The sequence below is a fragment of the Geotrypetes seraphini genome, chromosome 8, assembly GCF_902459505.1.
Source record: "Geotrypetes seraphini chromosome 8, aGeoSer1.1, whole genome shotgun sequence".
Lineage (NCBI taxonomy): Eukaryota > Metazoa > Chordata > Amphibia > Gymnophiona > Dermophiidae > Geotrypetes > Geotrypetes seraphini.
In genome coordinates, this window is record NC_047091.1 from 16,090,553 (window position 1) to 16,219,864 (window position 129,312).

At 45.2% G+C, this 129,312-nt stretch overlaps 2 protein-coding genes across 4 annotated transcripts; both read left to right on the top strand.

The window, feature by feature from the left end:
• Window positions 1-21,612: 21,612 nt before the first annotated feature.
• On the top strand, window positions 21,613-63,845 carry HNRNPL (heterogeneous nuclear ribonucleoprotein L). Of its 2 annotated transcripts, XM_033954976.1 has the most exons (13): window positions 21,613-21,780; window positions 41,416-41,534; window positions 42,680-42,920; window positions 44,136-44,221; window positions 44,855-44,951; window positions 45,284-45,356; window positions 48,732-48,803; window positions 57,996-58,267; window positions 58,688-58,809; window positions 59,424-59,625; window positions 62,775-62,832; window positions 63,266-63,361; window positions 63,571-63,845. In XM_033954976.1, the coding sequence occupies exons 1-13, from the start codon at window positions 21,658-21,660 to the stop codon at window positions 63,627-63,629; spliced, it is 1,620 nt and encodes a 539-aa protein (XP_033810867.1). In that variant the 5' UTR covers window positions 21,613-21,657; the 3' UTR covers window positions 63,630-63,845. The 2 variants fall into 2 exon arrangements, with proteins under 2 accessions (XP_033810867.1, XP_033810868.1); XM_033954977.1 differs by lacking the exon at window positions 41,416-41,534 and having other exon boundaries at window positions 21,661-21,780.
• An 8,830-nt stretch (window positions 63,846-72,675) lies between these two features.
• On the top strand, window positions 72,676-120,716 carry ECH1 (enoyl-CoA hydratase 1). 2 transcript variants are annotated; one of them, XM_033957474.1, is made up of 10 exons: window positions 72,676-72,960; window positions 88,218-88,395; window positions 98,001-98,089; window positions 104,730-104,854; window positions 105,291-105,339; window positions 106,692-106,756; window positions 109,422-109,492; window positions 112,007-112,078; window positions 115,273-115,423; window positions 120,354-120,716. In XM_033957474.1, exons 1-10 carry the CDS (start codon window positions 72,930-72,932, stop codon window positions 120,456-120,458), a joined length of 936 nt encoding a protein of 311 aa, XP_033813365.1. In that variant the 5' UTR covers window positions 72,676-72,929; the 3' UTR covers window positions 120,459-120,716. The 2 variants fall into 2 exon arrangements, with proteins under 2 accessions (XP_033813365.1, XP_033813366.1); XM_033957475.1 differs by lacking the exon at window positions 72,676-72,960 and adding an exon at window positions 73,229-73,380.
• The last annotated feature ends 8,596 nt before the right edge of the window (window positions 120,717-129,312 follow it).

Sequence of the window (129,312 nt, forward strand, 5' to 3'; positions counted from 1 at the left end):
ACCGGGAAAGTTATTATCAAATGGCAAGCCTCAAAACCAGAAAACGGGCTTCAAAATAGACCACTATTGGGATCAGAAGCCCAGCTCATATCACTGGCTTCCTCTTCACAGTCAGGAAAAATAGAACAGTAATAGAGCTATAAAAGGATAGGAGAAAAAGGCTGATCTACAAAAACCCAGACTCTATCATTCCAAATCAGAATCCCTTATGCCAATCATCTGCAGTTCAAGAAAATGCCAATATAAACCTCTTGAGCAAAGTAAGCACTTATCTTAAAGTCATGATTTTCAGTTGAGTTAATGAAACTTCACATCCAGTCCAAAGTAGCTTATTTTCAGCAGTCCATACATCTAGCCAGAGAGGAAAACCAATCCCGACAAGGGCACCTTGTTTCGTAGCTTCCCGCTACTTCAGGAGAATAACAATCTGTCGTGACTGCTACATTGCGCTAAAATAATAATAATAATAACTTTATTCTTTTATACCGCCATAACCAAAAGTTCTAGGCAGTTTACACTAAAAAGAGCTGCACAATCAGCGAAATACAATAATACAGTAAAAAAAATGCAAATATTTATAAAATAGAATATCAATAATAAAACTCACTAAGTAATAAACTTATCGAACAAAGTGGTCTTAGTTAATTTCCGAAAACCGCAATAGGATAACATAGCTTGCTGAATACATTTACCTAACCAAGATTGTTGCCTACCAGCTTGAAATGCTGGGGTCCCATCTACACCCATTCATTTTTGGATAAGCAAATAAGTAGAAGTTTCTAGATGGCAAAGGCTTCAAATAGGATTAGCATATCTTGACGTTTATTTGAAGCTATTCGCCATCTTAGCACCATTTAGCAATCACAACAGATCATTTTTCTCCTGAAGCTGCAAAACAAGGGCTGATGAATATATTTACTGTAAATTTTTATAATTTGGGGGATTTGACCCGTTGTATCTTCCTATAGCTCAGTTTTAATCTTAGCTCTATCTCCAGCCCTTTGACCTTCAGAAAATTAATTTATCTCTATATTCCTTGGCACAAATCAACACCCTGTGTCTGGCCTTGGGTATCTTTATCTCCTCATGCCTTAAGATACTCATCTGTAAATGAGTAATTATAATAATTGTAAACAACAAAAAAAAGACAACATAATTTTCTACCTGTTTATATTGTACTGATGCCAGGAAGTGTTAGAGTAGGAAGCTGAAAAGCCTAGGTTCATATCTCACCCTGTTCCTTGTGGTCTTGGGTAAGTCACTTAGGCTTTCATTGCCCAGGTAAGCCCTTCAGAAATGAGAAAATATATTCAAGCACAGTAAGTAACTCACCTTGAGCTACTAATGAAAAAATTGTGAGCATCAACTAAATCTATATCCCTTCAGGAAATGCACATAAGAACTCGTCCCGAAAGCACAGGATCCAATTTTCCCAATGGCAAGAACTGGAAAGCATGTTTAGTTGGGTGCAGGATCTGATTTGATAAAGGTGTTCTGCATATGGAATGAATTGATATTCAAAGTGATTTAACTGGACAGCTTAAATCGCTTTAAATATCAGTGTCAGCATGTGAATGCTTTGGTGAGACCTCATTTAGAATACAGTGTACAATTCTGGAGGCCACAGCTTCAAAAAGATATAAAAAGGAAGGAGTCGGTCCAGAAGAAGGCTACTACAATGGTGCATGGTCTTCATCATAAGGCATATGGAGACAAACAAATCAATGAGCACTTCATCTTATTGCTAATTTGATGTTCCGTCCACCTTCATAAGCTTCTGTCCTACAAGAGTCTTGTATCGCCGCAACAGGCTGCCTCAGGGATGTTTGCAACCGTTTGGAGATCTTCAGTCGTAAATATCCCTGAGGCAGCCAGTTGCTTAAGAATTACCAATCTCTACTGTTTTTCCTCTCCCTTAGAGATTCTTCAAACTGAGGGGAGCCACAAGCACTAGGGGTCACTTGGAGAAATTGAAAGGGGACAGGTTTAGAACAAATGCTAGAAAATTCTTTTTTACACAGAGGGTGGTGGACACATGGAACGCGCTTCCGGAGGAAGTGATAGGCCAGAACTCTGTACAGGGGTTCAAGGAGGGTTTGGATAGGTTCCTGGAGGATAAGGGGATAGAGGGGTACAGATAGAACTTGAGGTAGGTTATAAAAGTGGTCAGAAACCACTTCACAGGTCGCAGACCTGATGGGCCGCCGCGGGAGCGGACCGCTGGGCGAGATGGACCTCGGTCTGACCCAGTGGAGGCAACTTCTTATGTTCTTATGTTCTATGTTCTAGATCTTCTCTGCTTGTGCCACACTTGTCTCGATAGCACACCAGTCAACAACAAAATAATAATAATAATTGTCAGGGAATACACAGGTTTATATCCCAGTTCCCAACACAAAAAGAAGAGTAACAACTTGAACATGAAAGAGAAATTTCCTCCAGACATCAGAGTCCACAGAAAACAGCTCCGAAGTTGTTTGTTCAGTGAGAAAGTTTCAAGTTTATTATGTTTTTATATACCGCCTATCAAGATTATCTAAACAGTTTTACAATCAGGTACTCAAGTATTTTCCCTCTCTGTCCCAGTGGGCTCACAATCTATCTAATGTACCTGAGGCTATGGAGGACTGAGTGACTTGTCCAGGGTCAGAAGGAGCAGCGCGGGGTTTGAACCCACAGCCCCAGGGTACTGAGGCTGTAGCTGCAACCACTGCGCCACACATGATCGTGAATAGAACAAGGCAGCCTTCAAAGGAAGAGCCTGCTTATTTAGGGTTACCAGATTTCGTCAGCAAAATAAGAGAACATGAGGCCTCGCCCCATTCCGTCCCCCCTCTCCCCTCCCCCCCACATGAACTTCATCTCTTCTTCCCTGAGTTTGGGGCTGCCTCTGGAGGGCATTTGAACATGAGCGGATGTGACACGGTGATGTCGTGTCGCATCCGCGCATGCTTGGAGGCCCTCCAGATGCAGCCCCATACTCGGGGCCTTCCAAAATCCTAACTGCAAGGTTTTGGAAATACCCCCAGGCACTCGGACAGTCCTCCTATAAAGAGGACACGTCCGGGTTTTCCCGGACATCTGGTAACCCTAGGTTTATTTTCCCTCTTGCTGCCAGCTTTACTATTACAAATTTTGAAGAAAAAGGCAATGGGTAAAGATGAGCCTAGTGGGGAGGAGTCCAGTAGGGTTTCTGAAGATGTAAAAGGCGATACAAAAGGGGCAATTCTAGTTGCACTTCTCATGGCTCGACTATGTGTAGAGCCCCATTGCAATTACACGCTTCCTTATAGAATAATGCTTAGTGAACTTATGCATGTAAATGCTCATTTTCTCTGCAGTTATCTGCACAAGGGATGCGTAATTGCAGATGCCTATTTCCAGACTTGCTCTTTTAACGTGAACATTCATTTACTGCTCCTTCATGGCCGGACCATATAGGATACCCTGCCCTAGAGCGACAACAACATCCGTGCATCTTCTTGTCAATGAATTTGGGCTTATTATCCTAGCTAGGTGCTTGGAGAGGGGTCCCTGTAATTAGGGTTACCCTGTAATTAGGGTTGAGGATGAGCTGGAGAGGGCTTCAATGGCTGGGAGGGTGTAGATGGGCTGGAGTGAGCTTTGACGGAGACTTCAGTAGTTGGAAGCCAAGAACATTATCGGGTAGAGCTTTGGATTCTTGCCCAGAAATAGCTAAGAAGAAAAAATTAAAAAAAAATTTAAATTGATTCAGGTTGGGCAGACTGGATGGACCATTCGGGTCTTTATCTGCCGTCATCTACTATGTTACTATGTATGCTGTGCACAATTCTACAGCTCGGCTATGGCTCTGAGATCCCACAGGGTGACTACTCATGATCAGAGATAAGAGTGGACTGAAGTAACAGACAGTTCTTCTATTTGCTGACTAACCAAAGTAAACAAAAGGAGTAACCCACACTGTAGCTTATATCACAGTCCATATCAGCCCAGGGACTTTCAGTTTCTATGTTTGTTTTGCTATTACTTCCTTTCCTTTCGCCACACCCCACTTCTCCACCCCACCCCCAAGATAGCTGCTTCTTTATTTAGCAATGTTTCCAGATGGATCATTCAGTGCTAAGAATATTCTGTGTTCCCCCTGAGACATGTTGAGGATGACTTTCAAGTGATTTCTGTGGAAAAAAAAAAAGCCCCCAACGAATAGTGCTTTTTCTTTATATAGGCCGTATGACATCAGCATATCACACCCAATGTCGAGATGTGTAACTATTTCCAGTTCTGTGCTTTTGAATCTATTTTTCCTTTTCTGCTTTTTCATTGCTGGCTATGAGGAAGAGCCCTGTAAGATAAGTCTTAATCCAGCTATGCCTAGGCCTCACATAGGAAACACATGAACAGATGATAACATATAGGGCATAAGATGGCGTCATTAGCCCCGTGTCATCAACTGGCACCATCCATTGGTACTCCCCGAAGTTATTAGGCAAGTGTAAAAAAATATATATGATATCATCCACTGCCATGTGTTGACCCCCTAAAATCAGTGTCTTGAGGCCACCAGTGGGCCTACTGGAATCTTCAGTCCCTAAAGCAAACTTGTAGCACCTGAAGGCACAGGAAGCATTGAGCAGTATGGAGAGAGCTTGCTGGGAGGAAATTGGAGATGGGCCCTTGAAGGGGTTCATAGACAACCCCACGAAAGACAAAGGCGCGCGCCGACAACTGAGCGCAAGACGGAGGCGCGCGCCGAAGAAAATTACAGTTTTTAGGGGCTCCGACGGGGGGTTTTGTTGGGGAGCCCCCCCAGTTTACTTAATAGAGATCGCGCCGGCGTTGTGGGGGGTTTGGGGGGTTGTAACCCTCCACATTTTACTGTAAACTTAACTTTTTCCCTAAAAACAGGGAAAAAGTGAAGTTTTCAATAAAATGTGGGGGGTTACAACCCCCCACCCCCCACAATGCGGCACGATCTCTATTAAGTAAAGTGGGGGGTTCCCCCCCACGCCCCCCCATCAGAGCCTTAAAAACTGTAATTTTCTGCGGCGCGCAGCGCACGCCTCCGCACTGCACTCAATTGTCTGCGCGCGCCTTTGTCCCAGCGCGCTTTTGACCTGACACCCCTTGGAGGGGCCTGGGGGATGGCAAGAAATTGGAAAATTAGCCAAATTCAGCATGGGAGAACTGAGGCTGATGCTGAACAGACTTCTACAGTTTGTGTCCTGCAAATGATGAGGGTCAGGTGAAGTTTCGACACCTCCAATGTGTTAGATCATTTTATTATCACATGCTATGAGTGGGGGTGCTGTGCATCTTAGGGAGAAGGGGAAGGTATCTTGACTGGTAAGCTGAACGCTAGTCAGCAATACTTGGGGTTTTGGTTATAGCCATGTATCATTCATCCCTATCGTGTTTGGCTACCTATTATATTAATGGTATGGTGGTGGCTTCACAACTAGCATTTAAACATAGGTGACTGGGGCCTGCACAGAATGGCAAGCGAGGCTCTGGCCACTTTGTTGGGCAGACAGGATGGACCAGGAGGATCTTTTTCTGCTGTCATTTACTTGTGTTACTGTGAAAGGAACAAGCGTGTTTTCTAGGGCATGGGTGTGGAAAGAGTGCTTGCTGGGTCTAAGGAGTATATGTAAACCTTAATATGACATGATTACTTGTAGAGGATTAGGTATTAATAGTCACACATTTGTGAGATTTAAAATATAAATATAGAAATAGGGTTAGAAGACATCTGGGTTTCCCTGGACATGTCCTCTTTTTGGTGGTCTATCGAGGCTTCCGGGCGGTTTTCCTATTTGCCCTCATTTGTCCAGGTTTCAGCATTTAGGGGGTGCGGCGGAAGCAGTGGAGGGCGGCGGCGGCAGCGACAATGAAGGGTGGCTGTGGCAGTGTCTGTGGTGGGTAGCGACCCACCGATTGACACCCCCCCTCATTCCCCCTGTGAGATCTCATCTTTTGGGCTTCCTAAGCAGCGGTGAACAGGCTGCTCCTGACCTGAACACACCAGGGCCTTCACTCTGCCATGTCACTGATGACATCACTGATGATGCGGAAGATGGAAGCCCTGGCGGGCAGGCCGGGAACAACCTGTTACCGTGTAGCAGTGTCAGCAGCAATTCCCACACTCTGTCTGCCGCTGACCCAGAAGTCTCTCCGCGGCAGAGGGGAGACTTCTGGGTTTGTGGCAGGCAGCTTGTGAGAGTCACTGCCAATACTGCGACTCGAAGAAGCAAACCTTGGAGTACAGTGAAGATGAAAAAGAAAAGTTGGTGGCATGGGAGAGGGAAGGAGTGAAAGGAACTTCAGGAAGGAAAGCTTGTGGCACAGGGGAGAGGGAAGAGGTAAGAGGAAGGAAAGTTGGTGGCACAGAGGGAGGAGAGGGAGACATGCATGGTGAGGGGAGAGGATGAAATTGCACATAATTGAGGGGAAGAAGGGAGAGATGGTGCATGGAAGGGGATAGAGAAATTTGACATAGGGCATAAGGAAGGGAGAGAGGTGCTGGACATGGGGGTAGATGAGAGGGAGAGAGATATACAGGAGGTGGAAGGGGAGAAGGAGGGAGATGGGGCCAGGAGCAGAATGGAGTAATGGAGAGATGCCTGGAAATGGGAGTGAGGGAAGAGAGTGGGAGAGGGCAGCAGGGAAGAGATAGGGAGAGGTCAGGCTACGAGGGTGGGGAGAAGATGCTGGGCTATAAGGGTTGAGGAACGAAGATGCTGAGAATGGTAGAAAAGAGAGGACTGAGAGGGGACATGACCGAAACATTCAAGTTATTGAAGGGAATTGAGATTGTTCACCCTCTCCAAGGTGAAGAGAACGAGAGGGCACTCGGTACAGTTAGAAGGGAAAAGATTCCGTACAAACGTAAGGAAGATCTTCTTCACCCAGAGAGTGGTAGAAATCTGGAACGCTCTCCCAGAAGCTTTTATAGGGGAAAACACCCTCCAGGGATTCAAGACAATGTTGGCTAAGTTCCTACTGGAACAGAACATAGGCAAGTAAGGCTAGACTGAAATAGGGCACTGGTCTTTGACCTAAGGGCCACCGCAAGAGCGGGCTGCTGGGCACGATGGACCACTGGTCTGGCCCAGCAGCGGCAAATCTTATGTTCTTATGGAGCCATATGGTAACCATAGATAGATAGTTAGATTATACTGCACTTGTTTACTTAGGGCTGCCAAAAGAGTTTAAAATTCCGTTCTGCATATGCCACTTCTTAGAGTGGGTAACAATATAGATGAAATTGACTGTGAAGTGGTTCTCTGCTGGAAAAACGGTTAGTTAATTCTTGAAAGCTCAAAAACCGCCAGACCCACGAGTGCATAATTACCAACAGCATTTAACCAGGAACCTGTTTGAATATCACCATTCGGGTCCCCTGAGGCAGGGAACGAAACGGGGCCACGTTGGGACCCCAAAATCCTGCTTAAGCTAAGTGCTATAATTTTTTTGCATACATTACCATTCACAGTGACTTTTGAACATATTTGAATCTTTGTGTGCAAGAATTTTTTGAAACAGACTCAAGCAATATTCTGTGGAGTTAGTGATCAAAGTTTTTATAAAACTACAATGACTGGAAGGTGAACTCTTCACCCAAGGGAGGTTTCCAAGCCTTCCTTATAGAGTTCCATATCTCTGAGAAATTTTATAAACTTTATTTTGATCGCTCTCCATGAATTTTGTAGCATTTTCAGGTCAGTTGCACAATTTGTTATCTTAGACCTTTTCTGACTTTGTCTATAGTCACCATCCCTGAATATATTATAGTAGATGCAATGCTCTGTGGCAGTTTCACTATAATTTAATGTGGGGGGGGGGGACTAGACTTGATCACACTCCCTGTGAATTGTGACTCAGGGTGGAAGAATCTCTGGACTGTTCTTCCCACGATGCTGAGCTGCAGAAGGACTCTTATGGAAGATAAGTTGGTGCAGGGAGGTTAATGAATGACATACTGAAACCACAGCTCTGACAGGGTGACTAGACACTAGTCAGAGAGAAACTATGAGAACTATGTCGGAACTTGGAAGTTATAACCCTCATGAAGGTAGCAGTTTACCTCTGCAATGCTGATTTCCTGAGGCGTAAGCACAGCCCGTCTCTTTGAACTATGCGTATGTAACCTTTACAAAGATAAGGGCATTATATATGTAATAAGAATATAAAACTGCTGGAGAGGGTGCAGAGACGAGCAACGAAGCTAATAAAAGGTATGGAGAACTTGGAATACGAGGAACGACTGAAGAGACTGGGATTGTTCTCCCTTGGGAAGAGGAGACTGCGAGGGAATATGATCAAGACAAAATAGAGCAGGAAAGAGAGGGTCCAGAGGAGAGCGACACGAATGGTTAAGGGCATGGAAAACCTTTCATACACTGAAAGATTGGAGAGGCTGGAGCTCTTCTCCCTGGAAAAGCGGAGACTCAGAGGAGACATGATAGAGACCTACAAGATCATGAAGGGCATAGAGAAAGTAGAGAGAGATAGATTCTTCAAATTTTCAAAACATATAAGAACAAGAGAGCATTCGGAAAAATTGGAAGGGGATAGATTCAAAACAAATGCTAGGAAGTTTTTCTTTACTCAGCGTGTGGTGGACACCTGGAATGCGTTTCCAGAGGACGTAATAGGACAGAGTACGGTACTGGAGTTCAAGAAAGGATTGGACAATTTCCTGCTGAAGAAAGGGATAGAGGGGTATAGATAGGGGGCTACTGCACAGGTCCTGGACCTGTTGGGCCGCCGCGTGAGCCGATGCTGGGCACGATGGACCTTGGGTCTGACTCAGTGGAGGCATTGCTTATGTTCTTATGCTTATTTACAATGTCCAATGTGACACGGACAAGCGAACATGGACTGAAGCTAAGGGGGGACAAGTCCAGGACAAATATCAGGAAGTTCTGCTTCACGCAACGAGTGGTGGACACCTGAAATGCTCTCCCAGAGGAGGTTATTGTGAAATCCACCGTTCCTGGATTTAAAAGCAAACTAGATGCACATCTCCTTACGAGAGGCATAGAGGGATATGGGTGACTAGAATTACGCCAGGTGTACACCAGGCTGGGCCTCCGCGTGTGCGGATCGCCGGACTTGATGGACCGATGGTCTGATCCGGAGATGGCAGTTCTTATGAAGCTGTGAATTCGTCTCAGAATAGAATTTGCTTGTAATAATTTGTGTTTCCATTCTCCTTATCATCCAGTTAGATGGGACGTTTTATATTTGGCAAGCATATATCCTCTTCAATCCAAACCTCCCCATCCGAAAACCCAAGTACAGCCGCAACTTCCTGCAACTGTGAAGGGCAGTTGTATCTTCTCTGCATCAACTCTTTAATCAGCTAGAATTACTGTACAAGCACAAAGCAGTATTTATTTTATTTATTTAAAATACTTATAATCTGCTTACAAGCCTAAGCAGCTCACAATAGATACAAAATAGATACACACTATCAATACACAAAACACATTCATCAAACTCAACAAAATAAAATTTAACTATCAAATACTAAAATCAAAAGAATCATCTTTCTTAATTTATTTTTCCTCTCATGTTCAGGGTCATACACTTCCCCCTCCCCATTCGCGGTTTCTGCATTCACGATTTCACATAATCGCGATTTTTTTCTGGGGAGAGGGAAAATTTTTAAAAAAACATATTTTTTACCTCCCTGCCGCCTTCCCGGCCTTACCTGGTGATCTAGCGGGCTTTCGGGGCAGGAGCGATCTTCCTACGCTCCTGCCCCGTGCAGATCGCCATGAGGAAATGGCTGTAGGGAGTTCCCGTCGTAGTCTCGAGAGATTATGGGAACTCACAGCAGCCATTTCCTCATGGCGATCTGCACGGGGCAGGAGCGTAGGAAGATCGCTCCTGCCCCGAAAGCCCGCTAGACCACCAGGTAAGGCCGGGAAGGCGGCAGGGAGGTGGGGGTGGGTCAGGGCCGGATAATTGCGGTTTTTCGCCATTCGCGGTCCGGCTCTGCCCGTATCCCCCGCAAATAACAAGGGAGAAGTGTATTCCACTAGGGTTACCAGATTTTACAGAAGTAAAATCCGGACCCATGACCACACACCCCCAGGCCCACCCAGTTCTGCCCGGCCCTGCCCCAAGTCACACGCTGTTCCATCCCATCCCCGCACCCTCAACCTCTTCACTCGTTCGGAGCGGTGTCAGCAGGGCATCTGCGCACGCACAGGTGTGACACGATTATGTCACAAGCACGTGCGCATGCGCGTGACATCACCGCGTTGCATCTGCACATGCGTAGATGCCTTCCCAACGCCGCTCCCAGCTGAAAGTTTTTGAAAACCCGGACAAAGTGCCGAGTTTTGAAAAGCCATCCAGACACCCAGACTTGTCTTCTAAAAGGAGGACATGTCCCGGGTAAATCCACCATCCCACATCTAACATAAATTGCTAATATCAGTTCTGTTCTCCTTATCTGAGGAAAGATATAGTGGAACTGGAAAAGGTTCAAAGGAGAGTGACCAAGAAGGTAAAGGGGATGGAACTCCTCTCGTATGAGGAAAGACTAAAAAGGTAGGGCTCTTCAGCTTGGAAAAGAGACGGTTGAGAGGAGATAGGATTGAAGTCTAGAAAATCCTGAGTGGAGTAGAACGGGTACAAGAGGATCGATTTTTCACTCCATCAAAAATTAAAAAGACTAGGGGACACTTGATGAAATTACAGGAAAATACTTTTAAAACCAATAGGAGGAAATTTTTTCACTCAGAGAATAGTTAAGCAGTGGAATGCATTGCCAGAGGTTGCGATAAGAGTGGATAGCTTAGCTGGTTTTAAGAAAAGTTTGGACTATTTCCTGGAGGAAAGTTCATAGTCTGTTATTGAGAAAGACATAGGGAAGTCACTGCTTGACCTGGATCGGTAGCATGGAATATTGCTACTCTTTGGGATTCTAGAATCTTGCCACTCTTTGGGGATTCTGCATGGAATGTTGCTATTCTTTGGGGTTCTGGAATCCTGCTTACTCTGAGATAATGGAATGTTGCTACTCCTTGGGTTTTGGCCATGTACTAGTAACCTGGATTGGCCACTGTGAGAACGGGCTACTGGACTTGATGGACCATTGGTCTGACCCAGTAAGGGCATTCTTATGTTCATAAGCAATTTCCTAAACTGTAAAACATTTTTACAGAGTCATATTACTCCAGATGTCTCATTCCATAAAACTGGGCCTGGAATTGAAAAGCATGATTCTCTAGTGCTGACATAAGAACATAACAATTGCCGCTGCTGATATTTCACTTCATCCCTGTTTCGTACATCTAATAGCATACAATTTTCCGATCTTAACTTCCCAAGATATTAAATTGTACTCGATAACAAATTGGTAACCAATGCAGTTTCTTTAAGACTGGAGTAATATGTTCAAAGCTGGATTTTCCCATCAGAACCGAAGCTGTTGAATTCTGTATAATCTGCAATGCTTTCATATGGACAGATGGAAGCCCTAGATAAATACTATTACAATAATCAAGTTTCGAAAGCACCGTCGTTTGTAGCCATGGTGGGCTGTCATTTGGAACACAACACAATGGAAAAAGGTCCCCATAGAACAAGTCAAGAAAGAGCAGGGGAAAACCTTGGGACTATCCGCCAAAGCATACTTGAGTAAAATGCTAAAAATAGACCTCTACATTCCTTCCAGATGATCTTTATTGAATAGAAAATATAAGACCTGAACATGGTCCGTGTTTCAGCATTGGGATCAAATAATATATCGTTGATAATACAGTTTTCAATAGGAATGAACTGTAAAATGCCCAGAGATTTTTCAGCAACAAGCTCTCCCTGGATACAATAAAGGGACTTGCTTAATACTTCAGTGATCCAGCCCCCCCAGCCCCACAGAACTGCTTCGACTGACTCCACATGTGGGGGAATAGCAAAGGGGGCTCGGCTGCTGCTCTCAAGTCTCAGATCTCCTACCAATTGATGTTCGACTTCATGGAACAACACGGGCAATGTCAACAACATATTCCACGTCATTGTTTTGTCGTTAGCAAACAAAAAGAAGCAGGAAAAATACAACATTTCAGGCCCAATATTTAGTCTGTGGAGATCAGCATTTTGCTGATGGCTGTCTGCATGAAACCTGGAAATTCAATGCAGAGCCACGTCCAGGCACCAGCATTGAATTTTTGGGTTTGCAGAGCTGGCTAATGCATAGTAGAGAATGACACGGTGACAAAATTCATCACCGTTCCCCGTCCCCGCGGATAACCACGGGAAATAATCCCATGTCATTTTCTAGTGTCTATTTCAACCTCAATCCTTCTACACCAGCATTCTTCAAAGCAAAGCTTGAGGGTCAGTGGTTGTGGCCATTCATACTCTGATTCTTCCCTCTCTCCTTAAAGAATGACATGAAGATTATTTACCGCGGTTATCCGCGGGGACGGGAACGGTGATGAATTTTGTCACCGTGTCATTCTCTAATGCATAGCTGGTTAAGTGTGATATTCAGCAATTAACTGGCTATGGGTTATCACATAACAATAACACTGACTTTTATGCAGTTAACCTGGCCACTGTTAGAAACAGGATACTGGGCTTTAGGGACCTTTGGTCTGTCCAAGTATGGCAACTCTTAGGTTCTTATGTGAGTCAAGTACAGCCAGTCCCCGAGTTACTGACACCTGCTTAAGTATGACTCGTACTTAAGAATGCAGTCATAGCTTCATTTGATTTCACTAAGCAGTATTTCCAGTGGCATAGACTCCTACAGTTCTCCTGAAGCAGATTCATTTTATTTATTCATTCATTCAATTTTCTATACCGTTCTCCCAGGGGAGCTCAGAATGGTTTACATGAATTTATTCAGGTACTCAAGCATTTTTCCCTGTCTGTCCCGGTGGGCTCACAATCTATCTAATGTGCTTGGGGCAATGAGGGGATTAAGTGACTTGCCTAGGATCATAAAGCGCAGCGTGGGGTTTGAACCCACAACCTCGGGGTGATGAGGCTGTAGCTTTTAACCACTGTGCCACACTTTCCCCAGATTCAGGAATGATGTGGTTGTGCATGCTGTATCTTAGAGGGAACACCGGTAGGGACAATTGGTCCTTTTGTCAGCTGGGATCAGAGGTAAGCAGTAAGAATCTTAAAATCTACAAATTCTGAGTTACATACAAATCTGACTTACGAACAACTTTAAAAACGTAACTCGCTCTTAACCATAATCAAGGCTAGCACTGACAGACACCTCACCCGGCGACTGCCTGTACTTTATTTTTCAGCAGGATCGAGCTCGCAAAACACTTGAACTTTTAATTAATGAAAGCCTAGAATTCATTGAGCCCACAGCTCAATGGCGTTGAAGACTTTGTGAATTTGCCATGGTTGAAGGACACTTTGAACACAAATTAGGAATTAACTATGGAAAAATCACTTTATATTAATGTATTTTCAAAGGTCATACTAAATGTTCAAACAATTGCAAAATATTTATTTATTTAACCCCCCCACACACACACACACCTTTTTTACAAAACAGCAGTGTGTTTTTTACTGCCTTCAGGCTCACGTGCAAAAGGAAAAAAACTGCAGGGGAAGGATTCAGAAAAAATATGGAGTGGATTCCTTTTGCAAGGCTCGCAAGCACTGGGATATAACCGCTCATCCAGAATGACACATCTATTGCACTAGAATAAAATATCTAGAAGGTTTCAATAAAGTAGAATGTAAGTTTTTCATAGAGAAAGAAATTCATGGACAAAGGATCATGAGACAGAGTTAGAGGAAAAAAGGTTCAGATAAAAGGCATGGAAATACTTTTCCACTGAGAGGATGGTAGAAGCCTGGAATTCCCCACCAGCAGAACAGGCCTGAATCTGACATTTTTAATTAATTATTTACTTTCTTAAATCTGAGATCAAGGCAACTACATTAGATATTTCCCTGTACCTGAAGCAATGAAGAGTGACGGGACTCGACTAAGATCACAAAGAATGTTGGTTGACGAAGCAGGATTTGGAGTCTGACTTCCCTGGTTCTAAGCAAGCATACAGAGGAAGAAATAACATGAGAACATAAGCATTGCCATACTAGGACAGAGCGAAGGTCCATCAAGCCCAGTATCACCTTTTCCAGAGTCAATCCATATCACAAGTACCAGGCAGGATCTCAAAAGAGTAAGATTGTTTGCTACTTATCCCAAGTCTATCTTAATAATGGCTTATGGACTTTTGTTTTAAGAACTTGTCCAAACCTTTTTTAAACCCCGATAAACTAACCACTTTTACCACATTCTCTAGCAACAAATTCCAGAGTTTAATTATACATTCAGTGAAGAAATATTTTTTCTACTTTGCTTTAAATTTCCTACTTAGTAGTGTCTCCTAGTACTTGTATTTTTGAAAAGAGTAAAGTGATTCATGTCTGTCCATTCCACTCCACTCCACTTTACTTTATAGGCCTCTAAGACAGGGGTGTCAAAGTTCCTTATCTAGGGCCGCAATCCAGTCGGGTTTTCAGGATTTCCCCAATGAATATGCATGAATCTATTAGCATACAATGAAAGCAGTGCATGCAAATAGATCTCATGCATATTCATTGAGGAAATCCTGAAAACCCGACTGGATTGCGACCCTCGAGGAGGGACTTTGACACCCCTGCTCTAAGAAGACGAGATGTGGAACCCATGTTCTGGATGACAAAATTTATTGGTGTATTAGAACAGTTATTAAAAATCAAGCAATATAGCTGCTATGTAATAAAATGTCAAAACCACTGCTATAGCAATTTAAAATAAAAATACCATGACAATTATTAAATCGCATCCCTTTTGTAAATAACTCCCTACCAATTCTGGAAGAGAACAAACCGGTTATGTCATACGAAGCCCAAATGGTGAAGTTACAACTGTCTTATTTTGGTCACACCATCAGAAGAGAGATCACTGGAGAAGGACATCATGTTTGGGAAGATCGAAGGAACGAGACAAAGAGGGCAACCTCCAATCAGATGGCTAGACACGTTGAAAACGTTGGAGGACCTTTACAGACTAGCACAAAACCGATTTCTTTTTAGATCCACAATTCATCAAGTCATTAGGCCTTGAGCGCGAGTCGATGGCACCTAACAACAATTGTGTTGCAATAAAGATACTTCAAAGATCAGTGCTGGAGCCAATCTTGTTCAATATGTTTGTAAGCGACATTGCTGAAGAGTTAGAAGAAAAAGTTTGCCTTTTTGCGGATGATACCAAGATTTGTAACAGAGTAGACACCAAGGAGAGAGTGGAAAACATGAAAAAGGATCTGCAAAAGTTAGAGGAATGGTCTAATATCTGGCAAAAAAAATTCAATGCAAAGAAGTGCAGAGTTTCAAGTTTAATAAAATTTTTGATTACTTAATCATATTTCTAAGCGATGAACATTTTAAAATTACAATATTTGGGGATTAGAAATTGGAAGGAGCAGTATATGCTGGGAAGTGAGAGGCTAATATGCACGGATGGGGAGAGGGACCTTGGAGTGATAGTGTCCGAAGAGCTAAAGGCAAAGAAACAGTGTGACAAGGCAGTGGCTGTTGCCAGAGGTGTGACCAGTAGAAGAAAGAAGGTGTTGATGCCCCTGTTCAGGTCGATGGTGAGGCTCCACTTGGAGTATTGTGTTCCGTTTTGGAGACCGTATCTAGCAAAGGTCATAAGAAGACTTGAAGCGGTCCAGTGAAAAGCGACGAAAATGGTAGGAGGTTTGCACTAAAAGACGCATGAGAGACTGGAAGCCTTGAATATGTATACCCTAGAGGAAAGGAGGGACAGGGGAGATATGATTCACATGTTAAAATACTTGAAAGATATTAATGTAGAAGAAAATCTTTTCCAGACAAAGGAAAATGGTTAAACCAGAGGGCATAATTTGAGGTTGAGGGGTGGTAGATTCAAGAGTAATGTTAGGAAATTCTTCTTTACGGAAAGGGTGGTTGATGCATGGTATGTGCTCCCGAGGGAGGTGGAGGAGAGGAAAACAGTGAGAGTTCAAACAAGCATGGGATGAATACATTGTATCTCTAATCAGAAAATAATGGGTATATGTTGAAGGAACTAAGGCCAGTACTAGGCAGACTTACACAGTCTGTGTCCCGTATATGGACATTCAGTTGATAATGGGCTGGGGAGGGCTTCGATGGTTAGGATGGTTTAGATAGGTTGGAGTGAGCTGACGGAGACTCCAGTAGATAGAACCTAAGCACACTAAAAGGCAGAGCTCTGGGTTTCTGGCCCAGAAATATCTACTAAAAAGGACCATTTAAATGAAATGATTAATTTATAGAGTATGTATGATTGGATAGACCAGTGTTCTTCAACCTTTTGACACCTATGGACCGGAGGAAATAAAATAATTATTTTGTGGACTGGCAGTTGAACAACACTGGGCTATGTCGTGCCCATCTCCATCCAAACTCCGCCCCAGACCACGTCCCCATAATAGTACTAATTGTAACACCATTTTTTCCATTCATTTTTCATATATACACACATACAATATAATTGTATTAACAACACATAATGGTTAACCACAAAATTAAAATACACAAAACACACAAAGCACATCCATCGGGCATAAGATAGTGTTCTTCAGCCGCCAGTCCACGGTGCGATCAACACGGTGTTTTCGGGCCGGCTCCCTGTGCCTTGCCTTCTGGCCTGCCCCCCCAGTGTTATCTTCAGGCCAGTCCATGGTACAATCAATGCGGCGTCTTTGAGCTGGCTCCCTGAGTGCTGTATTGCAGAAAGCTGTGGGCAGCGGCTCCTTGCGCGTGTCCCACGCCTCATCTGGAAGCCTTCCCTCTGACGTTGCGACCATGGACTGGCGGTTAAAGAACACTGGGATAGACCATTTGGGTCTTTATCTGCTGCCATTTACTGTTACTATAAGATGCCGCTACATATATGCCACTAGATGGCATCAAAGCTCCACAAATATTCACCTAAGGACCAGCACTACATCACTTCTGATTATATGACGTTTGGTATTTTAATAGTTGATTGTACTCAATAAATTCTACTTTATCTCAGGTTGATGTGTATGGTTCCTTCCCCACTTTCTCTCTGTTACACATTTGTCATTGGGTTGTTTGCCTTGCAGAGATACCCGTAACAGATCATCCCTGAGACACATAGACAAGCCACATAATTTCTAGTAATCATTATTTAAGGTCCAATATTTTTTTTAAAAAAAGACTAAGTTAAACATGGAGCCTAGTTTTGGAAAGAACAGGATGATGGAAACTGAGACATCCAAATACCTCCTTCACAAGTGCTCCACCTACTCCAAACTGATCCTACAGCCGAAACGCTACCCACCTGCAACTGCACAGTGCCCACCACACACCATACTGCTCCCACACCCAAAAACAATTGTCCCACCACCCTGTAAACTGCCCCATCCCTAAAACCTACTCCTTTGTATCTGCCCCAACAAACTATGATCTGTCCTATCTCTAAAATATGCCCCTACAACTGCAATACAACCTCACATATTGCTTAATTCCCAAACACAGAGATGCACAATTACCACACCCCATAAACTGTCCAGTCCCCACTTCCCCATCCCACACACATACAGCAAAGCCAACAAATGTATTTTTGTATTCAATTTTCTATACTGTTCTCCCAGGGGAACTCAGAATGTTTTGCATGAATTTATTCAGGTACTCAAGCATTTTTCCCTGTCTGTTCTGATGGGCTCACTATCTAATGCACAGTTCTTCAATTGCTGGTCCGCGGACCGGTGATGCTCCGCAGAAAATTCCTGCCGGTCCGCACAGGACCGGCGAGATCAACATCTTCAATTTCCTGCCAGTCTGCGCAGACCGGCAAGATCGAGGAGCTATCCTTCGCGCAGGGCCAGAGAGATAATAGGGAGCCTCACACTGTGCTTTCTCCTCTCCCAGCGGCTCTCCTTACAAACGCAGCGATTGAAGAAGGAAGCCTTGGAGCTTTTGCTGAGTCGGGGCGCCTCTGATGATGCCACTTCCACTTTCCTCAGAGACGGTGCGACCCAACAAAGGACCCGAGGCTGCCTTACTGAATCGCAGCGCTGGCAAGTAAGGAGAGCTGCTGGGCATGGTGGAAAAAAAAAAAGGGACAGCTGTTACTGGACCTGGAGAGGGAGGATAGATGCTGCTGGGAGGGGAGGAGGGAAAGGAGTCTGGGAAGCTGCTGGGCATGGTGAAAAAAAAAGGGGACAGCTGTTACTGGACCTGGAGAGGGAGGAGAGATGCTGCTGGGAGGGGAGGAGGGAAAGGAGTCTGGGAAGCTGCTGGGCAAGGGGGGAAAAGGGACAGCTGCTACTGGACCTTGAGGGAGAGAGAAGGAGAGATGCTGCTGGGAGGGGAGGAGGGAAAGGAAAGGGAAGAGAGTTACTGCTGAACAGGGGGAGGAGGGAAGGGAGAAGAAAAAAGGAAGGAAACAGCTTAGGAGGGAAGGGAGAAGAAAAAAGGAAGGAAACAGCTTGCAGGGAGATTAGAGGAGGGGAAGGGGAGAGACAGGCATGAGATGGGAAGGGGGGTCAGCAGAGAAATTGAGAGGGACAAAGATGCTAGATCTGGTGTAGGAGAGAAAAAAATGAAGAGAGCAGTGAAGCTGGAGTGAATCGTGTAAAAAGGAGAGAGGGGCATAGGCTGGATGGAAAGGGGAGAGGGGCAAAGAAAGAGGACAAATACCATATGGAAGGGGGAGAGGTCAGACAGTAGATGGAAGGGGCAGATGCTGGATTGAAGAGACAGAGAGGGCAGACGCTGGAAGGAAGAGAGTGAAAAGAAGATGAAAGCAGAAACCAGAGAGAACAAAAGGTAGAAACAAATAATTTTATTTCTATTTTGTGATTAGAATATATCAGATTTGAAATATATATCCTGCTAGAGCTGGTGTTAGACATAACTGGGGACTGCAAAGTCCAGGCAGTGGCTTAGGGCTCTCTCTGACCAGTGGGGCAGTTGCCCTAGTTGCACTCCCCTCACCCTATTCCTGCTATGTGTGACTGCGGTATTCTGTTAGCATGATATTTCTGTGTAGCATTCTGTAATAATTTGGCTTATTCAGTTTTCTTGATAGTAGAGGGGATATATGTGAAGGGGAGGGGAGACAGGGGTTTTGTTGATCCTTGCTCTGTATTATTTGTATTTATAAAATGACACTTGTACAGAATATTATTTCTTTTTATACTTTAATAAAATACATTCAGTATAAAATCATAACTGAGGCTTGTGCGGATGGGATCAGATGGTTTGCGAGGACCGAGCTCGCGGAGACAGGGCGGAAACGGGGTTTTTAAATTTCAGTTCTAGTAGTTTGCCGGTCCACAAAATAATTTTTTTTTCCCGCTGGTCCATAGGTGTAAAAAGGTTGAAGAACACTGCCCTAGAGTACTTCGAGAACTGAGTGATGTCCTGGCAAAGCCGTTAGCTGTGCTCTTCAATCTTTCCCTAAGCAAGGGAAAAGTTCCCCTGGACTGGAAAACTGCCAATGTTATCCCGCTCCACAAAAAGGGTTGCAGGTCAGAGGCTAAAAATTATAGACCTGTGAGTCTCACATCAATATTGAGTAAACTCATGGAGAAGTTGATCAAGAACAGGTTGGACACATTTTTGGATGATGAAAGATTAAGGGATCCCCACCAACATGGCTTTACAAAAGGAAGATCTTGCCAATCCAACCTGATAAGCTTCTTTGACTGGGTAACAAAAAAACTGGATGAGGGTGAGTCCCTGGATATCATGTACCTGTATTTAGATTTTAGCAAGGCTATTGATAGTGTTCCACACCGTAGGTTATTGAACAAGATGAACTCGTTAGGACTAGGAAAAACACTGACAGCATGGGTACAAGACTGGCTTAGCGGCAGACTCCAAAGAGTAATGGTGAACGGTATTCCCTCAAAAATGTCAAAAGTGACCAGTGGAGTACCACAGGGATCAGTCTTGGGCCCGATGCTATTTAATATCTTTGTTAGGGATCTAACTCAGGGACTTCGAGGCAAAATTACAATATTTGCTGATGATGCTAAACTATGCAACATTGTGGTCAGAGCAACACAACCTGATAGCGCAACCAGGCCCAGCACTATGGAACAGGACCTGCTTTTATTGGAACAATGGTCCAGTACTTGGCAACTAAACTTTAATGCCAAAAAATGTAAAGTAATGCACCTTGGAAGCGGAAACCCATGCAGAATATACACCTTGAACGGTGAAAACTTAGCAAGAACCACTGCAGAAAGGGACTTGGGAGTTCTCATCCGGGAAGATATGAAAGCTGCAAATCAGGTGGAGAAAGCTTCAGCAAAGGCTAGACAAATGCTGGGTTGCATCAGAAGGAGCTTTATCAGCCGAAAGCCTGAAGTCATACTACCGTTATACAGATCCATGGTTAGACCTCACCTGGAGTACTGTGTCCAGTTTTGGAGGCCACATTATCAAAAGGATGTGAAGAGAATGGAGTTGATCCAGAGAATGGCCACTAGGATGGTCTCAGGCCTGTCCCGTTGTCCCCAAGCATAGCTTCGGGATGCTGAAATGTTCCGTTTTCAGGGGCCTGCTGAAGAAACAAATACCGTAGCAAATACAACCCCCCCCTTTTTTTTTTTTAAATCCCAGTGGCTGCCTCCTGTCCTGTCTTCCAGCAGCAGCAGAGCGGCACACCTGCCTGGTCCCACGCCGCTCACTGAATGGCTGCCATCAGTTCTCGCAAGTCCCACGAGAACTGACAGCAGCCATTCAATGAGTGGCGCAGGACCAGGCAGGCGCATGAAAAGCTCATGCCTGCCTTGTGCACCGCTCTGCTGCTGCCAGAAAACATCAGGATAGGAGGCAGCCGCCAGGATTAAAAAAGGTACCGGGGGATGGGGGGGTGTCCAGTCCTGTCCTGAGGAAAAAAAAATAAATGGTCACATTACCCTAAGACCAAGTGTGTAGCCCTCAATGGAGACTGTCCCAACTGGAGAACTTTTCAGCACCCCATCATACATTGGGCTGTTTTGGGGCTTTTTCAAGATAATTGGGTGGGATTATTAAAAAAGTATTTGGCAACACTGTCTCTCCCAAATGCCATTCTAGATTTGCTGCTAAGTGCAAGGCACTAGGGTGCCTAGACTAGCCAATTTATAGACTTGGCTTTATTGTTTGTAAAGGCTAGTCTCTGAAGTATGCAAACAAGTCTATTTTCCACATTGTATATGTGTGGCTGGGCGTCTACTAAAGCCACTACATGCAAAAATAAATCTGTTATCAGCATTCATCCTTAATACGCCCATTTTCTGTACTTCCCAAATTAAGATAAAAGAAGATGGCCGACCCCGGCAAGTTCCTTCGCAGTTACTTTCTAAAATGGGCCGATTCGTGACAACCAATCACAAAGCTTAAACAAATAATAAGAATGGTAAAGGCGGGAGTAATTAAATCAGCCAATCGGTAACAAAAGATCAAATCCAGAGCCCTCGGCCTTTCTACTCAAACGTTTCGGGTAACTGACACTTCAGTGTCACCAATCCGCAGCGAGAAATAATGACTGGCTATGCCTGCAGCCAGTAGGCAGAGGGCAGGGGGGCGGTGCTCAGTCTCAATTTCTCCCGGGCGCCATATTGCAGGCACCCTTGCTACCTACGAGACGGCAAGGTTGTGGACATGGTGAAAATGGCTGCGGCGGGCGGTCGGTATTACGGCAACGAGGGCGGCAGGGCACCCAAGAGACAAAAAACGGACAACAGCGAGCACGGAGCGAGCGGCAGCGGCGAGGCGCCGCCTGGGGTAAGGAAGGGGGGGGGCGGCCAGCCACGAGGTCGAGAGTAACGGCCGCCGGGCAGGGCCTAGCAACCGCGCCGGTGCCACTTCCCGCCCCGTTTTTAGCGATTCGCGCGCGCGCGCGGAGGTGGAGAAGAGAAAGTGAGTTCTGGCTTTCCCCGCTCTCTTCTTTCCTTATCCGTCTCTGGCTTAAAAGAAAGGAAAGTTTCACCGCGGAGGCGGGGAAAGAGCCTGATGTGCGTGCGAGCTGAGCGAAAGAGGGGAGGAGAGTGCAGGGAAGAGAATTTGTAGTGTGGGGAGGAAGGGGGGTGGGGTGAGAGTGCAAGATGTGGGTGGCGATGGAAGAGCCTGAATTGGGGGGAAGGGGAGGGGAGGACAGACATAATGGCCGACTTTTCCAAATGATGGTGAGGGGGGGGATGTGACCTTCTCAATCGGACTTTGGGGTTCAAATGTATCTATTGTAGCTACAGAGTTGGCAGCTGGGGGGGGGGAGGATGAAGATAACGCGGCTGGGCAAGGAACAAAACCGTTTCATTGGAGGAGATGGGAGGGCGGAACGATATTTTTGCCGGTTCAATGTGTATACGTTACTTCTGAATTTATTATGTTTACTGCTTGCTGCTATATTACCCCAGTTTTGTTCCTCAGTAAAGATGAATACAGGCAGTTTCCGGGTTAAGAAAGAGTTCGTCTTTTCCAAACCGTTCTTAAGTTGAATTTGCATGTAACTCGGATCCTGTACAGTACACTCTTTAAAAACATTAAAGAAACAGTCCTCAAAATAAAACACTGTAGTTAAATAGAAAGAAAATATGAGGTTACACTTTTTTTGTTTTTCATCTGTCCCATTGTTCCCTCTCCACCACCACCATATCCATCTCTGCCTCTCCCACCACTATGTCCAATATTTCTTTCTCCCTCCCTATGCCCAACAATAAACCTGCTTTCTTCATTTCCCCATGTGCACTAGCTCTTTCTCTCATTCAGACATCCATGCCCAACAATTCTTTTCTATTCCCTCCCCATCTCAGTATCTCTCACTTCTTCATTCTTCCTTCCCCCTCCCTCCTTTCTTCCATCCTTTGTCTGAAGTTTGTGCCATCTCCGTCCCAACGTGACCCTGCTTCTCCCTTCCTATACCAACGCAGTCCCTCTTCCTCTCTATCTCAACGTCTCCCATGTCACAACGCGATCCTCGTCCCCCCCCCCTTCTGTTCTGCGTCCCAAATTTGTGCCTCCTGCGTTTACCTACTCTGACCAGCTCCCTCCTCCCAACTGCACTTCTGTTGGCAAAGCTGTGAGTGGTGGCTTCTGCACATGGTCCGCTGGTCTTCGCAAAGCCACGATCAGTGGCTCCTGCACACGGCCTTCAGAGGGAAAGCTTCAGGCACAAATTTGGGATGCAGAACTGAGGGGGACGACATAGAAGGAAAGAGGAAAGTCGTGTTTGGACAGGAAGGGAGGAAGAAGGGGTGCCTTGGCACAGGAAGGGAGAGTCAGTACCTGGGTTTGTAAGTACAAGTTCAACATAAGTCGAGCTTTCTTAAACAGGGGACTGCCTGTACAAAAAAGAAGGCAAATGCAAGCCTGAGTGCAGGTATTAATTTGCATGGAAGATATGGCTCTCGCATTGCATTAAAAATGTATGGTAATAAGGGCATTAAGTATTCTGCAGCAGTGCAGAGAAGAAAATCGTGGCTTTTGGTGTGTGCACAACATGAGAAATTTTTTGCCAAGTCCAGTGTAGCTTAGAAGGGCTGGCAGATAGGATTTAATGCTAGTTTTGTCATTTTCTGGTACTAGAAGTATATGTGTTAGGGGAGAGGATGTGCTAATTTTGTCATTTTCTGGTACCAGTATATATGTTAGGGGAGAGGATTTGTTAATTTTGTCTGTTTGTTACCAGTAATGCCTGCAAGTTTAAAGGAGTGATGGGAGGTAACAGAGCTTGTGTGAATTAGAGAATGACACAGGGACAAATTTGTCCCCGTGGGATCTGACTCCGTCCCCGTGGGATCTGACTCCATCCCCGTCCCATCCCTGCAAGCTTTGTTCTCATTTGCACAAGCCTCAAACACAATTTTAAAGTACAGTGGTACATCGGTTTACGAGTGCACCGGTTTGCGAGTGTTTTGCAAGACAAGCAAAACATTCACAAAATCGCCTCAGAAACCAAGCTTGCCTTATTTGCAAGAGGTGCCTCCCGGCATGTCCTGTGCGTTGGTGCCGGTGCCCGAAGATCTGCCTCTTCTTTGCTGGGCCTTGAGCATCTGCGCATGCTCAAGGCCTGCGAGTTCACGCTCTCTCCGGTGGCCAGATGGAAGTAAGAAGTGTGTTCGGGTGGGTCTGGGGGATTTTAGATCGCGGCGGGGGTGTGTGTGTGTGTGCAGGATCACATGGGGGGGGGGCCTTCGGGGGAGCAATGTCGGTTCTCCGGGGGAAGGGGAAGGGTAGAGCAGCGCCGCTGGCCTCGGAGGGGTGGGGTGGGAATGTATCAAGCGAGTTTCCCTTAGTTTCTATGGGGAAACTCGCTTTGATATACAAGTATTTTGGTTTACGAGCATGCTTCTGGAACGAATTATGCTCATAAACCAAGGTACCACTGTATTTGAGGCTTGTGCAGATGAGGACAGATCTTGTAGTAATGGGACAGAGACACAACTTGCAGGGACCAGGATGGAGATACATCCTGTGTAATTTTCTAGTTCGAGTGTCTGCTCATATTGGCACTTGTTTGCATATAAATATTAGTCTTGCAAAAATTTTGTGTCAATTTTTTTTCAAGGCTAATATTTATATGCAGGAAGAGCAGGTGCCTGGTGTGTGCTAACATTTTTGTTCCAACATGGCAGAAGAGGCTGCTTTACTGTGAAACTTTTTTTACACGTGTGTCTGGCAGGCTCCTCCCAATTAACATGCAAGTTGGGCTGTAGCATAAAATTTACATGTGTTTAACTTTTTACACCACAGTCCCAATAGAAACTGAGCACAGGTGTATTGAAATGGGAGTGCTTGGGATTAAAGGTTCAGAACTAGCAAAAAGAGGCTGCATGGGAAATGGAATAGCATCTTAATAAGATAAAGAACTAAAAACTGGATCCCTTCCACTTGATTTTTTTTTCTAAGTTTAAATTAATAATGGAGAAAGCTCTTTAGTAATTGTACTTGTGCAAATAGTGTGTATGTGTATGGGGGCTTATTCTAGTCTTGTTTGTTTAATTATTTCTTTTGTTTGTTTAATTATTTCTTTAGTTACTGACCTTCCATTTCCTCTTGATATGGACTATATAGTTTGATAATTAGTGATGCATGCATGGATTAGCTTGGACATGCAATAAGAATGATATGCTGAACCTTAAGGTACTCTGTCCATTCTCGTGAGCATACTGCAGAAAGATGTCAATCACAGCTTTTGAATCCTTCTAGGAGTCCGCTGCCCCCCTTAAGTTTTTCTTTTTGAGGCAAGCATAAAAGGTGTCTTCTGATTCAGATGGGGGCGTCTTCAAAAACTTTGTTTCTACAGCTAGGGCCCTGGTCTTCCTCTCCTAAAATCCTTTTTCTTTTTTGGTCAGCCCTGAGGTGATTTTAAGCTGGGGTTTTTTTGTGTTTTTTTTTCCCCCCCAGTAATAAAATTCATCAGGGGTGGCCATATAGGATTTTCCATATATATAGACGTATTAATTTTTTTTTACTTCTAAAGGTGCCTGGGATGAAGTCCTCTGACTCATAGCATGCCTTGTTTGCGAAGGATGGGCAGTGGAAGAATGACCTTCCTTAGCACAGCAGCAGATGAATCCAGAGACTAGTGGGATAGCTCACATCGACCAGCAGATGGAGATAGAGAAACTGATTAACAGGTGGTCTTATAGACTGGCATTCCTCCTGTACATCCAGTATGCTCTATCTCCCAGCAGGGGTTCGTAGCTATACATCTAGCTCCTGGATTCTGGCTGTGCTGGGTGAATTTCTCTGAATTTTATTTTCTTCTGTTGAGACTAGTTCTCTTCAGAGAGAAAGGGGTGTCTGGCTGAGCGGTGCCAGCTTTGGGAGCTACACCTGGGCCCCCCCCCATGTCCCTTCTCCACCCTCCCCCCAGTGAATTGAGGGGTTTACTTGGGCTCTGCATTTTCTTCTTTCCAGTTTAAAAAAAAAAATTGTGTACAGAGCCTCCATGTGCTGTGCTGTGCCTTCTGGTCAGCTTCCAGCTTGCAACTACCAGCCATAACTTTTTCTGCTGTTTGTGCTAGGTGACCGTATTTGGGTGAGTAGAAATTACTTGTTTGCGTGTGTCTGGTGCGGTTTGATCGGCTCCTGGTGGTTATTTTTCAGAGTACTGCGTCGACGGTTTTGGCGGGCTTTCTCAGGTTTAAAAAAAAAAAAAATGGCGGCAGAGTCTGAAAAGGTGTTTGCGCTGTGGGAAGCGCAGATCACCATCGGGGCTGTGCTCTGCCGGCTGTGCAGACGCACCGGCCGAAGATTCTTTACTGCCGACATGTGCCTTGGAGTTTTCCCGCGCAGGGGAGGCACGATCGAGCTCCTCTTCGCTTGCCGTTGAGTCGGCCATGCTTCAGGGCGCGCCAGCATCGGAAGAGAGTTTGACGGCGGTGGACGCGTCGGGAGCGCTGGGGGAAGCTGCGGTTTTGCTCCAATGCGCAGGGCAGGCCGGGCCGGCAGGATTTGGGCTGGGCTCATTTTTGCCGGAGTTTATAATGATGATGTACCGTGCCTTTGTCTTGCAGAGCTCTCAGCCTGCTCAGGCAGTGCATTTGCATGCTCCTTTACTTCCTGCTACTACTACTACTTTTGCTAGTAATGCTACCATTAATCAGGTTTCCCCTCCGGTGCAGTCTCAGGCGGTGAAGCGCCGCAGACTTACGGCTGCGGAGGAGGGGGACCCTGCCCCAGTCTCCCCCCTTGTCTCTGACTCTTCCTGAGGCGCTGGAGGACGGTGAGGTACCGGAATTGGACGCGGAGGAGCCGGCAGGTAGAGACGTGGATGATCCTTCCACGCTCCGTCTTTTTCACAGGGAAGAACTTTCCTCTTTAATTTCTAAAGCTTTGCAAGGATTTAACATTTCGCAGAAGGATCCGCAGGTTTCTGGGTCCGCGAACCCCCTTATGGCAGGGATGCGTAAGCCACCTAGATCCTTTCCGGTTCATGAAGCCATGCAGGAGCTTATTGCGACACAATGGGACACGCCGGAGGCCAGTCTGCGGGTGTCGAAAGCCATGCGGCAGTTGTACCCGATTGCTCTGAATGAACTGGAGAAGTTTAAATTGTCTAGGGTTGACGCGCTGGTGGCCGCGGTCACCAAAAAGACTACGTTGCCGGTGGAGGGGGGTGTTGCGCTGAAGGATGTCCAGGATAGGAAGTTTGAATCTTTGCTTAAAATGGCCTTTGAAGTGGCAGCGGTCACATTACAAGCCGCGGTTTGCAGTTCATATGCTGCGCGTGCATGGCTGCAATGGTCTCATCTGATGGATCACATGATGGAATCTGGGAGTTCTGTTCCCTCAGAATTGGCTGATCTGGAGTCTGGTCTGGCGTATTTGGCGGATGCCTTGTATGATATTATTCGTGCTTCTGCCAAACAAATGTTTCTTTCCGTGGTTTCTTGCAGATCTTTGTGGCTGCATAATTGGGCGGTGGATGCGGCGTCCAAACTTCGGCTCGTGAAACTCCCTTTTAAAGGTCGTCTGTTGTTTGGGGAGGATTTGGATAAGTTGGTGAAGGATTTTGGTGATTCCAAAACGCAGCGGTTGCCAGAGGACAGGCCTAGACCGCCTTTGAAAACCTCGTCTGCCAGACCTCGCTTCAGGGATGTTAAGAGAGATAGGCCGGGTAAGCCGTCCTTTTAGCCCGCTTACAGTTCCTTCGCTAATTCGAGACCTAGATTTCCACAAAAGAGTTCCTTTCGTGCAGCAAAACCCCCGACAGGTCAGCCGCGACCGTTCAAGAGCCAGGCCGTAAGACTAAAGTGGGACGGATTTTCCATGGAGATCGGGCCCTGAGTCAGCAAGTCCGGAGTCACCGGGAACGTCAACCGATCGCCTGCTGACAGCTGCATCAGGTCCGCGTACCACGGCCGACGTGGACAATCCGGAGCCACCAGGATCACCCTGCTCGGAAAGAGATATGCAGTGCAACACCCAACCTATCATCGGCCAAAGAGGAAACACATAAAAGAAGGCAACCCGGAGGCCACGGAAGAGCCAACGCGTCCACCCCCTCCGACTCCCGTTCCTTGCGTCTGCTGAAGCTATTCTGACCAGGTTATTTCCACTCTTCTTTGAGCCAAAAAGATTTCTACCTCTGCCTTCTATGCTATGAGAGTTTTCGAGCCTGGTGTGGGGCGAAGGTTCTTTCGCCCTTCCAGGCGTCCCTGTCGGCTATTGTTTCCTTTCTGCAGGAAGGCGTCGCCAAAGGGTTGGCCTATAATTCCCTGAAGGTTCAAGTGGCGGCCATTGCTTGTTACAGGGGACGGGTTTCTCGTTCAGCGCTAGCGCCTCAACCTGATGTTGTGCGATTCCTGAAAGGGGTTCACCATATTCGGCCTCCTGTAAAGAGAACCTTTCCGGAGTGGAGTCTTAAGCTTGTCCTTGGGGCACCCTTTGAGCCTTTGTCTAATGCTACTCTGAAGGATGTCACGTTGAAAACGGTGTTTTTGGTGGCTATGGCTTCAGCCAGACGGGTGTCAGAGTTACATGCTTTATCTTGCAGAGATCCTTTATCCCAGGACAAGCAGGCAGGTATTCTCACTAGTGGGTGATGTCATCAGACAGAGCCCCGGTACGGACGTCTCACAAGCACGTGTTGCTTGTAGAAACTTAAAGTTTCTAGATGCCCGCACCGCGCATGCGCCGGTGCCTTCCTACCCGGAGATCCGGGCGTGTCTCCTCAGTTCTTTCTTTTCCGCGGAGCTGAGAAGTTCAACTTCATCATGCGCTAGCTGAATTCAGTTAAATTTGCCTTCCTTGTCCGCGTTTTCGCCTTTCTTTTAATTACAGTTAACAGTTCTTTTATTTTCGTAAAAAAAAAAAAAAAAAGAAGATTATTTCCTCCGGCGGGTCGAACGGGCCGGCCACGTGGCTCAGGCCCACTGGCTTCGACCTCGCGGCGGAGATTTTCCGGCCTATGTCCCGGCCAACCACCGGGTTTAAAAAGTGCAGCAAGTGCCAACGCGCGATTTCACTCACGGACCCTCACTGGCGCTGTTTGCAGTGTTTGGGCCCTGACCACATCCCGAAATCGTGCGGGCCTTGCTCTACCCTTACGGCACGCTCATTCAAGCGGCGTTGCCTATTGTGGGAATCGATGTTCAAGATGGACACAGCTAAGGATCCCACAGCCTCCACTTCATCTGATACCTCCCCGGTTCGGGCGAAACCGGCATCGACCACCCCTGCATCGAGTGTGGTGAAACCGGCATCGCTCGCCCCGACACCATCCACGAGCTCGACGTCGGTGCCTGCCCCGGTCTCCTCGGTTCAGGTACCTCTTCCTTCCACAGTGCCACCAATGGTCATCAAAGTGCCGAAAGCTGCTAAGCAGAAGCACTCGACCTCGAAGGAGCGCGATGTCCGTGCAGGAGGACCCCCTTTCGGTGCGGATCCCTCCCTATCGGCTTCGCTACGGTCCGTGCTGGAAGCTCAATTCGTTGAGCTCATGCAGACCATCGGACCCGGGCTCATCGCTGCCATACAGGGTGACCTCCCGGTACCGACCCAAAGGGGCGGTCCGCCCCCTCCCCCTCCCCCACACCGTTCGACCTCGACAACCGACGAGGACGAACGGGGGAGGGCGGCGATGCCCACGCGGCAAACCTCGCTTACCGATATGCCGCCATTAGAACCCATTACGCCTCCGCGCCAACATGGGACCAGACCCCCGCTCGATACTCGAAGCCCTGGGCATAGTCAGGAAGAGTTCTTCCGCACTCCTTACCAGACTTGGGTAGCATCGCAAGAATCCGCATCGCAAACCCAGTTGCGATCCACCGCTTCCAGCCCTATCCACTTGGGGGCCTCGGGAGACCATGCGATGCACACACGATCCCGATCCCCGTCCCGCCACCGAGACGGGCACCGATCGAGACACTCATCCTGGCACTCCTCACGCCATTCGGAGGTGTCACCGCAGAAAAAACTGCAACGTAGGGGATACTCCTCAACAGAGGCGTCCCCTCCGAGGGGCCCGGAGTACGAGGAGACACCGGTACCCGATTCTCCTTGTCACTCCCCGATGTCCACAGACCTGGAGGCCTCATCCTCCTCCAGCCCGTCCCACAGACCGACGCTGGCGGAACAATTGTCCTTCTCATCATTCCTCCGACAAATGGCGGATGATCTGGACGTGACCCTTGACACGGGCTCCAGATACTCCAAAGAGTATCTGGACACCATGCACTTACCTAACCCTCCAACGGAGTCGCTCCGGCTCCCCTTGCATAAATTACTGGACCAGACCTTCATGCAGTGCTTCGAAACGCCGTATTCCATACCGGCGATCCCCAGCAAACTCGATGCTCGATACCGCATCGTGCACCATAAAGGGTTCGAGGGCCCCCAACTCTCCCACCAATCCCTATTGGTCGAGTCCTCCCTCAAACGCTCTCATCCCTCCCAGGTCTACGCTTCTGTACCGCCGGGCCGAGAGGGAAGAACGATGGACAAATTTGGTAGAAAATTCTACCAAAACTCCATGATGGCGTCACGGGTGCTAAACTACAACTTCTTTTTCTCTTCCTATCTGGAGTTCTTCTTGCCGGTACTCCGCAAGTTCACTCCGTTCATAGACAACCAAGCTCGATTCGAGTTCGAGGAAGTGGTAGCCTCCCTCTCCCAATTACGCCTCCAGCTGATGCAATCCTCCTTCGATGCATTCGAACTCTCGGCACGCGCCGCCGCAAGCGCGGTAGCTATGCGTCGCCTGGCATGGCTCCGTACAATCGATATGGATCCCAACCTACAGGACAGACTCGCCAACGTACCATGTGCTGGAGCTGACCTGTTCGATGAGTCTATCGAAACTGTTACCAAGAAGCTGTCGGATCATGAAAAATCCTTTCAATCCATCCTACGGCCCAAACCCAAACCTCAACAGTCTCGACCTTCCAGGCCACCCCTGATTTACCAGCGGCGTTACATGCCCAGACAAACGCCCGCGGCGAGACAGCCTGCGAAGAGACAACCCCCCCAGAAGTCTCAGCAAAAAGTCCAGCCACCCGCTGTACCTAAGGCTCCCCAGCCCTTTTGACGCCCCTCCCGGGAGCATAACCTCGGCCTCTCCCATAGGGGGCCGCCTCCATCTTTTTTACCACAGATGGGAGGCCATAACCACGGACCTATGGGTCCTCTCCATCATAAGAGAAGGATACTCCCTTCAATTCCACCGGGTCCCCCCGGACCATCCTTCAAGAGAGTATCCTTCAAGCTCGACGCAGACCTCCCTTCTTCTTCAGGAAGTCCAAAACTTACTTCAGCTTCGGGCGGTCGAGACGGTCCCGTCAGACCAATTGAACCGAGGGTTTTACTCCCGGTACTTCCTCGTCCCGAAGAAAACGGGCGACCTGCGACCCATTTTAGACCTTCGGGCCCTCAACAAGTTCCTGGTCAAAGAGAAGTTTCGCATGTTGACTTTGGCTTCTCTATACCCCCTCCTCGAGCAGAACGACTGGTTATGCTCCCTGGATCTCAAAGAGGCCTACACTCACATCCCCATTCACCCGGACTCCCGAAAGTTCCTCAGATTTCGGGTGGGAAATCTGCACCTACAGTATCGAGTGCTACCATTCGGCCTATCTTCGTCCCCCAGAGTCTTCACAAAGTGCCTGGTGGTAGTGGCCGCAGCACTCAGGGACAGGGGTCTACAGGTCTTTCCATACCTCGACGACTGGCTCATCAAGGCCCCGTCAGCCCCAGAGGTCACTTCGGCGGCCTTGGCTACAACCTACTTCCTCCAGAATTTGGGCTTCGAGATCAACTTCTCCAAGTCCCATCTACAACCTACCCAGTCCCTCCCCTTCATCGGAGCGGTCCTGGACACCACCCGACTCCGAGCATTCCTGCCCCGGCAACGCATGGAGTCTCTTCTTCACCTCTGCCAGTCGGTGATCACTCACCAATCCATACCGGCGAGACAACTGATGGTACTCCTGGGCCATATGGCCTCCACAGTACACGTGACACCCTTTGCCAGACTCCACCTCAGGATCCCCCAGTGGACCCTGGCATCACAGTGGAATCAGACATCCGATCCACTATCCAAACGCATCGTAGTCACACCTGCTTTTCGGCAGTCTCTACTTTGGTGGATGACCTCTTCGAATCTATCCAGAGGTTTGCTGATGCACTCTCCCCCCCATCAGAAAGTTCTCACAACCGACTCGTCGAATTACGCATGGGGGGCCCACCTGGAGGGTCTCCGCACCCAAGGATTCTGGACCAGTGCGGAAAGACTACACCAAATCAATCTATTGGAACTCAGAGCCATCTTCAATGCGCTCCAAGCTTTCCAACACCTACTTCACGACACGGTAATCCTCATTCGCACAGACAATCAGGCTGCCATGTATTACATCAACAAGCAAGGGGGCACGGGCTCGTCCCTCCTTTGCCAGGAAGCTCTACGAGTCTGGGACTGGGCGGTGCGCCACAATGCCTCACTCAGAGCAGTATACATCCAGGGGGAGAACAACGTCCTAGCAGACAAACTAAGCCGTCTGTTACAACCGCACGAATGGACTCTCCATTCCAACCCCCTTCACCAAATCTTCACGCAATGGGGGACGCCTCAGATAGACCTCTTTGCGGCTCCCCACAACGCCAAACTGCCTCAGTTTTGCTCCAGGATCTACACTCCTCATCGCCTCGAGGCAGATGCTTTTCTACTGAACTGGGGGAAACGATTTCTATATGCGTTCCCACCATTCCCGCTGATCCAGAAGACTCTGGTCAAGCTGAAACTCGAACGGGCCACCATGATTCTAATAGCCCCTCGGTGGCCCAGACAACCTTGGTTCTCCCTCCTACTTCAACTCAGCAGCAGGGAACCAGTACCACTTCCAGTGTTTCCTTCACTACTTACTCAACATCAAGGATCACTACTTCATCCCAACCTGCAGTCTCTCCACCTGACAGCTTGGTTCCTCTCAACGTAACCCCTCACCAATTCTCACAAGAAGTGAGGGAAGTCTTGGAAGCTTCCAGGAAGCCCGCCACTCGTCAATGCTACTCCCAGAAATGGACCAGATTCTCCTCATGGTGCGTTTCTAAGTCAAAGGAACCCCAGCGAGCTTCCTTATCCTCCGTGCTGGACTATCTCCTGCACCTATCTCAATCTGGGCTCAAGTCCACATCCATACGAGTCCACCTGAGCGCTATTGCGGCGTTCCACCAACCTCTACAAGGGAAACCCCTCTCGGCCCATCCGGTGGTCGCCAGATTTATGAAAGGACTCTTCCATGTTAACCCTCCTCTCAAACCACCCCCAGTGGTTTGGGACCTCAATGTAGTCCTTTCCCACCTCATGAAGCCCCCGTTTGAACCACTCAACAGGGCCCCTCTGAAGTATCTCACCTGGAAAGTTCTTTTCCTTGTAGCCCTTACGTCCGCTCGCAGAGTCAGCGAGCTCCAGGCATTGATGGCGGACCCACCATTCACAGTATTCCACCATGACAAGGTGGTCCTCCGCACTCACCCGAAATTCCTGCCTAAGGTGGTCTCCGAATTTCATCTCAACCAATCCATCGTACTTCCAGTATTCTTCCCTAAGCCTCATTCTCACCACGGAGAATCGGCCCTTCACACTCTAGACTGTAAACGTGCCTTGGCTTTCTACCTGGATCGCACCAAGCCACACAGAACCACTCCTCAACTTTTTGTCTCCTTCGACCCTAACAAGTTGGGAAGACCCGTATCAAAGCGCACCATCTCTAACTGGATGGCGGCTTGTATCTCTTTCTGCTATGCCCAGGCTGGATTATCACTCCCTTGTAAGGTCACAGCCCATAAGGTCAGAGCAATGGCAGCCTCAGTAGCATTCCTCAGATCAACACCAATCGAGGAAATTTGCAAGGCTGCCACCTGGTCCTCGGTTCACACATTCACCTCACATTATTGTCTGGATACCCTATCCAGACGGGATGGACAGTTTGGCCAAACAGTATTGAAAAATTTATTCTCTTAAGTCGCCAACTTCCCCTCCATCCCACTGAGGTTAGCTTGGAGGTCACCCACTAGTGAGAATACCTGCCTGCTTGTCCTGGGATAAAGCAATGTTACTTACCGTAACAGTTGTTATCCAGGGACAGCAGGCAGCTATTCTCACGTCCCACCCACCTCCCCTGGGTTGGCTTCTCAGGCTAGCTACCTGAACTGAGGAGACACGCCCGGATCTCCGGGTAGGAAGGCACCGGCGCATGCGCGGTGCGGGCATCTAGAAACTTTAAGTTTCTACAAGCAACACGTGCTTGTGAGACGTCCGTACCGGGGCTCTGTCTGATGACATCACCCACTAGTGAGAATAGCTGCCTGCTGTCCCTGGATAACAACTGTTACGGTAAGTAACATTGCTTTTTGCGCATTTCGGATGCTGTGTCTGTTGGGACGGTGCCGTCCTTTCTGCCTAAGGTGGTTTCTTCCTTTCATGTGAACCAGTGTTTATTCCTCCTGGCTTTTCGGCGGGAGGATTGGGGGGAGCGCTTCTCTTCATTGCGTTTCCTGGATGTGCGCAGGATTGTTCTTCATTATTTGGAGGTGACTAATGCCTTTCGTCGGTCGGACCACCTATTTGTGTTGTTCGCTGGCCGGAACAAAGGTATGCCCGCGTCTAAGGCTTCCATTGCTCATTGGGTCAAGGAGACGATTGCTTTGGCGTACTTGATAGCGGGGAAGCGGTTGCCGGAGCAGCTTCGTGCTCATTCGACTCGAGGGTTGGCTGCGTCTTGGGCGGAGTCCGGAGGTCTTTCCTTGGAGGAGATTTGTTGTGCGGCTTGGTCTTCTGGGAATACCTTTTCGAAGCATTACCGGTTGGATGTGGCAGCCCTTGCGGAGGCTAGTTTTGGCGCTTCAGTTATTGCGGAGGCGGCGTTTGCTTCCCACCCAGTTTGAGTTTTGCTTTGCTACATCCCACTAGTCTCTGGATTCATCTGCTGCTGTGCTAATGAAGGAAAAATTATGTTCTTACCTGTTAATTTTCTTTCCTTTAAGAGCAGCAGATGAATCCAGAGCCCCACCCTTTCTGCAGACGATATGTCAGGTTTCTGTGTGGCGTACTTCAGTTATTCAGGTAATTTCAGGTTATTGTTTATAGTTGTATTCTGTATTTTCCTATTTGTTATTCGTTACTGGAAAGAAGTTTTTTGGATGCTCATTTTTCCTATATCTGGATGCTTGGGCAAGGAACATTACTGGATGTACAGGAGGCATGCCAGTCTATAAGACTACCTGTTAATCAGTTTCTCTATCTCCACCTGATGGTCAATGTGAGCTATCCCACTAGTCTATGGATTCATCTGCTGCTCTTAAAGGAAAGAAAATTAACAGGTAAGAACATAATTTTTCCTTGTGCCACTTTGAGTTTAGCTGCCACATGGCTGCTGGGGAATGGTTTTGGAGCCTATTAAGGGATCGACTTCCCCAGGAGCCCCAGAACAGTGGCATGGTATTCCAAACTGCAGCCAAAGAAGAAGTGTCTCCTCCCTTCTAAAAAGGAAGGAGAGTTGCCTACTAAGGTTTTTGCTCCAGAGTTCATTAATCTGCTCTGGCAGGTGTATGCACATGTCCAAAATATGCAATTTCGGTCTGCTGAAGAGCAACCCTCGGTGCACACCTCTAGGAATCCTATCCTATGAGCGCTTCTTCTATGGGAGTGGAGCTCTTCCCTGACTGTCAGTTGTACAGGGATTTAGGGGGACAAAAGATCCCCTTACTGTCTCAAAGCGAAGCCTCCCTGTTGGGAGATTCAGCCTCCTGCGTTGAGGATCAGGATGGAGTCACAGCTGAGGATCCAGGAGATGATCCCTCCATACGCAAACAGTTCAAGTCTTCGGCCCTGCCAGACATTGTGAGCTCAAGATTGATCCGCCTCAGCTCCAGTCGTCTTGGTATTCTCTTTTGAGTGGGGTCTGATCTCGGCCCACATCCTTTCCATGGCACCCAGACATGAAACTTCTGGTTACAGAGCCCTGGAAGGTCCCAGAAGGCATGCTTAAAGGGGCGAAAGCCATGAGTAGGCTGTATCCTCTGGATCAAGAGTTCCAGCAAATGTTTGCTATGCCAAAAGTACGTTTTTACTCGATGAGGGAGGAAATACAGTGGTGCCTCGCATAACGGACGCCTCGCACAGCGAACGCTGCGCACAACGAACTTTATGTCTTGATTCGTACAACGAACTTCGTTTCACACAACGAAGTCGCAGGAGCTGCATCCTTCCGCGCAGGCACTGCGCTTAACTGCCCTCTCTCCGCCTGGCTCCCTCTTGCCCCCCCCCCCCGACTCCCCGACACGATCGGGGCAAGAGGGAGCCCAAGCCCTCTTGCCCCCCCGACTCCCCGACACGATCGGGGCAAGAGGGAGCCCAAGCCCTCTTGCCCCCCCCGACTCCCCGACACGATCGGGGTAAGAGGGAGCTCAAGCCCTCTTGCCCCCCCGACTCCCCGACACGATCGGGGCAAGAGGGAGCCCAAGCCCTCTTGCCCCCCCGACTCCCTGACACGATCGGGGCAAGAGGGAGCTCAAGCCCTCTTGCCCCCCCCGACTCCCCGACACGATCGGGGCAAGAGGGAGCCCAAGCCCTCTTGCCCCCCCGACTCCCCGACACGATCGGGCCAGGAGGGAGCCCAAGTCCTCCTGGCCACGGCGACCCCCTAACCCCACCCTGCACTACATTACGGGCAGGAGGGATCCCAGGCCCTCCTGCCCTCGACGCAAACCCCCCCCTCCCCCCAACGACCGCCCCCCCCAAGAACCTCCGACCGCCCCCCAGCCGACCCGCGACCCCCCTGGCCGACCCCCACGACACCCCCAACCCCCTTCCCCATACCTTTCTGTAGTTGGCCGGACAGACGGGAGCCAAACCCGCCTGTCCGGCAGGCAGCCAACGACGGAATGAGGCCGGATTGGCCCATCCGTCCCAAAGCTCCGCCTACTGGTGGGGCCTAAGGCGCCTGGGCCAATCAGAATAGGCCCGGGAGCCTTAGGTCCCTCCTGGGGGCGGAGCCTGAGGCACATGGGCCCAACCCGACCATGTGCCTCAGGCCCTGCCCCCAGGAGGGACCTAAGGCTCCCGGGCCTATTCTGATTGGCCCAGGCGCCTTAGGCCCCACCAGTAGGCGGAGCTTTGGGACGGATGGGCCAATCCGGCCTCATTCCGTCGTTGGCTGCCTGCCGGACAGGCGGATTTGGCTCCCGTCTGTCCGGCCAACTACAGAAAGGTACGGGGAAGGGGGTTGGGGGTGTCGTGGGGGTCGGCCAGGGGGGTCGCGGGTCGGCTGGGGGGGAAGGTCGGAGGTTCTTGGGGGGGGGGCGGTCGTTGGGGGGAGGGGGGGTTTGCGTCGAGGGCAGGAGGGCCTGGGATCCCTCCTGCCCGTAATGTAGTGCAGGGTGGGGTTAGGGAGTCGCCGTGGCCAGGAGGACTTGGGCTCCCTCCTGGCCCGATATTGTCGGGGAGTTGGGGAATCGGCGGGGCAAGAGGGCTTGGGCTCCCTCTTGCCCCGATCGTGTCGGGGAGTCGGGGGGGCAAGAGGGCTTGGGCTCCCTCTTGCCCCGATCGTGTCGGGGAGTCGGGGGGCAAGAGGGCTTGGGCTCCCTCTTGCCCCGATCGTGTCGGGGAGTCGGGGGGCAAGAGGGCTTGGGCTCCCTCTTGCCCCGATCGTGTCGGGGAGTCGGGGGGGGGGGCAAGAGGGCTTGGGCTCCCTCTTGCCCCGATCGTGTCGGGGAGTCGGGGGGGCAAGAGGGCTTGGGCTCCCTCTTGCCCCGATCGTGTCGGGGAGTCGGGGGGCAAGAGGGCTTGGGCTCCCTCTTGCCCCGATCGTGTCGGGGAGTCGGGGGGGCAAGAGGGCTTGAGCTCCCTCTTGCCCCGATCGTGTCGGGGGTGCCAGGGACCACACGGAGTCACCCACCGTACCACCCGATTCGGGTAAGCGCAGGTATCGGTGGGTGGCTTATTTGCGGGGGGGTGCCTTATTTTACATTTTTTTCTAAAAAGGGGGGGCTGTCTTATTTGATGGCCCTGTCTTATCATCGGGGAAACACGGTAGAAAAAAAAAAAATGAACAGTTAAGTCCCAGTTTTTGCCGCTGAGACTCTGCCCTCTCTCACTGTAAAATTAGACTCTACTTAGTCTGTCTTTAAATTTAAAAAATGTGTGTTGTTTTAAAAAACAATTATGTTTTTAGATGTATCTAAATAAAAATAATAACCAAAAATTTATCTTTTTTTATGTCATCTTAGCATATTTTATGCTGCAGAACGAATTATTTTTTTTTTACATGTATTCCTATGGGAAAACGCGTTTCACATAACGAACGTTTCACATAACAAACTTGCTCCTGGAACCAATTAAGTTCGTTGTGTGAGGCACCACTGTATAGTGAAGGATACACAGGACTGCAGAGTGGGAGGCAGTTTGAGGCCCTGAGAGTTGAGGTGGCGTCTGCTACTTCTTTTGTAGCATGTGCCTGTCATTCACTGTTATGAACTCTAGACATGATGACAGCTGAGCCATCACCTTGGCTTGTGCTGGCAGAAGTTGACTATGTGGCTGATGTACTTTATGATGTAATTAGTCATGGCAAGAGTCTCTGCATATTCCACCTCCAAGGCTACACTTAGTAGGCTCCCCTTTGAGGGACAGATGTTTTGTGGCAAAGGCCTGGGTGATCTTATGACCAGTGTTCAAGATCATCCCTTACAGGACTTGGCTAGAAGCCAGAACCGGAGCTCCTTTTCGAGGGCCCCAATGTTTTTGCTAGTATACCTCAGGAGGCTGATCTCGGAGAAACTATCAAGGTTCCAGACAGGTATTCTGGAAGCCTTAAAATTCAAAATACAGTGGTACCTCGGTTTACGAGTGCACCGGTTTTGCAAGATGAGGAAAAAATTTGCAAAATCAGCGCCTCGGAAACTGAGCTTGCCTCGATTTGCGAGCGGTGCCCACCGCGATCCGGCATCCCCCCGCTCGCGTCGCACTCCCCCGCCGCGATCTGAAATCACTCAAGGCCCAGCAAAGAAGAAGATGCAGAACTTTGGGCACCGGCGTGTCCTTTGCGTTGGTGCCGGTGGCCAGATGGGGGTAAGCAGCGTGTTCGAGTGGATGCTGGGGGATTTCAGATCACGGCGGGGGGGGGGGGGGGGCAGGGGCGACGCGAGCGGAGAGATGCTGGATCACGGGGGGAGGGTGCCAGATTGCGGGAGAGGCCTTCGGGGGTGAGCAATGCCAGTTCTCGGGGGGGGGGAACATATCAAGCGAGTTTCCCTTAGTTCCTTCCCCACTTTCTCTCTGTTGCACATTTGTCATGGGGTTGTTTGCCTTGCAGAGATACCTGCTTTGATATACGAGTATTTTGGTTTGCGAGCATGCTTCTGGAAAGAATTATGCTCGTAAAACAAGGTACCACTGTACCGGTTCCCAGGCCACATAGGCAGCCAATAAGCTGCAATGACACCAGCCCTCCAGCTGCACTTCAGAAAATTGGTGGTCAGCTCTTGGATATTGTCAGGAAAGGTTAAAATAGTTTGCATACCTTCTGTTAAGACTGGCTTATAGATTTTCCAGCAGGCCAACCAGATCGGGCAGTCCAAGGCCGGGCAATGTTAAACAGATTGCTGGATACAGTTGCAAAAGAACTCTTGGCCAATTACTTGATATACTTTGTCATGCCCAAGAAAGATTCAGACATTTCTGGATCTCAAACATGCCAATGCGGCTCTGAGGGCTCCATGTTTCTGGATGAAGAAAGTGAGATCTGTCATTGCTGCAGTTCAGCCAAGAGAGTTTCTGGCCACGCTGGATTTGACGGAAGCTTATCTCCACATTCCAATTTTCCTGGCACACAGAACATTCCTGAGATTTCACGTGTTGGAGAATTGCTATCAATTTACAGCACTGCCATTTAGGCTGGCGGTGGCATCCCTGATGTTCACCAAGTGAGGGTGGTATTAGCAGCTCATTTACACAGGCCAGGCTAACTAGTTCATCCTTAATCTAGACAATTGCCTCATTAGAGCCTCCTTTTGAAGAGTTTAGAAAGAGCAGTGGCAACACTTTTGCAAACTTTGCAGAGTGCGAGCTGGATTGTAAGCTTTCGAAAGAGCCAATTAGTCTCCAGTCTTTGGAATACCTGGGAGTTCTTTTCAACACAGCAGAAGGCTAAAGTTTTCTACCAGAGATACATAGACAGAAATTTTGGAAGCAAATTATGAACCTCTTATCACAGCCAGTGCCTGCAATGTGGCACTACCTACAGGTTCTGGGCTCAATGGCATCTGCCATAGAAGTAGTGCCCTGGGCAAGGGTGCATATGTAGCCACTTCACGATGCACCATTGGAAGAGAGATGTAGATCTGCAACATGGTCTTCCCTGCACATACTCACTAAATTCTATAGAGTACATGTAGATCCACTTTTGGATCCTTGGTGCTGAAAGCAGGCTTCTCTCCCACCTAGGTCTTCGGAAATTGCTTAGGTATTCCTATTGCACTGGAAAAAGAGATTAGGTTCTTGCCTTGATAATATCTTTTCCAGTAGATGGGAATGGTATGCTGACCCCCCCTTCCCCTCCGGGCCTGTTAATTTCTGATGCATCTGTTTCTGCCTTAGGCTTCATTGTGTTCTTCATTGCTAAACTCTGCCTGTCGAGGTTATAGGTTCAGAATCAATTTGCAAATAGAATCTAAAGAGCTAATTGAACCCTATTAATATTCAATCTGTTGCTTTTATTTGATGTGTTACTGTTCAATGGTAAAGTTAGTTCATTTATACTTTACTACAGTTTCATTATTGATTGTTGTAATGTTATATGAGCAGATCAGAATCTTAGTTTTGGGGAGTTCCTTGTGTCCCACCTTCTGTCTTTTACTCTAGAGCAGGGCTGCCCAAGTCCGGTCCTCGAGATCTACTGGCAGGCCAGGTTTTCTGGATATCCAAAATGAACATGCATGAGAGATTTGCATACCAAGAAGGCAGTGCAGGCAAATCTCTCTCATGCATATTCATTCATTGTGGATATCCATAAAACCTGGCCTGCCAGTAGATCTCGAGGACCGGACTTGGGCAGCCCTGCTCTAGAGCTTACATGCTTTGGAACGAACTGAAGGGGGCAGCAGACTTCAGGGAGGAGGTTTCAAAAGCTGTGATTAACATCTTTCTATACTATGCTTGCAAGAATGGACAGAATACCCTGAGGTTCAGTATACCATTCCTATCTACTGGAAAAGATATTAAAGTAAAATCCTAATCTCTTTTTTTTTGGTTGCTGGTGTTTTATTTCTTTATTGTTTTTTCTTTGAGATGTAATTTTGAAATGTCAAGAAAAAAATTAGCACCTGTTTGAATTTTGGTTATTTGATAACAGAAATTTAGATGTAGAATTGCAGCTTTTGTTTAGGATTACAATCTAAGAAAATAATTTCTTATAGGAGACTTATGATGATCCTCATAAAACTTCTGCTTCTCCTGTGGTCCACATCAGAGGCTTGATAGATGGAGTTGTGGAAGCCGATCTTGTGGAGTCTTTGCAAGAGTTTGGACCTATTAGGTAATTGAAACATATAACCTTATCCTTTTTTGGATATTTAGTATTCATTTGTTTCATATTAAGTGGGCTAGCCCATTGACTTAATGGCAGAACTGGGCACTGTCCTATTGGAGGGTCCCTGGTTTGATCCCCAGATCAAGTCTTCCACACACTGGGTTAGTTTGGATTCAGGTAATAGTGTTCTAGCTTCTCAGTGAGGAGGAACTGATCATTGTAACTTAAAGGTTACTGGATATAGCACTCATGACGGACTTCCTGGCTGCAGGACTGTTACTACAGTAACCAGGGTAGTAATGGTGGGAGAGAGGAGGCTATTAAAATGAGAGAAATTCCCAGATAGCTGTGAATAGAGAGGCACATAGTGCCAAGATTCTGACGCTGGATCCAGCTGAGTGAATCAGAAGAAAAAGAGAGAGGGAACTACTGAAGAAAAAAAACAGCTTCCATGTACATAAGAACATAAGAAGTTGCCTCCGCTGAGGCAGACCAGAGGTCCATCTCGCCCAGCGGTCCGCTCCCGCGGCGGCCCATCAGGCCCATTGCCTGAGCAATGGTCCCAGACTATCCCTATAACCTACCGCTACTCTTATCTGTACCCTTCAATTCCTTTATCCTCTAGGAACCTATCCAAACCTTCTTTGAAGCCTTGTAACGTGCTCCGGCCTATCACAGCCTCCGGGAGCGCGTTCCATGTGTCCACCACCCTCTGGGTGAAAAAGAACTTTCTGGCATTTGTTTTAAACCTGTCTCCTTTTAATTTTTCCGAGTGCCCCCTTGTACTTGTGGTTCCCCGTAATCTGAAAAATCTGTCCCTGTCTACTTTTTCTATACCCTTCAGGATCTTGAAGGTTTCTATCATGTCTCCTCTAAGTCTCCGCTTTTCCAGGGAGAACAGCCCCAGCTTTTTCAGTCTGTCAGTATATGAGAGGTTTTCCATACCTCTTATCATGTAGCTGCATGGGCCTTCCCAGTCTGGATAGATAAGTGTTTGAATACTAGAAAAGGTTGTGCTGCTAAATCATGTACTACAATTAATTGCATTATTCACTCTAATGGTGTGTTTTCTGTGGTGAAATAGTAATATGTGATGGCTTCTTGAATTTGTATGCTTAAATTCTGTTGAAATGTGGCACTTTCTTTTTCAGTTATGTGGTGGTGATGCCCAAAAAGCGACAGGCCTTAGTGGAATTTGAAGATATTCTTGGTGCTTGCAACGCTGTGAATTATGCTGCTGACAACCAGATCTACATAGCTGGACATCCAGCATTTGTGAACTATTCTACGAGTCAGAAAATATCACGCCCTGGTGATTCTGGAGATGATTCTAGGGGTGTGAACAATGTGCTCCTTTTCACCATTCTCAATCCTATCTACTCCATTACCACAGTACGTAGGAGCCTTTTACACTTTATGTAAAACATTTTTAACCTTTTCCTATCATAATAAATTTTACGTTACGCTGGTTCCAATCATAATTATTTTAGCAAAGTTTTGTATTATTCACCGTTATCATTTACGGCTATTGTAAACATAATGTAAATAAGTCCATAAGTCTGTAAATTCAAATATTTTGTGTTCCTGGCTCTTTATTAGTCCATACAGACTGTTTATCCACTGTCTGTCATTTTTGGAACGTCCCGTCATCCGGGACACACGATAGGAAAAGGTTAATCTGCCTTTATCCAAGTTTCTATACACAATAAGTTTACAAGTTTCCATACACAATAAAATCGCAAAGTAAAAAGACCTACATTAAGTAGAGGAAAACACAGTTACTACTAGATCAGTAGTTTTGAACGCAGTCCTTGGGGACCACCTACCAGTTGTATTTTCATGATACCTATAAATGATTGTGCATGAGAAGGGTTTGCACACAGTGAAGTTCATGCTAATACTTCTCGTACATATTTATTATGAATATCTTGAAACCCTGACTGGTCCCTGAGGACTGAGTTAAAAATCACTGTACCAGAAGATTAGTGTTGGTTTGCTATAGTGTCTTAGAGAAGTAGAATTAATTTCAGCTTTAATGACAGAATATTCTGTATTCTTGACAACCTTCGGTGTCCTGTCCATAATTATTATTTTTTTTTTTTCCCCCTGATCTAGCTTTTATTAAGTGCTCAGGTGATATAGAAATGAATAGCCAATTTGGTTTGGGGGACATACCAGTATGCCTATAAACAAAGCCATCCTTGGAAGGGACAATTAAACAGTCACCCTGGGTCTGGTTGGTGTCATTTTGTACTTTGACAGCCACAGTGTGTTTTCACTTCTATCTCTACCCCATATTTTCTTGGCTTAGGAGGAGGTAGACAAGCAGTCTCATTTGTTGCTGCTTCCTTTGGATGCTGTTTGCCTGTGTGAATCTGCACATTCAGATGGCAGAGGATGCGGGAGCTCTTCTGCTTTGTTAGGCAGGGGAAAGAATGGAGGACAGAAGGGTGAGAGAGGAGAAAGTCAGATTTACATATTGCATATCTAGGGGGCCCAGCAGCCCAGCCTGCAACACATTAAACATAATGACTAGTAAATCCGCCATTCACACAAAACAAACATGAATATTGATGATCTCTTTTGCTTATGTTTCTACTTTGCTAGGATGTTCTTTATACTATCTGTAATCCTTGTGGACCAGTTCAGAGGATTGTCATCTTCCGGAAAAACGGAGTCCAGGCAATGGTGGAATATCCTTTATTACCTTTAAATTTCCAGGTCCAGGGTGCCAAATGCTTATAATGATTTGTTTTCTAGTTTTGCAGCACTTAGGCACAGGAACATTGTCCCGCATGGATGCCTTTTGGGATATGGGCTTGAATTCTCATCCCACCCCACCAAAAAAAAAAAAAACCTGTTTGTATTTTGGGACAATATAGGTAGCTGACTGCATTCTAAAACCTAGTTTCTTTTTTTTTTCTTTTTTTTTTTTTCAGCATGAAATGAAAAACTGGTTTGAAATAACAGGTGCAACGCTGATTTTCTGGCAACGGGTGGTCCGGCAGCAAGCAACATCTGCAACCTGTTGCTCCTGCCAGCCTTGGCTCTCCCTCTGATGTGACTTTCTGGCTCAAGACCAGAAAGTGACAGACAATCGAAGCCAGTGCGAGTAGCAGGTTGCAGATACTGCTTGCTGCTGCTGAAGATTTAAAGAAGTACCTGGGAGGAGGAGGGAGAGAGGTGCCAGGGTTAAAGCATGTTCATTGTTAGTTCAGCAAAACAGTTAATCTGGCAAGGGTTTGGAACCAGGGGTACTGGAAAATTGGTGGTGTACCTGTATCTCTAATTTTATTTTCCAAGTTTTTTTCCTTAACTATTTAAACATTTGATTCTGTGCAGAGTGCACAGAGAGCCAAGGCTTCTCTGAATGGTGCTGACATATATTCTGGCTGTTGTACTCTAAAAATTGAATATGCAAAGGTATGTAAGCATGGGAACTTGTCAGCAGGGATAGGGCAAGATCTCAAGTTTGAAAACCTTTATGGGAGGTATACATGAGGAGAGTGAGTAATCACTAAAAGTTCTCAGTTGTGCCTGAGCTGTCAGGGGTTCATTGGAGCTGGCCACTGTTAAATGTTTGTGTGTGTATGTGTGTGTATATATATGTATATATATGTATGTATATATATATATATATATATATATATATATATATATATGTGTGTGTGTGTGTATATGTATGTGTGTATTTATTTATTTATTTATTTTTATGACTTGTAAAGTTTTTAAGAATGACTTGTATGTTTTTGCAGCCCACACGCTTAAATGTGTTTAAGAATGATCAGGACACCTGGGATTATACCAACCCCAATCTCAGTGGTCAAGGTAATCTTTCTAAAGATATCTCTAAACTTTTTATAAGCTTTGCTTCTCAATTTCTAAAAGAACACATTCCTTAGCTGAGATTTCATGTCTTGTAATGCCATTGAATCAGAATAAAAACATGAGGCAATAACAACTGTTCAGAGCATCCTAAAATAAAATGCTTTTAAATAAGGGGCGGTTAGCTTGGATAAACTGGAACTTTTGGGGTGTAGTTAAGATCTGTTTAGTTGCTGTGGGCATTTACTGTCCGCAACACTGATGCATGAGGAGGAGCCATGCTTTTTAGAAAGGAAGTAAGGTGCCCTCTTGTAAGGAAGATGTGCTGTTTGTAACAGGCTCAGTTGTAGCCTTTTCTTGGGGCTGTAATTCCAAATTTAAATTCTTCATAGTGTTGTGATAATTAGGGTAAAGGTCAGTTGCTGAAACTAGGGCAGGATTAACTGTTAGGGCAAACGAGTTTGGGTTGTCCTTTTCCATCCTCATTTTAAATCCTACAAACCTTTGAGTGCCTATTTTAGTCTCTTCTTACCTGCTGTTGCCTTCTCTGCAGGTGGGGTCACTTGGTGTTACGAGATTACAGGGCCCCACATAGCATGGAGATTACTTGACAGCCCCTAACTGGGGAGAAATACATAGTAAGGGGAAGATTAGACGTCTGTGGGCAGCAGTAGCTCTTATCCATTCTACTCGGGACAAAACCCTGTCTTGTAAATCACCTAAACTTTGACAAGTTCTCCTCCACCATGTGTGGTGGAGGAGGTATGTACCTAGTTTGTCCATGCTTTAATCCAGCTTAAACTGTTAACTTTTATAGAACTGATTTTTGTTTTGTTTTTTGAGGCTCAGCAGATTTTTCTTGTTTTGTTTTTTTTTTTGTTTTTTTCCTTACAGTGCAATCAGAACTGGTGCTGTGACCCTATTCATTTGCAGCTACTTATGAATTTCCCTTAATTTTATAGCACCTACCATTTACTTTAATTCTGTTGTGTATCAGCAACTTTAAACTAGTGCTTCTTGATCCCTGAATCCAGTCATCTAGATTTTGCTCTTAAACAATTACCATCACTTCTCTTTCCCTTGCTTTGATGGGGATGGCAAAGCAAGAAGTATGAATGATCTGAATAGCATTCCCAGCAAAATTCAGGTAGCAGAAGGCCTGACACAGATTTTGAGCCAAGGATCATTTGCAACTCATTTCTAAGATGATGCCCCACCTCAAGGCTTTAATAGATACTATTTATGGTTGGAAGTCAGGTTGCAGACAGCACAGCTTTCGTATTTTAGTGTAATCATGTCTTTATTTAAATTTTTAATTCAGTAGTGTCAAACGCATGAAAAAAAAGGGGCTTGTACCATGTATGGTATTGTTTTATCAGTAAAGTCCTGTTTTCATGAAGGGTTCTCTTCTGTGATTTACTTCCTTTTAAGCAAGGCTATCTCTAGAAGATGGGTTTGGGGTGGGATGGTATACTTAGGCCTTGATGCTCATCAGCCAAGACCCCTGCATCTCACTGTGTTTGACATCCCTGTTTTAAAACATGTACATTGTAACAACAAGTAATGGCATTGCATGACAACCCTTAAAACATGACATTTCTCCTCCCATGTACATAATAGAGATGTGCAGAGATGCAGGAATTAATTGCAGGCTGTGCATTATTTGATGCATTAAGGGTGGTATATAATAATTAACTGGGAGAGGTTATAGCTTTACTTTTTAATGGGAGTTCCCATGTCTGAGCCTATATTGCAGAAGGGGGCTTGATGGGCTATGAAAGCCCAGAATTGCCTGCGACCTGCCTCTGCACATTCCTAATAACACACAGTGTAGAAAGAAACAATTAGCTCTTTCCTGAAGAGAAACATGCATCGTATGTACCAGACCAGCAACAGACTGAGCTCATATTATCAAGAACACAACACGGTGATCCAAGAATCCGCTGTCCAAGCACAAAGAAAGAGGCTGAACATGCCACAACCTACATGTTAATGCAAAAGCCAAAGAGAGAATGTACACAGATCTAGGAAAACACAGAACAAAGAACTCGACAGCAGGCCAACGGAGAACCTTTTAAATACAGAGTGGAGTAGATCACAGTACCCTCCAAGACATAAGATGCTCTCCTTTTGCTTCTGCATTCCTTTCTGGAGGGCAGTTTGTGCAGACATCAGATGCCAACATTCATCGCCAACAGGAGACAAACCAAAGGCACACCGCATTCAGCGTGTAGCTGGGGCTCATTCTGGTGCATGCAGACAGGTACTTGGGCCGAAACACACTTCCATAACAGAGGAGACACGCACATGGGAGACCTACACAGAGCCAGAAGCACCACACAAATGCAGGAGATGAAAACATGGAGGAACACTCATTAACACACCCTTAATGGCTGCTTTTCTGATACCTTCTGAGGACAAAAAGCTGTGAGCCTTTCAGATTTTATTTCTATATTTTTTTTTAAGTTGTACTTTGATAACTGAAAAGTATTTGACTATAAAAACCATGTAATGCAGGGTCGCAGTGTATATTTGATGGGACGCCATCTTTCAGAACTGTGCTAACTCACTGTTGAAGTGTCCAATGGTAAGAGAAATACAGATTTTTATGTGAAACTGGAGCATTGTACTCTGTACTTCTACTGTAAGTAGCCTTTTTGAATCTTTGTGATTTTAAGTACATACTGTATGAAACATGTAATCTTGAATGAGTGTGAATGTTTTGGCTTGTACAAAATGAAACATTTTTTTACCTAGATTTTCTTTGCTGTTTTGCTATGTTTTCATGCAAATACTGCACATTCGCCTTCCTTTTTTCTCCTGTTTTGGGTGGGGAGTTGTTTACTATCGCTTTTTTTTCTGCCATCATTGTTACAACCAGCTGTGGGAAGAATGGGCATTTTACAGCTATCGTATCTGGTGGAATGATAATTTGTCTATTTTCTTTGCATAATATTTTGCAGGGGTTCCACGAAAGGTTGTGATGGTGTTTTGGGATAAGCTTTACGTTTACCAGGCTTGAAGTTAGTAATAAAATGTAAAGAGACAGAGTATTGAGATTTCAGTTGCACAGGTTGGTAGCCCCAGGCAGTGAGGGGAAGTATGGTGATTAAGCAATCAGTAGGATAGTCACTAATCAGAAATGTCCTGATAAATGTTAGTGAAACGAATAGAAATGGAATTGGGCTCACAGTTTAAGAATAGGTTTTACAGTTTTGTATTCTTCATGGTGAAACAAAAAAAAAAAAAAAAAACCAGAGACAGTAGCTAGAGAGAGGAGACATCACAGATGAGGCTTAGCTAGCTTTGAGTTTGATCCTTAATAGTGCGACACTTGAATATTTAATTTGCTTAAATTTTCACTGTCCTTCCTTTTAGGTGATCCTGGTAATAACCCAAATAAGCGTCAAAGACAGCCTCCTCTTCTTGGAGACCATCCTGTGGAATATGGTAAAGGCTTGAATGCTCAATATTTGACACTTGGGGTTTTTTGTGTTTTTTCTACCAAGCTGTATTCATAAAGCACCATGCAATATCTGACAGGGTGTTGAAAAGGAGTGTTAAAATGAAAGGAGTTTGAAGATTTTGTAGTTCAGATTGTAGGTATCCAAGAAGTATAAAACAGTAGGGAAAAGTGCTTGTAACTATATTGAATTTAGATGAGGGAGCGAAGCCTGTATTTGGATATAGTCAAGATGCTAGTTTGTGGATTAAAAAGGAGAAATTAGGTTCTTATCTGCTAATTTACTTTCTTTTAGCCTGTCCAGACCGGTATAGGTATCTTATCCCAGGACAAGCAGGCAGGTATTCTCACTAGTGGGTGATGTCATCCGACAGAGCCCCGATACGGACATCTTGCAAGCATGTCTTGCTTGAAGAAACTCAGAAGTTTCGAGATGCCCGCACTGCGCATGCGCCAGTGCCTTCCTGCCCGATGCTCCGGGCGTGTCTCCTCAGTTCTTTTTCTTCCGCGGAGCTGAGAAGTCTATCTTCAATTTGCGCCCATTGAATTTCTTTTTTTGCCTTCTTTTTTGCCGCGGGTTGAGTTCTTTTGGCTCTCCTGTGCATTTATTTCTTTCTTTGATTTCTTGATTTCAAAAAAAAAAAAAAAAAATTTTCCTTCCGATACTGGGTCGGCCGCGTGGCTGGGGCCCCGCGCCTTCGACCTTGCGGCGGAGCTTTTCCGGCCTATGTCCCGGCCGATCACCGGTTTTAAAAAGTGTAGCAAGTGCCAGCGCGCGATTTCGCTCACGGACCCTCATCGACGCTGCTTACAGTGCCTGGGACCGGATCACTTCCCGAAATCGTGCCGGCCTTGCTCCACTCTGACGGCGAGAGCGTTTAAGCGTCGCTGTCTGCTGTGGGAGTCCATGTTCAAGATGGAAGCTTCATCGGATCCTGCAGCTTCGACATAGACAGGTGCTTCGACTCCTTCTGCGAAGCCCTCTGCCTCCCTGGCTGCTTCGGGCCTCCTGAAACCGGCGTCGTTCACACCGGCTTCGGCGCCGGAGCCTTCATCCGTCTCCTCGGAGCAGAATTCCTCAGTGGACCCTAGCTTCTCAATGGACTCGAGTGTCAGACCCGTTGACTCGACACATCATAGTCACTCCTGCTCTTCGGCAGTCTCTACTTTGGTGGATGACCTCTTCGAATCTATCCAGAGGTTTGCTGTTTCACACTCCTCCTCATCAGAAGGTTCTCACTACCGATTCCTCGACCTATGCCTGGGGGGCTCATCTGGATGGGCTTCGCACTCAGGGATTCTAGACCTGTGCGGACCGACTCCATCAAATCAATCTTTTGGAGCTCAGAGCCATCTTCAATGCTCTTCAAGCTTTTCAACATCTGCTTCACGACATGGTGGTCCTCATTCGCACCGACAATCAGGTCGCCATGTATTATGTCAACAAGCAAGGGGGCACGGGTTCGGCCTCCCTCTGCCAGGAAGCTCTCAGAGTCTGGGATTGGGCGGTTCGCCACAACACCTTCCTCAAAGCTGTCTACATTCAGGGGAAGGACAATGTCTTGGCGGACAAACAGAGTCGTCTTCTCCAGCCTCACGAATGGACACTCCACTCCAAGCCCCTTCATCAGATCTTTGCTCAGTGGGGAACGCCTCAGATAGACCTCTTTGCGGCTCCCCACAATTTCAAGCTGCCTCAGTTTTGCTCCAGGATCTACGCTCCTCATCGCCTCGAGGCAGATGCTTTTCTGCTGGATTGGGGGAATCGCTTTCTGTATGCGTTTCCGCCATTCCCTCTCATTCAAAAGACTCTGGTCAAGCTGAAGTCCGACCATGCCACCATGATTCTGATAGCTCCTCGGTGGCCCAGGCAACCTTGGTTCTCCCTTCTACTTCAACTCAGCAGCAGGGAACCGTACCTACTTCCAGTGTTTCCTTCACTGCTTACTCAGCATCAGGGGTCTCTGCTTCATCCCAACCTGCAGTCTCTCCACCTGACAGCTTGGTTCCTCTCAACGTAACTCCGCACCAGTTTTCCCAGGCAGTGAGGGATGTCTTGGAGGCTTCCAGGAAGCCTGCTACTCGTCAATGCTACTCCCAAAAATGGACTAGATTTTCTTCATGGTGTATTTCCAATTCTAAGGAGCCTCAGCGAGCCTCCCTATCCTCTGTTTTGGACTATCTTTTACATCTGTCTCAGTCTGGTCTCAAGTCGACATCTATACGAGTCCACCTGAGTGCTATTGCGGCTTTCCATCAGCCTCTACAAGGGAAACCTCTCCCTTCTCATCCTGTGGTTTCCAGATTTATGAAAGGACTTTTTCATGTCAATCCTCCTCTCAAACCGCCTCCAGTGGTTTGGGATCTAAATGTTGTCCTTTCTTAGCTTATGAAACCTCCTTTTGAGCCTCTGAGCAAGGCTCCACTAAAGTTTCTCACTTGGAAAGTGGTTTTTCTGGTGGCCCTCACATCTGCTCGCAGGGTCAGTGAGCCTTCAGGCCTTGGTGGCGGACCCACCTTTCACAGTATTCCATCATGACAAGGTGGTCCTCCGCACTCACCCGAAATTCCTGCCTAAAGTGGTCTCTGAATTTCACCTCAACCAATCCATTGTGCTTCCAGTGTTCTTTCCAAAGCCTCATTCTCATCCTGGAGAATCAGCTCTTCACACTCTGGACTGTAAACGTGCTTTGGCTTTCTACTTGGATCGCACCAAACCACACAGAACTGCTCCTCAACTTTTCGTCTCCTTTGATCCAAACAAGTTGGGACGACCTGTATCGAAGCGCACCATCTCCAACTGGATGGCGGCTTGTATCTCTTTCTGCTATGCCCAGGCTGGATTACCCCTTCCCTGTAAGGTCACAGCCCATAAGGTCAGAGCAATGGCAGCCTCTGTAGCCTTCCTCAGATCGACACCGATTGAGGAGATTTGTAGGGCTGCCACTTGGTCCTCGGTTCATACGTTCACCTCTCATTATTGTCTGGATACTTTCTCCAGACGGGATGGGCAGTTTGGCCAAACTGTGTTACAAAATTTGTTCTCCTAAGTTGCCAACTCTCCCTCCATCCCATTGAGGTTAGCTTGGAGGTCACCCACTAGTGACTAGTGCTTGTCCTGGGATAAAGCAATGTTACTTACCGTAACAGTTGTTATCCAGGGACAGCAGGCAGCTATTCTCACGTCCCACCCACCTCCCCTGGGTTGGCTTCTCTGCTAGCTACCTGAACTGAGGAGACACGCCCAGAGCATCGGGCGGGAAAGCACTGGCGCATGCGCGGTGCGGGCATCTCGAAACTTCTGAGTTTCTTCAAGCAAGACATGCTTGCAAGATGTCCGTATCGGGGCTCTGTCGGATGACATCACCCACTAGTGAGAATAGCTGCCTGCTGTCCCTGGATAACAACTGTTACGGTAAGTAACATTGCTTTACAAGCGGGTAAATTATCTCATCATGACCTTAGGTGAAGACTGAAATAAAACTGTGGAATAGTACAAAATAGGTGCCCTTCCCTATTCCTATCAGTCTGCCAAATAGCCAAGCAGAACTAAAAACTTGAAACAGAAATTAAGAAGACTCCGAACAGGAGTAACAACTAATATACCCAAATGCTGTTGGAAAATGCAAAAGGAGCGATCCCAGCAAGAAAATGTCTCCACAGTTCGCCAGCTATACTAGCCGAGCCAAAGCCACTGTTCTTCAATTCTCCCCAGCCCTAAAAAAATACTAGAACCAGCAGAAAAAACAAAATCTGCATACGCAACAGCCACAATAACACAATAGGCAGGGTGGGGTCCTATACCAATCTGGAGAAGCTGAAAGAAAGTAAATTAGCAGGTAAGAACCTAATTTCTCCTTTAGCAACTCTCCAGACCGGTATAGATATCTTACAAGTAGGACATACCAAAGCAGTCCCCATCAAGGGCTGACACCAGAACATGCTCACCAAACACCGCGTCCCGACACGCCTGAACGTCCACACAATAGTCAAGCCAAAAATGTCCAGCAGATGACTGCCCGGAACCATGAGCAGAGCCACCTCCTGTGCCACCAGACAACTTTTGGTGCCCCCCTGATGATTAATATAGGCCACTGCTGTGGCATTATCCGAGAGAACCTGGACCAACTTGCTCGTCAATAAGGACTGGAAGGCTTACAACGCCAGATGAATGGCTCTGGTCTCTATTGACCCAGGACTTCTCTGGGGACCAATTGTCCTGAGCAGAGTGACCTAGACACTGAGCTCCCAAACCGAGGAGACTGGCATCCATGAGAAGCACTCAACTGTGGTTGATCCAGACTCATCCCTTGAACAAGATGGGAGGTCTGGAACCACCAATGAAGACTTCAGCGCGCCAAGCCTCACAGAGTAACAGGGAGATCCAGACTGTGCCTCCTGAAACAACCAGTCGTCCAGGTAGGATGCACCAGAATGCCCTCTACACAAGGCCGCCACGACCACCACCATAACCTTTTTTTAAAAAAAATATATTTTATTCATTTTACATCTAACAAGTGTATCAATAAATGGCATTTGAAATTGAATACATCACTTGAATTTCTATCATATTCAATCTTAAATCATAAAATTTAACCGCCTCCCTCCCATCCCTACTATCTGGGGTGTTTGCGTACTTTTGGCCGGTTCCACACTGGTCGAGGGGCCACTTCCTTTCCGGCCTCTGGTTCCTCCCGTGGCCATATATTTCAGCGCATGCAGTCTTTTGGGGGGGCCCGCCAGGGAGCTGGGAATTCCCCCGCTGCCCATCCTGCCCAATGACTCCTTGCCAGCGTCCCTTCATCTGTGAGAGTTCTATCCAAAGTGGGCAGAAATCACTGGAGGCGATTCAGGATGGTTATGCTCTGGAGTTTGCCCGCTCCTTGCCAGATCATTTTCTCGCTTCTCCTTGTCAGGTGGCGTGGAAGAAGCAAGCTTTTTGCCAGACCCTTCAAAGATTGCTAGATCTCAAAGCAGTTGTTTCAGTACCCCTTCAGGAGTGTTGCACCGGCAGGTACTCGTTTTATTTTGTGGTGCCCAAGAAAGAGGGGACCTTTTGACCTATCTTAGATTTGAAAGGGTTGAACAGAGCTCTGAGTTCATCTTTTCATATGAAGACGCAGTCTGTTCTGGCAGTTCAGTCGGGGGAGTATCTGACTTCTCTCGATCTGACGGAGGCCTACTTGCATGTTCCAGTCCGGGCCTCCCATCAGCACTTCTTCACTTTGAGATCTTGGGTCGGCACTATCAGTTTTGTTCGCTTCCATTTGGTCTGGCCACGGCTCCAAGGATGTTCATCAAGGTTCTTGTGGTTGTGGCGGCTTTACGCAAGGAGGGCATTCTAGTTCATCCCTATCTGGACAACTGGTTGATTCGAGCAAAGTCCAGGAGAGCACCTAAGTCACGGCTAAGGTGGTGGAGTTCCTGCAGTCATTGGGATGGGTTGTCGACCTCTCCAAGAGCCGGTTGACCCCCCTCCCAGCACCTGGAGTATCTTGGGGTTCGTTTTGACACCTCCTTGGGGAAGGTCTTCCAGAGGCCAGGGTATGCAAATTGTAGTCTCAGATTCGCCGCCTCTTGGCGTCCCGGTGTCTTCGGGCGCAGGATTTTCTCCAGGTCTGGGATTGATGGTGGCTTCCCTAGATGTGGTGAGGTGGGCTCGGGCCCACATGCGTCCGCTTCAGTATGCTTTGCTTCGGAGGTGGTTGCCCCAGAGACAGTCTGGATTGTCCTGTTCCTCTTTGAGTTTTGGCTCTCTGCAGTCTTCGTTAGTAGTTTCAGTCCTCCAATCTGGTACAGGGGGTGGTGCTTCTCACGGACGCCAGTCTCCTCAGCCAGTCTCCTCAGTGTCTAGGTCACTCTGCTCAGGGCAGTTGGTCTCCGGAGAAGTCCTGGCCAATAAATGTTCTGGAGACCAGAGCCATTCGTCTGGCGTTGTTAGCCTTCCAGTCCTTATTGACAGGCAATTTGGTCCGGGTTCTCTCAGATAATGCCATGGCTAGGCATCAAGAGTTGTCTGGTGGCACAGGAGGCGGCTCTGCTCATGGTTCCAGGCAGAGTCTCATCTTCTGGACATTTCGGCTTCTTACATAGCGGGAGTTGAAAATGTTCAAGTGGATTTCCTTGGCTGTCACGTGCTGGATACCAGAGAATGGTTTCTGTGTCCTGCGGTCTTCCAGCTAATAGTGCAGACTTAGGGTCTGCCCCTCATGGACCTGATAGCCACGAATGTCAACGCCAAAACACCATGCTTCTTCAGTCATCGTATAGATCAGTGGTTCCCAACCCTGTCCTGGAGGAACACCAGGCCAATTGGGTTTTCAGGCTAGCCCTAATGAATATGCATGAAGCAAATTTGCATGCCTATCACTTCCATCATATGCAAATCTCTCTCATGCATATTCATTAGGGCTAGCCTGAAAACCCGATTGTCCTGGTGTTCCTCCAGGACAGGGTTGGGAATCACTGGTATAGATCACAGGTGTCAAAGTCGGTCCTCGAGGGCCGGAATCCAGTCGGGTTTTCAGGATTTCCCCAAGGAATCTGCATGAGATCTATGTGCATGCACTGCTTTCAATGCATATTCATTGGGGAAATCCTGAAAACCCGACTGGATTCCGGCCCTCGAGGAGGGACTTTGACACCCCTGGTATAGATGGTCAGGCCAAGGGGCTGGATGGTCTGGTGCAGCCATGGCCGATGGAAGATCGTCTGTATATGTTTCCTCTGGCCATAAGTGGACAGAGTTCTTAGCGTTGTTCGAAATCCCGGCTTCGTGATCCTGGTGGCCCCAGACTGGACAAGGCATCCATGGTATATGGATCATGTAGCGCAGTGGTTCCCAAACCTGTCCTGGGGGACCCCCAGCCAGTCAGGTTTTCAAGAGATCCCTAATGAATATGCATGGAGCAAATTTGCATGCCTATCACTTCCATTATATGTAAATCTCTCTCATGAATATTCATTAGGGCTAGCCTGAAAACCAGAATGGCCTGGTGGTCCCCCAAGACAGGTTTGGGAACCACTGCGGTAGCGGATCCTCTGCCACTGCTTCTCTCAACCAACCTTCTGACTCAAGGGTCCCATTCCGATGTTCGATCCAGGTCCCCTTTTTTTTCTTACGGCTTGGCTCTTGAACGGGCGCAACTAGGTAAGAGGTTATTCAGATAAAGTGATTATCCCAGGACAAGAAGGCAGGTATTCTCACATATGGGTGACATCATCTGATGGAGCCCAGATGCGGACGCCTCACAAGCAGACTTGCTTGAAGAAACTCGAAGTTTCGAGACGCCCGCACCACGCATGCGCGAATGCCTTCCCGCCCAGCACAGGGCACGTCTCATCTGTTCTCAGTTTTCCACAGAGCCGAGAAATCCGTCTTTGACTCTCTGCGTTTAACTTCGTTCACTTTTTGCCTGCTCTCAACTGCAGTTGGTGTTTTTTTCTTAACGAATTTCTGTTTTATTATCTTTTATTTTAGTAAAAAAAAAAAAAAATTTGTCGTCTTCCGGGACAGGCCACTCGGCTGCAGCGCGCGAGCTTCGACTTTGCGGCGGCTATTTTTCTGCCTATGTCCTGGCCTGCTACAGGCTTTAAGAGGTGTAGCAAGTGTCAGCGCACGATCTCTCATGGACCCTCACAGACGCTTCCTCAAGTGCCTTGGGCCAAAACATCATCCTAGATTGTGCCTGCCTTGCCAAACACTTCAGCCTCGTGCTTTCAAGTGTCGTTGCATTCTGGTGGACAAGCTTTTCGAGATGGAATCTCCTACTGATCTCTCGACTTCAAACGCGTCTTCGGCCTCGACTTCCATCGAGGCTCCTTCTGCGCCTACTGCTTCCACCTCGAGCCTCATCAAACCTTCGTTTGCAACGGCTCTTGCTTCAACGTCATCTGCTGTATCTTCCCTGTTTTCTCAGGTCAGATAGCTCAGCAGTGGGTTCCACCTGTGGTGATTAAAGTGTCCAAGACTACTAAGTCGAAGCACACTCACACTACCTCGAAGGAACCTCAATGCTCCAAATGTCTCTAAGACCATTTTTTGGCTTTTTATTTACATCTAACATCTCTTTCCCGTCCACATCCTCCTCTATTAACACGCTCTTGTAAATCTTTCTCCTCTCTCTTCCTATATTTTTAAACTTTGTAAACCGTGTCGAGCTCCACTTCTGTGGAGATGATGCTGTATATAAACTTAAGGCTTAGTTTAGTTTAGTTTAGTTTAATCCAGATATTAATTTATACCACTGTGCGGCTCTATGATCCATAGAATCCATCTGAAAGCATAAGAATTCCAGACTATGATAATTAATAAGATTTTTCCATTCAGGGAACCCTACCTGAATGGCCTGCTTCAATTGCAATCATCTAAAATATTGCAACTTATTAAGACTAAATTTATGTTGCAAATGTGAAAACTCCAGCAGTTTACCATTATTTATTACATCCTCCAAAGTACGGATTCCTGCCAACATCCAATGCTTCCAGATGATTTTAAAACCGCCAATTTGATCTTGGGATTTAACCAAATCGTTTGAGTTGTTGATTTATTTATTGGAATAGGAGTTAGATTACTTATATACCTTAAAGTTTTCCAGGTATCCACAAATATTTTACGCTCTTTATATAACCTTGGCATTTTGATACTAACTACATTTTTCAAATTCTTTATTCATTTTTCCATCTTACATCAAGAATACAATACAATATTACATCATTTAAACCTTGTAAACATTACTTGTATTTCTTTTAACATCATCTTAAAAACATACATTTATATCCTCCCCTGCCACCCTTCCCACAAATATTTTAATCAAAAAATATCATATAAATGTTATCAATTGATACCAATAAAATTATCTCTAACCATTGTAAGGGGAAATCAGGAGAGAAGGAAAAACCTTTTCACATCAATGTATTTTTCTTAATAGAATTTACAGCAAAGAATGATAGAGGAGCATTGTGTAGTGAAGAAGCATGCTAAATATACCTCCATGAATGTTTTTCCAATGATTGGTCACACATTTGTAGCTGGGAGAGTAGAAAAGAAGAGAGAGGCTGTTAAACATCAGTCAAGAAATTGCTGCTTTAGAAGCGTATCGATGCTCTCTGATCTGTAAAAGGTACAAGATTATTTGTTTGCACTACTTTTAAATGTGTGCTAAATCTTTTCTTCCCAGGGGGACCACATGGTGGATATGGCCATTATGATGAGGGATATGGTCCACCTCCCCCCCACTACGAGGGAAGAAGGATGGGTCCTCCTGTTGGAGGACCCCGCAGGGGTCCTAACCGTTACGCACCTCAGTATGGACATCCCCCTCCTCCACCACCACCAGAGTATGGACCTCATGCTGACAGCCCTGTATTAATGGTGTATGGCTTAGATCAGTCCAAAATGAATTGTGATCGAGTTTTTAATGTATTTTGTCTGTACGGAAATGTTGAGAAGGTGAGTAAAAGGAGGTGGGGTGGTTGTAAATTGTCTTGGTGTAGGCACATGATTACATGATGAAACATATATAGTAAACTAGAATGAATTAAAGCTGGACTTTTGTAAGGAGCTTATACTTGAAGCAGACATGTGGCCAAAGTGCTCTATTTTAAAAGTATTGTCTCTTTATATTTTATTCCCCCGTACTTTGGGGAATAGTGTAGTGGCAGTATTTGTTGCTGGTTTAGTTTGTTTTTTCTGAATTTCTGTTACTTTGTTCTATACTCATATGCTAGAAATCCAAAGACTATACAGGTTTCTATTAGTTATAAATTAGCAAAGGGATGGAAATATCTCAAGAGTGGCTCTGATGCTGATCAATATGTTCAATACATAATTAAGCTTGGAATTGACAAGTAGGGTGATCACTTTTGGCAGGTTAAATTCATGAAGAGCAAACCTGGTGCTGCTATGGTAGAAATGGCAGATGGTTATGCTGTGGATCGTGCCCTTACCAATTTGAACAACAGCTTCATGTTTGGCCAGAAGCTGAATGTATGGTATGTACTCTTCATAGTATTACTCGGTCCTTACCTAGTTTCCATTAAGTTAAAAGCAAATACAGTCAAACCTCGGTTTGCGAGTGTTTTGCAAGATGAGCAAAACATTCTTGCAAATCTTGTCTCGCAAACCGAGTGTTGACTCGATTTGCGAGCAACCCTCCCTCCCCCCCCCCCCCGAACAACAGATGCTCAAGGCCCAGTAAACGGCAGGAACTTCTTTCAGCGGCATGTCCTGTGGGCTGCATGCCGGTGCCAGATGGGGGTAAGGTTGAAGTTCACGCGGGGGGGGGGGAACAGCGCCGCTGGCCTCACGGGGTGGGGGTGGGTGGGAACCTATCAGGCGAGTTTCCTTTAGTTCCTATGGGGAAACTTGCTTTGATATACGAGTACTTTGGTTTACGAGCATGCTTCTGGAACGAATTATGCTCGTAAACCAAGGTTCCAATGTATAGCAAATCAGAGTTGGTTTTAGAGCCAGAAGTATAGAAGACTTAACATGGCCTAAAAAGGGGCAAAACAAGTGCCCACTGAAGTTTGTGACTGTCACATTTGATGTAAGGAATAGTGGGTGGCAGACATAATAGTATTTTGCGGGGTTTGTTTTCTGTTAGTGTATCCAAGCAGCAAGCAATCATGCCTGGTCAGTCATATGGGCTGGAAGATGGTTCATGCAGTTTCAAGGACTTCAGTGGTTCACGCAACAATAGATTCTCTTCTCCGGAGCAAGCTGCAAAGAACAGAATCCAACATCCCAGCAACATCCTTCATTTCTTTAATGCTCCTCCAGAAGTGACAGAAGATAACTTCTATGAGGTCAGTGAATAAATTGATGTGGGGTTTATATGTAGGTAAAGGGGTGCAAGACTAACTTTGCTTGTTGCAGTGATTTATAATTGGTACTTCAGTAGTATACTAGGTGTTTTGTTTCAAATAGTGAAGTTGCTTACCTGTAAAGTGTTGTCTGCAGGGGAATGCAGTCACACTTATTAGTAGTGAAGTCCTTAGGCTAATCCTGTGTGTCTGCTCTCCCATAGGTACAGTAAGCTTTTGGCTTGTGCAGGGACTCCTGCCTTCCAAGGCTCATCCCCTTCTCAGTCAGTTTTGTCTACCTGAAAAATCTTAAAATCGTAATGGAGAGGGTAAGTGTGTTGGCTTTATCGTCCCTCCAGCTGAAAAAGTGCTCCTGGTCGATCAATGTTCTGGAAACCGGCGCCATCCAGTTGGCGTTGCTGGCATACCATACGTTGCTGAAGGGCAAAACAGTGTGAGTTCTCTTGGACAGTGCCACAACAATGGCTTATGTCAATTGTCAGGGGGGAGCTAAGGGTCGTCTGGTGGTGCAGGAGGCTTCTCTGCTCATGGCTTGGGCAGAGATTCATCTGGACATCATGGACTTCATCAGTCATGTGCTGGATCCTGGCAAGTGGTATCTCGGTTCCACAGCCTTCGAGTTGATTGTACAGGCATGGGGCCATCCGGTCATGGACCTGATGGCCACGAGTGTTGGTGCCAAAGCGCCAAGGTTCTTCAGTCGGCGCAAAGATTTCCAGGCCAAGGGGCTGTGGTGCAGCCTTGGCCGATGAACGGCCTCCCGTATGTTTTTCCTCCATGGCCGATGGTGGGCAGTGTCATTCTTCGCATTGCTTGTTGTTTCGGCTGCGTGATCCTGGTGGCTCCGACTGTCCCAAGCGCCCGTGGTACACAGATCTGGTTTGTCTTCTCGTGGCAGATCCTCTAATGCTGCCCCCTCTCAGCCAATCTTCTGATGCAGGGCCCCATTCCAATGTTCGATCCAGGTCTCTCTTGTCTTACGGCTTGACTCTTGAAAGGGAATGCCCGAGTAAAAGTGATTTCCACCCTCTTGGGTTCCCAGAGACTTTCCACTTCTAGGGCTTATGTGCGAGTTTGGCATCTCTTCGAATAGTGTTCCATGTGTGGTGTGGTTTCCCTTTGCGCGTCTTTGCCTCACATCTTAGAATTCTTGCAGGCTGGTCTGGACAGGGGCCTTGCCTAGTCCTCCCTTCGGGTTCATCTTGGTGGCTTTGTCTACATTTCACGCTTTGTTGCAGTCTGTGTTTGGCCTCAACTCCAGATGTGATTCGTTTTTTGAGGACGGCAAATTTGCTCCATCCTCCTGTATGGCCTTCGGTTCCAGCCTAGGAGCTCAATCTGGTTCTTTCTGTGCTCGTGCACCCTTCTTTTGAGCCTCTTGGCTCCTGCATGTTGAAGGACCTTACTCTTAAGGCAGTCTTCCTGGTGGCCATTACTTTTCGTGTAGGCCTCCCTTCCTGGAGTTCTCTAGGGAGTGGGTCATGCCGCGGCCAGTTCCTTCTTTTCTGCCAAAAATAATTTTTCCTTTTAATGCCACAGTCTGTGGTCTTCCCAGTCTTGGGTAGTCAGGTGAGTTCTTTGAAACAGAGACAGTTCCGCAAGTTGGATGTCGGTAGGGTCCTTTGCTCTTAAGTTCAGCGGACCCAGGAGTTCCGGAAATTGGATCATCTTTTTGTCCTCTTAGCGGTTCCTCATAAGGGGGACGGTGCTTCTAAGGCTACCATTATATGATGGATCAAGGAGACTATCGCTTTGGCATATCTTCTTCAGAAGAAGCCTGTTCTGGAATTTCTCAAAGCTCAGGCAGTTTCATGAGCTCTCTTTTGTATCTCCGCTGGATATCTGTACAGCTGCAGCTTGGTCTTCTCTCCATTCTTTTGTGCGACACTACAGTGTGGACGTTCAGGTGTGTCGGGACGCGGTGTTCAGTGAGTGTGTTTTTATGGTGGCCCTTTGATGGGAACTGCTTTGGTACGTCCCATCAATTTTGTGTCAGTCTGGAGGGACAATAAAGGAGAAATTAGACCCTGCCTTTTTTTTTTGAGTTGCATGCAGAATATTTTTTTCTCAGTGTCTTTGTCGGGGGAGATTGAAAGAACAGCGGCGTTTGGTTCATCTGGCATAGTTGGTGAGCTGTGGGGATGTTTTTGAAAGTTCTTATTCTAATCAATATCCAATAGTATTTCTCTGTTCTTTACTATTTTTCTGGAAGTGAAGTTGCTATTTATGTATTCAATTTTCTATACCATTCTCCCAGTGCCTTCACAATCTATCGAATGTACCTGGGGCATTAGGGGGAGTAAGAAACTTGCCCAAGGTCACAGGGAGCAGCGTGGGTTTGAACCCATGACCTTAAGGTGCTGAGGCTGTAGCTTTAACCACTGTGCCATATTCTCTTATAGTTGTTATTTATTAGTTTTAGTTGGCTGATTGTACTTGGGACTGCACAGTCCACTTGTACTACAGCCAAAAGTTTGTATCTCAGTCTCCACCTGCTGGTCAAGGTAAGCTATAACCCATCAGTTTCTGTACTGGTCTGGAGGGACTAAAAGAGAGAAAATTAGCAGGTAAGAACTTAATTTCTCCATTTCGGTGCTTGTCTCCGATGCTGAAGCGATTCCACGGTGGTCCTGAAAGATGCCTGCTTCAGTTAAAGGCTTTCCAAAGAGATGCTGTTGTGAAGGTATTTCCGTTTGTTTTTTGAAGTCTCTAAAGAGCTTCTAGTGACAGCAAACCTGTCCAGTTTCCCTGTTGATCTTTCTTCTCTCGCTCTCTTTTTCTTTTTTTTTTTTTTTTTTTTTAAGAGGGAAAAACCTTTTCTTGATTTGGTAAAATGGAATTTTTTTTTTTTCTATTGAGGTGTGAGGGGAGAGCTACAACTGGCAAGACTCCCTATACATACCCGGTAAGACAAAAGCTAACTGTAGCTAGGGAAGAATATTGACACAGGATCTGTCTAAGGACTTCACCAACAAGTGTGCCTGCATATCCCCTACTTGTCTCCGGAGAAATAGTTATCACAGGCATGTCGTCATCTTAACTGAATTTTATGCCATTCCTGCTGTAGGCAAAATACGTTTTAGAGTTCTTTGAGTCATTCTGACATTTCACTTTGTTTGTTTACACAATAGATATGTGAAGAACTGGGTTTGAAGAAGCCAACTTCTGTGAAGGTGTTTTCAGGGAAAAGTAAGTGGCATACTTGTCAGTTTTTAAGCAACACATTGCTATTTGAGAACAGCTTGATATCCAAACCTCATAACTCAGGGGTCTCCAAAGTCCCTCCTCGAGGGCCGAATCCAGTCAGGTTTTCGGGATTTCCCCAATGAATATGCATTGAAAGCAGTACATGCACATAGATCTCATGCATATTCATTGGGGAAATCCCAAACACCTGACTGGATTCGGCCCTCGAGGAGGGACTTTGGAGACCCCTGTCATAACTTGTAGAATGATTAGTTGTTCCTTCTTAAGCTGAGCTTTCTACTCTGCCTTTTTGGACCTGGAATTTTGGTAAGGATGCAGTCTGATAGATCATAAGGAAGATAACGTAGAAAGAGTTGAATTCTAAAACCGCAAGGCTGTCTGATTTATTTTCATGTTCCATTGTCACGTTCTCTAGGTGAAAGAAGCTCCTCTGGGTTATTGGAATGGGAATCAAAAAATGATGCTTTAGAGACCTTGAGCTTACTGAATCATTTCCAGATGAAAAATCCAAGTAAGTCTACTTATAAGTAAAGGTCTTATCTAGTTTAACTGGAAACAATGCAGTATATTCTGTGGCAGCTATGTTAATCATTTATGGCAATATCTTTAAAAGAAAGGGCATATAATAATAATAATTTTCTTATGTTGTATAATCAGTTACAGTAATTAGGTGTAATCCTGAATCAGTTAACCACTTTTTTTTTTTTTTTCCTCACACAGATGGTCCATATCCATATACGCTGAAGCTCTGTTTTTCTACTGCACAACATGTTTCCTAATTGTCACCAACTCGCTGGATGATCAGCATTCCTTCAAAATGTTTTATGACTCTTTTTTTTTTTTTTAATGCTACAGTTAGTAGTCATAGGTAGTTTTTTGTTAGGCAAAGCACAGGTGTTCTAAGGCTAGTTCTTTTAAATGTATTATATATGTAATTGTTCATACATGTGCAACCTGTGACTGAGTATTTCAATAAAACTGTTTTGAAAATAAAACTTTAACATTTATTAGTACGTCAAACCTCGGTTTGCGAGTGTTTTGCAAGATGAGCAAAACACTCGGCAAACTTTTGACTCACAAACCGAGTGTTGACTCGATTTACGAGCACCCCCCCTCCCTTCCCCCCCACCCCCCTCCACACACACACACTCTCTGGCACCGGCACGCAGGCACAGATCATGCCGGTGCCTAGAAGATCTTCCGTCTGCCTTGAGCATGCATCTGCGCATGCTCAAGGACTTCTAATTCTCCCTCTCGCTGAGATTCTCGGTGAGAGGGAGAATTAGAAGTCCTTGAGCTTGCGCAGATGCATGCTCAAGGCAGGCGGAAGATCTTCTAGGCATCGGCACGATATGTGCCGGGGGGGGGGGGGGGGAAACGTATCAAAGCGAGTTTCCATTATTTTCTATGGGGAAACTCGCTTTGATAAACGAGCATTTTGGATTACGAGCATGCTCCTGGAACGGATTATGCTCGTAATCCAAGGTACCTCTGTATTAACTAGTTAGATGATAGCTGAAACGAATAGGTCCCAATTTGCATTAGCCTCGTTCTGCAGTCCTGACTACAGATGCATCCGTTGACAGAAAACACACACACAGAGATAGCCAAAGAAAGATGAAATGTTTATTCAGACCATCATCACATATTTATAGTCCCCCCCCCCTTTGTACATGCCCAGTCACAAGCTAAAAAAGAACTTTGGAAGGGTACAAATGTTTTTTTTTTTTGTTTTTTTTTTTAATGTTTTATTTATAAATCATTCTTACAATAATTTAATTGTACATAAAACTTCAATTAACACATGAAAAATTGTGATTACAAATAATTCATCTTATCACATAAAATATAACCCTCCCCCTTTTTTTCATTTCTTAAATCCATATCATATACATTCCCCTCCCCTCCCCATTCTTATATAATCATTAAGGGTACAAATGTTGAGAAGTACTCAAGAAAGGAAAAACCTCCAAAAGGAAGCAGAAGCCACAAGTGAAGATGTCTGTATCGCCTTGATAAGAGAAGAAACAACCTGCTTCGCATAACCCTTACACATCAGCCATGACTTTTCAAAAGCTAGGTCGCAATACCAAAGTAGTACGAATATCCATGTTGATTCGACCCTAGGTGAACAAATCCAGAGATACCAGGAAACTCAACAGTCTGGCTGTCGAAAAACTCATCAGATCCTTATAACAAGGATGGTGCAGCCAATCCAGAGATTCTACAAAAACTGCCCTGAAAGCGAGCGTGAGATGGCAAATCCAAGCCATCATCAGCCAGGGGAAAACACTGAAAAAAGAGAAACCAGAGGCAAGAAAGAAGCCACGCTACTACCCCCTCTGACTCCCACTCCCTGTGCCTGCCGAAGAAGCTTAGAATTTTGAGACGAGGCCATGAGGTCTAGTTCCAGGAGATCTCACTTCCATAAAAAGAGCTGAAACGCCTGAGCCAAAATTCTCAATATCCAGGATGTAGAAGATTTCACTAGTACTAACATTTACACTTTCTATAGCGTACACAGCACTGTACACTGTAACATACAATAAATGGGCCATGCACAGATTTTGTGGAGAGAAAGTCTATCCAAACTCTTGACCCATAAAATGATCTGCCAACAGAAGAAGATGGGGGTCCACCCATTGAACTAGAAGCACAACTTTACCTGCCAACTGAGCACATCACCTACTGCCCAGGCTGTAGAGAAATACCCCCATCATAATACTGACTGAAAAAGACCTTCAGCGTCATTCCGGAAGAATGGTCTGAAGCTCCAGAAACGGTAGCCTGACCATGGTCCAGAGTAGAAGAATAAACAAGTACTGAGTCGTCTCTTAAGACCAGACTCCTGGAGCTGAGGATGGAAGGCACCGAGTCCCCCAACCAGACAGCCCGTGATTATTGGTGGCCAGGATCTAGTCCAGCAAAGACCGAGGTATGCCTTTGAAAAGAGAAATCTCACTGAGCCACCAAATCATACAGAGCGATGCTTGAGGAGCCTACCAAATAATTGGAGCCTGAGATACCAGGAACCACCGGAACAAAAGCGACTTCTGTAGCGATATAATGGGAAAGCAAGCTGAAGTTCCCAGTGGAGTCAGCAACATGGATCCTAGAACCTGTACAGAATCCCATACTCTTGGTCATGGTGACCAAAGAAGAATGCAAACCTGAGACTGTGACCCATCGCTCTAGTCTCTGGGAAGAAACACGTTTCTCTCCTATATGAATAAAAACATCTCCCCGATATACCTATAAATAGTACAGGAGAAAAGAGCTCTGTGCCAATTCGAAGATTCACGTCCAAAGAACTGAGGAAAAGAAACCACCCTTTTCTTGTCAGTCAAATGGCCCGACTGGAAGACGTCTGAATCATGCAGTCAGTCAAGAAGAAATTAGGTGAATCGCCTGGTAGCGCCAAAACAGTACCACTGCCCACATTTTCTAAAATGTTCATGAAGCCTTGGGTAGGCGAAATGGCATGTGCCAAAACCGAAAGTGCTGCTCCAAGAGAGGCAAGCAAACCTAGTGCAAATTCGGAGTTCATAGTGAAAATGTAAATATTCTCCCAGTTTTTCTGCAGAAATGTGTAACCCTGAGAAACTAATTCATCAGAATGGGATCCAGCCTGCCCAATGCCCCCATCTTGGGCACCATGCAGTAAGTGAAACAATGTCCCTTAGTTCCTCAAGAACTGCCCTGAGGACCAGTAACACTTAAAAGGAAAACACAAAACATAGAGACTCCAAGAACTAACTGGAAACCTGAGGAGGATGCAAAGTTGCAAGCATCCTGAAAAAAGTTCACAGCCACCTGACCTGACATTATAGCATCTTCTCCCTCATGAGAAAGCCTGAAGAGTCACTGGAAGAAGTCAAGATCCCCTCAGAATGAAGTGCAGAAGGTCAGGGAACGGCAGGATGAGAACTGTAGGATCTGTAAGAAGAAAGAAATTCTCCTAGGAGAAAACAAGTTTTGCAATGTAAAGAGGAGTATACTGGAACCATGAAAACAGTACTAACTCCATGCAACGTGAGTGAAATACGTATGTCCTTTAAAGTGAATACGTACTAGACGCAATCAAGATGCTGCCTAATCTAATCTAATCTAAATCTTGGGTTTATATACCGCATCATCTCCGCAGATGGAGCTCGACACGGTTTACATGGTTAGGGAAGGAACGGAACTCCAGTGGAATTATATAAGTATGAGAGAAGAGAGATTGGTGTGAGAGTGCCAGGAGCGGGACGGGGTTACGTTCTGGAGAAGAGCCAGGTCTTCAGATGCTTACGGAATGGTAGAAGGGGGCTCAAATTGCGGAGAGGGGAAGGGAGACTGTTCCAGAGCTGAGTGATTCTGAAAGGGAGGGAAGAGCCAAGTTTACCAACAAGGGAGATGCCTTTTAAGGAGGGGTAGGATAGTTTTAATTTTTGAGTGGATCTAGTGGAGGTTGGATTTGAGGAATTCCAGGATAGAGGGATAAAAGGAGGAAGGATACCGTGGAGGATCTTGAAGGTTAGGCAGGCACATTTAAAGTAGACCCTGGAAATAACGGGAAGCCAGTGGAGTTTGGATAGGAGCGGTGTGACATGGTCAAATTTACTTTTTGAGAAGATAAGTTTGGCCGCGGTGTTCTGGATTAGTTGGAGTCTGTGGAGGCTTTTCTTTGTTAAGCTTAGGTAAATGGAATTGCAATAATCCAATCTGGAGAGGATAATGGATTGTACGAGGACGGCAAAGTGTTTTTGGTGGAAGCAAGATCTCACTTTCCTCAGCATGTGAAGGCTGCAAAAGTATTTTTTTATCAGGGAGTTGAGGTGGTCGTTGAAGGATAATGATGAATCTATGGTGATGCCCAGAACTTTGCTAGAGAATTCCAGCTGTAGAGAGGAGCCTGTGGGCAGTGGGATGGAAGTGGGTAATTGATCAAGTTTAGGGCCGAGCCAAAGTAGTTTAGTTTTGGACTCGTTCAATTTCATTTGTACAGTGTGAGCCCAGGATTGAAGTTTGGTTATGCAAGAAGAAATGTTAGCTGCGAGATTGGTGAGGTTCGCGTCGATCTCGATGAGGACCAGGATATCGTCGGCGTAAGTGTAGAGTGTAGAGTAGTGCCTCTACCGCCCCGTGGAAAACAACAGCATCCTAACAGGTATCAGACAAAGCTCACATCGCTAATGAGAGCTTCAGGGACGAGGCAAACCGCCACACAGCGCATGCTCCTCCGCGCGTTTGATAGGTAACTGGCTCCTGGTTAGGAGCTGTACAGCCCTTCCTGTCTGGTCGGGGGTCCATCTAGCATGTGCAATGAGAAGATGGCGACAGGAGAAACTAGCGTGATAAGCATGGAAATCTGAAGTCCAGGCCCCCTCAGAGAAAGAGAGTCCTAGGCCGCAGAAAGATGCGAAGTGTCATTATGCCCATAGAGACAGCCTAAACTTGGAAATTGTTAGTACCACATTTAGGCATATATATCCTATGCCACTACTAGACACATGCAGCGCAGTGGCCCAAATAAGGACAGTTACCAACAGACAAAGGCTCAATCTGCAGGGACCCCAAGAGAGACAATGAGATACTGGAACGCTGCAGCTCTGTCGCCGGAGACCCAAGCGCACGCCTGATTCTCGCTGACCGCATCAACGCTCCTAGAAACATAGTTGGATTCAAGCCCTGCAAAATTTACCCTGCCGCGGCATGCATAGAAAGACTCGGGGAATAACCAGAAGAACGGTGCAGTGCTTCCCACAGCGCCGGAAAAAACATGTCCCATCTCATGTGCGCTGCTATAAACCGGCACCTGTACATGGCCGTGACAAACACCAACGAAAGAGAGCCTTGGAATAAACAGGATTATTACTGCTGCACTGAAACTCAACGAGGAGTACAAGTGCAAGCATGAAATCGCACCGCTACTGTCACGCTGTAACTAACAAGGAAACCAAGCGCGTGCATGCAAAGGGTGGGAAAGTCTCTGCTCCCTCAACGGATTTCTAGTCATAAAACTTGGTCTCAATAAAATATTCATTCCTTAAACGTATATTGACCGAACTCACAGTACTAAGACTCCCAAACAGAACCTGAAGTTCAAACAACAGTAAAAACACAGACATACTCACAAGCTTCAGGCTCAAAAAAAATTTGATCATGTCACACCCTTACTACAAAGTGCTCATTGGTTGCCTATATCTTACAGGATTACTTACAAAATAGCTCTTTTAGTCTTTAAGACACTAAAATCTAATACTCCGGCCTTCATAGATAGGCTCTTGATTCCATACAGTTCGTCCAGAGCTCTCAGATCAGCTTCACAATTTACTTTAAATGTTCCCTCTTTAAAAGTTATCGGAACCCGCCGTGCTTCAATTTTCTCCGTTACAGCACCAATGTTATGGAACGCTCTTCCTTTGTATTTAAGATTAGAACAAGATTTACAAATATTTAAAAAGAACCTAAAGTGTCTTCTTTTTAAAGAAGCCTTTAATTGACAGTTTACTCTTTCAATAATACCAGTTAATTTTTTCCCCTTAAATATAGATTATAAATACTCATTCTTATTGACCTTTTTTCGGTCTCTCATTTTTTCCCCTTATCTCCCCAATATGTTTCCCTTTTATGTACTCTTAACAAATATTGTATTTCCTCCCCACCTTCCCATTGTTATCAGTTGTCTTCTTGTCTAATGATGTAACCCTGTTCGTTTAGTAGAATATTAATTGTATAAGTGAGTCCATTTTAAACTCTATTTTATTTATGTAAAACGCTTTGAAATTGGAAAAGCGTTTAATCAAACAATCTAATAAACTTGAAACTTGAAGCCAGTTAGAGCTGGATGTGTAGCACTAACAGAGCAGAATGTAGCAACTGTGGTTTGTTTTTTTTAACAGAGGGGAAAGAAGAAAAAATCGAGACCCAGTCAGACCCTCTAGCAATGGAGGGAGGATAAGGCAGGGACCTGGGGGGGGGCCAGGTGTAACCCTTAAAGCCGGCACCGTTCAGCCGGACACCCCTGTCTCACTGAAGAGAAAATCTCAACAGGAGAAATAGCATTGCCAGCTCACTGAAGAGAAACCTCAACAGGAGAAAATAATTTTCCAGTCACAGCCAGAATTCAGGAGCTAGTTGTTTAGCGATCATTTCCTGCTGGGAGATAGAGAATACTGGAGATACAGGAGGAGTGCCAACCAATATGACCACCTGTTAATCAGTTTCTCTATCTCCGCCTGCTGGTAGGTAGAGACACACCTACTCAACATCTCGGCGTCCCACAAAGCAGGAGTGGACAGTGTTAAAGCAGATTTCCTAAGTCATGTGCTGGATCCCAGCAAATAATGTCTGGAGATGGAGGCCTTCGATGTGATAGTTCGGTTGTGGGGCCGGCCAATGATGTATCGCATGGCCACGCATTTCAAATCCAAGGAACAGAGATTTCAGTTGGCGCAAAGATTCTCAGGCTGAGGGGCTGGATTCTCTGGTGCAGTGTTGACCGACAAAAGGGCTGCTGTATGTCTCCTCTGGTGACATGTCACACAGGTCACACGATCTTGATGGCTTAGGATTGGCCACAGTGCTCATGGTACGGGATCTAGTTTGTCTCTTTGTTGCGAAGCCTCTTCCTCTGCCCCTTTCGGACACCCTTCTAACTCAGGGTTTCATTGCCATGTTCGATTTGGGTTCCTTTTGTCTTATGGCTTTGCTCTTAAGAGGGAGCGTTTAAGCAAGAAAGATTATTCAGATGGGGGTCTCTACTCTTTTAGGTTCTCTGAGGTTCTTGACTTCCTGTGCATACGTGCACATCTAGCGTCTCTTTGAGGACCACTGTTCTGCGAAGGCAGTGGTCCCCCTTCACACGTCTGTACCTCGCATCCTGGATTTTTTGCAGGATGGGTTTGAGAGGGGCCTTGATTGGTCCTCTTTGCAGTTTCAGATTACAGCCTTGTCATCCTTTAGAGGTCTGGGGCTTGGACAGCAATTGTCTTCTCATTCTGATGTTTTCTGTTTTTTGAGGGCAGCAATGTTGCTGTCTATGGAGAATCCATGTTAAAGGTAAGCAACTTTGCTTTCTCTGGACACAAGCATAAGAGGGTGGAGGAAATTAATTATGGTGCAAAAAGGTTCCCAAGGACAGATTGACCAAAATGAATATCCTGTGCTGTGCTCTGGTCTAGACAGAAATGCTCTGTAAAGGTGTGAACTGAAGATCAGGCTGCAGCCTTGCAGATGTCCTGTAAGGGTATTGAATGGGTTCTGCAGTGGACGGAGATTGTTGAGGCCTGTAAGGAAGCATACTACTAGGGCTTGTAGAGAAATTGGAGCTTGCCATCTATTGGGTGTAGTAGGCAGATATTGCTGAAAAAAACCAGGAAGTTGTGTCAGGGGGCAGGTCATGGCAGAGGAAAAGCTTTGGGGTGGCACCAGCAGCTTGTGAGAATGGCTGCCACGCTGGGGCCCCTCCGGCAAAGATTTGACTTTGAAAGGAGACTGGGAAAATGAGGGGAAAGAAAGAAGGGGGGAGAGATGCCCAGACCGCAGGCCTACTCTGGTCACATGTGGTCCCAAAAATATAGGGGGTGCTTGGGCACCCACAGGGCTAGCGTCTATATATGACACATTGTGAAAATTTGTATCCTGATTTTTCGCTATCTGACTTCCAACATTGACAAAAATAAAACACACATTGCTATCTATGATTATTGGAAAGTACGCAGGTGAGGCTGGGCTCATTTAGAGCACTTGTCTTTGACCTAGGGCGCCGCGTGAGCGGACTGCTGGGCATGATGGCCCACTGGTCAGACCCAACAGTGGCAATTCTTATTTTCTTATTGGTTAATGGGAATCTGAAGACCTTGAACTGTTTCAGATTGGTGCCTGGTAAGAAATTTATTCTTACTCTGGTATTGCTGGGTCTTTCTGTTAGGTCCCTTCAATGCCTCTGAATATTTTATTTTCCTCCCATTAGTGCAAAGGCAATCTGGCAGTAAGTAAACTTTGAAAGTGGTATATTTAGGGTTACCAGGTGTCCAGATTTCACCGGACATGTCCGGGCGTCCAGACAGCTTTTCAAAACCCAGTACTTTGTCTGGGTTTTGAAAAGCTAGTAATGGACGACTTCGAAATGGCATCTGTGCATGCACAGACACCGTCCCAACGAGCAAACAGATCGAAGGGGCAGGGATGGGGGCAGAACAGGGCATGGCCATGGGTCTGGATTTTTGTTCCCGAAAATCTGGTATATTTGACTGAATAACTTGGCCAAGTACTGCCTGCGTGTTGATATTTCTATTTCACAGCTACAAATATTTATGTTTTAAAGTGTCTGTGGGTTAGTTTGGGAATATTGTATCCTGTTAAAAGGATCCTCAATCCCCTCTGGGTGGCACCCCCCTTAACTGGTTGGGGATTTCCAAGTCTGCCTCTTCACCTGCTGCCAGTTAAGTTTGGACAAATTTCGGCAGGACAGAATCAATCCGCCTCAAAACTCCACTCTGGAGGATTTGGTGGGATATAATATCACATATAACATAACGCAAAAAAATATAAGAAACACAGCAACAACATATGTTCTATTCTACCATCATAAAGCAAATAACCCTAACAAGCTACAACGTGGATCAACACCAGTAACTCGAAAATGTCATCATTGGTGTTCCCTCAATAATTAACTTGCGAGTTTGTTTGTACTTTAATCCTGCTAATGAATCATTTCAGCAACATCTGTGGAGCTGTCTTAATAATACAGAATTTTCTGAATATGGGGCCTGAGACCTGCCGGTTTTATTTCTAACTAATCCCAGCAGCTTTCTCAACCCGTCCGCCATCTTAGATTTGGTAGCGCTCCCCATTTAGCTGCCGTCGGGAACGGTTCACTTGAGAGAAAACTCGAGCAATGCGAGGCATACTACGAGATGCACAGCCTGTCCCGACCTTCAACCTCAAGTAGTAGGGAAGAAATAATGGAAAACCTCTAGAAAGCTGCCGCGCTCTCATCACATTCCCTCCATCTAAGATGGCGGATAGGGGTGGGGCTACGGCGGCCTCGGTCAATCATTAATACGAACGTATTAACTGCAGGTTGAACGACCATGGTTCTGCTGAGAAGAGTCCTTCAGAAACGTGAGTAAGCAAGAAGTTGGGTGGGAATGGATATTAAACCCGAGACCAAGACCTTATAACCACAAGTTCCGTGTTTCTGCCTCCATTCCCTCCTCCCCTCCCCAACTGTCTAATCTTTTCCCAGGCGCAGCTCTTCTTTCTCCCTTTTTAGTTCTGGCGTCTAGCTCTGCCTCTGATTGGTCACAGAGCATCACCTGATCTTGCAATAGCCTTTGGTCTTGTCTGTAATGGACCACAGAAAAGTGAAATGTTTTCTGACAACAAAAAAAGTGTATACCATTTTTAAAGTTTTGTGTACTCTTTGTTAGAAAAAGCAAAATATTAGCACTAGTTTTTGAGTGATAAGTTAAACTGAAAGTACAGAAAAAAGTTCTTTGTGGCCAAGCTGTGGTTTTAATCCTTCCTGTAAGGATTACTCAGGTGTGTGCAATTTTTTTTTTCATGTGAGTGACAAGTTCTAAAAAATGTTTTCATGTGAGCCAGAAGTTCTAAAAACCAACAATTTTCCAGATTTGCAAGTATTTTTGTTAAGGTTACCAGATTTGCTGAAGAAAAAAGAAGACATGTGGCCCTGCCCCAGTCCCGCCCTCCATACAAACCTCCTCTCTTCTTCTTCATAAGGACATGAGAATAGCCTTACTGGGTCAGACCAATGGTCCATCAAGTCCAGTGACCTATTCAGGTCACTAGTACCTGGCCAAAACCCAAGGAGTAGCAATATTCCAAGCTAATGATACAGGGCAAGCAGTGGCTTCCCTCATGTCTTTGTCAATAACAGACTATGGACTTTTCCTCCAGGAACTTGTCCAAGCCTTTCTTAAAACCAGCTACGCTATCGGCTCTTACCACATCCTCTGGCAAACGCGTTCCAGAGCTTAACTGTTCTCTGAGTCTTGGCCTCTGAGCATGTGCAGATGCAATGCAGTGAAGTGCACACGTGTGTGATGCCATTGCGTCACATCTGTACAAGCTTGGATGCCTTCCAGATATAGCCCTGAACTTGGAGCCTTCCAAAACTTGGACAAACTGCCAAGATTTGAAATGTTTTTCCGGACGTCTGTTAACTCTAATTTTTGTATGCGACCATTTAAAATCTGTGAGCGACAACTCCTAGAATGTATAAGCAATTGCTCACGTGTTCAGGCAGGGATCTCAAAGTCCCTCCTTGAGGGCTGCAATCCAGTCTGGTTTTCAGGATTTCCCCAATGAATATGCATGAGATCTATGTGCATGCACTGCTTTCAATGCCTCATTGGGGAAATCCTGAAAACCCGACTGGATTGCGGCCCTCAAGGAGGGACTTTGAGATCCCTGGCTTAGAGGGAACATAGGTTGGCCTTCCACTGTATATAGTGTGTGTTTTTGTTGCATTTTACAGATCACCCTTTAACAAACAGCAAAGTGGTTTTAAAAATCCAGAAAGGAAATACATCATAAATAGGAAATAGAAAAACATAAAGATTATTATTCCAGTACAACACAGAACTACATGGCAGCAAACTCAGCCTTCAGGTTTTGAGGGGAGCACAAAATTGAAGATATGACATCCCAGGGGCTCCTAAGTTTTGATGAAAGATGAGTGCTTTGGATTCATTTTATATATGAGCTGATTTGTTTTTTTGTTAAGCAGCCTGAATAGTAAAGATGTTTTTGCAGATTATGCTTTTTGATATAAAAATTAAAAAAAAAATGCAAATAAAATCTGTCTGATGAGGAGGCTGATTACTTGTATTTCAAAGCTAAAATTTTTGTTTCTGAGTGTAGCCTCTGAGGCCTGAGTAGTGCTTTAGTTACTACAGTAAAAGTGTTTTGTAAAACTGGAATCACAAGGAGTCCAGCAGGATACAGACCCATGTAGACAAAACAGGTGTAAAATAAAAGTGGTGTGGGATAATGGACCTTCCACCAAACAAAGCCAATGGATGAAACCAAAGCCAGAGGACAGATACTGTTAAAACTGTTTATTAACATCCAAGTTGAACAGTCCAAACCCAACACAGTACTGTGTTTCGGTGTGGAGAACACGCCTGTATCAAGGGTACTGAGAACCTGAATCTCGTTCAAATAGTAGGTGATGCTTAAGTATCTGTACACAGTACAGCTCTTTAAAATGGTCACAGGCAGCGAAAATTAATGCAAAACTACCTACAACTAACCCCACACCTTATAAAACTGGAATCCAGAACCAACCCCAGTAGTGGAGGAGTAACCTAATGTTTAGCAAACAGTGGGAATAGGGGATCAGGATTAAATTCCCACTGCAGTCCTTGTGACCCTTAAACCTCCACTGCTCCAGGTACAAAAACTTGGCTTATGAGCTCACTAGGAACTGAAAAAAAGTACCTGAATTTAAATGTAAACTGCATTGGCAGTGCCACAGAAAGGCAGTACAGTATATCAAATGTATTACCCTTACTTTTACGCAGCACACACATGTACATTTGCTTTAATATCACAGCTCTGTCCATGCAGTTTGTCTGGAGCTTGGAAAGCTCGAGCTCAAGACCACGTCTGGAGAGGCATCGAGCATGTGCAGATGTGAAGCGATGATGTCACATGCATGCATGCAACATCACATCTGTGCATGCTTGGAGGCCTGGACTCGGGGTGGAAGAGACAAGGTTTGTGTGGGGCTGGGAGGGTGGAACGTGCTGGGGGTGGAATGGGGTAGGGCTGCATGTCCTTTTTTTTTTTTTTTGCACAAACCAATCTGTTAACTCTATGTATATCCCTGCTCCAGTGGCGTACCTAGGGGGGGGGGGGGGGCGGGGGGGGGGGGGGGGCGGGGGGGGGGCGGGCCGCCCCGGGTACCAGCCCTAAGGGGGTGTTCCCGGCCTTGCCGTTCAGTCCCCCGCCACCCCCGAAGGACCGCTCGCCCCCCTGGCCTCCCCGCACCACCTATGAACAGCCGCAGCAGGATCGCGAAGTCAGCGTCAGCATCCCTGCGCTGCTTCCTACGACGCGATCCCGCCCCTCCTCTGACGTCAGAGGAGGGGCGGGACCGTGGCGCAGGAAGCAGCAGGGATCGCTGACGCTGACTTCGCGATCCTGCTGCGGCTGTTCATAGGTGGTGCGGGGAGGCCAGGGGGGCGAGCGGTCCTTCGGGGGTGGCGGGGGACTGAACGGCAAGGCCGGGAACACCCCCTTAGGGCTGGTACCCGACGCTGACTTCGCGATCCTGCTGCGGCTGTTCATAGGTGGTGCGGGGAGGCCAGGGGGGCGAGCGGTCCTTCGGGGTGGGTCGGGGCATCAGGCCTTCAGGGTGGGGCGGGCGGGCAGGCAAGCAGGCTTTCAAGGGGGAGGGGGGTGACAGGCAGGCAGGCAGGCCTTCAAGGGGGGACAGGCCTTCGGGGGGGGGGGTGCAGACATTCAAGGGGTGCAGGCCTTCAAGGGGGGCAGGCAGGCCTTCAGGGGGGTGCAGACCTTCGGGGGGGGGTGTAGGCCTTTGGGGGGGTGCAGACCTTCAAGGGGGTGCAGGCCTTCAAGGGGGGAAAGGCAGGCAGGCCTTCAAGGGGGGGACAGGCCTACAAGGGGGGGGGACAGGCCTACAAGGGGGGGGGGGACAGGCCTACAAGGGGGGGGGACAGGCCTTCAAGGGGGGGGGGCAGGCCTTCAAGGGGGGGTGCAGGCCTTCAAGGGGGGTGCAGGCCTTCAAGGGGGGAAAGGCAGGCAGGCCTTCAAGGGGGGGACAGGCCTACAAGGGGGGGGGGACAGGCCTTCAAGGGGGGGTGCAGGCCTTCAAGGGGGGTGCAGTCCTTCAGGGGTGGGGTTTAGGCCTTCAGAGGGGGACAGACCTTCGGGTGGGAGGTAAAGTCCTTCGGGGGGTGCAGGTCTTCAGGGGTGGGGTGTAGCCCTTCGGAGGGGGGACAGACCTTTGGGGGAGGGGGGGTCCTGGTGTAAAAGTACACAGAGGGAGGGAGGGAAGGGGGGGTTCAAAGATACATGCATATGCCAGACTTTGGGGGTTAGAAATAATGGGTCTAAAAACAGAGGAGTGGGAGAGAGATGGTGCATAATGGGATTTAGGGAGGGAAGGAACAGAAAGGGAGAGAACTTGGAAACAGGGGATGGTGTGGAGGGGGGATAGAGATACTGGATAGGAGGATAGTTGGGAACAGAAAGGGAGAGATGGTGGATCCTGGGGTGGTGGGGAGTTGAGAAAAGGTGAATCTGTGGATGGAGACAAAAAAAAGGAAAGATGCCAGATCTCCGGGAGAGGGAAGGGAAACGGAAGGGGAGAACAGAGATGGCAGACGGATGGTTAGCACGGAGAAAGGAGACCCTGGCAAGCAAGACAACAAGAGCCTGGGACCAACAAGATTTGAATATTGATCAGAGAACAAAAGGTAGAAAAAATAATTTTATTTTCTGTTTTGTGATTACAATATGTTAGATTTGAAAAGTGCTGAAATAACATATAAAGGAACAAAGCCTACTTCAAACAGCTTTTATCATACAGTGGTGCTCAGATTCCAAGATGGAAGATGAAAGAACTCAAAAAGGGCAACAGCCCTAAAGAGTCTTAAATGGTATCGATCATTGCACCGGATTGTAAAAGATGTTATGAAGTACTAATAAGTGGTTTGTAAAGTTCATAAATCCAAAGATTGCAAAAAGGTTTATAGTCCAATTTTTAAGCAACTTTAAATGATTGGAGCTTCAATGAAGTAAATAACTTAGCTGAGATATAAAGAGTGCATAGGTGTAACCGGGTCCTGACGCGTTTCGCCGCTATGGCTTCTTCAGAGAACCCACTCGCAATCAATATATTCACTGCTTATTTTCAGTATAAGTCCTGCAACATCAAAAAACAAAGTGCATGGAGATGTTGAAATGGATAACATTAAACTAAACCAAAAAACTTTACCAGACTCTCGACGCTGTCGGCGGGACACCTACTGTTGATTCTGTAATCTTTCAGTTTCCTGTGACGTAAGCGCTCAGCTGAGCACCCGGCATTTATACACTGAAGAAGATGTCAGTCATCTAGTGGAGGAACGCCCACCATTCTACTTCTTTATTCAGGCCAGAGGGAGTAACCGTCCTCCAATGATAGATCCAGCTTTGTTCACGTTTCCATAGCCATGCCTGGGTATTACCTCCCCTACTGCCATGAGCCACCTCTAATACCGTGAATTGTAAATCTTGAAGCTGGTGCGACATAGCCTGCCAATGTGACACTAAAGGGGCATTGATATCGCCCCTTCTAATTTTGCTGAGATGTTCTATGATTCGTGTTTTAATGCTTCTGATAGTATGTCCGATGTATAACAGATTGCATGGGCACTGAATGAGGTAAACAACCCCTGTGGTATCGCAATCCGAAAATTGCTGTAACATGTGTTGCTTAGGGAGCAGGGGATGGTGAATACAAGAAGTTTCCAAAACATGCGAACACATAGTGCAATTGCCACACTTGAAATGTCCTTTGGGCTCAGGTATCAGGATTTCACCTGATGTATCAACAAAGTGAGACTTGGATACAAAATCCCTTAAGTTTTTGCCTCTGGAATAAGCAAAAAGAGGTTGTTGCCCCAAACATTGGTGTGCCTGAAGAATGTGCCAATGTGTGTTTATGATTTTTTTAATATGAAATGCTTGATAAGAGTAAGGCAACGTGCACACCAATCGAGGTTCGCGTTGGTCAAGAGAAGGTTGCAACAAGTAATCACGGTGAGCAAACAAAGCCCGTTTGTAAGCTTTTTTGATAATGCTGTGGGGGTACCCACGTACACTGAACCGTTGCCACATGTCATCTGCCCGGAGTTTAAATTCTTCTCTAGTACTACACAGGCGCCTAAGTCTTAAAAATTGGCCCACTGGTAAATTGTTCTTCAAATGCCGAGGGTGATAACTCCCATAGTGCAACAACGTGTTTCTATCAGTGGGCTTGCGGTGAATGGTAGTGACAAAAGTGCCTTCATTGATGGTAATGTGAATATCCAAAAAAGCTATATGAGTGTATGAGGTGCATGCAGTAAATTGCAAATGTGAGTTGCATGTATTCAACCACTGTAGAAATTGATGAAATAAATCTAAAGTGTTAATCCAGATCAAAAAAACATCATCTATATATCGTTTCCATGTGTATATTTCTGGAAAATATGTAGATGGATAAACAAAAGTGTCCTCGAAATCTGTGACATAGAGACATGCCAAGGACGGGGCCATCGTGGCCCCCATCGCAGTTCCTTGTATTTGTTGGTAAAAATCAGCATCAAACATGAAGTAATTATGTTGGAGAGCAATGCTGGCAATAGAGACTAAAAAATCTACTCTGGCTTTAGACAATTGGAGGGTGTCAAGATGTTTGCGTACCACCTCAATGGCACTACTCTGCGGAATATTAGTGTATAAGGCCTGGATGTCAAGCGTGACTAATACTGCTCCCGGAGGAATACTATGTGGCTCCTGGAGCCAGACTAACATGGATGTAGTGTCTTTTACATAGGACTTAGCACCAGATACTAAGGGTTTCAAATAGAAGTCTACAAAGTCTGACAGTGGCTCTAGAACAGAACCAATGCCAGAAACAATGGGGCGCCCTGGAGGCTTAGTCAGGTGTTTGTGTATTTTAGGGACGAAGTATATCACAGGGATAGTGGGATGATTTTGATGAAGGAACCGATACTCCCTATCTGTGATGGTCCCCTGTTCTAAAGCCTGTAAAAGAATGTGATGAATGAGGTCAGCAATGCTCACCGTGGGATCACAGGGCAGAGCTGAATAATAATGTCTATCGCTGAGTTGCCTGCGGGCTTCAGCCACATAGGCAATAGTGTCTTGTACAACGATACCCCCTCCCTTGTCAGCCGCTTTGATGACAATGTTCGAATCATTGGTCAATGTCCTTAAAGCTGTGATCATCTCAAGTGACATATTACGTCTACAATGAGAGGGTTGCTGTTCTAGATTCAAGATGTCCTTCTCAACAAGATTTTGAAAAACTTGCAAGTGTGGATCCAACGGCCCAGGAGGATTCCATGTAGAAGTTTTATGTAACTCTATGGGGCCGGGCTCAGAAGGTTTGTCTTGGAAAAACAGTTTTAAGTTACACTTTCTAATGAGTTTAAATAAACTGATCCTAGTGTCCAAAGGGTTGTAATTTGTAAAAGGAACAAATGACAACCCTTTGGAAAGAACAGCAACCTCACTCATCGTCAAAGTCCTACTGGATAGGTTGAACACATTATTCCCTACATTCAGGGTTTCGGAGGGCGTCTCCCCCTGGTGGACCGAGGACCTCCTGTTTTGTGGGAGGCCGTCCCTTGAAAATTTACAGTGGTAGATCGGGTTTGAATTGGACCTGTCATTGTTGAGCTACTTGAATCAGTGCTGGGGTCTTCTCCACTAGATCTACTGGAGGACTGCGCATAGGTAATCTTTCTAGGCTGTCGAGAACGTTTATTGCGGTCCATCCAGGGGTAAACATACCCCCGGATGTAATCACCCTCATCCCTTTTGAATTTGGCGATTTTTGTTTTTCTAATGTCTGCTCTAAAGTCTTCCATAGATTTTTTGAATTCAGACATTTTAGTGGTGAATTCATCTGGTTGTAGTGTATTTTGCACCAGAGACACTTTTTCTAGGAATTCAGATTGGTAAGTATTTAATTCCTGTTTAGTAGTGTCTATTATGAGTAGCATTAGGTCTTGGGAACATTTATTTAATATGGCATTCCATTTTTCAAGAAAGCCCCCATTATCCAAAAAAAGACGGGGTTCAGTCCGCATTCGCAGACCTCTTGGAATACGCTTTGCTCTACAGTACTCGGCCAATGTAGCAGCGTGCAATTCAGCCCGAATAGATCTTTTTTGCAAAAAACTTAAATTTTCCCAGTCTACTGATGGTGTTGTAACATCTTCCTGTGTAAATAGTTTAAATGATGATAAAATATCATCTGCTTGTTGATCCGTGAATGATAGCATGGTGTCCCAGCCTGTAGTCGCCATGATAAAGTGACCCAGATAAATAGGTGCTGAATCCCAATATAAACAACTGGGTAAATATCAAAAAGAATGTTCCTAAAGGGCCATTAACGCTGAAATAACATATAAAGGAACAAAGCCTACTTCAAACAGCTTTTATCATACAGTGGTGCTCAGATTCCAAGATGGAAGATGAAAGAACTCAAAAAGGGCAACAGCCCTAAAGAGTCTTAAATGGTATCGATCATTGCACCGGATTGTAAAAGATGTTATGAAGTACTAATAAGTGGTTTGTAAAGTTCATAAATCCAAAGATTGCAAAAAGGTTTATAGTCCAATTTTTAAGCAACTTTAAATGATTGGAGCTTCAATGAAGTAAATAACTTAGCTGAGATATAAAGAGTGCATAGGTGTAACCGGGTCCTGACGCGTTTCGCCGCTATGGCTTCTTCAGAGAACCCACTCGCAATCAATATATTCACTGCTTATTTTCAGTATAAGTCCTGCAACATCAAAAAACAAAGTGCATGGAGATGTTGAAATGGATAACATTAAACTAAACCAAAAAACTTTACCAGACTCTCGACGCTGTCGGCGGGACACCTACTGTTGATTCTGTAATCTTTCAGTTTCCTGTGACGTAAGCGCTCAGCTGAGCACCCGGCATTTATACACTGAAGAAGATGTCAGTCATCTAGTGGAGGAACGCCCACCATTCTACTTCTTTATTCAGGCCAGAGGGAGTAACCGTCCTCCAATGATAGATCCAGCTTTGTTCACGTTTCCATAGCCATGCCTGGGTATTACCTCCCCTACTGCCATGAGCCACCTCTAATACCGTGAATTGTAAATCTTGAAGCTGGTGCGACATAGCCTGCCAATGTGACACTAAAGGGGCATTGATATCGCCCCTTCTAATTTTGCTGAGATGTTCTATGATTCGTGTTTTAATGCTTCTGATAGTATGTCCGATGTATAACAGATTGCATGGGCACTGAATGAGGTAAACAACCCCAGCTTTAAGGACATTGACCAATGATTCGAACATTGTCATCAAAGCGGCTGACAAGGGAGGGGGTATCGTTGTACAAGACACTATTGCCTATGTGGCTGAAGCCCGCAGGCAACTCAGCGATAGACATTATTATTCAGCTCTGCCCTGTGATCCCACGGTGAGCATTGCTGACCTCATTCATCACATTCTTTTACAGGCTTTAGAACAGGGGACCATCACAGATAGGGAGTATCGGTTCCTTCATCAAAATCATCCCACTATCCCTGTGATATACTTCGTCCCTAAAATACACAAACACCTGACTAAGCCTCCAGGGCGCCCCATTGTTTCTGGCATTGGTTCTGTTCTAGAGCCACTGTCAGACTTTGTAGACTTCTATTTGAAACCCTTAGTATCTGGTGCTAAGTCCTATGTAAAAGACACTACATCCATGTTAGTCTGGCTCCAGGAGCCACATAGTATTCCTCCGGGAGCAGTATTAGTCACGCTTGACATCCAGGCCTTATACACTAATATTCCGCAGAGTAGTGCCATTGAGGTGGTACGCAAACATCTTGACACCCTCCAATTGTCTAAAGCCAGAGTAGATTTTTTAGTCTCTATTGCCAGCATTGCTCTCCAACATAATTACTTCATGTTTGATGCTGATTTTTACCAACAAATACAAGGAACTGCGATGGGGGCCACGATGGCCCCGTCCTTGGCATGTCTCTATGTCACAGATTTCGAGGACACTTTTGTTTATCCATCTACATATTTTCCAGAAATATACACATGGAAACGATATATAGATGATGTTTTTTTGATCTGGATTAACACTTTAGATTTATTTCATCAATTTCTACAGTGGTTGAATACATGCAACTCACATTTGCAATTTACTGCATGCACCTCATACACTCATATAGCTTTTTTGGATATTCACATTACCATCAATGAAGGCACTTTTGTCACTACCATTCACCGCAAGCCCACTGATAGAAACACGTTGTTGCACTATGGGAGTTATCACCCTCGGCATTTGAAGAACAATTTACCAGTGGGCCAATTTTTAAGACTTAGGCGCCTGTGTAGTACTAGAGAAGAATTTAAACTCCGGGCAGATGACATGTGGCAACGGTTCAGTGTACGTGGGTACCCCCACAGCATTATCAAAAAAGCTTACAAACGGGCTTTGTTTGCTCACCGTGATTACTTGTTGCAACCTTCTCTTGACCAACGCGAACCTCGATTGGTGTGCACGTTGCCTTACTCTTATCAAGCATTTCATATTAAAAAAATCATAAACACACATTGGCACATTCTTCAGGCACACCAATGTTTGGGGCAACAACCTCTTTTTGCTTATTCCAGAGGCAAAAACTTAAGGGATTTTGTATCCAAGTCTCACTTTGTTGATACATCAGGTGAAATCCTGATACCTGAGCCCAAAGGACATTTCAAGTGTGGCAATTGCACTATGTGTTCGCATGTTTTGGAAACTTCTTGTATTCACCATCCCCTGCTCCCTAAGCAACACATGTTACAGCAATTTTCGGATTGCGATACCACAGGGGTTGTTTACCTCATTCAGTGCCCATGCAATCTGTTATACATCGGACATACTATCAGAAGCATTAAAACACGAATCATAGAACATCTCAGCAAAATTAGAAGGGGCGATATCAATGCCCCTTTAGTGTCACATTGGCAGGCTATGTCGCACCAGCTTCAAGATTTACAATTCACGGTATTAGAGGTGGCTCATGGCAGTAGGGGAGGTAATACCCAGGCATGGCTATGGAAACGTGAACAAAGCTGGATCTATCATTGGAGGACGGTTACTCCCTCTGGCCTGAATAAAGAAGTAGAATGGTGGGCGTTCCTCCACTAGATGACTGACATCTTCTTCAGTGTATAAATGCCGGGTGCTCAGCTGAGCGCTTACGTCACAGGAAACTGAAAGATTACAGAATCAACAGTAGGTGTCCCGCCGACAGCGTCGAGAGTCTGGTAAAGTTTTTTGGTTTAGTTTAATGTTATCCATTTCAACATCTCCATGCACTTTGTTTTTTGATGTTGCAGGACTTATACTGAAAATAAGCAGTGAATATATTGATTGCGAGTGGGTTCTCTGAAGAAGCCATAGCGGCGAAACGCGTCAGGACCCGGTTACACCTATGCACTCTTTATATCTCAGCTAAGTTATTTACTTCATTGAAGCTCCAATCATTTAAAGTTGCTTAAAAATTGGACTATAAACCTTTTTGCAATCTTTGGATTTATGAACTTTACAAACCACTTATTAGTACTTCATAACATCTTTTACAATCCGGTGCAATGATCGATACCATTTAAGACTCTTTAGGGCTGTTGCCCTTTTTGAGTTCTTTCATCTTCCATCTTGGAATCTGAGCACCACTGTATGATAAAAGCTGTTTGAAGTAGGCTTTGTTCCTTTATATGTTATTTCAGCGTTAATGGCCCTTTAGGAACATTCTTTTTGATATTTACCCAGTTGTTTATATTGAGATTTGAAAAGTGTACATGAGACAGCTTGAAATGGGAACTTTTCTATTTTTGTGAATGGCAAGGCTGAGTTCAGTTAAAATATATGCTTTATAAGAAAATATAATAATGTGTTTTATAAAGTTTATAAGCATTGCTGGCATACTCGGTGAGGTGTTCCTAGTGTTGGTGGTGGTGGTAGCATGTCAGTGTGTTGAGAGGAAGAGGTAGTCTGGGAAATTCTGCTGAGCAAACTCTGGGCCCATTTCCACCCCCAGTTAGTCCACTCCACTCAACTGGTTCACACACTGAGTGGGTCTTTGGGTGTTATTTCTGGGTAGTTGTTTTAGAATCTCTTCCAGTGGTTTGTCAGTATCTCCTTCTGGTCCAAGGAAGGAAACTTTGTCAACCTTAGCATTGACCTTCAGAATATGTTTGTAACAGCGCTGCTTGTGTGGCATTAGGCTATGTAGTGATCGAAAGAAAAAAACAGACCTTTGCACATTTTTGCACTATATGGTGGGTGTATGAGGAGATTCATTTCCTGCACAGTTAAGTCCATTTTTTCTACTGAATAATAGTATAGGTACAATGAAAGTAAATAGCAAAAATGTTTGAGTAGATAATTAAGGAAATCTTTTTCATATTGCTTGCTTATGGACTGGGAAAAAAGACTGTTCAAGCAAATGTCTCCAGAACTGCTTTAATGGAAAAATGTGATTTTTTTTTTTTTAAGTACTTTGTGAAATTTATTGTTGTTGTGAAATTTATTGTTATACTTTGTTTAAACTTAAAAAGCGGTGTCATTAACAGTGAATCTAATCGAAAAATCGATTCAACAGGGTGAATCGGATCGAATGAAATATTTTTCTCTGAATCGGGCAGCACTATTGGCTACCATGAGAATGGGCTACTGGGCATGATGGACCATTGGTGTGACCCAGTTAGGCTATTCTTATGTTATGTTCTCATCTGTAGGGGCCTTTGTTTTCACTTCTTATTTTAATGTATTTTTTTCCTGGGAACTTATCAGTGTTTTTTTATAATGGGAACAAAAATGGAAGAGAATTAATGTGTGTGGAATGGGGGGGGGTAACTAATTTCTTCAGCTAAATAATTCAATCCACTTCAAACAGACATAGGAGAACTCACGCACCATTCACACACCCTCCAACCAAAAACGTCAAAAGAAAAAAACTGTTCGACAACCTCCTAGCCATTCGAGCTGCAACACTTGACCCCCAACTCTACAACCTATTGACCTCGACCACAAACTACAAAACCTTAAAAAAAGAAATAAAAACCCTTCTATTAAAAAAACACATAAAACCAAACTAACATAATCAGAACTGTCCCAAGCATCACCTGCAACTACTCCATATGTACTTCTGATGTCATGACAATTCAGACATAATTTATGTTATGTTATGTTTGGAATAATGGTTACATAAATGAGGTTCAATAAAAGAAAATTTTCTGTGGGAGCATTTGTTGGAACTTCTGTTATCCTGATTTCTTCTATCTGTGGGCTTTCTTTAGCTAACCTACTTATCTGGGGCTTTCCACTTCTGCAGCTGCCCTTTTCACGGTCCACTTTGCGCTTGCACTCTCTGGGGAGGGGGGGTTGGGTCTGGGCTTGGTGGGGTAGGTGTGTCTGGTAGTTTTGTCTGGGTGGTGGCTGGGTGTTTCTTGGGTGCTTGTTGTGCGGATTGGTGTGTCTGGTGAGCGGTCTGGGTGTTGTTGCTTGTGGGGGTTTTTTTCATTATAAAATATGGCTGAGGGTCTAGTCCGGCTTATTATTCTTGTGGGTTCTGGGGTGGGATTTGTTTGCTTGCCCCAAGTTTTGGCCTTTTGTTGTGTATTGCTATGCCTCTCATTGGCAATTTTCTCTTGGGAGAGGCTTGTTCATGCTTGTTGTTGCTGTTACTCTCATTCTGTGTTCTTTTTGATAATGTATAAGTTTCTGTACAGACCATGGTTGCTTGTCTGGACCTTTTGCCATTCTCAATAAAAATACTTTGGAAAAAAAAAAAAAAAAAAAAAGAAAATTTTCACTGCCTGTTTCTATTCTGACCATTTATTCCATTTCATGGTTATTGCAAAAAAAAAAAAAAAAAAAAAATTTTACATGAGGGGGGGGGGTGTCAAAAAATGATGGGCCCCGGGTGCCACATACCCTAGGTACGCCACTGCCCTGCTCAATTCTAAGAACATAAGAGCAGCCATACTGGTTGAAGCCAAAGGTCCATCACTCTTGTTTCCTGCTTCTAATGGTGCACATACAAGGTCACTGTACCTAACAAGGTTCCATGCTGTTTACCTCCATAGATAAGTTGTTTTCTATGTTATGTTATCCCCATATATCAGTGTCTCTCAAACTGTGTGCCATGGCACAGTGGTGTGTTCTGAAGAGATTCCAGGTGTGCCATGAGAGAGTCCAGAATTTTACTTTATTTTTAAAAATTCTCTTCATAAATATACACTAGAATAGATGACATGTACATTACATATGCAAGAGTCTGTCAATGTTATGAGCGTCTGTGTGTGTAAGAATACAACCGCCCAAACAAGCATCATTCTTTGACATGATTAGTTCTTGAAAACTAATGGCAAGTAATTTTAGTTTTATTTTTTATGCAGTAGTTATCCTATACTTGAGCAACAAGTAGAGATTGACTCGGTGAGAAAATTCATCTCCATTCCCGTCCCTGTGGATAACCACGGGAAACTATCTCCATGTCATTCTTTAAGGAGAGAGGGAAGAATCGGAGTATGAATGGGCACAACCACTGACCCTCAAGCCTTGCATTGAAGAATGCTGGTGTAGAAGGACTGAGGTTGAAACATACACTAAAGAATGACAGTCTCTGGTATCCAGAGCTGATAATGTGACGTCATAATGCTTCATTCTACCAATAAGAGCCAACTTCATCAGTGATGTCACAATGGCTTCATTATCCTATACTTGGCTCACATAAGAATCAGAGTATGAATGGTCTTGCATTGAAGAATGCTGGTGTAGAAGGTCTGAGGTTGAGATAGACACTATAGAATGACATGGGATTGTTTCCCGTGGTTATCCGCGGGGACTGGAACGGTGATGAATTTTCTCACCGTGTCATTCTATACCAAAGCAATCGAAGCTCTGTTACCATTTGGATCTTCTTATCTTTTCGAACTTGGATTTTCAGCTCTGACAGATATTAAATTGAAAAAAAGAAAGTGACTGCAGATGGTGGATGATGAAATGCGTGTTTGCTTGTTGACTATCAATCTGCATTGTGAATTAATTTGCACTCAAAAATAAGCTCATCCAATCGCATTGATTAGCAAGTCTATTCTATCTACTTTAGTTTCACCGTTGTTACAATTACCCCTTCCTAGCTTAAAGAACTTTAAATAAATAACTCTCTTAATTTTTTGTTGGTTTTGCAATTTTATAATTTCAATTATAACGTGAAAAACATTTGCTCAATTTAGGATCCACGTTAGCGGTTTTAGTGCACGCAGCTTTGTAGCGCACGCTAAACCCACGCTATGCGGCTAGAACTAACGCCAGCTCAATGCTGGCGTTAGCGTCTAGCGTGGCCGGCAGTTTAGCGTGCACTACACGTGCGTTTAACCGCTAACGCGGCTTTGTAAAAGGAGCCCTTAGTGCGCCAGAGCTAAAAAAAGTTTGAGAGACACTGCCATATTTCCTTTGTTCCTCGATTCAGGTATTTTATCTAACTGATTTGAAAATTGAGAAATATGTAATAGGGGTGGGGGGACACTTCCATCTAGAAAGCTGTCTGATAAATTAGCAAAAGATATATTTTAAAATGCAGATCAAAGCATCCGTGGCTTACTGGGTCTCCAGTTTCGCATGATGACTTCCGAAGCTGGGCATGCAGGTTCCTCATATACCTTCAAGACTCTGAAAGTTTCCCAAGCATCTGACAAAGTATTGCACGTGGAGCTGAACCGGCCAGAGAAAATGAATGCCATGAATATAGCACTTTGGAGGTAATGGAGCAATGTTTACATGAACTGTCAGGCCCTATAATCCTATGGTACAATCTGCGTTTTATATTCCCTCAACTTAGGGCCCCTTTTACAAAGCTGCGGTAATTATGCTACTGCAGTTAATTCCCTTATGGACCTGATGTGTTTACCGCAGCATCATCATTACCGTGGCTTTATAAAAGGTGCCATTAATTGAAGTAAACCCCTGTGGTTGTGTTGTTAGTCCACGTCGGTTCATAGAAATCAAGGTCAACCAGATTATTTTGAAAAGCTTACTAGTGTATTTTCAAATATATGCTTGGAAATTGTTTATTCCACATCTTGGATTACAAAGTATGTCATATTTAATTTGAATAAAAACATTTTTGTTTATGTTGCTACTGTTACTGTAGTATAGTGAATACTTAGGTATCTTGTGGCTAGAGGGGAAGTTACAATCTCTCACAAATTGGTGAAATCATCAGTTTGGATCTGATGATATGTTTCATGTCTAGCACAGTTTTCATGATTCTTATCTCTATTTTATTCTTGAACCAGAAAAAAATCCATTAGCTAAACCAATACTTTTTGTTCTATAAATATACATTTGCCCATCTGTCTGCAAGGGGACAAGTCTGAGGTAGGGTGGAGGATAAGGCAGGAAATGACAAAGTGATGAATGGTGATAAAGCTGCCTCAAGCTCATGGCAGGTCACCTTGCAAGATGGCAAGATTGTTTGCTTATGCTCCTCAGCTAATAACAAAATGGATAAGAAGGGACTTCCTGCAGGTGATCAGGAACTCTATGAGCGTCAGGAGCAGTGCAGGCCATTCTGTGCGGCTCTCTGTGCTAAAAACTGTTAGCGCAGTTTAATAGAAGAGGGGGTAAATGAAGGAAAAAAGCCTCAGAAGTCCATAATTTTTTTATATTTTGCTGTTTTATAGCCTAGCAATCGTTCATAGGCAAAGAAACCTCCATTCATAGCATCCACAATATTCAAAATATACTGAATCGAGCTGTTGCGTGCATGTATGTACATAACAATGATTCTCAGTGAGAACTTATCTTTTTAAGTGTTTACTTTATGTTTTTGAGATCCCTCACTTTTTGTATTGCTTTTTGCATACTTTATCAAAATACATTTGGGAAACTTTGTATGTGCCAAAGAGCAGGTATAAAAGTGTGTACTGTATATGTTTTCTGTGAGGTAATTTTCAAATGGAAATTATCCCAGGACAAGCAGGCATGATATTCTCACATGTGGGTGACGTCATCTACGGAGCCCCAGCGCGGACAGCTTTTCAAGCAAACTTGATTGAAGTTTCAAGTTTGCTATGCTGCACCACGCATGTGCATGCCTTCTTGCCCACTAGAGGGCGCATCCCCACCTCGTGGTCCTCAGTTCAGTTTTTTCCGCGGAGCCAGAAGCCTTGTGGAAATTGTGCTCTTTCTTTTTTGCCTTCTGACACCGCGTCTGAGTCGTTTTTCTCGGTCGCTGTGCTTGCTTTATTTTTTTATTCGTTCGTGTGTTTGTTAATCGTCGAAAAAAAAAAAAAAAAGATTTTTCGTTCGGCTCCGGGGGCTCCCGGTAGCCGCGGCCGCGGGACCTCGTTCCGTTCCCGGCCGTTTTCGATTTCATGTCCCGTCCTTTGACGGGCTTTAAAAAGTGCACCCGGTGCGATCGGCTACTTTCTCTCACCGATCCCCACCGGTGGTGCTTACTTTGCCTGGGTCCCGAGCACCCCACCGATTCCTGTCCCAGGTGCTCGACTTTTCAGCCAAGAGCTCTCCGCCGCCGTCGTGCCAGAATGGCGGAGCTCTTTGCTGTCGACCCCGCGGAGCAGGCCTCGACGTCGGCCTCGGTTTCAGCCCCGGCCTTGACCTCGGCCTCGACTCCCTCGGCCTCGCCGAGACATCCTGCTTCCTCGAAGCCAACCTCGACTTCGAAGTCGACGGGGAGTAAGTCCTCTCTTCCTTCCTCAGCTCCAACTTCGAAGAAGCCATCCTCGGGATCCTCAACGGGGGCGGGTGGGTCGTCCTCGGCCCTGCCCCAAGCGTCGAAGTCGGGTGCCCCATGGGAATACTCGAGACCGAGGTCGCCCTCGAGGGAGCACCCGCCGGCCCCGGATCTACCAGCCATGATGGCGGTGCCGGCTTTTCAGGACTTGTTCCGTGCCCTCATTACCTCGGAGCTGTCCGGCGCCTTAGCGCACCTGCAGCCGGCTTCGGTGGCCTCGGTCTCGGTGCCCTCGACTTCGGCCCTCGGGGTGGTTCCGACCTCGACCCCGACCTTGCCCTCGACCTCGGTCGACCAGCCAGAACGGAGTGTGCGGCCTCGGGACAAGGTGCGGAGAGTTCGGAGGATCTCTTCCACTTCTTCCTCGTCGAGGTCCTCCCGGAGCTCCTCGCCCTCGGGTCGGCCTCGGGCGAAACGCCGGCCGAGGAAGCCCAAGCGTTCTCGCGGGTCTCCTCAGAGGCGCGGTCGCTCCTCGCCGACCGGGGCTGAGACGCTACATGTCTCGGAGCTCCGCCTCGATAATCCGAGGTTGTTCCGTTCCTCCAAGGGAGGGTTGTCGAGAGACTCCTCGCCGAAACGGAAGGGGCAGACCTCGGTGCCTCGTACCCCGGGGACTTCACACAGGGGTTCCTCGGGGCATAGGCGGTCCCCGACCCCGTCGAGATCGCTCGGGGCGGCCTCTTGGGGCTCGGGGTCTGGTAGGGAACCTCATTATTCCCATGAGGCTTCCCCTTCCTTTTTGGAAACATGGGCCTCTCGATCGCCCTCCCCTCCGTCCAAACCCTCCTCTTTTTCCAGATTTGTGCTTGATATGGGGAGGGCCTTGGACCTGGATCTGGTGTCTGGTTCACAATACACCAAGGAGTTTTTAGAGGAGCAGGATTTACCTTCTCCCCCGAGGGAGACCCCTCGTCTGCCTCTTAATAAAGTCCTCCATCAGACCTTCCTGAGGAACTTGGACTCCCCTCTTACAGTCACAGCGGTTCCATCTAAAATGGAGTCGAAGTACCGTACCATCCCATGTAAGGGCTTCGAGAAGGCGCAACTGTCTCACCAGTCGTTGCTGGTGGAGTCGGCGTTAAAGAAGTCCCAGCCTTCTAGGGTCTCCGCTGCGGTCCCTCCCGGGCGGGAAGGGCAGACTTTGGACAAGTTTGGTCGCCGCCTCTATTCCAATTCCATGATGGCGGCCAGGGTCCTTAATTATGCTTTCACTTTTTCATCTTATCTGAGGCAGATGGTGAAGGCATTACCCCGTTATCATGGGGTCATGCCGGATTCCCATAAGGGGGACTTTGGTAAATTTATGGCCAACTTGTCACAGCTGCGCCTATACCTTTTTCATGCGGTTTACGACGCATTTGAGTTGGCCTCCAGAGTCTCCGCCTTTGCAGTAGCGATGCGCCGTCTCGCATGGCTCCGAACGGTTGATATGGACCTGAACTTGCAGGAGCGCCTAGCCAATCTGCCATGTGTCAGATCGGAATTGTTTGATGAGTCCTTGGAGGCGGCGACCAAACGCCTGTCCGAACACGAGCGCTCCATCGCCTCCTTGGTCCGTCCTAAACCACGGGTAACGCCGCAGAAGCCATTTAGACCTCCGCCACGGCGATACCCTCAAAAGTCTACACCAGCATTCTCGGGGCCTCCGCCCAGGCGCCCACCGCAGCAGGGCAGAGGGGCCCAGCCGAAACCTCAGACGCAAGGGGCATCTAAGCCGGCGCCGTCTTTTTGACGTGATGAGCGGATGGGGGCGGGCCCCCTCCGCACTCTCTCCGGACCCCCTGCCCATCGGGGGCCGTTTGCGGGCCTTTCATTCGGCCTGGACTATGATCACGTCAGACGCTTGGGTGCTCCGTCTCATCTCCGAGGGTTACTCGCTAAACTTCTCGGCCACGCCGCCGGAACAACCGCCGGAGGCATCTCTTTGCAACCGAACCCAGCTTCCTCTTCTACTCTCGGAAGCCAGGGCCTTGTTGAGCCTTCGGGCGGTGGAGCCGGTCCCCCCAAACCAACGGGGGCGGGGGTTCTACTCCCATTACTTTTTGGTCCCAAAGAAGACCGGGGACTTACGACCCATTTTGGACCTCCGGAAGCTCAACAAGTTCCTGGTCCGGGAGAAGTTCCGTATGTTGTCGCTTCCGGTTCTCTACCCTCTGTTGGAGGAGGGGGACTGGATGTGCTCCCTAGACTTGAAGGAAGCGTATACTCATGTTCCGGTGCATCCCGCCTTCCGCAAGTTCTTACGGTTCCAGGTGGGGGAGTTGCACCTTCAGTATCGTGTCCTCCCCTTCGGGCTGGCCTCGTCTCCTCGAGTCTTCACGAAGTATATGGTGGTAGTCGCGGCTGCCCTGAGATCTCAGGGGCTGCAGGTCTTCCCCTACCTGGACGATTGGCTGATCAAGGCATCATCCCGGGAGGGGGTTATCTCAGCGACCCGACAGACTATCATCTTCCTTCAACGTCTGGGGTTCAAGGTGAATTTTCCCAAATCGCAGCTGTGCCCTGCTCAATCCCTTCAGTTTATCGGGGCCGTGCTGGACACGGTTCGCCTTCGTGCGTTCCTTCCCTCTTCGAGGCTGGAGGCTCTGCTTCGACTGTGCCGTCAGATTTCGCTGCAGCGCTCCGTCTCAGCACACTGGCTGATGATTCTACTCGGCCACATGGCATCGACAGTTCATGTCACACCGTTTGCCCGATTGCATCTGAGACTCCCTCAGTGGACCTTGGCCTCCCAGTGGCGTCAGGATCGAGACCCGCTCTCCCTTCCTGTAACAGTGACTCCTTCCTTGAGACGCTCGCTCCGTTGGTGGACCAACTCTTCCAATCTTTCCGGGGGTTTGCTCTTTCTCGTCCCTCCACATCGCAAGGTCCTGACCACGGACTCTTTGGAGTACGCGTGGGGGTCTCACCTCGACGGTCTGCGGACTCAAGGTCTATGGTCTGCAGAGGACCGTCTTTGTCACATCAAAGTGTTGGAGCTTAGTGCCATTTTTCTGGCAGCTCGAGCGTTCTGCCATCTACTGCGCAATCAGGTAGTCCTGGTACGGACGGACAACCAAGTGGCAATGTATTATGTAAACAAGCAAGGGGGGACGGGCTCTTTGTCCCTGTGCCGGGAAGCCTTGCGCCTTTGGGAATGGGCGGTCTCCCAGAACATCTTCCTACGGGCGGTTTACATTCAGGGAGAGAAGAATTGTCTGGCCGACAAACTCAGTCGTCTTCTCCAGCCGTACGAGTGGTCGCTCAACTCCCGAGTTCTGCGAGAGGTCTTCGACCGCTGGGGGACTCCTCAGGTGGATCTGTTTGCCTCCCCGGAGACTCACAAACTGCCCCTCTATTGTTCTCGGATTTACTCCCAGGACCGTCTCGAGGCCGATGCCTTCCTTCTCGACTGGGGAGGGAGGTTCCTTTATGCGTTTCCTCCTTTTCCTCTGATCTTGAGGACGTTGGTTCATCTCAAGTCATCCAGAGCCACTATGATTCTCATTGTGCCTCGTTGGCCTCGTCAGCACTGGTTCTCCCTGCTCCTTCAACTCAGTGCCAGGGAGCCTCTACTTCTGTCTGTTTTTCCCTCTCTGCTGTCTCAGAGTCGGGGTTCGCTGTTGCATCCCAATCTTCAGTCATTACATCTGACGGCTTGGTTCCTTTCCCCCTGACTTCGGTTTCTGTTTCTCAGTCGGTCAGGGAGGTGTTGGAAGCCTCGCGCAAGGTCTCGACTCGGCTTTGTTATTCCCAGAAGTGGACCAGATTTTCATCCTGGTGTTCCTCGCACCATCTGGATCAGAGTTCGGTTCCGGTGTCCTCGGTTCTGGAATATTTGTTGCATTTGTCCAAGTCTGGGCTAAAGACGACTTCCATTCGGGTGCATCTCAGTGCTATTGCTGCTTTCCATTGGCATCTTGAGGGACGTTCTCTCTCTTTTCATCCTCTGGTGGTTCGTTTCATGAGGGGTTTAGTGAATGTTAATCCTCCTCTGAAACCTCCTCCTGTGGTTTGGGATCTTAATGTGGTCTTGGCTCAGCTGATGAAACCTCCTTTTGAGCCGCTTGACAAGTCTCTTCTTAAGTTTCTCACTTGGAAGGTGATCTTTTTACTTGCGCTCACGTCTGCTCGTCGGATTAGTGAGCTGCAGGCTTTGGTTGCGGACCCGCCCTTTACTGTGTTCCATCATGACAAGGTGGTTCTTCGCACCCATCCTAAATTTTTACCTAAGGTTGTGTCTGATTTCCACCTCAATCAGTCAATTGTTCTTCCAGTGTTTTTTCTGAAGCCCCACGCTCATCCTGGGGAGGTGGCGCTTCACACTCTTGACTGTAAGAGGGCGTTGGCTTTTTATCTGCAACGCACCAAGTCTCATCGGAAGGTTCCTCAATTATTTTTGTCCTTTGATCCTAATCGGTTGGGACGTCCTGTTTCCAAGCGCACCTTGTCCAACTGGTTGGCTGCTTGTATTTCTTTTTGCTACGCTCAGGCTGGTCTCGAGCTGCATGGTCGGGTTACGGGACATAAGGTCCGAGCGATGGCAGCTTCTGTTGCTTTCCTCCGGTCTACTCCGATGGAGGACATCTGCAAGGCTGCCACTTGGTCTTCGGTTCATACTTTCACCTCCCACTACTGTCTGGATACGTTATCCAGGAGTGACGGCCGGTTTGGCCAGTCAGTTTTGCGAAATCTGTTTTCCTAAATTGCCATCCTCCCACCTGCCCTTTTTTGGTTGGCTTGGAGGTCACCCACATGTGAGACTATCATGCCTGCTTGTCCTGGGATAAAGCACAGTTACTTACCGTAACAGGTGTTATCCAGGGACAGCAGGCATATATTCTCACAACCCGCCCTCCTCCCCGGGGATGGCTTCTTTGCTGGATATGGAACTGAGGACCACAAGGTGGGGATGCGCCCTCTAGTGGGCAAGAAGGCATGCACATGTGTGGTGCAGCATAGCAAACTTGAAACTTCAATCAAGTTTGCTTGAAAAGCTGTCCGCGCTGGGGCTCCGTAGATGACGTCACCCACATGTGAGAATATATGCCTGCTGTCCCTGGATAACACCTGTTACGGTAAGTAACTGTGCTATATGTGCATACTTTCCCTTCAAAATCTGGTATAACTCAAGTGTTAGTGTACCTTAGACTTAAAAAAGTTGGACAAACATTTTCAAAGTTAATTGGTCCCACCCATCTCCTCTGAGCAACTTTGGAGTTCTTATACCAAACCTTCAACTTCAGATCTATCTCTGGGTCCTTTATTTTTGTGCTAACCAACAACAACTACAGCACCTTCTGATATTAGGCTTTGCATTTTTTGTTCTGGACAAAGATATATAAAGTATAAAATGCTAAAATTACTATATATTATTATAATGGGATGTTTTTTAAATTATGAAGCTGGAGTTGGAGTCGGTATGTTTTTTACCAACGCCAACTCCACCCAAAATTTGCTTCTAGCAGCACGAACATGGAACCGAATTCTCACGGCCCAGAAAAAGCAGTGGACACCCCACCATAGACTGGAAAGGCGACACAAAGGACGTGGCATCATTTTGAAGTTGGGGGAGGGGGGAGAACAAGCTCCTCCACACCTTGAATATTATGGATGCTAGGTCTCCCTCCCCACACATCTAGTTTCAAGTTTATTAAAAAAAAATTTAAACCGCTTAATCGGGTTTCTACGCGGTGTACAATATAAAAATTGCATAAAAACAGATTAAAAGTTAGGGATACTAAACAATACCAAAGTAGCTTAGTAAAACACATAATAAGACATATGGACTTACTTCACTATCTCTAGCATGTCTGAGCCACTGCTGGAATCTTCTGTTGTTGCGAGGTGCATCAGGCAATGGTGATATTTGCACAACTTGTGTGCATACCTGCCACGCAAGTTAGTTGGTCAGTTATAAAATAATCTTCCATTACTTGCACTTCTGTAGATGTCTGGAATTTACTGGCAACAGAAGTATGGTTGCAATTAACCAGAAAATGCTTTTATTTGATGGTTAGTTAAAAACAGTGGAAAGAATTGAGACTTTTGGATGGACCTGAGAGGAAATGCTTGACAAAGTCCACCGTTAAGAGCCTTGCTACTGTTAAGAATAGCTTGCACAGAGAATCTGTCCTAAGCTCAGCTTGAAGGAGCCTGGTAAAATGGCAGATCTAGGGGTGTTCCCCCCCCCCGCCCCCCTCCTTATTGGAGTAAGTCAGTAGAATGAATTTCAGGAGAGGGAATCCATGCACTGTTCTGAATAATTAGAAATCCATACAATGTAGTATTAAGAATAAGCAGTAGAGGGGGCACTACACTGTTGAAATTAGAGAATCGGGAGACATGCGTCTACAAAAGATTTTTAAATACGTGAAAGAATAAATTCTGTATACGATGCCCGAAAAAATTAGCACTAAGCACCATTTTATAAATGGCACTCATAATTTATAGACTAGTGTTGACACCGAGATCCACGCCAGAGGATTTATACTAACTAAAACCTGGTATAAATCTTGCACCTAAATTAGGTACAGATCTGCCTAGTTCTGTAACACTGTGTGCAAACTCCAGGAATGCCCCTGACTTGGCCATGCCCTTCCTATGCAGCCATGCATAAAAACTTATGCACGCATCTTTTTACAATAGTGACTAAAGGTGTGCATGTAAATTTTAATTACCATATTTCACCATGTATAGGCCGCGGCCTATACATGGGTTTTACAAATCTGTGCAGTGAGTGCGTCTAGCTTAAATGGGGCCTACCCCCGGTATAGGCTGGCGTAGTTTTAAAAAAAACTCTTAGATAAGCTATGGCTAGTAACATGGGGCAGCTTATCTAAGAGTTTTTAAACCTACATCGGCATTTCCTGTGGTCTATACACGGGGGCAGTAAGTGTCGAGCAACAAAAACCAAAGAAGAAACTGCAGTACTGATGTACTTGATGCAGGAGCTTTATTTGAATCAATAAAGCGTTGTATTGAAAGTGGTTCATCTTGGTTCTAAAGAAACGAAGACCCAACACAGTCCGTGTTTCGATGAAAACGTCTTCTTCAGGGGTCCAAAGTGTTTCTTTTTATGGAAAATAATGTGGCACATAACAACGTACGAAAGAATCCAATGGCTGTTTAATTGCTAGAGTAAAAACGTTTAGAGGTGCGTCTCAGAACATAGCTGACGACGTAGTCATTCTGAGGCACACCTTTCCACTAGGGACAGAATTAAGTACCTGCATATAATATATGTAAACCGCTTTGGTTGGATCCATGACCCTTTACCTTCAGTAGCCTTATGTAGGGGCACATTTTATCATGTTAAAGGAAGAAATGACACTCTTAGAAGGAGAGAGAGGCTTGCAAGATGACCCCAATGATACGAGCTGAGGGAACTGGAAAGATATGAGTACCATTCACAGAGATGGAAAAAGAAGGAAGAGACATTTTGAGAACTTTGGTATTGATTTTCTCACCATGTGGGGCTCTGTAAATTGCAGTTCACTTGTGTCTTGGCTTTGACAGGATATAGAAATCTCTCATTTCCCTCTCAGGAATCGGAGCTTGCCTGCTGTTGCTATTTTCCTCTTCTTGACTGATATCATCTTTTGCTTTATTATTTTTTTTTCTTCCCAGAGAGATGGTGGAGTGTTTTAATGAGATTGCAGAGGACTCGGAGTGCAATGCTGTTGTACTGTCTGGAGCTGGGAAGATCTTTACAGCAGGTACAAATTTTGAAAAAGGATGTAAAGGCCTGATATTGGAGATATCTCCCATTTTTTAACTGTTGGTATTTTTATACATTGTACTTCAGAAACCAACGTTATATACACATGGACAGACAAATTCTTATAGGTGCTATTACATAACATAACATAAAACTCACTTGTATACCGCAAATACCATTAAGTTCTATGTAGTTCACAAAGACTAGTAATACAAATGAATAAACATCCAATATCTAACTTCTGAAAGATTCCCTAAAGAGATACGTTTTTAAGGCACGTCAAAATTGTATACCATCCGGTCCTGGAGATTTATCACTTTTTAACTTGTCAATTTGGCTTACCACATCTTTCAGATTCACCGAGATTTCTTCCAGTTCCTCTGCATCATCACCCTTGAAAACCATGCCTACTCCAGTGATTTTCCTGGTTTTTGTGTTAGGACCATGCACAGACCAAGATTTACCAAGACCAAGTAAAGCAGAAAACAGGGACTGAAAGGTTAGGGAAGAGAAGGTGACAAGCCTAGGTTCATAAGGAAAATTTCTGGTTCAAGTGTGGATAGTGCAAGTGGTTTTTTCTCCTGATATAGCAAACCTGTGAACATAAGAAATGCCTGCACTGGATCAGACCTAGGGTTACCTAAAAATATTCACACATCTGTATTAATAAAAAATAAAAATGTTGGTCCACAGCCAACTACGACACCTGAAGCATTGCTAACCTTTTACTGTTATCTACCAATAGGTCTTTAATTAAATCCATTCAAAACTTACCTGTTGCCCATAAGTAAAGAGGAAACCCCCCCCCCCCACCCCCATGAACCTTTTGGCAGCAGCCATTGGTTGACTGAACTGGGGGAGGGAAAATTGCCTAGCACAAGAATACCAGTGCATGCTCAGGGAAGCCAAAAGCGCTTACCTGAGCTAGAGGAGAGCCCCACTCGCAGGTTTGTCAGGAAGATGTTACCAGTTAGTGTACAAATCAATGGACCGTATCATATAGGTTAGTAGCTTTTATGGGGTTAGCTTCAGTCCCACCACTCCACCGCTATACTATCTCGTGACCACGGGAAGATTTATGTGGCACTTCATCACTGGCTGTCCATGTTTATATTTTCATACTCAATATTTTATATTATTTTTTGTTTTTTTAGTTTTAAAAAATATATACTCTATGTTTATAATTTTCCATCAATAGTAGTATATGTACTTAGCTTATATCAGCCACCGCCTGGGAGTCTGACCCGACATGACATGTTTCGCACCCTCCGGTGCTGTATCAAGGGTCTCCTTATATACAGTAGAAAAGAGGCCGTTAATATCATTTTTATCCAACCTCCCTCTACAGTTCCTATGCATTTCTACCCCATTAGTGCTTACCGAGGTCGCGCGTGTCATCCGACTCAGTTTAATATCCAGAGAAAGATGGCGGCGGCGGCTGACCTCGGGGTTAATATACACTCAGCTATCATTCATAATCAAAATCCCTCCCCCTGAGGCTCATTGGTCCAACCACTAACCAATCACCGAAATCCACTCAATCTCCCCATTCAATTTGTGAGGTTCAACTGTATTCAATGAAAAAATGTATCTTTGTTCAATTTCATTCAGCTTTTTATGGTCTTTCCCACCATCCCTCCCAATCACTCTGCTTATGACCCGCCACTTAATCTCATCAAGCTTATGGTTATGTGCGATCCAGTGATCTACCAAAGGGGCATTAATAACTCTGTTTAAAATCTTTGATTTGTGTTCCGTAAGACGGACCCGGATTGTCCTCAACGTCCGTCCTATGTATAACAAGGCACACGGGCAAACAATAACATATATCACATCTTGTGAGGTACAGTCCATGTCAGTCTTGGAACACAAAATAATATCCCTCCCGGGGATCTTCCATGATTTCCCTTCAATGGTAGATGAACACCATTGACATTTACCACATCTCCTGTGCTGACCTCCATCTTTCCTAGAAGCCACCCCGTATTTTTGGAAATTACATCTTTGTCCCAGCGTGATGCCTCTAGAATATGCCATCCTAGGGAATTGTTGTAAAGCTCGGTGAGTCTGTACAATGTACCAATGATGTTTCATCATTGTAACCATCGTATTAGCCGCCCTAGAATAGGGGAGCACTCACGTCAGTGTTTCTCCTTCTATGTCCTGGGAATTAGTGACCTCCTGAAAAAGGAGTTCGCATTGGGCAAATCTAGCCCTCAAGTATGCCTGGTTAATCTCTTTTTCCGGATAGCCCCTCTGTCTAAATCTTTCTGAAAGGAGAGTAGCCTGAATCTTGAACTCCCCTATAGAGGAGCATATTCGGCGGATCCGCAAAATTTGGGCAATAGGTAAATTAAACCGAAGTTTAAACGGATGGAAACTATCAAAGTGGAGGACAGTGTTTCTCGTAACTGGTTTTCTATATAAGGAAGTGCTAATCTTTCCCTCGGTTACTGAGATCGCAATATCAGCCCAGGACCCGCATAAATTTTCATAATGTTCAGCCCATCCAATACCCTTCCTATCCTTCACCCGAAATGGCCCCCTCCTTCCAATCCCTTCTCTCCCAGCAATGCTGGAACCCTCCTCCCACCCCCAGTCCTGATGGGGCCCTCTTCCTTTAGGCCTAGCTTGAATCCCTTGTAGTCAGTGGAGGCAGGAGCAAACCTCACTAGTTCCTGCCCCTAGTGGCTTCCACAGCAAAATGACTGTCGTGATCACAAGCCCACTGAAATTGCTGGGGTTTGTTTTGGATTCTTCTCTTTCTCTGACCAATCAAATTAACAATGTATCTAAAAAATGTTTCTTTAGTTTACGGAGGTTAAGGAGGGTTCGTTGTTTTTTCATCAGTGTCACTTTGCTGTATTGGTCCAAGCCATTGTTTTAGCTCATTTGGACTATGCGAATTTGTTTTTTCATCAGTGTCACTTTGCTGTATTGGTCCAAGCCATTGTTTTAGCTCATTTGGACTATGCGAATTCGTTTTTTCATCAGTGTCACTTTGCTGTATTGGTCCAAGTCATTGTTTTAGCTCATTTGGACTATGCAAATTCGTTTTTTCATCAGTGTCACTTTGCTGTATTGGTCCAAGTCATTGTTTTAGCTCATTTGGACTATGCAAATTCGTTTTTTCATCAGTGTCACTTTGCTGTATTGGTCCAAGCCATTGTTTTAGCTCATTTGGACTATGCGAATTCGCTTTTTCATCAGTGTCACTTTGCTGTATTGGTCCAAGCCATTGTTTTAGCTCATTTGGACTATGCGAATTCGCTTTTTCATCAGTGTCACTTTGCTGTATTGGTCCAAGCCATTGTTTTAGCTCATTTGGACTATGCGAATTCGCTTTTTCATCAGTGTCACTTTGCTGTATTGGTCCAAGCCATTGTTTTAGCTCATTTGGACTATGCGAATTCGCTTTTTCATCAGTTTAAGTAAGTGTAATTTTAAAGAGATTACAGCTTATCTAGAATATGGCTGCTAAATTGATTTTCGGAAAGAGTAGATATGATCACGTTACTCCGTTGCTGAGAACATTACATTGGAAGGTTCAGTTCACATGTGCTAGTGTTGTATTTAAAAGTTTATATGGGATTTTCCCCCCCATTGCTCACCCTTTGTTTTAACTCTCAACAACCTCTTTTAACTAGAGGAATTCATAAATTTAAATTAATATTTCCTTCAATTAGAGGTACTCAAGCTTTGGGCAGGCTTTCACACTGTATGGCATTCACCTTGGTAAAAATTTGGAATGCCCTCCTTCAGAAATTAGACTCCTTTCCTCTTTGACATGTTTTAGAAAAACTCTGAAGATGTATTTGTTTGATAAATTTTTAGCTGACAAATAAGAGACTGTAGTATATGTTCTTCTTGTCCAGTTATTTTTTTCCTATGTATTTTTGAGCTAACTTTGTTAACCGGTTCGAGTCACATCTGTGAATGACCCTGGTATATAAGACTAAGGATTGGTTTGGATAAAGTGCAATCAAATTTAAAAATAGAGAATGACACGGTGACAAAATTCATCACCGTTCCAGTCCCCGCGGATAACCGCGGGAAATCATCTTCATGTCATTCTTTAAGGAGAGAGGAAAGAATCAGAGTATGAATGGCCACAACCACTGACCCGCAAGCTTTGCTTTGAAGAATGCTGGTGTAGAAAGACTGAGGTTGAAATAGACACTAGAAAATGACATGGGATTATTTCCCGCGGTTATCCGCGGGGACGGGAACGGTGATGAATTCTGTCACCATGTCATTCTCTATTTAAAAACACTGCCCATATGAAACCTGAGAACGCTGCAAATATTTAGCACCAGGTATGGCACTGATTACTACCAATATCACAATAATGACAAATGTTTAGCACCATTATCTGGATACGAATCCAGATAACTTGGCTATGTGTTTTGTTTTTTCTGCAGTGAGATATCTAGACAATTACCTGGATACTGGTGTCGAATATTGCCAGTATCTGGATAAATCTGACTATTCTGGCAATGTCTGGATAGCACCAAAATGGTTTGTGACAATTTTCAGCAGTAGCATCCAGGAGAGCATATATACCCATGTGTCTGGACTAGTCTGGAAGGACTCAAGGAAAAAAAATTAGCAGACAAGATCTAATTTCTCCTTTTACATTCCAAAGTTAGATATTGTACTTTTTCTTTATGACATGGTTAATAAACCCTCTCCTTTGTGAAATGGGTTTTTCTTTTTTACTGTATGTAGCAAAACGATTTCACTTTATCTCCACATTGTTCTGTATTTACTAGCAGTGTATCCTGTAGTGCTGCTTGAGCAGACTTCCCAAACTAGTTGTGTTTTTCAGACTATCCAGATAAGATATGCTTGAAATAAATTAAAATACAGTACATAGAAATGATGGTAGATAAAGACCAAATGGCCCATCCAGTCTGCCCATCTGCAGTAATCATTATTTCTTCCTCTCCCTATTGGCTAAGGTTCTTAACATTTGCATCTCCTCTCCCTATTGGCTAAGGCTCTTTATACCTGCATTGTAAGGTCATAGAGCATTATTGTTAGAGAAACATAGAAACATGATGACGGATAAAAGCCAAATGGCCCATCCACTCTACTCATCTGCAGTAATCATTATCTCTTCTTCTTTCTGAGATCCCACGTGCCTATCCCATGCTTTCTTGAATACATCAGATCTGCAGTGAATGAAAAGTTTGTTGTACGTATTCAGGGACGGCTCTGGAGTGGGCAGCCTTCTGGGGTGTGGGCAGGGATGGTGTGTCCCCTCCACCCTCTTATCATAGATCATCCAGGACACCATACAATACTCCCAGTTTTCATGTACTCTGAATGAACAGCTCTGCTGGTTGCTTCATACTTGGAGCTCCCTGTGGTGTCTCTTGTCATACAGTGGTCTGGGTGACCACCCTGCTCACCCTACCCTAAAGCTGACTCTTCATGTATTCATTGTGGATATCCTGAAAGCACAATAGGCTATGGGAGCTCAGGACATATTGGGAAGCCTTGGCCCAGTCTTGGGGCATATGGGGGTAATTTTTATAAAAGTCATTTTTATGCATAAATGGGTCTCTAAAATACCAGTAAAAAGAGTACAATTTGACATGCTGGCACCTACTTGTCTTTATAAAACTGACCTGAGGAAGAAGGGGTTACCTTCAAAAGCTAATCATAAACTACATTAAGGGCCTCTTTTACGAAGCCGTTTAGCGCGGGCCACTGCGGTAACGGCCCCAAAGCCCATAGAGATTTAAAGGGCTTTGGGGCTGTTGCACGGCTTTATAAAAAAGCCCTAAGTTGATCCAATAAAAAAGGGATTTCTTTTTTTTTTCCCTTTTTTTTCCTTTGTTTTCATTTTATTTCTACATATTACCTTGAAGAGTGGACTAACATGGCCACCACACCAATTCACTTAAAATGGACCTAAAATAGGCACTTGAAAATACATTCCCCTCTTAAAATTGTCCAAAATCTGCTTACTTAGCCATTTTTCTATCTGAAAATTGCTCACTCTTCCTGTGTGCAAAAGCGTGTTATTATCTGTACGAGGTGGAGTTCTTCTTTTCAAATATCTTTATTGGTGCGTCCAACAGAATGCACACACAAAGCAAACCACAAGGTGGTGATCTGTGCATGATTTTGTACTTTCAAAATATGTGTGTTTTTGTGAAAGAGTAAGAAATATCTGTAGAAAAAGCAGGTTCAGATCTCTGTGGGTACTTTTTCTGTAGGGAGTTCTTAATAGGAAGCTACACATGAAAATCGGGGCGTCTGTGGGTCAAAGCACCTTTTGGTGTCAAAATTTTACATGCAGGACAAATAGTCCTTATTTTATAGTATTGCAGAGTAGTATGGTGATAAATATTCAGGTACAAGAGGTCTATGCTCCAAAGATCTTAGTCTAAGTGTATACTTGAAGTAGTGGGAGGTAAAGTGACTCGCTGAAGGTCATAAGTGCCAGTGGCAGAAATAGGATTTGAACCCGTGGGATCTATTCACAGAGAAAGGTTGTGGAGGGTCATTGGGGTGGGCAGACTAGATGGGCTATGGCCCTTATCTGCCATCTATTTCTATGTTTCTAACCCTGGCATTTCTGGTTCTTAACCTCTTCTCTCTAATCACTAGATCACTTTCTTTCCCAGGTATAGATCTGATGGATTTGGGCGGTGAAGTGCTGCAGCTAGAAGGTGATGATATAGCCAGGAAGACCTGGAATTTGCGCAAAAAAATCACCAAGGCCCAGGAAACCTTCACAGTGATTGAGAAGGTGAGGTGATGTATATAACCGCCATAGCCCAAACAAAAGGTCATTTCATGATCATGAGATTAATTGACCGTCCAGTCCTCTTTACCATAGTAAGGTAAGTACAGTACGTGTGTGTCATTTCACCAAAAGGTGAGGTTTGCTTCGCTATGTAGTCTTTTAAATCTTGAAGTGGGCAGGGTCTGAGCTATGAGCTGAGGGTGGTTCCTTCATGGCCAAGATTGAGAGCCTCTATCAAGTGTGTGTGTGGGAGGGGGGGGGGTTAATTCTTAACTCACATTTAGAGACTTGATAACATAATGACCAATTCCAGAGGTGAAAAGTAAAATTTATATTGTAGAAAATGTGCAATTACACGCCCTCTGAGAATGTGAGAAAGGAAGGTTTAACTGGTTCCCTTCTGTTTTCTGACTTTATTTCGTGATGTTTTTTCTCTTAGTGCTCAAAGCCGGTCATTGCAGCCATCCATGGAGCCTGCATTGGAGCAGGTGAGGAGAGGCTTGTGCTTACTATTAAAATGGCGGAATCACACCATGGAACAGGGAATGCATAGACTGACTGGTGTCTGTCTTCGATACAGCATTGTTGGGGGGGTCAATATTCAAAGCAATTTAAGCAGCCAGGAGAGGTTCCTGGATGTTTAAATCGCCTGTCTGAGATTAACTGGAGATATTCAGCAGCCCCTGAATACCCCCCTTTAACTGCCCATGCTGAAATTTGTTAGTTTGTGGGCAGTGCAGAAGCAGGGGAGGGGGGGGGGGTTGAAAGCTAGCCAGTTAGCAGAGATTTTCATAACGCTAGGACAGAAAAAAAATGGTGTTCTAACTTTATAAGACAAAGGCAACCAGGCACCAGTCTAAATAGCAGCTGATGTCCGGTTAATGTTTTGGGTCATGACAAAGCCCCATCCTCCTCTTCAATATCCATGCCCTCCTGGAAACAACAGCAGAACCCTCCCTGCTGGAGTCCTTCCCCCCTCCCTGGAATAGCAACCCCCTCCATGTTATCAGGCTTACCTGCCCGTTTCCTGATGGTCCATTGGGTAAACAAGTAGGAGTGATGTGCATTCGTTGGCACTGGAGGTCATGGCAACCATTTTGGGGAAGCTGTGAAATGGGCAGGAGCGAGTGGGCATCGCTCCTGTCCATTTCCCCACTGGACCACCAGGGTACGAGCAGGTAAGCCTGATTTAACATGGAGCAGGGTTGCTATCCAGGTGGGGAGGGAGGAGGCTCTGGTGGTGGAGGGTGGTCCTGCCATTGATTCTGGGAGGGTAGGGGAGCAGGCATCGAAAGGGGACCATATACTTATATGGGTCCCAGCCGAAATTCAGTTTGGACCGGCATAAGTGTTTTAAGCAGATCCCCCAGCTGAATATCAGCCATGGCCCACATAAGCTCCCACGTAGGCTAGCACATGCCGATTTAGACCCGAATGTTCAATACTGGTGACTGGACATGGCTTGGCATTGAATATCTGAGGCTCATTTTGCCCACGGTGGTCAGCATTTAAAAAAATGCAGACTTCCACAGGCTGAATATTGATCGTGTTATGTTTGGGGGGGGTTATTTTATTTGTTAATTTATTGTATAATGTTATACAGTAGTTTATTGTATATTGCTGCTGTTTTGGGTGACCCTTTATGGGCTGGGAATATGGTTTATAATAAATGTTCTAAGGAGGTGGCAGCAGTTGTAAGGTTTTACCCTGGAATTCCACAATGCTGCCCTTGGCACAGAAAATGCACACCAGGGAGAAGGCGAGAGGTGGCAGTGCACGGGCTGAGCAATGCTGTAGATTTGTCATGATACAGTAAAAAAAAAAATTGTGTATATTTCAGGCACTTCTTTGATCTCCGCTTGCGATATCCGTTACTGCACCCAGGATGCATGGTTTCAAATAAAGGTACAGTCACAAGCTCACAAGTATTGTGGCCCCATTCTGAGACACTTTTCACTAACAAATGTATCCATTTTTCCCTCTCCATCCATACCCAACAGATGCATAGAACCCTGTTGAAGGCCATCAGTTGGTACGGATACTATTAAAACAGAAGTTAGGGCATCCTAATAGTGGTTGCAACAAAGGCAAAAGTAAGTCAAGACTCTTTAAAGCAGGGGTGTCCAACCTGTGGCCCTGTGAAGTATTTTGTGCGGCCCCGGTCGAGGGCGATGCAGTGTTTTCCTCTGTTGCCCCCGGGCATTTACCGTCTTGCCGGCTCCCTCCTCTTTCTTGCTGCAGTGTTTGCGCGGCCCCAGAAATATTTTTTTCGGCCAATGCGGCCCAGGGAAGCCAAAAGGTTGGACACCCCTGCATTAAAGGAAAAGTGGAGTAAAGATTTGCATATTATCACTATCGGCTGCTAAGTTGCTTGTAGATACAAACATAAAACACATTTTGAAATGTCTGTATAAAAATGCTAGAAGTCTGAAAAATAAGATAAGAACATAAGAAACGCCTTCACCGGATCAGACCTAGGTCCATCTAGTCCGGCGACCCGCACACTCGGAGGCCCAGTTAGGTGCTCCCTGTTGAAGACCCGGATTTCCCGTATCCCTCGATATGATTTGCAAGGAGGTGTGCATCCAACTTGCGCTTAAAACCCAGTCTCCGTCACAACCTCCTCCGGGAGAGCATTCCAAGCATCCACCACTCTCTGTGCGAAACAGAACTTTCTGACATTTGTCCTGAACCTGCTTCCTCTCAGTTTCAGGCTATGACCTCTTGTCCATGTCACATCTGAGAAAGTCAGTAGTTCTGCTTCCTGGCCTATTTTGTCAAATCCTTTTAATATTTTAAAAGTTTCTATCATGTCCCCTCGCAGTCTTCTCTTTTCTAGGGTGAACAGTCCCAGTTTTCCGAGGTGTTCTTTGTAGCTCAAATTCTTCATACCTTTGACTAGTTTCGTGGCTCGCCTTTGCACCCTCTCCAGCAGAGTTATATCTTTCTTAAGGTATGGAGACCAGTGTTGGACACAATATTCCAGGTGTGGTCTGACCATTGTTCTGTAAAGTGGCATTATGATGGGGAGAGTTAGAGTACAGTACTCCTCCACGAATTCACGGCCTCAATCAATGGGGGGGGGCTCTTACTCCTCCTGTTGCTTCTGATCCATGTACACACATCACCTCATCCTGTCAATTATTATTAGCGTGGCCTCTGCGAGGGAGATTGGAGAGGAAGGAGAGAGAGGAGATCGGTGGCGGTTGCAGTGGTAGAACACACACACACGATGGAGCCTTCCAGCCGACGGCGACCAATGGCAGCAGCTGTTTGGCTGAGAACGATGCACAGTCACCGTGGCAATGAGAATCCAAAAACGGAGCGGGAAGGTGGGCCCTAAAAGAAATTAGGCATTTTTGTATTGCATCCATTTTTCGTGGTTTTTCACAATTCGCGGTCAGTCCTGGAACGTAACCCCTGCAAATTTTAGGGGAGTACTGTATATAGTACTAATTGGGGGTGAATAAGCACGTGGGTGAAGGAGAGCCGGTTGATATTGAGGCTCATTTTCAAAGCACTTAGGTTTCTGTGGTACTTAGTGTATTTAAATGCTTTGAAAATGAGCCTCATTGCATATCTGGATTTTGAAAAGGCATTTGTTCTGTTTTGTCCTCTATTTATAAAATGTTCCACGCATTGCGTGTACAGCAAACCTTAATAAAACTTGAAACTACCTCAGGAAAGACTTCTGAGAAATTAGAAAGTCGTGGGATAGGAGGTAATACCCTATTATGGATTAAGAACTGGTTAAAAGATAGAAAACAGAGTAGGGTTAAATGGTCAATGTTCTCAATGGAGAAGGGTAAATAGTGGGGTTCCCAGGGGTTTGTGCTGGGACCGCTGCTTTTTAACATATTTACTAGTGATCTAGAGATGGCAATAACTAGTGAGATAATTCTATTTGCTGATGACACAAAGTTGTTAAATCACAAGAAAATTGTGAAAAATTGCAAGAGAGACTGGGCATCAAAATGGCAGATGGCATTTAATGTGAGCAAGTACAAAGTGATGCATGTGGGAAAGAGGAACCCAAACTATAGCTGCTTGATGCAGGGTTCCATCTTAGGAGTCACAAGGAAAAAGGATCTAGATGTCATCGCTGAGAATATGTTGAAATCATCAACTGAGTGACAGCAAATAGAATGATAGGAATTATCAAGAAAGGAATGGAAACCAAAGGAGAATGTCATAATGCCCTTGTATCGCTCCATCATGCGGTCGCACCTCAAATTCTGTGTGCAATTCTAGTTGCTGTATCTCGAAAAAGATATAGGGGTCCTTTTATCAAGTCGCGCTAGCGGGGTTAGCGCTTCGGACATTTCATCACGCACTGACACGCGTTGGACGCTCATTGACACGCGTTGGACGCTCATTGACTATTGTTCCTGTCTCTGGAGACATGTGTTTTCCTCTGCTTGTATCTTTGTTTCTACTAAGCAAAGTTTCCTTTGATAAATAATCCTTTACATTTTGAATGCCATTGTATAATATTAGTTAGGCTACTTGGGTGATGTCCCCAATTATGATTTAAACATCCTCAGTTTTATTTTATTTTATTTTTTTACAGGAAGTTGATATGGGATTAGCAGCTGATGTTGGTGCTCTTCAGCGCTTCTCTAAAATCATTGGAAACCAGAGGTAATTTGTAAAGCCAGCATTTGTTTTTAATGGCCACTGACTGCCTCCCTGCAGCTATCATTTTGCTTTCGGGGAGCACCAGAGGGGTTGCATAACCTTTTTCTAAGACATGTGTTTGGTTCAGGATTCTTATTGTTTACCTTGTTTGTTAAATGCTTTCTCCTTTGACAAGCAGGATGAATCGCACACACTGATGATGTCATCAATCAGCGCCATTTAAAGATTAGTTCTCCTAGAGCTCAGAAAACCCTACAAAGCTTTTCTGAGCATCTGCTATCCACCCCTTCTGCAGTACCCATCCATTTCTTTCTCCTCAATCTATTCTATCCACCCCACCAGATGGACCAATCCTCTTGCTGTCATTTTTATTTCCCTTCTTACTTGTTTAATTTCTGAAGAAAATTGAGGCTTCAATTTAGGCTTCCATCAGCAGTTCCTTGACATACCTGCAGTATTTTCCATGGGACCAAAGTCAGAAGGGGGAAGGGAGAGCTGTTGCCACTGTTAAATTCACCGTGCCAACATGTTCCCTGATACTAAAGAATCAGAGCAATCTCCATGTGGCCCTGTTGAAGCCACCAGTTGTCATGCTTAGTGGACACATCCCTGCTCCTGCCACTTTTGCAGTTTCATGTGATTCAAGTTTCAAGTTTATTAGGATTTTATATACCGCCTATCAAGGTTATCTAAGCGGTTTTTACAATCAGGTACTCAAGCATTTTCCCTCTCTGTCCCGGTGGGCTCACAATCTATCTAACGTGAGACATGCTGAAGAACAAGTAGTGAGTCTGTATAAGCTTGTAAGTTCCAAAGAGGAAATGATGGTGTAAGGCTTTGGAGGAGTAATGTTGAAGCAAATAAGCCCCAGTGATCTATTGTGGCGGCCTTACAATCTGCCAGGCCCTAGGTTCAGAGACTGCTTGTATGTGAGAGAGAGAAAGAGAGGACAGTTTACCTGCATTACAGAGTCCAGAGGAAAGAGAGAGTGAGAGGGGAGGGGGCGATGGTCCAGGCTTAAGGTTCCAGACAGAGAGAGGGGAGTATTGCAGAGAGGAGGCTTTTATAGGTTGGAATCTTATTCTAAAAACAGAAAATATTGCATGTCCCAGTATCTTTCTGTTTATAATTGGTAAACTGTTTGAAACAATGGTTACCATAGTTTAATTGATAAGGAAGGTGTGACACTTGCAGGAATGGTAGATAGGATTAGTCTCTGGCTTCTTTGTCCCATTCAAGTAGCATATCTTCTTGATAAACAATCCAGTCTGGCTGGATACTTAATGTGCAGTCAGATGGCAGGAAAGGAGATTCATTTTTTGTGGATGGGGGATGGGGGTTTTCCTAGACCATTCATGGTATTCTGTGGTGAAGCATGAGAGGCTTTTGGTTTACAGTCACGTGTTTTCATTGGATCTTAGAAAGGACGTCCAACTCAGTACATCGCACGTGGGCATCCAGCATGAACATCCATTTTACAAACTGAAACATCCAAATTACAAACTGGGAAAACAAAGGGACATGATGGCTATGCGGCAACATTGGAACTGTATTATAGTGTAATGGGCACGCATCTGTCCATGAGAAGGAGTGGCCTAACGGCTGGAGCAGCCTGCATAGAAACAAAAGGTTTCTGGTTCAAGTCCCATTGCAGATTTTTAAAATAATTTTTGTTTCCTTTTTTTAAATTTTGTGACATCCCTTACTCCGTTCAGTAGAGAACTGCTTAATTGGAACGCCTCTCTGTATCCTGAACGTGCCAAGTAGCAGGTCTAAATACAGATGTCCATCTTTTTGAACATGGATGTCCCTTCCCCTTCTGCAGTCAAGAGTTGAACTTACATCTTTTGGCCCCTTTCTAGTCCCAGTTAAAACACCACTCCCCCTTGCCATATGGTCATACAACAGTTTTTAATATCCATATCCTAGCATTATAAAATCAGTATTTGGACGTCCGTGCAATATGGATGTCTAAATACCAGTTTTCAGACTCGTGCTCAAGTCCTAGCAACCTGATGAATTACAGATCTAAAAAGAAATCGGTTTTGTGCTAGCCCAGTAAGGTCCTCCAGCATCACCCCCATAGTTTTTTTCAACATGTCCAGACATAAGATTGCAGATTGCCCTCTTCGCCTGGTTCCTTCGATCTTCCTAAACAGGATGTCCTTCTCATGATGTCCTTCTCCAGTGATCCCTCTCACGGTTGACCAAAATAAGACAGTCATAACTTCATCATTTGGGCTTCGAATGGTATAGCCGGTTTAATCTCTTCCAGTATCAATTTGTTAGCTCTTCTGGCGGTCCAGAGCTTCTAAAATAACCACCTAGATGTTTCTATGATCTATTGAAGATTTAATTGGAAAAGAAGAAAATAAAAAAATAATGTTAGAGAACAAAGTGTGTGTTGGGGGTGGGAGGGGGCTATAGGTGATGGTATATAAGGCTATAAATGGCTGGAGAAGATAGTGTGCACGTTTTTGAGATTCTAACAATGTGTTTGCCTTTTCCCTCTTTCAGTTTAGTGAATGAGCTGTCTTTCACCTCAAGGAAAATGATGTCTGATGAAGCCAGCAACTGTGGCCTTGTCAGGTACAGTATATACAGAAGTATTTACAAATCTTTTTTTTTTTTTTTTTTGCTTCCGAAATGCAAGTAGAATGGAGGCAAATACGCATATGTGTGCACAAATGTTTAACTAGATGTACATGTGAATTTGGATTTTAGATTTCATTGCCTGTTTTTCTGAATATGAGCTTGAGGTGAGCTATTGTTGGGCCAGAAGGGGTTAAGAACATAAGCAGTGCCTCTGCTGGGTCAGACCAGAGGTCCATCTTGCCCAGCAGTCCGCTCAAGCGATGGTCCAACAGGTCCAGGACCTGTGTAGTAATCCTCTATCTATACCCCTCTATCCCCTTTTCCTTAAGAAAATTGTCCAATCCCTTCTTGAATCCCAATACCGTACTCTGTCCTATCAAGCCCTCTGGAAGCGTATTCCAGGTGTCCACCACCCGTTGGGTGAAGAAAAACTTCCAAGCATTGGTTCTGAATCTGTCCTCTTTCAACTTTTTCGAGTGCCCTCTTGTTCTTTTATTTTTCGAAAGTTTGAAGAATCTGTCCCTCTCCACTTTCTCTATGCCCTTCATGATCTTGTAGGTCTCTATCATATCTCCAAGTCTTCTCTTCTCCAGGGAAAAGAGCCCCAGTTTCTTCAATCTCTCAGTGTATGAAAGGTTTTCCATACCTTTTATCAATCGTGTCGCTCTCCTCTGAACCCTTTCGAGTATCGCCATATCCTTCTTAAGGTACGGCGCCCAATATTGGACGCAGTACTCCAGATGCGGATGCACCATCGCTCGATACAACGGCAGGATAACTTATTTCATTCTGGTTGTAATACCCCTCTTGATTATACCTAGCATCCTATTCGCTCACTTAGCGGCCGCTGCACACTGTTCCATGGGCTTCATTGTCTTGTCCACCATTACCCCCAAGTCCCTTTCTTGGGTCCTCTCACTCAATAACATCCCTTCCATCGTATAGGTGTACCCCAGGTTTCTGCTTCCTACATGCAATACTTTACATTTCTCTACATTGAACTTCATCTGCCATCTCGTCGCCCACTCCCCTAGTTTGTTCAGGTCCCTTTGTAATTCTTCGCAGTCCTCTTTAGTCCGAGCACCACTAAATAGTTTGGTGTCATCTACAAATTTTATTATTTCGCACTTCGTCCCTTTTTCTAGATCATTTATAAATATGTTGAATAGCAGCGGTCCGAGCACCGACCCCTGCGGAACACCACTTGTGACCCTCCTCCAGTCCGAGTAGTGGCCCTTCACTCCTACCCTCTGTTTCCTACCCGCCAACCAATTTCTGATCCATCTATGTACGTCTCCTTCCACCCCATGGTTCTTCAGTTTCCGAAGTAGGCGTTCATAGGGTAACTTGTCAAAGGCTTTTTGGAAATCTAAGTATACGATGCCTGTGAGGTCCCCTTTGTTCATCTGTTTGCCAATTCCTTCGAAGAAGTGCAATAAGTTCGTTAGGCACGATCTCTCCTTGCAGAAGTCATGTTGGCTTGTTATCAGAAGTTTATTTCTTTCAAAATGCTCATCGATGCTGTCTTATCAGCGCTTCCGCCATTTTCCACGAAACCAAGGTCAGACTCACCAGGTTACAAAAAAAATACAGTGAAGTAATAAAATAGAAACAGTAGCAAGTTGATGATGGTGACAAAATAAAAGTGTAGTCATACACAGAATTCACAAAAGAATAACACTTCAGTCTTGTCCTTGAGCAGATTAACTTGGAATATATAATATGTTATGTAATTTTTTTTATAATACATCTGTATACGGACTGTTCTGTGCTTGTATGTAAGTGCACATATTAGAAATTTTATAGTCCAAAACTTTTGATCTGTGAAAGTTATAGAAGGACTTTTTTTTAGTTTACTCTGGCTAGTATATATTATTCCAAATTAAAGAATGATGTTCCTGAAAAGTGGTGTTCAAACTTACAGTCCAGAGTTATAAACTTCCTAAGAACTTTGATCTTATTAAAATATTTTAATTCCTGAGAAACAAACTAAAGAAGGTTAAGTATGAATTATGAAATGATTCATTAATTTCTCATTGGAAAAGAAATAGTGTCTGAGGTTTTTGTATGCCTGTGATTCTTTCTGTACATCTTTACCTTCTCTCTCTCTGCCTTGCTTTCTCTTCTCTCCCTCCTTTTCTTGCCTCTTTTGTTTCTTTCCCTCCACATTTTTGTTCATCTCTGTATCTTCATCTTTGAGTCTTAGGGGGTGTCTTAGGGGTACTAGTTTCACTTTTATATTAAAGCTTGATATACCGCTTGACTTTCCTAAGCGATTTACATCATACAATATTAAAAAATAATATATTAAAAATTAAAAAAGGGAGGCTAAGACTAACATGATTAAAATAATAAAACTAGACAGGAAACAAAAGGAAAGTAGGTAGGGTTACATTGTTTAAAATAAATAAAAATTGAATGAGGGAGGATAAAAACACAAGGGCATGCGGAATAACTTGGATTAATCTCTGAGTCTAGACCTCGTACGCATCTTTAAAGAGAAAGTCTTGTGGAGCTGTCTTCCCTCTGCCATGGTCCTGCCCCTCCTCTAAGTCTGAGACAGGCTTGGGGCAGAGGGAGGACGGCTCCTGAGGCCTATGGCAACCTGCGGGGATCGCTAAAGTACCAGCGATCCTCTCTGCAGACTGCTCCCTGCTGGAATTAGGTAAATGGATGTGGGGAGGGTAGGCCTTCGGGGGGGGGGAAGTGCAGTCCTTCAAGGGGTAGTGCAGGCCTTCAGGGGGGGAGTCAACCTTTGAGGGGGAATGTGCAGACCTTCAGGGGGGGTCAGGCCTTCGGGGGAGGGGGGCTGTATAATAAAAAAATATTTGAACATAAATACAAAGTACACTCGGTGTGTATATATATATATATATATATATATATATATATATATATATATATAAATAAATATATATATGTTTAGCATTTTTATTGTTGGTAGATCATTTTGACTTGGTCATTTTAAAAGTAGCTCGCAAGCCCAAAAAGTGTGGGCACCCCTGATATAGATGATAAGAAATGAAGACCTGGTGGGCCACCGCGGGAGCGGACCACTGGGCGGGATGGACCTCTGGTCTGACCCAGTGGAGGCAACTTCTTATGTTCTTATTTTTTAATCACTTGCTTGTTATATTTTGATCTTTCTTCTGTTTTTATTCCTTTCATTATTTTTCCTTCATGCTCAGTCGTGTGTTCCCAGATAAGGAGTCCATGCTTCAAGGCGCCTTTGACCTAGCCTCTGAAATTGCCAGCAAGAGTCCAGTGGCTGTCCAGGGCACAAAGATAAACCTAGTGTATGCCAGAGATCACTCTGTGTCTGAGAGTCTGCAATATATGGTAAGCAGCTGCAGCCTGTAGAGAGAGGATAGTTAGTGATGAGAAAACTGAATTGCAAGCTGGAAGAAAATGGGAAATTTATTTATTCATGTACTCAAGCATTTTTCCCTATCTGTCCTGGTGGCTCACAATCGATCTAATGTACCTGGGGCAATGGGGGGATTAAGTGACATTCCCAGGATCACAAGGAGCAGTGCGGGTTTGAACCCACAACCTCAGGGTGTTGAGGCTGTAGCTTTAACCATTGCACCACTCGAGAAATAAAAATGTAGCACAAGTGATCCAAGTATAGGACAATCAAGCCATTGTGATATCACTGATGAGATTGACTCTTCGGCATTGGTGGAATAAGTGCAATAGTAAAAAGTTGTTATTATAAACTAAGAATGATTAGATCACTGGTCCCTCTTTTAGATACTAATTCCCTTAACATTCTGATTCATTCACTAGTAATTTCAAAAATGGATTATTGTAACTCTTTACTAAATGGTATCTTTCATAAAGATTTAAAACGCTTGCAACTTATTCAAAATACGGCCATTAAAATAATCTCGGGAGCAAAAAAATACGATCATGTTACCCCTCTGCTTCAAAAGGCCCACTGGTTGCCAGTCTCTCATAGGGTAACTTATAAAATCGCACTTCTGGCATTTAAAACAACACAGACCAACACACCAGCTTTTATAGATAGACTTCTGATTCCTTACGACCCCCCAAGAACCTTAAGATCCATCTCTCAATACAACCTTAACGTTCCCTCTTTAAAAATCATTGGCACGCGTCGCACCTCTACGTTTTCTGTTACAGCCCCTACAATTTGGAACGCTCTCCCTTTGTATATAAAAATGGAAAAAAACTTAAAAAATTTTAAAAGCAACTTAAAGTGCTTTCTTTTTAATGATGCTTTTAATTGAACTTCTTTTTCTTAACTATTAATTTTACTGCTCCCCAGTTCCTAAGTGTTCTTCCCTTATATGTTTCTCACTTTTCTATTTCAAGTGTATTTCTTCCCCCTTTTCCTTATGTTTAATGGCCTAAGGGTCAACATTTACCCAGTTTGTACGGTCTGTTGTCTTGTATTTTTACTATAAGAAAGTATGTTTAATTGTCATTTTAGATAAATGTAAATACTTTTCGTCATTTTTGTTAAATGTAAATATTTTTTATTCTGTACAACGCTTTGTAGTAACGAAAAGGCGTTTAATCAAAAATTGAATAAACTATAAACTATAAACTATTATGATGTCACAATACCAGCTCTGGTTATCAGAGGCTGAAACTCTTCACGCTATTTATTTATTCATTCAATTTTCTATACTGTTCTCCCAGGGGAGCTCAGAACAGTTTACATGAATGTATTCATGTACTCAAGCATTTTTCCCTATCTGTCCTGGTGGGCTCACAATCGATCTAATGTAGCTGGGTCAATGGACGGAACAGCGTGGATTTGAACCCATAACCCCTGGGTGCTGAAGCTGTAGCTTTAACCACTGTACCTCACATTCTTCTCTGACACTGGTCTTGCTGGTCTTGGATAAACCATCTATCCCGTTGTGCCCAACTTCACCCATCTATCAATAGTGGCATCATTCCTGGCCCTGTTTCAGGTCCATCTGGCTGCAGTCTTACAAGGCCTGTACTATGAAATAAGCAGGGATCCTGTTTAATTGGCTGGCACAGCAACACAAACAGGAGTTAAGATGAACTGACCCCCCTTCTTGGTCTGAATGTGACAATTGGCTAGCTCACCCATTCCAATTATCACAGATTAATTCAGAAGCTATCAGTATTATAAAAACTAAATAGAAAGTAACCAATTTAAAGAGCCTTGAATCTATACCAGGAGTGGGCAACCATGTGGCCCACCATGGAATTTTATGCTGTCTGCAAAACTATAGGCATTAGACTCTTCCACTTCCCTCTCACCTCCAAGCTGTTTTACCCCTTTTTACTAAAGCAAGCTAGCCGATTTAGAGCGTGCTAAATGCTAACGTGCACATTTATATTCTATGGACGCGTTAGCATTTAGTGCGTGCTAAATCAGTTAGCATGCCTTAGTAAAAGGACCTCTAAATTCCTCACTCTCAGGGTGGCAAATTTACAACTGCCATAGCAAACATTGCGTGGCCAGCTGGTATGTAGCCTTGAACCATCTACACATGCTCAAAGTCTGCCGGCCCAACGACGTTTGATGGCAGTTGTAGATTTGCCATTGCGAGTGATTGCAAGCGAAGGAGGTGAGGGATTAAAATAGCTGAGGGATTAAAACAGCTCACAAGTGAGGAGGAGGTAGACAGAAAGTAGGACAGAGAAGCTGGAGTCCAGTGCAGTGGGGGGGAGGGAGGGGGAGAAGTAAGGGAGGAGAGAAATGTTAGACATGGAGAGGGGGTGGATGGGAAAGAAGAATAAATAAAGCTAGGACAAATGAACTGTAGACTTTTTTTTTTTAAAGAAACTCATACTGTAACTAATTTTTGCTTTTCTTATGGAATTAAAAACCAAATTTATCAGTAACCTAATAATCTCTCTTCGGTTGCAAACTTTTTGTCACCAAATTTCTCAGCAAAGTAATGTTTGTACCTGTAGAGACTTCAACTGCTCTGTGTTCCCTCAGTTCATGAAAGCCTCTGAACAGGTCTATTACAAAAAGCACCTCTGCCCCCAGGAGGTTGGGGTGGGGTTCAAGATGTCTAGTATACCAAATACTCAATTTAAGTGAAGCATCTGGGGGGGGGGGAGGGGGGAAGGGAGATAGGAAAGGTAAGGGGGGATAGGATATATTAAACTTTAAAAATTTTGAAGGATGTATAGTGGCTTTGTTAATATTGTATATGTTGATATATTCATTGGATATACACTTTCTTCCTTCAATAAAAACATAAGTGAAACAGCAGTTTAGGACATAGCACATGTGTATAATTAAGAACATTTCAGAGAAGTGAACTAAAACTAAATGACATTTCAATGGGAACTTTGTGAATTATTGCATTACCAATACATAACATAACTTTATTCTTCTATACCGCAATAATCAAACAATTTCTAGGCGGTTTACACAGAAGAAGGCTGGACAATCGGTGAAATACAATTAATTGAAATACAGCAATTTTCCTAAAAAAATTCAGTATAAAATTTTAGTTAACAGTAATGTCCTCATTTGGGTAATAAATTTGTCAAACAACTTTGACTTGATTACTTTTCGAAAATGCATCATAGGACAACACAACTCCACCAATACAATTACCCCACCAGGACTGCTGCTTACTTGCTTGAAATGCAGAAAGGTCCAAAAAGGTCTTATATCTGCAGCCAGTAATTTTTGGATAGGCAAATAAATTGGAATTCCTATTTATCCTTGTTGGACTATATAACACAAAATGAGATAAAAAGTAATTTGGGGCAGATCCCCAAACCAGCCTAAAACAAATGCACAAAAGTTTGAACAGCACTCGTGCTTCCATCGGGAGCCAATGCAGCAGTCAACAGTAAGGACTAAGATTTCATTCTCCAGGCTTCTCTTTCTTCGCCCTGCTTGGAAGACTTTTTTGGTTTCATATCTTAGCCCTCCTTTTCTTTTTTTTTTTTTTTTTAATTCTTTATTCATTTTATAACTTACATCAAGTGTACAGTAAATATCAAACAATTATAATACATCACTTGAAAAATCTTCAATATCATACCAAATAAGATTTAACCCCCACCCCTTCCCAAATTCATATATAACTAATATATACCACCTGAAAATAATATCCTATGACATTCATATATATATTCTTAATGGAAAACCAAGAAACCCCCCCCCACCCCAAATCCACATGTGTATTTCAATATACAAGATATTTTCAGCTATGATGTTTGTTTTCTGTGCTTACTATGGAAAGGCATAAAACCTGCTATTTGGTCTTTGTCAGATGGGAGATATAATAATAATAATTTATTTATATGCCTCCATACCGGGAAGATTCTAAGCGGCTGTATCAGCATCATTACTCCTGCATCCTATTCAGCAACCTTTCAGAACCATTAAAGAACCACTAAAAAAGCAAATAGCTCTCCCCAGTTCCCAAACATCTGACTGAGACTTTCTAGCCACTCGTAGACTGTACAATTCAGTATTTTGGAAATAGCATATAGCACTTGATACTGTACTCTGCTCCTGAAAGATACTGGGAGTGACATGTGTCTTATATCTCAGTTCTTAACTACCTTGTTGGAAAGGTTTGGATTTATATAATATCTGAAAGGGGACAAATGTATTTGTTATGACACTTGGAATGGAGGAAAGAGAAAAGTGTGTTGATTATGTATATTATATGATCAGGGATATAACTTTTCTCTTCTTTCCAATCCCTACCTTATCATGCTTCCCATACATGTTTCTCCTTTGAACTTTAAAAACCAAATTGTAGTTCTTTTTGTACATTATGCCTCTGATATAATAGTTTCCCAGTCGGAGTGGGATGGGGAGGATGATGGATGGACTAGTCCAGGGCCCTGGTGTGCTTTGCTTTTGCTCCTGGACCTAGGTCTGTTAGGGGGGGAATAGTTGGTTAGGTGATTTTGCATTATGTATAAAAAACCTGATGATTACTGTTCTTTCTGCTGTTAAAGCTGTTCCATTGACTCTTACTCGACTTTGATATGTTTGGTTTGTTTATGATTATATTATCAATAAAATCGTTTGAAATTAAAAACCAAATTGTAGTTCCATCCCCTGTATTAGTTTGTTTTTGTATGTCAATTTAGTTTACCCTATTTTATATTCAATTCTTAAATTGTAATAGTACGGTTGTTTCTTGGGGGGAGGGGCTTATTATTCATGACTTTTTGTACCATTGTATTTTGCTTTGTAAAAAAAAAAAAAAAATAAGCGATTATATTAAATTTTAATAAAAACTTGAAATTATAATTTATGTTCTCCTATCTTCAGGCTACCTGGAATATGAGCATGCTTCAAACTGAAGACATCATGAAATCGGTACAGGCTGCGCTCGAGAAAAAGAAAACAAAGGATGTGACTTACTCCAGGCTGTAGTGCGTGCCCTGGACAGCCAGAAATGGCGCTGCTTCCGTTTTAGCCTCCAATTTTACAATTGCCTGTGATTCGGAGTATCGGACGTAGGTTCTGAAGTGCTTCTTTCTGCCAGTAAATCCTGTGCGAAAGACTCGCTATTCACTGCTGAATACAAAAAATGTAGTTAAAGGGAGTAAATCAGATTTAAAGAGGGTAATGAGGAGAATGTCGGTGGTGGATGGGCTGACTATGATAAGGTTAGAAATTTCAGTATGAGATGAATAACAGGCCAAGAATACCTTATTCTTTGACAGCTTCACATGGAATGTACTTTTTCCTCTTTTTCCTCTCTTCTAAGCTGATTTGTTGATGTCCAATAAAAAAAAAAACAACCCAAAACAATGGACATGCTAGAATTAAAAAAAATAATAATAAATCGCCATTGTTCTATGATATACAACGTGGATGAAAAATTCTGGGATAATGGGAGCTATACACAATTAGTGTTTTCTGGGGCCATCCATGCACTACTGTTGTGTATGACCTTTGCAAGTGGAGGGGTTATTTCCCCCATCTTATGGTTGTAATGTTTTATCCTATAATTCACTAGCAAATTATTTCTATTGTAGTATGATGGTATAATCAGGACTGATTTTTGGTGAGGCCTGAGGTTAACATGGGTGGGCATTAGGTACTGCAAATATTATACAGACATTTACTTATGTAAAAGGTATTTACATTACATTACATTAGTGATTTCTATTCAATGTAATGTAAAAGGTATTTAAAATGGCCTTTTCTGAAGATGAGGTGGAGGGATGGGAGAGGAAAAAAAGAATGGAAGGGGAAAATAGGAGGCAGAAAAATGAAGTGGACAGATAGCTGTGAGAAGAGATCATAGCAAAGAGATAAGAGATGGAAGCCAAGATAAGGATGGGAGAATGAAGTAACATTAGGGGCTCCTTTTGTGAAGGTGCGCTAGCGGTTTTAGCACGCGCTGAAGATTAGCGCGCGCTAACCCTGCCCTACATGAAAAATACTAACCCAGGCTCTATGGAGGCGTTAGCATGTAGCACGCATGGCAATATAGTGCGTGCTAAGCGCACGCTAAACCCGCTAGCGCACCTTCGTAAAAAGGAGCCCTAGGTCTCTGCAGGCGAGGGTGTAATCATACTACTACTACTAATTATTATTTCTATAGCGCTACCAGACGTACGAAGCGCTGTACAGAGTCACAAAGAAGAAAACACAGTCCCTGCTCAAAAGAGCTTACAATCTAAACAGACAAGACAGACAAACAGCATGTCATGGATACAGTTAAGGGGAACGGTTAATCAGCGGGCTGAGTTGGAGGGCAGAGGGGAGTACAGGACAATCAAGCTATTGTGACATCACTGATGAGGTTGGCTCTTATTGGTGGAATGAGGCATTATGATATCACAGTCTCAGCTCTGCTTCCCAGAGACTGAAACTCTTCACACTACTACTATGAATTATTTCTATAGCGCTACCAGATGTACACAGCACTGTACAAAGTCACAAAGAAGACAGTCCCTGCTCGAAAGAGCTTACAATCTAAACAGCCAAGACAGACAAACAGGATGTCATGGATACAGTTAAGGGGAATGGTTAATCTGCTGGCTGGGTTGGAGGGCAGAGGGGAGTATGGGACAATCAAGCTATTGTGACATCACTGATGAGGTTGGCTCTTATTGGTGGAATGAGGTATTATGACATCAGAGGAGTAGGGTTAAGGATTGAAAGCTATATCAAAAAGGTGGGTTTTCAGTCTGCTTTTAAACAAGGGAAGGGGCTTGACAGACAAACCTGGATAATTTATTCCATGCATAGGGGGCATCTAGATGAAAGGAACAAAGTCTGGAAATTTGCATTGGAGGAGAAGGGCAAAGCTAAGAGCGACTTATATGAGTAACAGAGTTCTCTGGGAGGTGTATAAGGAGAGAGAAGCGAGGAGATATATTGAGGGGCAGCAGAATCGTAGGTGGACTGTGGCTCGCTCCACTTTGGAGTCGAGCCCATTCAGTCAGCAGCACAGCCAAAGAAGAGAACTGGAAGTGGTTTACCCAGAAAAAAAAGGGTTTGATTAAAATTGTTTTCCCCCCTTCACCCACTCAAGTGCAATTAAAAATGCCTATGTTGGTTCCAACACAAGTGCTTTTATCTGTGACCGAAAAAGGGCGAGATAAGGGAGGGTGTGCCCAGGCAATTTCATTTGTTCTGTGTGCACAGTTACAATTGCTTGAAACCGACTACAAATATAAGTAGGGAGAAGCAAGTCCTGTGCCTGTGATTGGCCTGTGGGGTTTTATTGGATTGATTTTTTTTTCCAGCATCTTGTAAAAGTATTCACACCCTTGTACCTTTTTCATATGCTACTGTCTTAAAAAAAAAAAAGTTCAAAATGCATTGGTGTGTACATCAGTGGAAGCTTCCTATCTCGGTGCATGTGAAGGATGTTTTCTAAACAGCAGAACCTAAAATCGTTACATCCTCATACATTTTTCACAGATTACTGTAACTAGAAAATCCAGGTGTGATTTCCTTTTGAAAACAGTCTTGTGGATCTGCAAGCTCCATGGGTGCTCTGAAAATTGCCTTTTTGGGCCATATTTCCTCTTTCTTCGTCAACCTGTCATTTATGTCATCCCCAGGCATCTGACCTCCACCTCTCTCGGCATTGGCACCATCCAGCTGCTTATGCCCCTTACCTTCCATGCAGCTCAACCCCCTGCAGAAGCCCCTACCACAGCAACCGACTGCTGGTTCTTCTGTATCAGTACTGCAAGCAGTTTCTGAACTTGCAAGCTGATTTTCTACATTGCAGGATATGGGGTTGGGGGAAGGGAGGTAGCCTCAAAGTTTAGAAAATGCTCACAGTACTGACTTTAGATAGGAGCCCATCCTGCAGCGCCTGATGGTTTATCGTTCCTCCTCCTTGGTAGGGTTACCATTTTTCGGACCACAAAAATCTGGACACATGGCCCTGTCCTTTGGCTCCATCCTGTTCTGCCTCAGACCCTCCCAGTTCAGCCTCCAGCCCCGTCCCCACATACCTCCTCTCTTCTTCCCCGGCAAGCTCCGGCCGCATCTGGAGGGGCCTGGAGCTTGCGCGGATGTGTTTAACGTCATCCTTGCACGCTCAGGTGCCTTCCAGATGTGGCCGGAGCTCGTCGGGGCTTTCCAAAACCCAGACCAACTGCTGGGTTTTGGAAAATCCATACGGGACTCCATACGGGACTTGTCTGGGTTTTCATGGACATCTGGTAACCCTACTCCTCGGCATAGGGCCAGCTCTGGGGTGCAGTGACAGCTTAGCATCCGGAATACTAAGCAAGTTCCTTTACTGTATCCAGGATGGGGTAATTTGTGTTGCATTTAGAACCCCCCAATCATTTTGAAATGTTGGCTCCTGGGTCCTGTGAGGGCGAGAATTATGGTGTGCGTAGCCACTGAACGAATGTTGTATGGCTGTGCACACATGTATCTGAAAAGGGAAACCCACTTCTTCACTTAACTCCCAGTATGTGTTTTTCAAGGTGAGTGCAGTAGGAAGAATAAATGTGGTTGATTATAGGAGCGATTAGTTACCCAGCCCAACCTCTTTAACTTCTCCCCCCCTTTTCTTTACAAACCACAAAAGTGTTTTTTAGCACTTGCCGGCATGCTGAATACTGTATGCTGCGTCGACATCATAGAGCCCCCATGAGCGTAGGAGCAGCATTCAGCGTGCCGACCAGCAATAAAAAACGCTTTTTCGGTTTTGTAAAAGGGGTGGGTGGGTAAGTTAGCTAAGCCAATAACATTCTTACTAGTGCAGATGGAATCAAATAAGAGTAAAGGCCTCCACACTGACACCTAATACACACTCACTTTGGCTCAAGTGAGGGAGCACCTTGTGCCAGATGGTTTTTCTGCTGAAGTTGGCTTCTGTCATAGCTCTCCATGCTCAGCTGACACACAATGTTCTCCTTGCAATGCTGTCAAAAATGGAATATTTTCTAGTATTTAGTTTTGTCTTTCTGCTGTGTGCTCAGAAGGGCTTTTATTATAGAACAAAGGGGTACTTTACACCACATGCAGGCTGGAGGCCCTCCACCTACTGTTCTTTGCTGTTCTATGCTGCTGTGACCAAACAACCCCATTCGGGCACCCCGGAAATCCCAAGCACGAATGTTCAAACAGCATGCCTCTGAAGATAGTACAAGTGAAATGCCTCTGAAAATTTAGCTCTGAGGAAAACTCCCTGGCAAAACATCTTTCTAGTAATCTTCTTCTGAAAGCGTACAATGACCACAAAAAGAAGCAACACGAAATCCTCACAGAAGCAAGCAGCGCAATCACAGGGCGTGGGAAAACAAGAGATGCTTTTCAAATGGGATCTTTATGTGTAGTTACACTGATTTTCATAAACCTACATACAATGTCTAATCTACAGTTTGTGAGTCGCTCTATGTCGATAATAGGTTCAAGGCAACGTACAAGTCAAATGATGGTGAAAGAATAAGGAGTGAGGAGACATCAGGAAGAGGAAAGGGAGATAGTGAAGTCACTTCTACAGGGAAGAGATGAGTAGGCATTGGAAGTACAGATTACATTGGATGAGTGGGAGATGTTTGAGTTGGAACAAGCTACTGATTGTCAATGGAGAAAATTGTCTTTAATTTCTTTCAAAATCTGAGATGACAGGATTCTGCTTTGATGGTTATCAGGAGTCTGTTCCAGGTCTTTGTGCCGATCTAGGTGATAATTGTGTTAAATATGCGTCTGTACTTAGGGATAGATTCACTAAGCAAACCAATCATGGACCGATCGGTTTGGGATCCCTTTGCGACCCGATTTCCCCCCCAACCCAATTCACTAACCTCGACTCCGATCCGTGCATGCAAATGAGAGGAAACACCATGCAAAGTAGGCAGAGACGCGATTCATTAAACAAATCTGGGACACCGACTGGGCTGGCCGATCAACAGAAGAAACGATTGCTGGGGACCAGTCGCACACATCTCTGCCGACTCTCTTGCTCCATTGCCGCCCTGCACTCTGCCCCAATCTTCCTGCCCTGCTCTCTGCTCTGAGCTCTGCCCCAATCTTCCAGCCCTGCTTTCTGTCCCGATCATTCCCTGCTCTCTGACCCGAGCTCTGGATCTCTGCCGCCTTCCCTGCAGTGCGAGCCTGGCGTGCAGCCCTGCAGAAAGTAGGAGAGTTGGGCGGGTTAAGGTCTAGCGTGTTCTGGCTGATTGCCCCCCTCCCTGCCTGCAAGTGTCTTCCTTGCATGGAGAGAGCATGCGCAGACCATCTACAGGGAAAGCAGATGGTCTGCGCATGCATCAGGGTTGCACACTAGCGATCCATGCGGTCGGAGGGGGCGTTCCTCCGATTGCCCTCATTTTAATTTTCTTGTTTGGTGAATTGGTCGGGCATGGAGAGTCGGGTAAGTGAATCTAGCCCTTAGTTCTCTTGTGTACTCGGAGGAGGCTCTGGTTAATACAGCCAATCTGGAGGCACGGAACGATGAAAAACTTGTTTATAACGTGCATAAGATGGATGAGAAAATGAAGGTATTTTCCCATCTCTGTCTGCTAGTTTGTTCATTCTGGACACTACTGATAAGAAAAATATGCAAGGACTAAAAAAAAAAAAAAAAGAAGCATGTTTTTGTAACACTGGGCAATCTCTCTTCTACCACTCTAAAAGGCAAAAAGTCCTCTTCTACAAAGCAATATCAACCGCAACAGGTGAGGACTCCAGTAGAAATCAATCCTTGCTGATTATAATACCGCTCTCAGAACCCTGTGATGTCCTAACACAATAGTGTTTGGAAACGGGACCCGTTTCACCACAAGTAAAGGGCTTCTTCAGGGGTCATGCGTTTAGAAATGTGCAACCGTATTGACGTTGACACAAAAATGGCGCTGGCCAGCGCCATTTTTGTGTCAACGTCAATACGGTTGCACATTTCTAAACGCATGACCCCTGAAGAAGCCCTTTACTTGTGGTGAAACGGGTCCCGTTTCCAAACACTATTGTGTTAGGACATCACAGGGTTCTGAGAGCGGTATTATAATCAGCAAGGATTGATTTCTACTGGAGTCCAATCTCTCTTCTAGCCAGAGTAGAAAATAATGCAGTTTAAAAAGAGTGCTTTAGCAATATCATCTAGGCCTCCCATCCTGACTTGCAGTAGCCATAACTTATCTGGCCATTCATAGTCACCCTGATCTGTAGCTCATAATTTTCCAGATTAATCTTGTCATTAACTTTTTATTTCTTCATTTTAACATGTGCAAATGTATTATGGGGGGTTCATGTTATTTAGGGCCTCTCCTATCAAACTGCGCTAGCAGTTTGTAGCATGGTGAGCCGCGCTGAATGGCCCATGTTGCTCCCGACACTCATAGAGTTCCTATGAGAGTCGGGAGGAACGCAGGCCATTCAGCGCAGCTCTCTGCGCTAAAAACTGCTAGCGCAGTTTGATAGAAGAGGTCCATAGTGTCTGTATAAAACAAAATGAAAAATTATTCATTTCATTCTTATATTTCTCCTTTACCATTAACCAGACCGCCATAAATTTACAAACCCATCATAAACAAAAAAAAAATAATAAAATAAGACATTACCCATACATATCCATAACAAGTGCAACAAATCAGTGCCCTTCCCCCTCCCATCTTCATCTTGTCAACTGCACTATCTCACTCCACTAACCTAACTACGACATTTCCCTTTCCTGTTCTGAATCTCCTACTACTGTCATTTCTATAATGCTGTAAGGCATACGCAGCACTACATTTAACAAGTAATAGATGGTCCCTTCTCAGAAGAGCTTACAATCTAATTTGGACAGGCAAGACAGGACATATAGGCTTGGGCTTGACAGGATGGACATAGGTATCTTACAGTGAGTGGGAGGTAGGTGTTGAAAGCAGCCTTGATAAAATTGGTTTTTAGCTTGGATTTGAATACTGGTAGGGACGGGGCTTGATATATTGACTCGGGAAGCCTGTTCCAGGCATACGGTGTGGCAAGATAGAAGGGACGGAGTCTGGAGTTGGCAGATTCTGAATCTGAAGGTTAATAAACCCCTCAGCCTAAGTGGTATTTCAAATTTGTGCAAGCTGTCCAACTTTTTACCCATTTCTGCCTATTTCTGGCCTTTTCGCTAAAAGATACTCTAGATTGGGGATTGCATAAAGCCTTAGAAAACCACACCTTCATTGCTGAATAACAAAAAATGGCAGAGATAAGGTTTAGATGTGGAGGTGGTGCTCTGAACTTTGGATCCTTCCACTGGCTGAAAACTACAGGCTCTCTCCCTTCTCGGCAAACAATAGTGCCATAGGAAATGAGAGCAAATAAAGATCTGAACAGTCCATCCAGTCTACTCAGTAGTCATGCTTGTGCAAATAGGAATGCTTCAAATTCTCTCGGGGGATATTTTGAATGGAGGGATGGGGGTAAAGAGGCCAAAGCCTTTAGTGTGAGGGAGAGTGGCATGATAGTGATATGGGTGACCCACTCTCTTTTTCTTCCGTATACATAGTAGATGACGGCAGATAAAGACCCGAATGGTCCATCCAGTCTGCCCAACCTGATTCAATTTAAAATTTTTTTATTTTTTTTTCTTAGCTATTTCTGGGCAAGAATCCAAAGCTTTACCTGGTAATATGCTTGGGTTCCACCTGCCGAAATCTCTGTTAAGACTTACTCCAGCCCATCTACACCCTCCCAGCCATTGAAGCCCTCCCCTGCCCATCCTCCACCAAACGGCCATACACCGACACAGACCGTGCAAGTCTGCCCAGTAACTGGCCTTAGTTCAATATTTAATATTATTTTCTGATTCTAAATCTTCTGTGTTCATCCCACGCTTCTTTGAACTCAGTCACAGTTTTACTCTCCACCACCTCTCTCGGGAGCGCATTCCAGGCATCCACCATCCTCTCCGTAAAGTAGAATTTCCTAACGTTGCCCCTGAATCTACCCCCCCTCAACCTCAAATTATGTCCTCTGGTTTTACCATTTTCCTTTCTCTGGAAAAGATTTTGTTCTACGTTAATACCCTTTAAGTATTTGAACGTCTGAATCATATCTCCCCTGTCTCTCCTTTCCTCTAGGGTATACATATTCAGGGCTTCCAGTCTCTCCTCATACGTCTTCTGGCGCAAGCCTCCTATCATTTTCGTCGCCCTCCTCTGGACTGCCTCAAGTCTTCTTACGTCTTTCGCCAGATACGGTCTCCAAAACTGAACACAATACTCCAAGTGGGGCCTCACCAATGACCTGTACAGGGGCATCAACACCTTCTTCCTTCTACTGACTACGCCTCTCTTTATACAGCCCAGAATCCTTCTGGCAGCAGCCACTGCCTTGTCACACTGTTTTTTCGCCTTTAGATCTTCGGCATAGGGCAATTGGTAACAGGCTGCCGGTTGTAGGCATGCTGGGGCCCAGGGCAGAAATTAAGAAGGGGGCCCCTCTTCTACCTAACCTTCTCCCAATGCAGAACAATGGATCAAAAATTAGAAATAGGAATATGAATACCAAAACTTAGGGTTACCGGATTTCCCCGGACATGTCCTCCTTTTGAGGACATGTCCTGGGGGGTCCAGACGGCTTTTCAAAACCTGGCTGCCCTGTTTGCCCCCCCCCCTCCCTAACACCGGCCCTGGTAGCAGGTATTCTTCTACACTGAAACCTTGGATAGCGAGACGAGCAAAACATTTTCAATTTTAACTCGATAAACGAGCGTTGTTTTGAAGTACAAGCACATATCGCGCGTCACGTCGTCCGAACCCACAGTTGAAGTGCTTACATCTTATGCTGAGCGCAGCTGAACGTGATAAAAGTGTCGCGC

What these genes read in the sequence shown, in the direction of transcription:
- HNRNPL (XM_033954976.1), top strand. Translation starts at nt 21,658, where the DNA reads ATGGTGAAAATGGCTGCGGCGGGCGGTCGGTATTACGGCAACGAGGGC. An exon ending in GCGGCGAGGCGCCGCCTGGG is followed by an intron (nt 21,781 to 41,415) that starts GTAAGGAAGGGG and finishes AATTTCTTATAG; the next exon opens with GAGACTTATGATGATCCTCA. An exon ending in TTTCCAGATGAAAAATCCAA is followed by an intron (nt 63,362 to 63,570) that starts GTAAGTCTACTT and finishes TTCCTCACACAG; the next exon opens with ATGGTCCATATCCATATACG.
- ECH1 (XM_033957474.1), top strand. Translation starts at nt 72,930, where the DNA reads ATGGTTCTGCTGAGAAGAGTCCTTCAGAAAC. An exon ending in TGGAGCCTGCATTGGAGCAG is followed by an intron (nt 105,340 to 106,691) that starts GTGAGGAGAGGC and finishes TGTATATTTCAG; the next exon opens with GCACTTCTTTGATCTCCGCT. An exon ending in AAAATCATTGGAAACCAGAG is followed by an intron (nt 109,493 to 112,006) that starts GTAATTTGTAAA and finishes TCCCTCTTTCAG; the next exon opens with TTTAGTGAATGAGCTGTCTT.